At 43.1% G+C, this 116,174-nt stretch overlaps 2 protein-coding genes across 2 annotated transcripts; one reads left to right on the top strand and one right to left on the bottom strand.

The window, feature by feature from the left end:
• Positions 1–14,981: 14,981 nt before the first annotated feature.
• LOC146073320 (uncharacterized) lies at positions 14,982–62,073 on the top strand. The gene is made up of 4 exons (XM_083180498.1): positions 14,982–15,919; positions 54,664–54,983; positions 57,988–58,117; positions 61,974–62,073. Exons 1-4 carry the CDS (start codon positions 14,982–14,984, stop codon positions 62,071–62,073), a joined length of 1,488 nt encoding a protein of 495 aa, XP_083036624.1.
• Positions 62,074–92,851: 30,778 nt separating this feature from the next.
• Positions 92,852–93,944, bottom strand: LOC146073319 (uncharacterized). Its single transcript, XM_083180497.1, has one exon. It carries the CDS (start codon positions 93,857–93,859, stop codon positions 92,852–92,854), a length of 1,008 nt encoding a protein of 335 aa, XP_083036623.1. The 5' UTR covers positions 93,860–93,944.
• Positions 93,945–116,174: the final 22,230 nt, after the last annotated feature.

Raw genomic sequence — 116,174 nt, 5'->3', positions numbered from 1 at the left:
TGCACCTAACTAAGTAACTAAAAGTTCCAGATTAAGTAAGAACACAATGAAGATCAAAACACATCTGCTAAGACAAGAAGGTCTAAAGCGTTTATGGGGAATGTTCAACTTCAGGGTATATGCAATATCTCAAAAACTAGAGCCAATATGGGAAAACTAATGGCATATTTGGAATCAGTACCATCAAATTACCCTAAATTCATTCAAATATCCTTGACTATAGATAAAAAAATGTTGGCCAGTGTACTTATATTGTTAAACTATGTAACCATGGTTAATGTAAACATTTTTAAGTATATATAACAAGACAATAACTACAGAGGTTTGTTCGTGTATCAGTATATTATTATGTATAATACAATTACCTTACTCTGGGGATCCTTCCTCTGTCTCTCTCTTACTCTTCCGTCCTCCCAGCTCTCCAACCAGTAACTGATCCAGCATCTCCTCCATCATCTCCTAGTGGCCTGATACAGTCTATTTATTGTCACTCCTCCCCATCTCTCCCCAGTAGTTCCCAGGATGCCCTGCAGGAATTCTCACACTGAGAGGTGACATGTAAATTAGGGCCACATAACATTAGTATACAGTGATTCACCACAGCAGCTTCTCCTGCCCAGCTCCTTGTCTTGTAAATGAGGTGTAAATATTCCTAAAGTCACTTACTACAATGGGAAATGCTAATTACACCCTGGCAGGGTAACACCTTGTATTCTAATTAGATCACAGCAGCCTCTGGCCTCCTGTTATGTCACCAAAGGGACCTTTTGTTTTGCGTCACCTTTTGTCCAGGCAGTGAGTCAGCAGAAAGTCCTGTCCTGCATATCAGCAGGAACCTCACAATGATTTAATGCTAAACTAAAATATAAATAGACATATATACAAAACCTGATAATATACTATTTTAAATGAAGACACTGCTTCCTGTAATGTTATTTATTGCTGAATGTATTTGTGAGTCTGTCTTATGAAAGGTTCATAATGAACATTAACTAATCCTTAGTTATCAGCCCTTCAAAATAATTTATTTATTAACAGTTTCTTATACCCCTTTTACACCGCCGAAAAATCCGGGTCAGCGGCGGGTCAGACCCGGATCTTCGGCGCTGTAAATCCCTAACGCTGTGTCCCTTTACACGGGACTTCTACCCAGCTCCTGACCTGGGTAGAACACGGCTGGGACCTGGGTAGAGGGCGGTGTAAATGGGAACGCCGGGTTTGATGACCCGGCTCCCATTTACATGAATGGGGAATGTCCAACCTGCGGACCGCAGCGTCCGCAGGTTGGACAGATTGTCAGTCTGAAACTGACAGCCGGCGCTGCTGTCTGCTATACTCTGCAGACAGCAGCGGCGGCGGGGGAGGGAGGTGAACGGATGCCTGTGTGCGGCATCCATTCACCTCCTGTCCAATGGCGGGGGTGCGCGCGGGGACTGGGGGCAGCCTAGCAGCTTACCTTAGTGCTGGGCTGCCCCCAGCAGCGTTCCGGGTACGGCGGCGTCGATCGGCGCTTGAAGATGACATCGCGCTGTCATCTTCAAGCGACGGGAAGGGGCGGGAGGGGGGTGTGGGCGTTTAAGCTTGTCCGATGTAAATGCCCCTAAATCCCGGGTGCGATCCGGCGTTTTGGTCTAAAAGAGGTATTATATAGCGCAGCATATTCCATTGCGCTTTACAAAGGAGACAGTGATACAACAAACAGGGTATTTACAGAGAGTCAAAAGGTAGGAGGGCCCTGCTCGCAACTTACAATCTATAGGGAAATAGGTATTGATACATAAGTATACATACTGTATTCTTTATTGCATTGATTCCACCAGAATGCAAGGTTCTGTGACTGGTTCTGGAATTTGATAAGCTTGCCTGAAGAGATGTGTTTTTAGGGAACGCTTAAAGGTTTGGAGACTGGGGGAGAGTCTTATTGTGCTTGGGAGGGCATTCCGCAGAGTGGGTGCAGCCCGAAGAAAGTTCTGCAGTCTGGAATGGGAGCGAGTAATGAGTTTGGATGAGAGACGCAGATCTTGGGAGGAGCGTAGAGGTCGTGTTGGAAGATATTTTGAGATAAGAGTAGATATGTATGTTGGTGTAGTATGGTTTATGGCTTTGTGTGTAAGTAAAAGAATTTTGTATTGAGTACGGTAGAATACAGGTAAACAATGAAGTGACTGACAGAGTAGCTTTGCAGACGATGAACATCTGGCTAGGAAGATTAGCCTCGCAGCTGCATTCATGATGGACTGTAATGGTGAGAGTCTGTATTGGGGAAGGCCAATAAGGAGACTATTGCAATAATCAATGCGTGAGATAATGAGAGCATGGATTAGAGTTTTTGCAGTGTCTTGTGTAAGATATGGGCGGATTTTAAATATATTTTTTAGGTGCATGTGGCATGATTTTGAGACAGATTGAATGTGGGGTATAAAGGAAAGTTCAGAGTCAAGGATAACACCAAGGCAACGAGCTTGAGAGGTAGGATTGATTGTCACATTCTCAACGGCAATAGAGATATCAGGTTGGTAACTACTATTAATTGGCGGAAATATAATTAATTCTGTTTTTGAGATATTAAGTTTGAGATGACATCCAGGATGAAACAGCAGAAAGGCATTCAGAGACACGGCTCAATACAGATGGGGACAGGTCTGGGGAGGATAGGTAGAGCTGAGTATCATCCGCATACAGATGATACTGAAGTCCAAAATAGCATATTAGTAATGCAACAACATAACAGTAATGTCAGCATTGGCGGCTGTGTGCACCCACACTGTGCAACACTGAAACTTCTAAATCTGACACCTAGTGGCCCTGGTGTGCAAAACACTAGAATCCCCCCATAGGGAGATGAGCAGCACTAGCCTATGAATATATAGGAGATAGATGGACAGAAACAATTTTATTTACTACTTAAATCCCAACTGTATTTCACTTAAAGTATTATTAGTTTCCAAAATATTGCAGCAGTGACTCACCTAAAATATATGAGCATTGCTTTGCATTATTGGATATAATATCGCACAGGTGAATTAATATCCAAACTTATGTTTCATCCTAAAAATTAAAAATGATAATACAACTCAAGCGTTGAACTTTTAACCCAAGTTCAACTCTCAAAACTATCAACACAATAATAAATTAAAAAAATATGAAAATACATCACAGCGCTCAGTTCTTGTTTCATAGAATACTGGACATATAAATAATTATTTCCACAAAATTTAAAAAGGTCTGTGTGTTCTCTAAGGAATAAGAATAATAAGCATAACAAAGTCATTTTTTTCTTTTAAAAGGTCAATAAGTAGTCTTAAAACAAAAAACCATAGACCTTAAAAAATGATAAAGTCAATAAAATATCCAAAAAAGTTAATTGGAAAAACACTTGTTTTAAGCAAGCCGTGCTAGAACCCAGCATAGTGCTGACTACTATAATCCGGGTGGCACAGCAGGGAGGAGAATACAGGTAGCTGCAGTGGTATTGCAGTCCCTGGGAAGCAGACAACATCCCCATAAAGACCCCACCACACATTGGACTCTGCCTTGCTGGTACTGTCCACCATTGGACTTATTCCCAAGTCTCATTGGAGACCCCACCATTTATTTGGACTCCGTCTTGCTGGTACTACCCACTATTGGACTTGATTCCCAGTCCTGTCCTCATTGGGAACCACCAGGAAACCATCCCTCCATAGGGACCGTGGACTCATTTCCAACTGTCCGATACGGTCACCCACAGAGAGGACCCCCCAACAATTCCCTCCCTCCCCAGCCCTGGGAGGCATCCCCGGCCCCACGGGCTCATCATCAGGCTGCACCTACACTGTACAGGAGCCTAACAAGTACACCTTATGACCGAAAACATCCATCAGTGACAACTTCGTTTGGAAACACCTCCAGTGGCCACGGAACATTTCACATCACTCCAGGCCACCAACTAGAGAGGATCCAATAACACTGACCGTGCGGTCCAGTACCACTTATACCATCCTCACCAGCCCATTGGGGCCCTATCGACCAAATCCCTCATTTTTGAAATTTGGAACATTTCCCTGTCACCAGGATTGGTAACTATACCGGATATCCAATATTGAAACCATGTATACATTAACATGAAATCCAGCAGGCAGAGTGTATTTTATATATTTTATTTTATTTTCATTGTTACATTTTTATAGTGTATGTACATGCCAATTCTTGCTCATTTATCTCATATATGGACAGATTGTCCAATTTAATAAAACTATTTGTACAGATCATCCAATCTTTTAATTAATTGTACCACAATATATTCCACCTAGCGCTGCCACAGAACTTCGTTCTGACACCCTATTTTTTCTTGTTTTTAATCGGGCCTAACTAACCCGCCAGTGCAGCTGCCTTGCTCATTGCAGCGCCCCTCGGTGGACACTCCCACACAGTGCCCAACCACCCCCTTGTTTTTAACATCCCCATAAAATAACATTGGTCCTGCTGATGAGAGACCTCCTGAGAATGGGTGAGAATATCTCCTTTTCTTCTTACCTATCCGGACCCTACATGGTTCTCGCTATATATTTGTCAGGGGGTCTGGTAATATAGACAGAGTGCTCCAAATGTTCATTTGGCCCTGTATATTTTTTTGCATGGCTTGCTTAAAACAAGCATTTTTGCCAATTGACTTTTTTTGGGAATATTTTATTGACTGTTTATATGTTTTTTATGGTTTATGTTTTTAAACTTTTTTTATGTTTTCTGATAAAATTAAATACTTCTTATTGACTTTTTGAAAGAAAAGAGTACTTTGTTCTGTGGATTCTTCTTATTATTTAGAGAACACGCAGACTTTTTGAAATTTTGTGGAAATAATTTTTATATGTCCAGTATTCTCTGAAACAAGAACTGTGGTGTATTTTCCAATTTTTTTTTAATTTATATTTATATAATTTATATTTCATCCTGTTCTTATTCACTGGCTTAAAGAGACAGCATCACACGTAAGATTATCAATTTCTGAGCACCTGGAGAACAGGCTGAGAAATTCTGACATACTGTATATCAGTGGTTCCCAAACCTTTTTGAACCACGGCGCCCTAGAATATCAGAAAATTTCACAGCACCCCTAGGTCAAAAGTTTCTTGTTGATAAATTTTGAAAAGATATCACATTAAGTAAATTGTGTTTATATGTCATCCTTAGGATCAATTATGTAGTGAGGAACCAGATTTGCTTTTGTTTGCCCATGTATTCAATGAATGGCAGCCACCAACTCTTGTTTTGCCTATTGCTTTGCCCATAAATATTATGCATTTCTCCTAGACCACCAATCCAAGGCACCCCTGCAAGTGGCCCAAGGCACCCCAGGGTGCCTAGGCACACCGTTTGGGAACCATTGCTGTATAGGATGGACTGGTACGGCTGGAGCAACAGTAACATAGAATGTACCTTTTATACACTACATAGAAGAAAGTCATTGGACACCACATGTCAACGGAAACCATGTGTTTATTTACAATCAATATGGGGTAGGTCCACCTTTTGCAGAAATAACAGCAGCTACTCATCGTGGTAAACTTTCCACAAGTTCGTGTAGCACACATAGTGGGATATTGTGCCATTCCTCCTGCAGTACAGTCACCAACTGTGGTAGTGTAGAAGGGTGAGGCGATCGCGACCGCAACCTGCGCTCAAGTTCGTCCCACAGATGTTCTATGGGGTTCAAATCAGGGCTTTGCACAGGCCATGCTAGTCAGGCAACGCAATTTTCGTCATACCACTCCATTGTAACCCCCGAAACATGACATGACGCATTGTCGTCCTGGAACACACAATCATCATTCCCATAGAAACGCCACAATGCAGGTAACATGGAGTTATCCAGAATATCTCGGTAGGTCGCCGATGTCATGTTCCCATGCACCTGTACGAGTGGGCCCATGCCATGCCAGCAGCAACAACCCCAGAACATGATGCCTTCACCTCCAAATTTTACTATTGGCACTACACATTTGGGTAACAGGCAATTGCCATACCCACACTCTCCCATCTGATCGAAACAATGTGAAGCGTGATTCATCGCTCCATAGAACTTGTTTCCATTGCTCCACCGTCCAGTTTTTCCGCTCCTTACACCAACAAAGTCTCTGTCGTGTATTGGTTTTTGTGATCAGAGGCTTGTGCGCCGCAACTCGACCATGATAACCGAGTGCGTTTCCTGTTCGTCATTTTATCAGCAAATTATCTGCTACGACGCTTGCTTCCATATTTATACATGTAGGAAGAGTCCATATTCACTTTGTCAGGAAGATTCCATTATTTCAGAGTTATACCAGGGTGTCCAGTGACTTTCTTCCACATAGTGTATTAGAATTAAAATGACTCTTTGGTAAGTGGTTCTTTCAGTTCTTTGCCTTCTTATAAAACATCTTTGTCTCATTACTTTTGGACAGATAATGTTCTATTTAGTTTCAAAATATCGAAGTTATTAAAGATACATTTATTTTAATTATATATAATTGTATGTGGACATTAAATCAGGGCCCCAATTAATTTTGTTTCACCTCATTTGGTGTCTGATGTTTAGGAGTTTATAGAGTTCTTCTGTCTACCTAAAGTTTCACTGAAATCCTCATTCCATTCTATATTAGGATAACATTGTTCCCTGGTTGCTTTATTTACTTTTTGTGCACTTTTGTTTAGTATCTTCAGTACAGATCCATCTAATTCTCAAATATTGACCTTAAGAGATATTTGCAAACCAATGTTAATAATGACAGCTTGATTAGTTAAGCATTTCATTACATTGTTCCTCCTTTTTATTTCTCATAGTTAAAATTTTGTATTCTCTTTTTGGATGTTAATATCCAAGAAAGTAATATGTATCGTTTGTAACTCAAAATTATTTGGATTAACATATGTAAGAAAATGTGATAATGAGTTATAGTCTCCAACTCAAATAATGAAAAGATCATCATCTACCTGCAGTAAAGAACCAAGGTTGCCCCAAAAAGACTCCCTTATATATACTGGTTTTTAAAAAGTGCCATAAGCAAATTTTTTAATCTTGCGGCAAACTATAGTGCTCATGGCGGTCCCTGTACTTGTAATAATATGTATGTGTCAGACAGAACATTATTATGACAAAGAATAAATTCTAAGTAATTCAATATAAATTTGCCATTTATTTCTACTGGTCCAGCATCAGAATTTAAGAAGAGGCCTAGAGCTGCCACTCTATCTTCATGGGGGACATTAGTATAAAGTAACATTACCTGTTAATAGAATATATATTTTCCTTTCAGTGTACAAAAGTAAGTTGTGTCTCTGATGTGAGACCTGAGGGAAATATCACAGGGAAATATGAAGGATAAACATCAACAAATTCTGATATATTAGTGGTAATGGAACCTACACTAGGAATTATTGGGTGACCTGTATGGGTTAAAGTCAGCCAGAACAGGGCAGAACTGCGTTCCATAAGTTCCATTTTGGAGGCGGAATGGTTCCACCTCCGTTCGCTCACCTTGCCCCGCTCCATCTCACGAGTCCCCAGCCATTCAGCTGCTAACCACTGTATGCCTGTTGCCTGCCTGTGTTGTGCAGATGGTAGCGGCTAATTCCCCTTCATTGGAGGGCCATCTGATACCAGCACTGGGTAAGTTTTGGGGGAAGATACAAAGGCAGCGCATCAGGAGCATTGGCCACTCCTCCACCAGTTTGTGTGCAGAGACAATAACCGACAGCTCCCCTCCCTGTGGGCTTCCATTGTATTCCACATCTCTGTGCTGTCTGTTGGAGATGCTCCAATGTCCTAATCGCCTTCAGCCAGCTGCAGCCCTATCCCTCACATAGGGAGCAGGGGAATGGGCAGTCTGCTGCACTCTGTGTGGATGAGATGTGGCAATGGGCACTAAATGGGTCAGCTGGTCCCTGCACCCCCCTTCTACATCATCCCCTCTGCAACATTGCCCCCTGCTGCCTCTTCAGCCCTGAGGCATTGACACCCCAGAGAGCATGTAATAATGTAATAGCTGGTAATAATGCCAGCATTATGTGACGTAGCACCAGGCTGCAGAAGCGTTGACCCTAGCCATACTGTGGCACCAGCACTGACTCCATCCCTGCTTCCTGATGATGATGATAATTGCAGTGGCAATTTTAACTGTTTGCAGTCTAGAAATGACCCTGCTTGTGACTAGCAAGCTAATTGGAACTCACGGCCTGGCAACCAATCAGGAGCCACTGCTACTTGATTGGCTGCTGGGTGGCAAGCTCTGATTGGCTCACTATTCATGAGCCAGTGCATCATTTGAAATAGCCATGCTGCGGATGGACCTGCTCTGAGACATGAGGGTTTCCCACCGCTCTGCCTGGCTGTCTCCTTTACCACACAGTGCAATGCACATAGTAACTTACCCTGGAACCGTGCATGTAACCCCTGGCACCATGCATGTAATCACTGGCACTGAGCATGTAACCCCTGGCACTGAGCATGTAGCCCCTGGCGCTGAGCATGTAATCCCTGGCACTGAGCATGTAGCCCCTGGCACTGAGCATGTAATCCCTGGAAAAGAGCATGTAACCCCTGGCACTGTGCATGAAACTGCTGGCAAAGAGAATGAATCCCCTGCATGCACTGTTCCATTTTTTTAGGCGTTGGGTTGCTTTGCACTGTGGGGCATAATTTGAATCAGGCGTGGTATTTTGTGGCCTGCATTTCTCTTTTCATGGGTGTGTGGGATAGGCCATACATTTAAAGCTTGCAGGGGGTACCAACAACCCTAGCACCCACCCTGGCTGTGACATATGGGGGTGGGGGGAGACAGGCGGGGGAAGCAAGTTCCACCACCTCACCAGGGCCACTTTAATCACTGGTGACCAGTTAGTGAAATTAAGGTAAATGACAAAATGTGAGGATAACAGGGCCTGCAGTGTACAAATAGAAGAACATTTCCTTTTATTTCATCTGCTAAGTGGAGCATCATCCAATAAAACCTTAAATTCACCCTAAAATGTAGAAGTTGGGTTAGGGGGAAACATTGTTCAGCAATCAGTTATCTTTCGGTCTCAGATAGAATATGTCATTTATTATGAATGGCAGAACCTCCCTTATGAGCGGCATTTATAATGGTGGAATCATCCATCATTAGGATTATCACAGCCTCCACTCTTTGGCATGTAAATTATCCTTGCAGCATTCCCACCCAATGTTGTTATTGTATTTATTATCCCCATGGTTACTGCATAGGAGGCTTTGTGGCCTGTTGTGTGGCCAAATACAAAGCATTATCTTAGTGAGGGAAACAGTTGTGTAATCCTATATGAATATCTAATGTGTGAGGTTTATTAGCACATTTTATAGCAAGCATCTAAAACTTTGGGCACCTTGGTGGGTGTTTGACTTCCAAACAACACCCCAAACAGATAAACCGCTTCACTCAGCTACAAATCCAATTGTTTCATCCTATTTATACTAACCCTGGGCCTGATTCAGATCTGATAGCTGCTGGGTGAATTTGCGAAATATCATCAATCGCCGATCAGCTGCAAATCCATTCGCACCTCACCATCCAATGATTTTCCCTATGTTTCCAAGTGGGAGTAATTCTGACTCTTCCACAACTGTGTGACAGAATCAGGCTGATCAAGCTGCTGACCTCATTGACCTTCCCTGAAAATACCTGGGCATGCTGCACATACATCTTATGTGCAGCCGGCATTGAGCTTGTCTGGGGTAGCGGGGACCAGAGACCGGAGGGCAGGGTCCAGTCCGGTCCATGTGTGATGCAGAGGGGGTAGTCAGCTAGCAGCAGGAGAGGTGGTGGGGTGCAGGGTCCAGTCCAGCTGGAGGGGTAGTGGGCTAGCGGCAGCAGGACTGGAGACTATGTAGCGGCAGCTGCAGGCGGGGAGCACAGAGCGCATGGCGCATAACAGAGTCCGGGTAGAGGCTAGTGGGAGAACATTCTATTCAAAAGACTGGGCGGCCGCTGATTGGCCGAGAGCTCAGCCAATCAGCGACCGCCCTGCCCGCTCCGGAATTTTGAATAGGATGTTTCCCCGCTCGCAGTTACCCGGACTCTGTTATGCGCCGTGCGCTCCGTGTTCCCCGCCTGCCGCTACCTAGTCTCCAGTCCTTCTGCCGCTAGCCCACTACCCCTCCTGCAGCTGGACCAGACCCCGCTCCCCGCCACCTCTCCTGCCGCTAGATGACTACCCCCTCTGCATCACACATGGACCGAACTGGACCCTGCTCTCCGGTCTCTGGTCCCCGCTCCCCCAGGTGGACCCTGACGCCCCCCCCCCCACCCCGCCTGCAAGCTCCCCCCAGACCCTGCTCTCCCACAGCTCGCCCAAGTGCCAAATCATATCAGGAGCTGCCGGGGGAGCTCAGGGGAAGTCAGGGCCGACATTAGGCTGACTTGTCCTTAGGACAAGTCGGTGTAGTGTATGGGGGCCTTAACAATACTAACCTGCGCATTGGTGTGATTGTGGGTGATCCATCCCCACCTACAGGGGCAATTTAAAACAGCGATATAGGAGTAGACTACTCACAGTTATACTAATAATTGGAGTGACTTTGGGTAATTTATCCCCGAATATAGAGGCGGTTCAACAAAGTGCCCTTGAGTAGATTATCTACAGCCATACTAACAAACATCAAGCCTCTGCTATTTCCAAAGCCCATGTGGGTGTATATTGTGGGCTAATCAGCTAATGTATTTGGTCTTTTATGTTATAGGTTAGGAATTAGATTTGTAACTGTGATATCATGTGTTATTAATCATTTCTGTGCACAAAGCTTATAAAATTGTCTCACCGGCCGGTGGCATTGTGATATAAATTATCTTGTTTAATAAAACATTTTCTATTTTTGGATAGTTAGCCCATTAGCGCTGTTTACTTTTTAGTCTATGTATGTTATTATTAGCATTGAATCATTTTGGAGTTCTTGCTGATATGTGGAACAGTTCTTCCTGAGGACTCTATGTCCGGACAATAGGGACTCCTAAACAAAAGGTCCCTTTGGTGACATAACAGGAGGCCAGAGGCTTATTAGAATACAAGGTGTTATCCTGCCAGGGTGTAATTAGCATTTCCCATTGTAGTAAGTCACTTAAGGAATATTTACACCTCATTTACAAGACAAGGAGCTGGGCAGGAGGAGCTGCTGTGGTGAATGACTGTATACTAATGTTATGTGACCCTAATTTACATGTCACCTCTCAGTGTGAGAATTCCTGCAGGGCATCCTGGGAACTACTGGGGAGAGATGGGGAGGAGTGACTATAAATAGGCTGTATCAGGCCACTGGGAGTTGATGGAGGAGCTGCTGGGCCGCTAGGCGGCTCCTGATTGGCCAGAATTCATTCTTAGTGCAGACGCCGAGGAGGAAACATCTCTCCTCAGCGTGATGCGGAGACAGCGGGGAGCGCCGGCAGCTTAAAGATTACCTGGACTACGGCGGACCAAGAGAAGACTTCTTCAGTGCAGGACCAGGTGAGTAGGATTTCCTTCCACAGCTCCAACATGGATTTCTTCTGACCCTGACACCGCCATGGACCTGGAGGACGACACGGACCGTCGACATGGACCTGGAGGACGACGCAGACAGCCGACATGGACCTGGAGGACGACACAGGACATCAGGACCAGGGCTACCTACGGGATCAAGAAAGGTAAGTATCTGTATGTGTGTAATGTATGTATTAAACTTTTATTTCCATTGTGTCAGTGTGTTTATTGTACTATTTTTTTAACTGTGGAACTACAAGTGCCAGTGGGCCCTTTAATGCCCAGCAGGCTGGGACTTGTGGTTCTCCAAGTCCCAGCTTGCTGGGGAGGCTTGCTGGCACTTGTAGTGCCACAGTAAAAAACAATAGTTTCATCTTTTTTTTTACACTTAATCAGCCCGATGCCCACCGCCCAGGGGCATTGGGGACAGTACCAGGCTTCAGCCTGGTCAGGTAAGTCCTGGAGGGGGGGGACCCCTTCATTGGGGGGGTCCCCACTCCCCCAGGGCCCCTGGCCAGGCTGACTGGTCGGTAGGGATGAATGCTTTGGCCGGGGGGACTTGTATAAAAAGTCTCCCCCCGGCTGTGGCATTACCCTGCTGGCTGGTTGTGCCTGGGGCTGGTTCTTAAAATACGGGGGACCCCTAGTCATTTTGTCCCCCGTATTTTGGGAACCAGCCCCGGACCTGGAGCCTGGGGCTGGTTGTTAAAAATCGGGGAACCCCTATTTGTCGGGTTCCCTGATTTTTAATTACCGCCCCCGGCTCCTTCAGCCTGGTGCTGGTTTCGGCTGTGGGGGGGACCCCACGCCGTTTTTTTTATTTTTTATTTTATTTTTCTATTTTTTTACACTGAAGCCTGCACGGATCTGACTGATCCGTGCAGGCTTAAAGCAAATAGAACAGGAAAATGGTGTTCTATTTTCCTGTCGTATTTGCATGCCTGTTTTACACCACTAAGCAGCCGTATTATCAGTACGGCTGCTTAGTACATCAGGAACCACCATTCTTTTGAATGGTGATTTCTGTCGTATCCTATCGATGGTGTAGGACATTCGTATTTGTAAATACAAATACAAATGTTCCATTTTTAGGACTACGAATTGTTGTATTTTTGGGATTGTAAATCCCGAAAATACAAATTCGTAAAAAAAGGTGTATTTCTCCCTACGAATACACCTTTTTTCTACGAATCCATTTTGGTAAATGTCCCCCATTATCGCAAAAGTCACAATATCACACATCATTAAATCTCACCAAGTACATCTATTTCTGTTATAGTTAAGCATTGAATCATTGTAAGGTTCCTATTGATAATATGCAGGACAGGACTTTCTCCTGACTGTGGACAATGGGTGACTCCTAAACAAAAGGTCCCATTGGTGACATAACAGGAGGCCAGAGGCTGCTGTGATCTAATTACAATACAAGGTGTCACCCTGCCAGGGTGTAATTAGCATTTCCCATTGTAGTAAGTGACTTCAGGAATATTTACACCTCATTTACAAGACAAGGAGCTGGGCAGGAGGAGCTGCTGTGGTGAATGACTGTATACTAATGTTATGTGACCCTAATTTACATGTCACCTCTCAGTGTGAGAATTCCTGCAGGGCATCCTGGGAACTACTGGGGAGAGATGGGGAGGAGTGACTATAAATAGGCTGTATCAGGCCACTGGGAGTTGATGGAGGAGCTGCTGGATCAGTTACTGGTTGGAAAGCTGGGAGGACGGAGGAGTAAGAGAGAGACAGAGGAAGGATCCCCAGAGTAAGGTAATTATATTATACATGATAATATACTGATACATGAACAAACCTCTGTAGATATTCTTTTGTTATATATACTGAAATTGTTTTACCTTACGAATGGTTACATAGAATTACCATAGAATTGTATATGAAAGGATATACTACTATTACTATATACAGTACTACTGTGTTCTATATTTGTTCTATATTTCATCTGTTAATATTGTATTTAACAATAACTAGATATTACACTGTACAACATATGATTCCACATTATCCTATAGTAGTAGATATTTATGAAGAATTAGGGAAATGAATGTAAGTATGAGCCAGATATGTAGCAGCTGGGATAACTTAGTTGTTGCATAATGTTAGACAGGGCCGGCGCCACCACTAGGCAGAGCTAGGCATTTGCCTAGGGCACCGGCCACTGGAGGGCGGTAATGAGCCGCAGAGGAGAGGTACCATAGAAAGCTGGGAGCAGGTAAGACAGTGGGCTGCCCTCTCCCTCCCCCATCTCGCCCGTGAATCAACGCTATCCTCCCCCCCCCCTCCGGAGCACAGGCGCCCGTTGCAGTATCACCCGCAATCCCCCCTAAGCGCCGGCTGCAGTATCTCCCGAACCCCCCTCCTCCCGGAGCGCGGCCTGCCGCAGTTTCGCTCGCTTGCACCCCCCCTCGGAGCGCGCGTGGGGGCGGGCATTGGGCGGCGGATTTGCCTAGGGCGGGGGGAAAGCTTGCACCGGCCCTGATGTTAGATAATAACCTTGCACCCCCTGCCCACATGTATAACACTTACTTCTCCAATGTCCCATATTACTGCTGCAGCACCAGATCACAGCACTTGGGGAATTGTGCAGCAGCTGTATACACAGATATATACACTATAGAGAAGTCTCCCAGTACAAGAAGCAGCAGCCATGTTCCTGGAGACTGGCACATGTGCTGTAGACTCTGGCACAAAGTCAGTTTCTGATTTACTCAGGGCTGGGTTTACAAGTAGGCAGCTGCCTAGGGCAGAAGGATCAGGAGGCACTGACTCTGCCTTTCATAAAATTAAGGATTTGTGTAACAACGGCTTAATGCAGGTGATTGCTGTCAGGGGCAAACACAGGATTTTCATGGGGGGTTTCTGTACATGCACATATCTATATATACAGACACATACCTCCCAACTGTCCCATTTTTTGCTGGACCGTACAGTTGTTTGGGGACAGTCTCACATCCCTCCCGGGGCAGTAGTGGGGAGTGGGGGGCAGTTGGGAATCCTACCAGCTTGCAAGCTCACAGCATCTATTCCCTTCTGGCTGGTGAGACAACAGCAATGCAGAGGGCAAAACCTGGGGGTGTGGTCTGAGGCCACAGCATCTCTGCAAGGCCATGCCCCCTTTTCATAGACCATGCCTCTTTTCCGGCTTTGCTGCATGACTGGCCCTCTTCCGAGCCACCAGAAGTTGGGAGGTGTGCAGGCACACACTTTTGTACTTTTATATACACACACATACACACACACACACACACACACACACACCATGTTCAATATATAAAGTAACACTATTACTGTAATAGTAGAATTACCTCAGTTACCTACAGCTATTTTTTTTCCTGCAGGACAAATAAGTAATTGGATTTTCATTTGGAAGACATTTTGGAAAGCAACACAGATAAATCCACCTACAGACATCATATATTACACCTCTGGAGGATTGTATAGTAGAAACCTTCCCCAGCTAATTTGTTTTGATCTATTACATGATGAGTCTGACAGAAGAGATACCACATCTGTGCTCTGAGTGTGACAAATGCTTTACATATAAATCACAGCTTCTCACACATCAGAGGAGTCACACAGGAGAGAGACCACATCTCTGCTCTGAGTGTGACAAACGCTTTACATATAAATCACAGCTTCTCACACATCAGAGGAGTCACACAGGAGAGAGACCACATCTCTGCTGCTCTGAGTGTGACAAACGCTTTACATGTAAATCACATCTTCTCAGACATCAGAGGAGTCACACAGGAGAGAGACCACATCTGTGCTCTGAGTGTGACGGATGCTTTACAAGTAAATCACATCTTCACAGACATCAGAGGGGTCACACAGGAGAGAGACCATATCTGTGCTCTGAGTGTGACAAACGCTTTACATGTAACTCACGGCTTCTTAGACATCAGAGGAGTCACACAGGAGTGAGACCACATCTGTGCTCTGAGTGTGACAAACGCTTTACATGTAACTCACAGCTTCTCAGACATCAGAGGAGTCACACAGGAGTGAGACCACATCTGTGCTCTGAGTGTGACAAACGCTTTACATGTAAATCAGATCTTCTCAGACATCAGAGGTGTCACACAGGAGAGAAACCATTTAAATGCTCTGAATGCAGCAAGTGTTTTACACAGAAATCTGACCTGATTATACATCAGAGGAGTCACACAGGGGAGAAACCATTTAAATGTTCTGAATGTAGCAAGTGTTTTTCCCAGAGCAGCAACCTTGTTAAGCATCACAAGATTCACACAGGAGAAAAACCATTTAAATGCTCTGAATGCAGCAAGTGTTTTACACATAAGTATGACCTGATTATACATCAAAGGAGTCACACAGGAGGGAAACCATTTAGTTGCTCAGAATGCAGCAAGTGTTTTGCACGTAAGAATCATCTAGTTAGACATCAGAAAATTCACACTAGACATTAATTTGTATGCTCTGTATCTTGTCACTGTTTCTCAAGTTCCCTTGAATCACCGAGATGGCAATCCTCCTAACTGTCCCACTTTCCTCTGGGCTGATTATGCTCAGGAGGGGGGGGGACGATAATGTGCGATTTTGGAAAGTGCGTAAAAATTCAAGGGTGACATTTATTGGGATGCGATTTTTAGTAAGGTTCAGAAATCGCACCTTATCACATTTTTTTAAATTGATTTTTTTTTTTTTGGTGTAGAATTTTACTATTTAATGGAATGTGAATTAGCGTCTGAAAAAGGGAAACGGTCATATTGTCGACCCCACCTAGGTTGACAGTCATTAGGTCGACACCATTGGGTCGACAAGCAACATGGTTAACAGGTGTCTAGGTCTACATGGATGAATGGCGACAAGGGTCTAGGTCAACATGGTACTAAGTCAACATGGTTCTAGGTCAACATTTGCATTATGTCGACATCGGTTTGGTCAACAGGTCACGAGGTCGACATGGGTTTTTTCACTGTTTTTTTTTAAGCCGACATGTGCCGACAGGCAGTATTTCATGCCCTACCATCCGCTAGGGTATGGTGGGAGAATGAAATAGTGTGCTGAAGCATTGCGAGCGAAGAGAGCGATGCGAGGGGCTGCGGCTGACTTCCACCTGTGTCTGTGTCGACAATCCGGTAAAAAAAAGTGAAAAAGACAATGTCGACCTAATGTAAATGTCAACCTAGAACCATGTCGACCTAGACCCCTGTCGCCCTTCACCCATGTCAACTTAGTTGCCTGTTGACCTAACGGTGTTGACATAATAATGGTCGACCTAAGTGGGGTCGACAATACGATACACACCCCTGAAAATGTCATATGGTGTATCTTTTTTGCGGTACCCCATCAATATAATTATAAATCAGATCATGATAAATAATATGGGGATGTAAAAGTGTAATATCCTGTACTAATGATACTGTGTTGGCATAATGTTAAATCATATTGTAGGTATATGACACCTTACTGTAGAGCCTGAATATAATATACTGTTGATATGTTAAACATGTACCATCCCCCATAGGGGGTATTAAAGGACTAATGGACATTTTCATAGACAGATAGATGCCTTCACAGAAGGCAAGATAGACTTTTATGAAAAACAACACCGTTCTTAGTTTGTTTTTTACCACACAACCCCCCCAGGAGGGATTGGACTGGACCAGCCAGATACAGAGACTCACAGGGCAAATTCAAATGCCTTACACGGAGGGGAGAAATAAACAGTAACACAGCCCTGCTTAATAAAGTTATGGGGCACGAGAGCAGAGCGGGAAAGGGTGCCCAGCGCGAGGAGAAAGTTATAAAGGAGTGACAGCCGTTTTTGTGAGGAGTGCTCCTGAGGGAAGTGTGGACAGCAGAGCTGCGCAGCAGGCAGGTCGGAGAGCGGTGCTGGGGAAGTGCCTGTAGGGTCTTACCGGAGGCTGTGCAGTGTGCAGGAGAGCGCCCGGCTGCTCCGGTGCTCGGTGCTGACAGGCGGCGGTGACGGTCCAGCAGCGGGGACATAGTGACGAGGTCCCGGAAGCCGCGTCAGGAGAGAAGAGGCGGCGTCCACCTGAAGAGGCCGGTCTGCAGTGAGGGACGTTCCCGGGCGGCGTGAGAGGACGGACGGCCAGCCGGAGGTACGTGGAGGAAGGCGGAGGTTCATCGGTGACGCAGGACCTGAGGGACGGTCCTGGACGGCATCTGAGGCGGGGTGACAGCAGAGAAAGCCGTGTCCTGCAGAGAGGTACCGCCTATGGAGACAAGGGGAGGGGTGAGTCCCGTACAGCCCCACTACAGTCAGGCTACAGTGTGACAGCCCGCCCAGCACATATCCCAGTGCAATTAACAAAAAGTACTGTATATTATTGAACCCCTGATCAGGATACAGTATGTCTTGGAGATAATTGCCCACTACTACTGAGCAGCCAATGTTAATCCTTAGCAAGGCAATCTGACAGGGAAAAGAGTGAAGGAGCCTCGCATTATTCAGTCATTTATTAATATTCTACAACTATACATTATTCTAATGCTGCAGAAGGTGTAAAGTATTTCAGGGAAGCAGTGACTCTAGAAGGAATATTTCACAAACACTTCACAGGGACTAAGTGAGAGTCATCCTTTCAGCACAGTGTTTCCTAAGCGACCAGACTGCAGCAAACTGTATACAAGTTGATGCAGCAAATAGTATCCTTGGAGCGAGATATAGTATACAGCTGATATATAGTCTGAAGAATTACAGTGTTGGCCAACTAAGTAAGGTCAGTCCGAGTGAACACTTAGGAAGCCAGTTGACAGGAATAGAGTAAAGGATTATCGCAGCATTCAGACCCTCTTTACTTCTTTGTCACTATATTTCAATTTCACTACAATACAGCTGGGAAGAAAGACGTAGTATACAGTACATGGTTGCAGACATTATAGTTCATTAAATGAAGAACCGTCAGCTTAGACCTTTCAGTGGAAGTTACTTCAGGAATGCAGTGGTTGTAGCATCTAAGTATTCTACCGTATAAGAGAGATTAATTGTCACATATTCAGGCAGCACAGTGCGTTCTATAGGAATACTAGCAGCTAGCACATATTCAGCAGAAAAGCAGACTTTATGTAAGAAGAATTACCTAAGTGGATACAATTGTTGAATCTTGACAAGTTACTTTGTCATTACTTGCTACACTTTGGGATTACAAATATTTTGTTGCAATTTGGCCAAGTAAAGGATTCCAAGTAGTTACTTGGAACACACCGTGGAGACTTCTAATTTGTAAAGCCCCTTTGTACTTGAGCATCTGATTAATTCTATAAGCAGGAAGAAGAAAGACAAGCGCTTATTCCTTCAGCAGTATAGACAGAGACTAGTGCACTTAGATTAGTATTCATATTATTGCGCAATAATAACAGTTTCCAAATAATTTTTTATTAAGTCAAATAGAAGAGTTTACATTTATATATTACCGAGGTACGAATTAAAACACAGAAATGGTCAATACAGATTAAACATACGATAATTAAATGTAACCTGTATCCTGTGCAGCTAACATTCCACCTGACTTGAGTATATAATAACAAGGTAATTTGGGAAGGGGGCAGACAATACACGACAAGGACAGTGACACATAAGGGTCAGACACAGGGTAGGGGAGGGGGGTAACAGTTCCCAGAGGCGAGTATAAGTCAAGAAACAAGGTACCATTTGTATCCTGTATACAAGCATATCCCCATTATGCAGGTAATAAAGGTGTCAGTGATTCAACACAAGGGGGGATGCGAGAGATGCGTGTTGTTTATCTCTATAGTCTCCCCATGTTATCCATTTAAAGTGAATCGAAGTGGCTGAGGGTGTGTAAGTGCAGTCCATTGTTTCAAAAAGGAAGTGTTTATGTATTTTGTTGATAATATGGTGAATATTAGGAATTAAAGCAGATCTCCAGCATTGTCCAATGGCTGCTTTAGTGGCGATCAGAATTTGACCTAGTATGTAGTTGTCCTCCCGTGGTACTAGAACCGTGTAATGAAACAGAGCAGTAATAGGGTCCTCAGGCACTCTTGTCCCCAACACTCTCTCAATAAGAGAGAACACTTCCCCCCACAGCGGGCGCAACACAGGACAGTTCCAGAAAATATGGAGGATTGAACCGCCTTGGCCACAACCCCTCCAACAGAGCCGCGAAGTTGAAGGCCAGATCTTATGCAGCCGCTGTGGAGTAAAGTACGCCCTGTGGCAAAGTTTGTAGAACATTTCACAATGACTGGTGTTCAGAAAACAGGAATTGGAGATCCTATCCCACTCCTCCTCCCACTCCTCCTCCTCCAAAGTTCTAGATAGATCAGACTCCCACCTAATCTGGGCTTTTAATTTGCCCTTTTTGCCCCTACTGACCAGGTACTTATACCAGGAGAAACAAAAAGAATAGCACTGCGCAATAAAGGGGAACACATGCAATTTATTTATGCACTAATAAAAAATACACAAATTCACAATACAATTATAAGAATTAGTAAAACAAGGGGGGGGGTTAAATAAAATTATTAGCACAACCGGTCGTGTCTGATTAGTGGGTATTTAAAACCAAATACAATTTGCTTCCCTTGAATTAGTCACAGTCAGATTAGTGTATTAGTTGGTTAGAATGCTGGTTTTAGTAACAGTCTTGTTTGATGGATTAGTGGAATAACTGTCCAGGTTTTTATGTCTGGCCAGACAATTTTTGTATTCGGGGTACCTTACAGCTGCCACCTGTAGTTCCTCCGGTCTCCCAGTGGATGGTGCTGAATCAACTCTCGTGATCCCACTTTATCTGGAGTCACCTTCGTGCTGGTGGTCTGATGATGAGCTTGTATGGTTTTCCCCTTTGGTGCAAAGAAAAAGTATTGTGGGTATCCCACACTTATACCAGGAGGAGACCCCACCTCTGTGTGCCGGAGACGTCAATCTGCTAGACCAGATCCTATGGAGGGGAGAGGGTAATTTAGGCCCGTCTGGGAGAGATGACAACCAGTGACGCAGTTGCAGATATTTATAGAAATCCTGCTTAGGAATATTATATTCCTTCTGTATCTCTAAGAAGGGCTGGAGAGTGCCTGAGGGGCAGATCTTTTTCAACGCGGTAATACCTGCCGAATGCCAGCTATCTAGTCTCAGGTCTGGTATGAGACCAGCCACTGTTAGGAGGGACAGTTCTGGGTTAGGTAGGGAGATGGAATCATCTTCTGAGATTAACCTATGCCAGACCGACAGAGTATCTCTGATAGCTACTCCCAGACCGGACCAACTTGGCACTACCTGGGGAGGCAACCAGAACAATTCTGAGAGCCGAATATTTGGTAAAAAAGCCTCTTCTATGACTATCCATGGTTTAGGAGCTTCAGTAACAAACCAGTCTCTGGCTTGACTGAGCAAGCAGGCTGCTTGGTAAGAGCTTAAATCTGGATAGGCCACTCCGCCAAATTCCTTCGGTAAGGATAGCACTGATTTAGATATGCGGGGCTTAGTTCCTTTCCAAATATATTGAGCAAATAGTTTATTATAATTTGAAATGAACAATTTTGGAAGCATTCTAGGGATAGCTCTAAACAAGTATAAGATCTTAGGCAGCAAAATCATTTTAGAGGCGGCAATACGACCCAGCCAGGAGACTTCATGTAGACGCCATTCATATACCAGTTTTTCAAATGCTCTCAATAGGGGTGCAAAGTTACAGTTGAACACATCACTATCCCCGGTAACCTGGACCCCCAAATACTTAAAGGATCTCAGCTGCCAAGCATAACGATATTGGTCCTTTAACAATTTAATTGATGTCTGGTGAATATTGATAGGGAGTGCTTCTGTCTTAGAAGTATTTAATTTATAATAAGATACATGGGAGTATTCTTGTAATACCTTATGTAATTCTGGGAGAGAGTCTTCTGGTTGTAGAAGACATAATAGAACATCATCAGCGAAGAGGCTAATTTTGTGTGACATATCTCCTAACATGGGTCCACTAATGGCCTGTGAGGATCTAATTTTCACAGCAAGCGGTTCTATGGCTAAAACAAACATAAGTGGGGATAGAGGGCATCCCTGTCTGGTACTATTAGGGATATTGAATCCAGTGGAGATGCAACCATTGACAAACACCTTTGCAGAAGGAGAAGAGTATAAGGCAAATATAGCATCTATAAATCTACCATCAAACCCAAATTTATGCAGTACGGCTCGGAGATATCCCCAGTGGAGCCTGTCAAAAGCCTTTTCGGCATCTAAAGACAGGAGCAACAAAGGGGTCTTACTCGAGGCAAAACTCTCTATGATATTAAAGACTCTACGAGTATTATCTGGGGCCTGCCTGCCTGGCACAAAGCCAACCTGATCCGCTGCTATCAGAGAGGGAAACAAATGATTTGCTACCATCTTAGCATATAGTTTTAAGTCGGTGTTTAATAAAGCAATAGGGCGAAAATTATGGACAGATGAGGTAGGTTTGCCCGGTTTTGGGACAGTAACTACGCGCCTCAAGCATCTCTTTGGGAAAATTACCAACGCTGGAAGCTTCGTTAAAGACATTTAGTAAGATCGGAGCTAAGATCATCTTGAAGCGCTTATAGAAGTTAGATGGGTACCCATCTGGTCCAGGGGCTTTATCTTTGGGCATAGAATCAATGACAGCCTCCACTTCAGCGATAGTCCAGTGGGCGCACAAGGCTTGGCAGATCCCAGCATCTATCCTAGGGAGGGATACACTCTCTAAAAAAGCATTATTGTCGAAGGGGAGCGGTTGAGGGGTATTAGAATCACCCTTAAGATTATATAATTTAGAGTAATAATCAGCGAAGGCATTAGCAATGTGAACTGGATCCGATACCTTGGCACCAGCGGAATTATAAACATTATGGACTCTAGCTTTGGCCCGTCGGCCCCTCAATTTCCTAGCAAACAAATGCCCCGCTTTATTTCCTAGGGTGTAAAATCTCTGGTTTAGGCGAAAGAGGTACCTCTGCACCTCCCTGAGAGCAAATTAATTTAGTTTCTCCCTGATTCTAAGGAGCAGGCTGTAGGTTTGCTGGTCCCCAGGGTTCGCCTTATATGCAGCCTCATTCTTAGTCGCATCAGCTTCCAATTTGCGCACTTCTGCCAGGTGCACCCGTTTCAACCTAGCTGCAGCTTGGATGGCAGAACCCCGGATTACAGCTTTCAGAGAGCACCCATGATTGAATACATCTGTATCCTCTGGCTTATTATAAGAATTGTACGCAACCAAGGACTCCTGTATTGCTCGGCATGACTCAGGGTTGGATAGTGCAAAGTTTCCCAGCCTCCAAGGGCTTGGAGAGACTCTGGGAGAGCCTAAGTCCCATTTAATTAACAAGGGGTAGTGGTCTGACCAGGACATAGGTAGTAGACGAGCTTTAACAATAGAGGCTAGTGACCACTTATCCATTAGAGCTAGATCAATTCTAGAGTAGGATTGATGGAGGTGTGAAAAAAAGGAATAATCTCGAACTGAGGGATTTTTTACCCTCCGTGCATCATAAAGATCATATTCAGCAAGTAGTTGTCGAAAGGTAGAGGATTGAGAGTGGGGGTAGGAAGAGCGTCCCTTTGTGGAACTAGACCTATTAATAGTGGGACCAGATTAAAATCTCCCAATAACATAATGGCGCCCTTGGCATGTCTCCCAATTAGTGTACACAGTTTCTTACAGAGAGCTATTTGCTTAGAATTCGGGGCATAACATGACACTATAGTGACCTCGATATCTTCAAGTTTACCAACTAGCATAATGTATCTACATTCAGGATCAGCATATTAACTATCGACTGATAGTGAGCAATGGTTAGAGACCAAAATTGCCACGTCTGCTTTTTTTTGTGGGTTGTTGGCTGTAAAACAATGAGGGAATCTATTATCAAAATTTTTTGGGGGTGCAGACTTTGCAAAGTGGGTCTCCTGAATTGCAACAATGTCAGCTTTCCACTTGAAAAAGGAATTTAATGCCATTCTACGTTTCTGAGGGGAATTTAATCCCTTAACATTAAGAGAAATAATATTTACCATCAATCAGCTAGGGAAGACGTTATTGTATAAAGCAATATATATATATATATACATTACAGCAATGAAAATCAACGCGTCTCTGGGGAGCATTCGGAGGGGGGAAACACAAGACACACTGGGTAAAGGACAGAAACACATAAACAGCAGCTCTAAACAGAGCCGAGAGGAGACACCTGTAAACCAGTGCCTCAGTTGACATTTCCATGTGGGGGGTAGTGGCCACCCACCCCGCAACTCACTAATATCGTAACCACAAAAAAAAACTAAACTAAAGGAATAATAACAAGGAGTAGTAGCTTTGTCCCTCATAACCAATAACAACGGGAACCTAGTGAGCGACATACAATGACTCTATAGCTCCACACATCATAAACATATCTAGTTGAAATATTAAAGAGTTAACATGGGACTTTAGATAAATCTACTCCTGCCAATCAAATTGCGGCACACAGGGAATGCAGAGAGGCACAGTAACGAGTAAACGTAACAATGCATGCTTCAGAGCAATTCTAAACTATAGTATTAGTGGAGTTAGAGTCTCAGTGGAGAGGAGGGAAACCGAAGGTCCCTTTTGAACCCATTACTCCACCGTAGACCAGTCCTGCTGGATTCGATGGTCAGGAGAGGGCACAGATTGGACATCCAACAGGTTCCATTTGGAGATCAGTTTCATGCCTTTCTCCACATTTGTTATTGTGATAGTGGAACCCCCTCGGGCCATGAGTAGTTTCGTGGGGAACCCCCATCTGTATAGAATATTAGCTTTACGAAGCGCAGCAGTCAGTGGTTGGAAGGTATGTTTTTTCGCCAATGTGGCCCTGGACAGGTCCCCAAAGAGTTGGAGGGAACCCAAAGCCCCTGCTGTGTTTGATGACGGACTGGCAGCTTTAAGTAGGGCCTCCTTTATGTGGAAATAATGAATGTGCATAAGCACATCTCTTGGAGTACCCTCAGGGGCTCCCCTCTTCTTAGGTAGCCTATGAATTCGGTCGATCAAAAGGTCATTAGCAGAGACCATTGGCAGGAGCTTCTTAAATATGTCCATAGTGTAGTCATGGAGGCTGCTGTTAGATATGTTTTCCGGGACTCCACGTAGCTTGAGATTATTTCTACGGGATCTATCCTCCTGGTCTGTTAGTTTCTCCCGTAGCGCAGCAACCTCCTCCTCTAGGGCAGCATGCGAGTCGATCAGGCCGTTATACGAGCCTACGACCTCCCCCATTTTGTTCTCCAGATTATTCATTCTTTCCCCAGATCATCAATTGAGCGCTGACAGGTTTGAAAGGCAGTGCGAAATTCTGTTGTCATCTCCTCTTTGAATTGCGTTAGAAGAAGCTTTATAGTGCCAACAGTGAGGGCCGCATTGTCATCAATGGCGGGTGTCTCTGTGAGGCTTGGTACCGAGGGTTGAGAAGGCATGGGGGAACCCGACGATGAGGGGGGTGTAGAGCTTGCTGCAGAAATTGCGTCAAGAGACTTCTGACTCACAGCGCGTCGCGGTGACGGTTGAAAAAAGCCACTTGTGAGACCGCTTTTGAGACTTTGTTTCGTTTCGACGGCATCTGTGAAAGGGGTTAAGGTAGGGAAGAAGCCCCAGAGCAATACTCCAACAGCAGAGATGATATCTTAAAAGCTTTAAGGGGTTAGTTTACATGAGAAGGTTCTCATGAATTGGTCAGAACAGGGTACACATTGATCTGTGAGTCACGGGGTGGAGGGAGTCAGGGGCCCATGTACACCATTATTACATAGCGACAGTGAAAAGAGATAGGTCCCCTAACAAAGCAATATTTAATAAGGACTGGTCGTAGTAGTTCGCCTAAGGAGGGCAGGGTCCCAGAGGCGTAATATAAAGTCTGGAGGTCTGCATACAGGTAGGAACTATAGAGAACACTATTTATGCTGCCGCAAATGCTTTCCAGGTCTGAGGGTGTATACACAGGCTGGTGATGTACAGCATGCAGGTGTGACTGGCAGATGCTCTCTTACACCCTGGGCCTTGTAGAAGCTGATCTCCTGTACCATAGGAGATATCTGCTTGCCTCCCCCAAGATGGCCGCCGTAAATCCCCACAAGCAGGAAAGCCCAGCGCCTCCAGTCCCCTGGGCACCAATGCCTCTCAATCTCCAAAACCCCCCTGGGTACAGGGGGAGAGTGCTGTACACCTTTGCCCTCTCCGGGGTGTCAGGGGCAGCAGCCTCTAAGAGCCGGGTCCCGCGCTGGGACACCAATATGGCCGCCGCCGTCTACCAAGCAGGCTCAAAGAGCCTCTCACCTCACTCTCCGTAGCCCGATTACCCGCAGGGATGGAGTTTCTGGGGCCGGAGACCACAGCCCAGACCAGGGCTGGAGGCAGGAGACCAGCAGTTCCGTCCGTGATCCCGCCGGGCGACGATCCCTGCAGCGGGCAGAGCCGTGAAATTGAGGTCCCGGCTTCTGGGGCTTGGTAGGCCGCAACCCACAGGAACCTGTCTCCAGGTGTCCTTGCTCTGCAGCGCTCACCAGCTCAGGTCCTGGGTGCCCAGCTACTGATACCCAAAGCAACAAGCCGGGTATTGTATATGGGAAGGGTGTATTTATCTGGTTTTGGGAAGGAAAAGCAGGAGCTCCGCAGTAGTGCACCCTACTCCTTTGCTAGTCAGGGCACGCCCCCTTATTTCCCAGTTTCAACATATTTACTAAGACATCACAACAACTGCTCCAACCACCACAACTGCTGCCAATGCTGGAGGATGAAGCCAGAATTAGACTGGAGACAGTGGAGTCTTTGGATCCTGTGGAGGAAGCAACACAGCCAGCCATCACACAAAGGCCACCAAACATCCTGCCACTCCAACATATCCCACTTACCCAACCAGCCCCTACAACCCCTACTGCAGATGAGCTGGCAAGGTCATTAGACACCTTCAAACACAAGCAGGTAGGGTTCATGGAAAACCAAAGTCATCAAATGCACAACATGCAGATGTATCTTAGAAATAATTACAGACAAACCTGTAAGGTAGTTAACCCTGTCCGCCTAAGTGCTGGTGCACAAATACGTATGGCTACCACTCTGTATACACGACTATCAGAAATCAGCCAGGGCTTAAGGGCCCAAACAGATTCACTAAGGACACTAAATGAAAATGTCAATGCCCAAACCCAATCCAATATGGCCCAACCACTGCTTTGGTGTTCTGCAGATACAACTCAGCACACAAACACAATATAATTGCTCCTGCTCCTTCTAGTATCAGCAGTGTATCCAGCACTACAATCAGTAGCTCCCCAACTACTCCCCCATGTAGGAGTGTCCAAACCAGGGGTGGTGTTGCCACAGGTGGAAAGGGGGTTTATAGCAGGAGCCAGGCTAAAAAGCCTTAATTATGCTCCAAATTTAACCCTTCACTAGCACTTATATGAATATACAGTACATGCAACCAAAACCATTGCTACATTTTTTTTTATGTTACCTTTGTTCACCATATTTACCCGCATGTATGCATCAAATCACCCAACACATATGGCATAACTTCTTTGGGGGTGGACGTTAATCCCCTAAACATTGAGGACATTGAAAGTTTCACCGTTTACATGTACATCTGTAATATTTACATTTTATAAACCTGAGACATTCTGCCGTATCAGCTCAATGCAAATCACATCCCCTCCACGTAATCCTAACTACCCTAAGCTGTGTAGCTTCACCTTCCTGCATGACTGCAATGTCTTCCTCCACATAATTACCTTGGCCCAGGGCAATGTTATGCAGCATGCAGCAAGCCTGGACAAGCATGACTACATTCGCTGGATGTTAAAGCAGTGTATCAGATGATCAGTCCAAACACCTAATATGACATTTCAGCACCGCAAAGGTGCATTCCACAACATGTGTGCATCGTTGTAGCAGTGCTGTGAAGGGCCTTGTGGCTTACACAGAGATGACATGAGCCAAGGGAGACACCCATATCCTCAGTCACCTGCAAAACATAATTGTGGCGATACAATCTAATGCACCATGTGTATAAATGTTTGTAAGGTTACACATGACATTATTGAATATAAAAGTTAGGAGAATATCTCTACACAAATAATAAATAATTACTCTATTGGTAGTTTACAGTTTAACACTAACACGTTTGTACGGCATAAAGAGAATCTAATGTACCTACACGTTTACCAGGCATGTTGCTAGAGGCTAAGCAAGCATAATGGTTCCTATCTGCTATAATTTGCTAGTTGAAAAGGTGAACAATTACATTGGTTGCCCTCTGGGCCGGCAACAGAAATCCTGGGGCCCTGTACAATGATATTTATGGGGCCCCCCACCTAATCCCAAATCCACACAGGCCTCATTTAACTTTTCGCTGCTCCAAATCCTGCTATCAGGTGCGTACTTCTCTCGTTCTCAGTCCTGCTGGCCTGGCTCCTGGCTGCTGCTTCCTGCTGGCTTCTGGCTGCTGCTAGCTTGTAACTTTCACAAAAGAACACTGAGCACTACAAGCAGGCAGGGCATTCACAGAGCGCAGAACAGATGACCCTCGCATGCGCAGTAAAAGTACAGGAGCCAGTGATTAAAGCCACAGTGCCAGTGGCGGGTATGGCTGTGCGCTTGTGGACCCAGGCCGTGCACACACACAGAGTAGATGGCTCTGAGCATTGAGCAGCAGAGTGTACACACAGTAGACAGCAGTGGCACACAGTGAGACAGTCAGACTCAGCCACACACAGATGGTGAACAGTAGACAGCCTAGGCACAAGGGTAATTGACAGGCCAGCTAGATTGCTGGAGCCCGTCCACTTTGACCCCCCCTGTCACCAAACCTGGTTGCCATTAGCAACATGCCATCTGAAATATAATTTATATGTACATGATTTATAGTAAAACTCACTACATAAGCACATCACTAGGATGGAATTTCCCCTACTTTTTACATGTAAAACAATTGCAGTTTACACTATAGATAGAGGCAAATACATGGATATAAAGTGAAAATGTACTTACCAAGTAGCCAGCCCTCGGGCATGGTGCGCTGCTGGAAGCGGGCCCAGAGGGCTGAGTGTAATATGTGTGTGCATAAACAATACACAGTACAAGTGTAATAACCTACTTTACAATGTATTGTGTGTCATGATGAAGCACACTATGGTGAATTTGTTTACAGTGGTGAATAATTCCTAGCAGCCTCAGCAGCTGCACAGAAAGTCTGTAGCATGTCACATGACCTGTGTCAGAAGGAGGGTGAGCAGTTGGGCAGGGCAGTCATGCTTTATCATTGCCTTGATAATGCATGTTGTGAAACACGTGTCGGAAGGAACAATAGGCCTTTTTTCTAAGTCAATACTATTATTATAACCAGATGTGTATGATATAAACAGTACTAGCCCACATGTAATAATCTTGAGGGCAACGGTGCATAAAAAAGAGATGCCTTCCCAAGGGAAGCAGTAATCCCTATATTAGGATTAGCAATTAATTCTATCTAGAGAAGAGCTATTTACACACCTCTGTGACCAAGCGTAGCGAAACGTACGTCAGAGGACACCGCCAGGACACGTGGTGCACTCACGTGACCGGCCTCTTCTCCCAGACAGGGACGCCAGCAGCCAGCAGCCAGCAGTTTGCGAGCGCGCATAGCAGCACACTTCACTCCGGTACTTTGATACCACATCGGTGGGGTACCTCCAGGTAAACCACTGGTATTAACCAGAGGTTCTTCTCTTACTCTCCTTTTTTCTATTATTGCTCATCATTTTTTTCACTGCTTGCATAAAACGCTTATACCTGTTATACACTATCTGTCTGACACGCTTTCATCAGCAAACGTATCAGTAGGCATATGACCATACACACTGCTGCATATCCCTGTTCTGCTGCGAGACAAAACAACCTGGTTCAGAGAGAAAAAAATCCGATGATTTAACACCTTCCCCACACTAATCAGACCATAACCTGGTGCTTATTAGGGGACTAATGAGGATTTCAGTCATCCAGAACCTGACCAGGGTCTCCATACCATTCTAATATTTTTGCTGCGCTTTTTAAACGATCATTTATCTCCTGTACAGGGACTTATATATTTTAATGTATACCTAATAAAAGCTATATTTTATCGTTGAACCTAACCTATCTGATCTGTTATATCAGGGTGCCCCCACCAAGAGTTTTCTTTTCTCCTCCTCCTCCCTTGGCATTGTTTCATTACAATCATTACTCCGGGGTGCACCACTGACTGTCCCGCACAGAGGCACCACAAGACATACACTGTCTGAGTGCTCTGGGACTCATTATTCCTTCCTATAGGAACCTAGTCAGTTTATATCTCAGATCTCCTATTACCCCCATTTATTACTCTTAATAAATACCAGTGCGGATCTACTCCTACTCTCCCCCACCTCCCCACCCCCTTAAATCTCCGTACCTACACGTTTACCAGGCATGTTGCTAGAGGCTAAGCAAGCATAATGGTTCCTATCTGCTATAATTTGCTAGTTGAAAAGGTGAACAATTACATTGGTTGCCCTCTGGGCCGGCAACAGAAATCCTGGGGCCCTGTACAATGATATTTATGGGGCCCCCCACCTAATCCCAAATCCACACAGGCCTCATTTAACTTTTCGCTGCTCCAGATCCTGCTATTTGGTGCGTACTTCTCTCGTTCTCAGTCCTGCTGGCCTGGCTCCTGGCTGCTGCTTCCTGCTGGCTTCTGGCTGCTGCTAGCTTGTAACTTTCACAAAAGATCACTGAGCACTACAAGCAGGCAGGGCATTCACAGAGCGCAGAACAGATGACCCTCGCATGCGCAGTAAAAGTACAGGAGCCAGTGATTAAAGCCACAGTGCCAGCGGCGGGTATGGCTGTGCGCTTGTGGACCCAGGCCGTGCACACACACAGAGTAGATGGCTCTGAGCATTGAGCAGCAGAGTGTACACACAGTAGACAGCAGTGGCACACAGTGAGGCAGTCAGACTCAGCCACACACAGATGGTGAACAGTAGACAGCCTAGGCACAAGGGTAATTGACAGGCCAGCTTGATTGCTGGAGCCCGTCCACTTTGACCCCCCCTGTCACCAAACCTGGTTGCCATTAGCAACATGCCATCTGAAATATAATTTATATGTACATGATTTATAGTAAAACTCACTACATAAGCACATCACTAGGATGGAATTTCCCCTACTTTTTACATGTAAAACAATTGCAGTTTACACTATAGATAGAGGCAAATACATGGATATAAAGTGAAAATGTACTTACCAAGTAGCCAGCCCTCGGGCATGGTGCGCTGCTGGAAGCGGGCCCAGAGGGCTGAGTGTAATATGTGTGTGCATAAACAATACACAGTACAAGTGTAATAACCTACTTTACAATGTATTGTGTGTCATGATGAAGCACACTATGGTGAATTTGTTTACAGTGGTGAATAATTCCTAGCAGCCTCAGCAGCTGCACAGAAAGTCTGTAGCATGTCACATGACCTGTGTCAGAAGGAGGGTGAGCAGTTGGGCAGGGCAGTCATGCTTTATCATTGCCTTGATAATGCATGTTGTGAAACACGTGTCGGAAGGAACAATAGGCCTTTTTTCTAAGTCAATACTATTATTATAACCAGATGTGTATGATATAAACAGTACTAGCCCACATGTAATAATCTTGAGGGCAACGGTGCATAAAAAAGAGATGCCTTCCCAAGGGAAGCAGTAATCCCTATATTAGGATTAGCAATTAATTCTATCTAGATAAGAGCTATTTACTAAAGATAGAGACCATGTTATGAAAGGTTGAATATATATGTAGATGTAATTCTGTACACTGTCCATAGGAGGTCAGCAGACTACCACCAATACAGTGAAAGAACCATCTCCCTCAACATATATTGGATGACTTCATAGAAATTACATGCTGATATCCTAAATTGTGTAAAGAGTGACCAGAACAAATTAGATACAGCAGCCTGCAGATACATAAAATCAGTACTAGTGACTATATAACCTGCAGTGCAACAACAGCATAAATCATATTTAACAAACCTAATTAAAATGTACATGGGATTATTGCTACATTCCAAATAACAGCACCCACAGAAAAATCTAATATAAGTGTCACCTAAACGGTGCTCAATAAAGGTATACCCTCCCAAGGGAAGGAGAAACCCCTATATTGTGAATAGCAATTAACCCTATCCAGAAGAGAGTAATTAGCCATAATACAGATAGCGTTTCATGCAACAAAAGGTTACAATATACATGCTAGTGAAATTGTGTTCCCTGGCCACAAGAGGTCCATAGATTATTACCAAAACAGCATAAAGATTATCTCTCTCCAACATATTGCAAAGCAGCATATACAACTATTGAGATAGCCTGCAGAGGTACAAGACCAGTGATAACAAAACCAGCGGAACAAACACAGCATAAATCATATACAATAACCTAATTAAAACTCACATGGGACTACTGCTATATTATAAACAAAGCACCAACAGAAAATCTAATACAGGTGTTATTTACACATCTATAACAACCGCACTGCAAGTGATCTCCATAATAAGAGAGATCCTACATCATTTTCTGAATGCCCATAACATTTTTTGTTAAAAAATAAACAGTAAAAAGAACCCCCAAAAAGTATCTAAATGTATGAATAACACAATAGACACTCTTTTGGGCTGCATGCCACTCATTTGAAACAGTGCATTACTTTAAACCACATAGGAATATAGGTAGATTGTTACTGTATGGCAAACAGGAACATAATAGACTTAGAACCAAAGGCCTATTTTTAATCTCACTCTTTATAAGTGCATTATAGGCACTTCACACTATATGTATGTTTGTCCAATGTGTGTCAACAATATTTTTAACCCCTTAAACATTTTCACAACCAATAAGGTGGGACATTATCCGTGAACCTATAGATTAAACGAACACGGATCAAACTCCCCCGTATCTTTTAAAGAAAACTTAATAAAGTACCCACTTTTAAAACAAATCACCTCTTCTTAGGTGTGCATCCATAGGGCAAATCTTTTTCTTCTTTTTCATATATTGTACCCAACTTGCCAGGATAGCACCACCGCCACAGAAAATTAAAAAATAGACGGCCTTCAAAATCCTCTAAATCAGTAGGATTAAAATCCAAAAGTGTATTTCAGGGGAATTTGCGCCTCAAAACTATTAAACACTATGTGAGAAATATGATAGTCAGTGTGTCAGACACTTTGACTACCATCAGATTTCCAGCTTTGTAAAGTCTCTATACAAATCAACTAAGCCCAGATCCCCACTTCCCATTGAACGTTTCTGTATTTACAGTCCAGACCGCAGGGGAGCAATCTCATATCTAAACTCCCTGCTGGCAGACAAACCCCCTGCTAAAGAACCTTTTGAGGTAGCTTTGGAAAGGGATTTGGCGTTGCTTTGGAGGAGGAGGAGTGGTCAGAAATAAAAACACTAATAGCAAAATCTTCAATAAACTTGAATCCCAAGGAAAATGCCTTTAAGGTCTACTGTAGGTGGTACATGGTTCCCAGAGTAATACACCGTATTTTCCCTTCTAGCTCTAGTCAGTGCTGGCGGAACTGTGGATCACAGGGTACGTTCATCCACATATGGTGGGATTGCCCCCAGATTAGCTCCTACTGGGATGACACGTGTGGTGGCTCTCTTGGCGTGCCAGCACGCGAACGGCAGGCTGGTTCTGCATAGAGGCACACCCGAGCTCCTAAAGCTGGGGGCTAAAGGAGGCAGAAAACCCTGGTTGTAACAAACCTATGTGTTTCTGGATGTCGCTGGTCCCGGCGAAAGTCGCGTTGACTGGATCCGGGTGAGCACGGGAGGGACGCCACAATTCCAGCAAGCCAGCATAAGGAGAACCCACAGCTATATCAGTGGCATATATGGTTACGCTAGTGGCAGCACAAGGTGAACATACAATTACATCAGTGGTGGTCAGGTGTGAGCAGCGGGGGTAAGTTGGACATTTATTAATTTCTTTGACGCAAGAGCCTGACTATTTCTGGAGAAAATTTAAGTGTTCATAAGCAGCAGGGGAGTGAGGTGGTGGAACTGTTTGGTGCAATAAAACAGAGTGAGCCGGTGCAGTGGCCTATTCAGAAGCAAGGGACCATTTGCTGTTCAAATACTGTGTAGTGTCTGCAGTGTCTGACTTTTCAGTAAGACACTTGTGGAAGAGTATAAAGTGAAAAAACACAGCCTGTCTCAGAAGCAGGGACTATTTACTGTGGAAGCATCGTGCAAAACTGTAAAATTGGATCGACCAATAGGGCACCTGTGGTAAACTGTAAAGCGTAAAAACGCAGCTGGCCTTAGAAGCAGGTACTGTTTGCTGTATAGGCACTGTGTAAAATTGGCAATGCTGGATTGCCCAGCAGGACACCAGAGGTAATAGTATGAAACACAACCTGTCTCAGAAACAGGGACTCCTCACTGTTTTAAGCACTGTGTAAAATCTGTATGCTGGGCTGACCAACAGGGCACCAGTGGGGAAGTGCAAAGTGCAAAAATACAGCAAAGACATCTGGGTGTAAAATTCAGCTTGCCCCAGACACAGGGATCCTCTGCTGTAAACACTGTGTAAAATCGGTAAATGCTGGACTGGCCAGTAGGGCACCTGTGTGAAGAGTAAAGTGTAAAATACAGCCAAGACACCCTAGGAGCTTCTGCTCCAATTCTTCTCCCCACTTTCACCTCAGCCCGCCCCCCCCCTTTAATCATGTGGTGCCGGCGCCCGGCATGCTCCACTGACGTCACGCACAACAACAGCGTGCACTATTCACTATTCACTATTAAATAGACCAGGGGAAATGTATACTTCAAAAAATTAATGAATGGAGTTCAAGGAATGAACATTATCAACAACAGCGAGAGTTATATATCCATGTGGGACTGGTAACTATTTGCTCATTTAAAAAGGTTGAGTTGCGGGAGATCTATTTCCCCTAGAAACATCCCAATATCCTCATGGTCCACTGTTGTAATATGTGATTGATACACTGAATTAAAATGAGCGACAAACTCATCCACTATCCTAGGAGTAGAGGTCAGAGTTTCCCCTGCATCTGTTCTAATTTTGGAAACTATATTAGATGGTCTATCCCTGGGGTAGCCAACCCTAGTCCTCGAGAGCTACCAACAGTGCATGTTTTGCAGGTCTCCTCACAGAATCACATGTGAGCTAATTAGCTCCATCTGTGTATCTTTTAAAATGTGTCAGTGATAAATGAGTGCAGCTGTGCAGCAGCTAGGTTGTATGGAAAATGTGAACTGTTGGTAGCTCTCGAGGGCTAGGGTTGGCTACCACTGGTCTATCCTATCTCGTTAAATAGGCCAAAAATGTCCCCACTTTATCAGAGCTCGAATACCAGTAGTTTGAGCTTGATAAAAGCCTACGACTATTTACGTCCTGTAGATACTCCGCCCATTCTCTCTGAGATTTTGACACTCATTCCAGTCTGAATCTGTCTTACTGGTCAAATATATATTTTCTAAGTAAATCATTTGTGCGTCTAGTTCGCGTGCTCTCTTCCGGTGTGCCCCCTTAATAAAACAAATTTTCTTACTGAACACTCCTCTCAGGAAGGCCTTAAATACGTCCCAGATGTATATATTTGAAGTAGATCCTTCATTAATTTAAAAAAAGGCCATCATTTCCCCCTCAATCTCATCCTGATTGATCTGTGAAAGCCAGAAAGGTTGTAGCTTCCAATACCGGAACCCAATAGATTCTTCTAGATTTAGCTGCATAATTAACGCAGCGTGATCTGATATTCCCCGCACTTGTATTCAATATGCGTGATCTTATTTTTATCCGATGTTAAGATAAAATCTATCCTAGAGAAAGCCCTATGGGTTGCTGAATAGCATGAGAATTGGGGTAGGTCTGGATTTCTCATTCTCCATGGGTCCTTCCACCCGATCCCCTCTATAAATTCTGCAAACCTATTCCCTTCCTTATTGGCTTCTTTACTAGATTTACTCCACCTATCTAACTGAGGGGATATGGTGTTGTTGAAATCGCCTAAACAGATCGTATGGTTTTCCGGGAATGAAGTGGCAAAATCTACCGCTGCCCTTAATATCTCATATGAGAATGGCGGAGGGATATACTGTATATATTTAAAAGACTTATATCAACATGGTCTATGCTACAGTCTAGAAATACATATCTACCTCCGGGGTCCACCTTGGCTGTTCTAAATTCAAAAATCAGATTTCTTTACCAGAATTGAAACTCCTCATAGATGTAAAAGGGGCATGAAATGCTGCTCCTATCCAGGGGCATTTTAACACCAGAAGCCGATCTCCACACAGATGGGTTTCCTGAAGACAAATAATTTCATCTTCTAAAGTTTTGCAATGATTTAGCACCAATGATCTTTTAACTTTATCGTTAAGACCTCTAACGTTCCAAGTTAATATTTTGACCATCACACAAAAATTATTCTCAGCCATCCCACTTGCTTTCCCCTTCTGTCCTCCTGCTCCCTTACATCATTTTCATCTTTGGAGTCAATTGTTTTCCTATTTGTCTCCTTACAGAAATCTGTGCTTGACCTGTGCTGTAACTTGAACATGACATACAAATACAGTAAAAGTTATGTTTTGATTCGGTGCCCACCACCAAGAAACTGCTATTCTCTCCTTTGTGTGTTGTATTTTAGTGTATTATGCAGTGGTGTAACTATAAATTTGGAATCACTCCACCAGAAATTTCAGCTGCCCCCTTAAAATTAAAGCCCACCACCCCATAAAATAAAAAGCGCCACCCTCCTCCAACCCCTAACCCCACTGCTTACACTTCTGCTCACCTCCGCCAGGATCTGCAGTCCCAGCTCTCCTCCTGTCAGGCTTCTTTTTATGAAAATGACCCTGTTTATGAAAATGACCCTCACAAAATGGCTGCCCCTAACAGCAGACCATTTTTGAAGATGCTAGAGCACCCACCTTTTGAAGATGCTAGAGCACAGAAGCCTCCTCTAGCATCCTCAAAAAGTGTGTGCTGTAAGAAGGACATTTTGTCATTTTCATTAACAGGAGCCTGCCAAGAGGATAGCTGGGGCTGCAGACAAGAGACAAGTAGATCTGTTGGTCCCAGTGGCGGCAGCGCGCAGAGGGTCTGGTTGGTCCCAGGCACCAGCAGCAGTGCAGCGCATAGACAGTCCTGCAGACCCTCAGCACCCTAACTTACACAGCACCTCCCCGCAACTGTGGGGTCTGTGGGGCTATTCTTATGCCACTGGTATTAGGGGTCAATAGTAGCTGTATACTAGTTTATTAGGGGTCAATAGTAGCTGCTTCCCTTATGGCAGTCTGCATGGACCACCAGCTCCCATTCTATATTACAGGACTTTCATCAGGCTGCTCCCACCCTATGGAATGCCCTTCCACGTACAATACGACTCTCCACTTGCTTCCAAACTTTCAAGCATTCCCTGAAAACTCACCTCTTCAGGCAAGCCTATCACATTTAAGTTCCATATGCATAACTCTCTACTTATGTATTATATAGCTTCCCTTCTGGACCTACAAGCTATGCTATTACTGGTGCCTGTCCTTGTGTTTCCCTCCTATGTCCCTATAGATTGTAAGCTTGCAGCAGGGCCCTCTTACCTCCAAATCTGTCTGTTGTTACCCTGTTTGTTTATCTCTGTTTACAATTGTAAACTGTAACGGAATCTGCTGCGCTATATAAGAAACTGTTACGGAATCTGCTGCACTATATAAGAAACTGTAACGGATTCTGCTGCGCTATATAAGACACTGTAATGGAATCTGCTGCGCTATATAATAAGCTGTAATGGATTCTGCTGCGCTATATAAGAAACTGTAACGGAATCTGCTGCGCTATATAGGAAACTGTAAATAAATAAATACTGTTGCAGGGATATTATTGGAGGGTTCACATAACACAATGTTTATTACATTCACTGGCACAGAGGATCAACTACAGATGTTTCTCCTCCCTGGTCTTTAACAAGACAGATTTATATACAAATACGAATTGTTACATTCATAAAATAAAATGTCCTAACATGTAATCACATAGAAGGGATTCAATTGTATTCTGCACAGCCGATCTCATATCTAAAGTGACAGGAGATTGGGAGTCCAAAATTAATGTTCTTTTATTATTATGCTGATTGCAGCCAAACAGAATGAATGTAGCAATGTAAAACAGATAACCCATCTGAAGTTATGGGCATGATGTGAAAAGTGACATTTGGGAACCCATACAGGTCACTTTCACATATTGCTGCTCACTGCCTCAGGAGGCTGAGAGTGGAAGGTGCCATCAGATGTTTGTGCCCTAAGGAACAAATTGAATTACTCTCTCAGGTGACCAGCCCCGAAAGCTGCCACCACAAACATTTGTATCATCCCCATTGCAGGGATACAAGGGAACATGAGGAACACATGATACATTCAGGTCCTCAGAGCATGTAAATGACTTCTGTCCTGTGTGACTCCTCTGATGTGTAACTAGATCACGCTTACTTGTAAAACACTTGCTGCATTCTGAGCAACTAAATGGTTTCACTCCTGTGTGACTCCTCTGATGTCTAACAAGTTGGGCCTTCTGGATAAAACACTTGGCACATTCAAAGCATTTAAATGGTTTCTCTCCTGTGTGACTCCTCTGATGTGTAACTAGATTAAGCTTACTTGTAAAACACTTGCTGCATTCAGAGCAACTAAATGGTTTCTCTCCTGTGTGAATCCTCTGATGAATTACAAGCTGTGACTTCTGGATAAAACACTTGGCACATTCAAAACATTTAAATGGTCTCTCTCCTGTGTGACTCCTCTGATGTGTAACTAGATTACGCTTATTGGTAAAACACTTGCTGCATTCTGAGCAACTAAATGGTTTCTCTCCTGTGTGAATCCTCTGATGTTCAACAAGGACGGGGTACTGGGTAAAACACTTGCTACATTCAGAACATTTAAATGGTTTTTCTCCCGTATGACTCCTCTGATGGATGAGAAGATGTGATTTATGTGTAAAGCGTTTGTCACACTCAGAGCACAGATGTGGTCTCTCTCCTGTGTGAATCCTCTGATGGATGAGAAGATGTGATTTACATGTAAAGCGTTTGTCACACTCAGAGCACAGATGTGGTCTCTCTCCTGTGTGAATCCACTGATGTCTGATAAGCACTGATTTATATGTAAAGCATTTGTCACACACAGAGCACAGATGTGGTCTCTCTCCTGTGTGACTCCTCTGATGTATAACAAGATGTGACTTCTGGGTAAAACACTTGCTACATTCAGAACATGTAAATGGTCTCTCTCCTGTGTGACTCCTCTGATGTATGAGAAGCTTTGATTTACATGTAAAGCATTTGTCACACTCAGAGCACAGATGTGGTCTCTCTCCTGTCAGACTCATCATGTATTAGATGAGAAACAAATTAGCTGCAGCAGGTTTCTCCTATGTATAAAATGAAAGTAGCTTTAGGGAGTCCCCCAGATTCACAGGAATAAATGGTTTCGGGGGATTGATCTGACTGTTGTGTTGCTTTCCACGGCGTCTTCCAAATGAAAATCCTGTTACTTATTTGTCCTGCAAGAAAAAATATATATTTTAACATCTATATTGTGGTAATTCTACTATTACTGTAATAGTGCTACTTTATATCTGGAACATGATGTATTTGTATATACCATTGTAAATATGTCCAAGTCATTTACAATTTTTATATATATTTTTGGGAATAATCTGTTTATTAAAAAAATTTCCATATATTGTGATCAAATAAACGTAGATATATTTTGGAAGGGGAAAGGGAGAGAACAACAAATAAAATAGGGAAAGATGGGTAAAGGAATACAGCGACTAAAAATCCAGTGTCCCTCTCAGTAAAATACATCAGATAATATGCAAACAATAAATTGTATTGTGAACAAGGGAGAATCCCCTCAAATGTCACATTTGATTATTTACAAGCTTATGCTGTATTGTGAGAAGCCAACTGAAAGAGGGGGAGGAGCATTGTGATGCACTAGCCATGGCGACCATGTATCTATAAAGCAGGGGTGGGGAACTGTGTATAAGGACTACTACACTATGTATATGTTTTCTTTGTTTGTTTATATATGAAGAATATAATATAAAACAAGGGTAGGATGATATCTCTTCTATCCATGATTACAAGACCTGCCTCTAAAAAGTTGGTTTAAGGTAAATTTGCCAAATTGTATTAATTTGTTACTTATTTATTTATTAACAGTTTCTTATATAGCGCATACAAATTCCGCAGCACTTTAACTTGAGAGCAATTAGGAATCAAGCTTATGGATCAGGCCGGTCTCAATGCTGAGAGTATTATATATTATTCAAGAAGGAATTCCTTCATTACTACAACATGAGAGAGAAGACTTTACTGCTGCTACATTACTGGCTTACACAAAGGGTGACATTTAATAGGATGAGATATTCAGTAAGTGAGAGATTTGGTAAGAAATCTTCAGGTTTTTTAAAGCGGCAATCATTAACACAGTAAAAAAAAAAAACTGGAGATTTCTTACCAAACTTCTCACTTTCTGAATCTCTCATGATATTAAACTTCCCCCAATGTCACTGACAAACTATAAATTCCCATTAATATGTTTAGACATTTATTATGAACTGACAGTAATTGTCATAATTCTTCAAGTATATCTTACTATTCAGTGTTCCATACGATAATGTAGAATCGTGTAATATACTGTAAAATCTAGATATTTGTAGAAGTTTTTTGCAGTGTGTTATTTATCAATAGATATTACATATTTAAGTACTTGTGTACTAGCACGGCACCAAGGATATTTGGTCGTACAAAATATAATCGCATTGCATGGCATACACCCGATGCACTGCAATGCAATGTGATTTAAAATTGTATAAGCCCCCTATACGATGTTTAATTGTATAAGCACCCTAATGGAGGCTTACAATGTTAAATGCACTCCCAAGCCACCCCCACTATGAACGTGAACCCGAAGCGTGGCGAGCGCAGTAAGCCCCGCGAGGGTACGCGTATTACTTTACATGAATTCCGTGTCCGCTCGCCATGCTTTGGGCTCGGTGGCTCGCTGCGATCGCCAAACTATATTGAATTAACTCCACGCCGATGTGGATAGTGGGGGTATGAAAAGGTCATAGGACACATACCGCCGCCGCTCGCCATGCTTCGGGTTCATGTTCATAGTGGTTGGTGGCGTGGGGGTGCATTTAACATTGTAAGCCTCCATTAGGGTGCTTATACAATTTAAAATCACATTGTATGTCATTGTATGCCATATACAATGGTATACAATTTTTAATTGTATACCATTGGGTGCCAATCGCGTTGCATCACATCGCATACCATCGCATGCCTTATGGTCTGCGATGGGCGCCGTGCTAGTACACAAGTACCCAAATATAGACTAATAATTGATAACAAGACAATATTTGTACAATAATATCTACAAAGGTTTGTTCATGTATCAATATATTCTTATGTATAATATAATTACCTTACTCTGGAGATGCTTCCTCTGTCTCTCTCTTACTCCTCCGTCCTCCCAGCTCTCCAACCAGTAACTGATACAGCAGCTCCTTCATCAGCTCCCAGTGGTCTGATACAGCCCTATTTATAGTCACTCCTCCCCATCTCTCCCCAGTAGTTCCCAGGACGCCCTGCAGGAATTATTACACTGAGAGGTGACATGTAAATTAGGGTCACATAACATTAGTATACAGTCATTCACCACAGCAGCTCCTCCTGCCCAGCTCCTTGTCTTGTAAATGAGGTGTAAATATTCCTAAAGTCACTTATTACAATGGAAATGCTAATTACACCCTGGCAGGGTAACACCTTGTATTCTAATTAGATCACAGCAGCCTCTGGCATCCTGTTATATCACCAATGGAAGCTTTTGTTTAGGAGTCACCTATTGTCCAGGCAGAAAGTCAGCATACAAACATAACAAACATGCATACATATATTTAATGTCTATCTATTATCTATCTATCTATCTATCTATCTATCTATCTATCTATCTATCTATCTATCTATCTATCTATCTATCTACAAGATATAACTGAACTTACCAAGTCTAGGTTTGGGTACAGTTGCCAGTGACCACAACTCACTTTTGTGCACTGAAAGGAAAAGCAATATTCTATTAACATGTAATGTTACTTTATACTAATATTCTCCATAAAGATAGAGTGGCAGCTTTAGTCCACTTCTTAAACTCTGATGCTGGACCAGTAGATATATATGGCAGACTTATTATGGATTACTTAAAATGTATTATTTTAAATAATTATTTTCTGTCTGAGGCATACTTTTTATTACAAGTACATGGGACTGCCATGGGCATAACAGTTTGCACATAGATTTGAAAATTTGCTTATGGGACTTTTCGAGAACCAGTACATTTAAGGGAGTAATTTACTATACTAACTATGACCAATAAAAGGACGAATAAGGTAATGAACTGCTTAACTAGACAAGCTGTCGTTATTAACATTTGTTTGCAAATATCCCAAAAGCAAAAGAAAAAAGGGTTCGTATCTTGGGGCACTCACTGGATTAAGCTATATTTGTAAGACCCGTCTTGTATGGAATCATTACAAAATTATACTTTTCTTTATAAAATGTAACTTTTATTAGTACATATGCTAAAATTGCTAAAAGCCAGCAACATATAGGGTGGAATGTGAAAAGTGTTGAAAATAATTGATTTTTTTTTTAGATTTAAATTTTACGCACTGTGTTTTTGTTCTATGAGAATCTAGGCCCTTATTCTGATCGGTGCGGCCGGAGCCGCATATGCGGCTCTGACCGCACCAGGCGAATCCCCGCCTTCCATACGGATCGCCACGGCCGTCCGTACGCGGACATGTGGCGATCCGCATGAATGTGTACGGGGATACGCCTCCTCCATGGTGGGAGCAGCCCCTGCATTCGATGGTCGCCGAACATCGAATGCAGGGCCGCACGCTCCACCAGGTCCCGCTACACAAGACCACACGGACACTTGTCCGTGTGAAATCTTGTATGGGGGCGGGCAGCTGACATCCGGCGATGTCAGATGCCCGCCCTGTACCCACGCGTCATAGCCTCATTAGCATGCGTACGCCCCGCGTTTGCATGGGAACGCCCATGAAACGCGGGGCGTATGCATATGCAAATGAGGCTTCGTAGCCCCTCACGCCCCTATCCACCCCCTTTGCGGCGGACAAAATACGTGTACGGCGAATTCGGCTGCACATGCGCAGAGTAGCCTCTGCACATGCGCAGACCGAAAACATCGGCGGAACGGCCGCATGCGGCCGTTACCGCACGAACCAGAATAAGGGCCTAAGTCTGTTTTAAAGATTCTTATACTTAATGGGACTCCAAAACAATTACCTGTGGGTTCTTTAATGGTGCTGATTATATAGTAATGGGCCCCATCAGCAATCACAATTAATTGCTTCTCAGATCCAGTGATTCCCCCCCCCCCCCAGATAAATGGTTTCTTTAATCTATTTGACTTGCCCACACATTACAGATTTGTTTCAGTTATCGGCAGATTTTTCCTGTTAAAATTCCCACACATACAAAAATGAAACTTAAATAAAACTTCATGTTTTTAAACATGTATAAAAATCTGATTCAGCAATCGATTGGCGATCCCTATTAATTTTTTATTGGGATTGCCAAAAGGGGGAGCCCACACATTAAAGATTAATTGTGACAATCATCTCCAGAACGGAGGATTGTCACAATTAATTGCTGATGTATGGGGCCCATAAGTCAATATACCATTATATCAAGGAAGGTAAGTAGCCTTTGGGCAATCCCATACAGTTTCAGTCAACCCAGACTTGTTAATCATTCCGTAAGAAATCTCTCCATGGTCAAAGTACAGTGAGGCTGAATATTCCTCTTTTAGTTGTAGTCATATACTTATAATCCTTACTCTGCCAACAGTTCCATGTATGTTTCATTCATTCTCATTCACCAATATATGGCACATCCCACACTCCTATTGTTGTAAATAGTTACATATTGTCTGTTCTCTATAATATTGTGCGGTTTTTGTTCAATTTAAATGAATAGATGTGAAAACTTAAATTGATAACATCTATATTGCAGTGTAAAAATAAAGCAGTCAGTAATTTACCTGCACAGAAACAAAATTACTCACCCAAATCTAATTCTCTCTGCACAAGCATCATCTGCCCCCCTGCAGTGCACATGGTTTTGTCAATCTAAGAAGGATTTTGTCAGAAAGAATGAACCAAAATAAGGCCCTTTATTTGGATTGTGGCAACCAAGCTAGGACTTCTGAAATAAGAAGGCTACGTAAAGGTAATTCTGAATCTCCTCTCACTCGCGGGACCGGTGGTCTATGCCCTGCAATGCTCTGCAGCATCAGGGTATATCCCACATGTTAAACGCAGAGCAATAGAGAGTTTAAACTTTATCTCTTTTCAGATTGACAGGTGTCAGATCAGATCTCTCATCCCTCATCCGCTTGCATAATGATGAGAGGACAGCAGAATCTTTACTGGAATTAACACCTTGGAGATCCCGAATTCACTCTTTATTCTCTGTGCAAACATATCAATATACGGTGTATAATATCAGTAGTGGTTTAAACAGCAAACGTTGTTACCATACCAATTAATTGTTTCTTTATACCACCAATCTTTCCTTTTATAAAATAGATACAGATTGCACAAACATAGTTTCCATTTAGTTCCTCTCACTTTGCTGACAGCTGGCCAGTAGTACTGCAATGTTATTTAACACCAGTATTGCTGAATAACTGAAAGTAAGCAGCAGAAGGATCCTTTAAACTGTCATTCCTGAGCTAAAGCATCTCTGTTAGAATTCCCATCTCCCGATCCTCTGGCACACGATAGTGAGAAAGTGGAAAATAAAGAGAATCTTGCCTGGAGCTCCCTTTATATATATATATATATATATATATATATATATATATATATATATTTTGGGTACTCTTTACCTAGAACGGCGCCCGCGATCAGAATCGCGGGCGTCGGGGGTAAAAAATCGCGGGCATCGCGGGTAAATCGCGGGTACATCAAAATCGTGTACCCGCGATCACCGCGATTTTCCCATAGGGAACAATGTTAAAAAGCCTAATTGATCGCGATTTTAATGTTAAATGCCTCAATGCCCGCGATTTTCCCATAGGAATCAATGTTAAATGGGCTACAGAGCCCAAATAGACCCAATTAACCCTTAAATGTCACCCCAATTTTTTTACGCCACCCCACGATCCACGCCAACCCGAAGCGTGGCGAGCGCAGCGAGCCCGCAAGGGGCGGCGGTACGCGTCCTCCGACCTTTTCATGCCCTACTATCCACGTCGGCGTGGAGTTGAGAATAGAATAGTGTGGCGAGCGCAGCGAGCCACCGAGCCCGAAGCGTGGCGAGCGCAGCGAGCCCCGCGAGGGGACGCGGATACCTTCACAGGTAAACGCGTCCCTTCGCGGGCTTCACAGGTGTCGGCGTCGCCACGGACACCTGTGAAGTCCGCGAGGGGACGCGTATAACTGTGAAGGTATCCGCGTCCCCTCGCGGGGCTCGCTGCGCTCGCCACGCTTCGGGCTCGGTGGCTCGCTGCGCTCGCCACACTATTCTATTCTCAACTCCACGCCGACGTGGATAGTAGGGCATGAAAAGGTCGGAGGACGCGTACCGCCGCCCCTCGCGGGCTCGCTGCGCTCGCCACGCTTCGGGTTGGCGTGGATCGTGGGGTGGCGTAAAAAAATTGGGGTGACATTTAAGGGTTAATTGAGCCTATTTGGGCTCTGTAGCCCATTTAACATTGATTCCTATGGTAAAATCGCGGGCATTGAGGCATTGAATGCAAAATCGCGATCAATCTGACTTTTTAACATTGTTCCCTATGGGAAAATCGCGGTGATCGCGGGCATCGCGTCGCGGCCGTTTATGTACTGCCCGCGATCCCGCGATCACCCCGATGGGCGCCGTTCTAGGTAAAGAGTACCTATTTTGAATACCAGTATAGTTATATGTCACAACCAATACTATGTGCCCTGTGAGAAATATTACAACAGTTTGTGTATATCTTGGAATATTAATTAAGTTGTTTACAGGATCTAATTTCTCATGATAATATAATTTGCTGTGTTTAGCGGTCAGTGTAAATCACTCCTAAGGACTGATATCTTCTGCCAAATGAATGTGTACTCAATAGTAGGATAAGAGCTAAGCAGTTATTGAGAAGAGATCCTCCTTCTAATAATTTATGCTAATTGCCTTCAGTGAAAGGGTTCATTACAATACTATCAGTGTGCATTGAATGTATGTCAGTCTTGTTTTGTGGTGAGTGTGTTGTTGGAAATACCATACTAGTATTTATTTTCTAGTTCCTACACCCAGTTCAGTCAATTACCGAAGGAGTATTATAGAACTTTTTTCTTAATCAACCAAATAAAAGTTAATTTTTAAATTGTATACATCCTTTCTCATCTATTTAGTGCCCCCGACACAAGTCTTCATTTTCTCTGTGTATCTTAATGTCTTCACTGACTTAGGGGCGCACCTCCAACCCACATATTTAATAAAGCAACTAATAGCTATCTATTTTGGGTATTGGAGCAAACGCTGACAATAAAATCCTATCACGTAAAATATACTACTTGGCATAAATCCAGTGCGAAATCCTCAAATCTATATCCACTAGAAAAACATATATGCCCGAGCAATATATTTCTGTAGATGAAAGCATTATGCTATTCAAAGGAAGGCAACTAATGAAACAATATATTCCGCTATAGAGAGCCAGGTTTGGAATACAAATAGTTTTCATATGTGAATCACAATCAGGATATGCCTGGGACTTTCATTTACACTGGCCAAGGTGAAGAAGGGCGGGAGGGAGAGAGTACTTCACATAAACTAATAAGCCATGCTTCACTGACCAAACTTGTGCTGTGCCCAGAACTTATCGGTAAAGGATATGTTGTTTTCATGGACCGATGGTTCTCGAGTCCTATGCCTTTCCATCAGCTGCAATGTCGTGGTTTTGGAGCCTGTGGAACAGTTAACTTACAAAGGAAGGAAATGCCAAAGGAACTGCAGGCTGATAAATTGAAGAAATTGATGCTACACATCAGGAATTTAAGCAGCAATCAAATGGGAAGAATATTTCGCACAGGTGAAGAAGCCAGAGGCAGTTCTAGACTACAAGGCAAAAATGGTAGAAGTAGACAGATTAAACCAAAAAATAAAACCATATGAATGCCTCAGAAAGAGTGTCAGATGGTATAGGAAACTATTCTTTCATTTGATATAACTCTTGTGATTGCCCATATTATATATATGGGAAAAGGGGTGATGGAAACTGCAGTCTCCTACAATTTAGACATAAAGTCATTCATGGGATTTTACAAAAGTATACTATGAATAGGAAAGTGTTCATGGGAGGAAGACCCTCAAAAACTGACCCACCAGCTCGTCTTACTGAAAGACACTTCCCAACCCATATACCAGCCACAGGAAAGAAGAAGTATCCCAGCAGATAGATGGGAATGTAAGCTGTGTGGGACATCCCATTACATCCAGAAGGCTGCTTTGTAAATGATCACACCAAAAGACAGTATTAGAATTTGTGTGTGTGATTTTGCTTATAGTCTGCCTTCATGGCAAAATATTCTGAAAACTAATTATTGTATTCTTAAATAAATTATTGTAAGATGAATTTTCATGATCAACTCATCATTTAAAAACCCGCCCTGGGAGAGGTGACATGGTAATAAAAACCTGCCCTGGGAGAGGTGACATGGTAATAAAAACCCGCCCTGGGAGAGGTGACATGGTAATAAAAACCCGCCCTGGGAGAGGTGACATGGTAATAAAAACCCACCCTGGGAGAGGTGACATGGTAATAAAAACCCGCCCTGGGAGAGGTGACATGGTAATAAAAACCCACCCTGGGAGAGGTGACATGGTAATAAAAACCCGCCACTGAAGGGGTTATCAGAGCCTTTATTTAGATGACTTTATATTGGTGTAATGCAGGTTATATCTCCATGGGCACATACTAGTTTATGTTATAACGGCACAGTATAGCAACTAAGAGCTAATTATTATGGGACACTGCCCCGCTCTATTCATCCATCGGCACTTACTCCATATGCATGTCACAGCTGATTGCTGATTCTCAGCGTGTCTGTGCTGGTGTTCCTGCAGACACAAAGTGCTAAGTGTGTCTCACCTGACTCTATTAATGTTCTCAATGGGTCTGCACCACTGTGTCTACAGGTACTGAGTACTAGATGCTATCAGCTATCTGTGATAATGGTCTGACAGTGATATAATTGTGCTGAATACACAGAGCTACTGATTGCCCATGTGCAGGTCACAGTGAGCTTCATCTGGGCAAACCTGACTGCTGGGCTAGAGGGTGTTTTATAGCAGAGAAAGATCCGACCTTGTATTTGATTAATTGACAGCTCTTCTATCCTATCCCTTCATTCATCCTCGGGACAAACATAAGTTGCCCTTTTCCTATGGGTTGTATTCCTTCCAATTACATATTTCAACTGTAATTCTGTTTTTTTATGGTTTTATGTTAATTGCTAAAATAAGACAATACCCAATGTCACATTGTGATAAAGTACATTATTAATTTCATATTGTGTGATTAATATTTATCTGTTACTTGCCATCATTTATATATTAGTGAGAATCCACAAACCAGTTATACAGTTTCAAACAGTTTTTTTAATTCAATCTTTATTTCTCCCCCCCCCCAATACAAAACTTCTATTTAAAAAGTTAAGTAACAAGTTAAATATCATAAGAGTGTTTGGCTGTAAATTCATACAGTTAATTCCTGTACACAGACAGGTTATGGATACAAACACATTTAATCTCTGCTTAGTTTGTTTATTCTTCTGTGGTTTGTGGATCGGCGTCCCCAACCCCTTCGCCCTGATTGATTATACTACCAGAAATGGAAGCTTTTATTTCAGTATGTGCCGCTGGTTGTGTATAGATTCTTTCTCAATCAAACATGTGACTTAATGGCGCAATTAGTCAAGTGCTACTTACGTTTGTGATGTGTCTTCCTCTTTTTTTTTATTCTGGATTTTTCTTTATACATGTGCTCATTAAATCTTTTATTGTGCTCACTCCTGTATTTTGTGCTAATGTGATTGTGTTCTTATTGTCCATTTATATTGGTAACCAACCATACTTGCACGGGGAATAAAATACTATTTCTCTCTATTACTTATTATTTTAATTATTACTTTTCTATAGAATTATAATCTCTTTAATCGTGTTTATATGGGCGCTTGGGCCGAGACGCCTTACCTCAACCACATGCTTATGTACATTATGTGCTATTAACAGTCATACATCCTTTTATTGGTGTCCTACCCTCACCCCCCCCTACCTCTCCCCCCCCCCCCGGCCCTTAGGTTAACTTAAGTCAGTTATTTGCCCATTTAGTCAGGCAATTATTAATAGCTACTATTTTATGTGGGGTTGATCTGTTCCCTCGTTCAGGTTCCTGTGTAGCCTAGGGTCCCTTTTTGGTCAATTGGCCACCATGGAGGCCGTCACTCTGTCCCATATTTTATGGAATTTCTGGACCGTGCCCCTAGCCATATGGATGTATCTCTCATGGTCCTTAGTGGCGTGTACCAATGCTAGCCATGCGTCTAAGCTGGGCCCCTCTTTTGCCATCCACTTTCTGGCAATGCATATCTTGGCCAGGGTGCATAGCTGTATCAGTAGTAGTTTATCGCCGTTACTTAGTGATATATTCTCTACTACGACTAGGATACATGTGCGAGGGGGTGCATTCATTTTTGGGTAGCTTCTATCACCCCTGTCCAGAATGCTGCCACCTTGGGGCATTCCCATAGTAGGTGCCAGAATGAACCCGTGTTAACTACACATTTCGGGCATCGAGTGCTTTTTGTACCCCCAAATTTGTACATTTGCTCTGGTGTTATATATGTCCTATGGAATGGATTATAAACAATTGGACCTGTTGAAACTTGGCTTAATTTGTGGCTTTACGGATGTTACTCACTGCTTCCTCACAATCCTCCTTTGTTATTCCCCCCAGATCCCTTTCCCTCTTATCCTTCAATTCCACTAGCCCCTTATCATGTGATACCTGAGTCAGGGCCTTATAGAAGAAGGAGACCTCATGCCTTTGGGGAGATCTGATGACCAATTTCTTAGTTAACGATTCTTTTATGATGGGATTTCTGTTTTCAAACTGAACTTCCAGGGCTTGTCTTATCTGCAAATATCTGAAAAGATAGTTGTTTGGTAGCGAGAATTCAGTTTTCAAGGACTGAAAAGTTCTCAGGTTCTCCTCCTCATATAACTGCCCTAATCCATTTATTCCCTTTTGTACCCACACTTCTTGTACCTGTACTTCTCAGGGCATTGGGTACTTGGAGGGCATTGGGTACTTGTGTATTATCACGGCGCCCATCGCATAGCATACCATAAGGCATATGATGGTGTGCAATACGATGTTAGCCGATGTTAAACAATTTTTAATTGTATACCATCGAATTATATGCCATTGTATGGCATATACAATGGTATACAATTTTAAATGTGCCCCTTATAAGATAAATAATTTTATAAGCATCGTAATAGGTGCTTACAATGTTAAAAGCACCCCCACGCCACCCATACTATCAACGCCAACCCGAAGCGCGGCGAGCGGCGGCGGTACGCGTCCTCCAACCTTTTAATACCCCCACTATCCACGTCAGCATGTAGTTGATTTTATATAGTGTGGCGAGCGCAGCGAGCCACCGAGCCTGAAGCGTGGCGAGTGGATGCGGAATACATGTGAAGTAATGCGCGTGCGCTCGCCACGCTTCAGGCTCGGTGCCTCGCTGCGCTCGCCACACTATATAGAATCAACTCCACGCCGACATGGATAGTGGGGGTATGAAAAGATTGGAGGACGCGTACTGCCGCCCCACGCAGGCTCGCTGTGCTCGCCACGCTTCGGGTTGGCGTTGATAGTGGAGGTGGCGTGTGGGTGCACTTAACATTGTTAAGGGCCAAGGTTTAATTTTAGATTTTATGTATTCAATTTGGGGGTTTATATTGAGAGCTTCGAATTTTGATGTGTCAAGAGAAACCCATATTCCAAGCTATTTGAATTCATCCACCCACTTCAGTGGTGTGGCTGTATACAAAGCCGTAGGTCTATTTTCATTTAAGGATAAAATATGTGACTTGCTCCAGTTGATCCATAAGTCAAAGTATATGCTGAAGACATTAATCACCTCCAGAAACCAGAGCATTGCTATTTCATGATCCTGCAGGAATAAACAGAATGTCATCGGCATATAGAGCAGTTTGGTCTTCTCTAGTACCTATTTTTAGACCCTGGAATGATGTACTTTCTCTAATCATGCTTGCCAGCGGCTCCATCGCTATGGTGAATAGAGCCGGCCACATTGGGCAGCCTTGACGGGTGCCTGGGGGAGATGTATTTATTAACAGACACCATAGCTGATGGGGAAACATATAGCAGTCTCACCCAGTTTATAAAAACTGGGCCAATTCCAACCCATTCCAGAGCCTCCCACAGAAAACCCCATTCAGTTGTATCAAATGCCTTAGCGGCATCAAGAGAGACCACCACTGGGTTCCCTCCTGTTTCCTGTGGGGTTTGGAGTTGGCCGTATAGCCTTCTCAAATTGGTTGTAGTTGACCTCCCAGGCATAAAGCCTGTTTGGTCTTCATGAATAATTTCCCCTATTACTCTATTTAATCTGGCTGATAAGATTTTAGTAATAATTTTTATATCATTAGTCAGCAGGGAAATGGGTCTATGAGAGTCCATATTTTTGGGGTCTTTGTCTTTTTTTCAGTAGAATTATAATTAGGGCCTCTGACATACTAATTGGCAGTGTCTCCCTCGTGTACAATGTATTAAATAAATCAAGAAATTTCTGTGAAAAGAATTTACTATATTTTTTATATAGCTCCTGTGGTATACCGTCAAGACCCGGTGCCTTGCCACCGTGAATTGATGATATTGCCTCTTCCACCTCGAGGAGGGTCAGTGGACCATCTAGCATCTCCCTGGATTCCCTTGACATTCTATTTGTTTTTTTTTTATCCCTGATAGGAACATATGAATATCCTCAGGGGACCGGCCCTGTTGGGAGGTGTATAGTTCGTGATAGTATTGCCTGAAACACTCCTTATCTCTGGGGTCTGCTGAACTATATCCCCCCAGAGTTGTGAATTTCCAGCACTGTGTTCCCAGGTTGGTCTGAGCGTGAGAGGTGTGCCAGAAAGCTGCTGGGTCTATCTCCATTAGCATAGATGGTATGTCCCGCAAAAAGATCTTTATATATTGCCTTATCAGAGAGGCATTTATGCCAGATATCCTGGGCTTTAATCCACTCCCGTTTATTATCCTCAGAGGCGACAGAGGCGTACTGTCGTATTTGTCGCATCACCAATGCTCTTTTAATTTTGATGTTCATCCCCCGTACATTCCATGACAGGAGGGAATATTTTGTCGGCACCATATCAGCGGATGTGTGAATGGACCCTTCAAATTATAGATCTTCCCACCAATAATGTATACCATTAAATGTAATGCTGTTAAGTGGGGATGAGGAAAAAAAAAACACAAAAAAGCTCAGCCCTCAGGAGCGAGGGAGAAAAACCATTCCTTTTCTCTATCAGTACTAATATTCTGGGCAAATTCCATTTTCCGAAAGTTCATTTACATATCGCCGTATTCTTAACTGGAATTCACCATGCACTTTGCTGGGAAATTACCATCTAACCAGCTTGCAGCCTCTTTAGGCGTATTAAAGAACTTTGTTGAGCCATCATGTACCACGCAGAGTTTTGCTGGGAACATCATTGAATATTGCAGGTCCAACTCTCATAAACGTTTTTTAATAGAGTAGAACTGGGCCCTTTCCCGTTGAACTTCTCCTGCATAATCCAGGAAGATGGATACCTTTATATTGTCCCAGGTCGGAGGGCCTTTATTTCTAGCCATTTTCAGTATTGCAACTGTAAAAACCGGCAAAAATCGCATGCCATCGCATGCCACTATATATGGCATGCGATGGCATGCGATGGGAGCCGTGATAAACCACAAGTACCGTTGTAATTTTATTTGTTTCTACCAATCCATAAATAAAATTAAATTGAAATTGGACATTCAGATTGTTTTTGTGTTGTTCCAGAATCCTTAGTGATTAAAATTGTGATGGTGTAATATAAGTTATTAGTGAAAGTATAATATAAAGAGTATTTCAAGCAACATTACAAGCAGCAGTGTCTTCATTTAAAATTACTTTTGATTAGGTTTTCTATATATAAATGTCTATTTCTATTATAGTTTAGCACTGAATCATTGTGAGGTTCCTACTGACTTTCTGCTGACTGGCTGCCCAGACAATAGGTGACTCCTAAACAAAGATCCTTTGGTGACATAACAGGATGCCAGAGGCTGCTGTGATCTAATTACAATACAAGGTGTTACCCTGCCAGGGTGTAATTAGCATTTCCCATTGTAGTAAGTGGCTTTAGGAATATTTACACCTCATTTACAAGACAAGGAGCTGGGCAGGAGAAGCTGCTGTGGTGAATGACTGTATAATAATGTTATGTGACCCTAATTTACATGTGACCTCTCAGTGTGAGAATTCCTGCAGGGCATCCTGGGAACTACTGGGGAGAGATGGGGAGGAGTGACTATAAATAGGCAGTATCAGGCCACTGGGAGCTGATGGAGGAGCTGCTGGATCAGTTACTGGTTGGAGAGCTGGGTGGACGGAGGAGTAAGATAGAGACAGAGGAAGGATCCCCAGAGTAAGGTAATTATATTATACATAAGATTATACTGATACATAATCAAATGTGTGTAGATATTGTCTTATCATATATACTTACAGCGTTTTACTTTAACAATGGTTACATATAATGCTATAATCGTATAATTATATATGAAAGGGTATCCTTCTGGTAACATTATAGTCTACATTTTTATATTATCTGTTAATATTGTATTTAAGAATAAATATTATTTTGTTACACTATACAACATATGATACCACATTAGCCAGATATTTAGCAGCTGGAATAATTGAGTTGTTTCATAATCTTAGTAAATAACCTTGCACCCCCTGCCCACATGTATAACACTTACTTCTCCAACATCCCATATTACCGCTGCAGCACCAGATCACAGCACTTGGGGAATTGTGCAGCAGCTGTATACACAGATATATATACTATAGAGAAGTCTCCAGGTACAAGAAGCAGTAGCCATGTTCCTGGAGACTGGCACATGTGCTGTAGTCTCTGGCACAATGTCAGTTTCTAATTTACTCAGGTCTGGGTTTACAAGTAGGCAGCTGCCTAGGGCAGAAGTATTGGGGGGCATTGACTCTGCCTTTCATAAAATTAAGGATTTGTGTAACAATGGCTTAATGCAGGTGATTGCTGTCAGGGGCAAACACAGGATTTTCATGGGGGGTTTCTGTACATGCACAAATATATATATACAGACACATACCTCCCAGCTGTCCCATTTTTTTGCGGGACCTTCCCATTGTTTAGGGACAGTCTCCTGTGCCTCCCGGGGCCAGCAGTGTCACTCGTGGGGGGGGGGGGGCAGTTGGGAATCCTCCCAGCTTACAAGCTCACACACAGCATCTATTCCCTTCTGGCTGGGGGGACAACAGCAATGCAGAGGGCAAACCTGGGGGTGTGGCCTGAGGTCACAGCATCCCTGCAAGGACATGCCCCCTTTTCATAGACCATGCCTCTTTTCCTGTTTCTCTGCATGACTGTCCCTCTTCCGAGCCCCCAGAAGTTGGGAGGTGTGCAGGCACACACTTTTGTACTTTTATACACACACAAACACACACCATGTTCAATATATAAAGTATCACTATTACTGTAATAGTAGAATTACCTCAGTTACCTACAGCTATTTTTTTTCTTGCAGCACAAATAAGTAATTGGATTTTCATTTGGAAGACATTTTGGAAAGCAACACAGATACATCCACCAGACATCATTTTTCTACCTCTGGAGGATTCCCAAAAGCTATTCTCTGTATAGTAGAAACCTTCTACAGCTTATTTGTTTTTGATCTATTACATGATGAGTCTGAAAGGAGAGAGACCACATCTGTGCTCTGAGTGTGACAAATGCTTTACATATAAATCAGCGCTTCTCAAACATCAGAGGAGTCACACAGGAGACAGACCACATCTGTGCTCTGAGTGTGACAAACGCTTTACATATAAATCAGCGCTTCTCATCCATCAGAGGAGTCACACAGGAGAGAGACCATATCTGTGTTCTGAGTGTGACAAATGCTTTACAAGTAAATCACATCTTCACAGCCATCAGAGGAGTCACACAGGAGAGAGACCACATCTGTGCTCTGAGTGTGACAAACGCTTTACATATAAATCACAGCGGTACTTATGTAATATCTGGGCTCCCGTTTTTCTTATGAGACCGCGTCCCCTTGCGGGGCTCGCTGCGCTCGCCACGCTTCGGGCACGGTGGCTCGCTGCACTCGCCACACTATATAAAATTAACTCCATGCATAGTTGGATAGTAGGGGTATGAAAAAATGGGGTGCATTTAACATGGGAGCCCAGATAATACATAAGTACCATCACAGCTTCTCATCCATCAGAGGAGTCACACAGGAGAGAGACCATATCTGTGCTCTGAGTGTGACAAACGCTTTACATATAAATCACAGCTTCTTATCCATCAGAGGAGTCACACAGGAGAGAGACCATATCTGTGCTCTGAGTGTGACAAACGCTTTACATGTAAATCACATCTTCTCATACATCAGCGGAGTCACACAGGAGAGAGACTACATCTGTGCTCTGAGTGTGACAAATGCTTTACATATAAATCAACGTTTCTCAAACATCAGAGGAGTCACACAGGAGACAGACCACATCTGTGCTCTGAGTGTGACAAATGCTTTACATATAAATCAGAGCTTCTCATACATCAGAGGAGTCACACAGGAGAGAAACCATTTACATGTTCTGAATGCAGCAATTGTTTTACACAGAGGTGTGATCTGATTAGACATCACAAGATTCACACAGGAGAGAAACCATTTAAATGTTCTGAATGTAGCAAGTGCTTTACACAGAGAAACAACCTTGTTAAACATCAGAGGAGTCACACTGGAGAGAAACCATTTAGTTGCTCAGAATGCAGCAAGTGTTTTACACGTAAGAATCATCTAGTTATACATCAGAGGAGTCACACTGGAGAGAAACCATTTAGTTGCTCAGAGTGCAGCAAGTGTTTTACACATAATAATCATCTAGTTATACATCAGAGGATTCACACTGGAGAGAAACCATTTAGTTGCTCAGAGTGCAGCAAGTGTTTTACACATAAGAATCATCTAGTTATACATCAGAGGAGTCACACTGGAGAGAAACCATTTAGTTGCTCAGAATGCAGCAAGTGTTTTGCACATAAGCATCATCTAGTTATACATCAGAGGAGTCACACAGGAGAGAAACCATTTAGTTGCTCAGAATGCAGCAAGTGTTTTGCACGTAAGAATCATCTAGTTAGACATCAGAAAATTCACACTAGATAGAATTAATGGTACTCTTTACTTAGAAGGGCGCCCACGATTTTGATCGTGGGCATCGTTAGTAAAAAATCTCGGGCATCTCGGGCATTGAATGCACTAAAAAATCGGGTGCGATCAACCGACGAGATGCCCGAGATTTCCCATAGGGAACAATGTTAAATGTCTCAATTGACCCAATTTTCCTGTTCAATGCCTCAATTGACCCGATTTTTCCATAGGAAACAATGTTAAATGGGCCACAGAGGCCAAATAGGCACCCTGAAGTTTATAATGGCCACCCGAATTGTTAACGCCACCCCACGATCAACGTCAACCCGATGCGTGGCGAGCGCAGCGAGCCCGCGAGGGGCGGCGGTACGCGTCCTACGACCTTTTCATACCCCCACTATCCACGTCGGCGTGGAGTTGAGAATAGAAAGTGTGGCGAGCGCAGCGAGCCACCGAGCCCGAAGCGTGGCAAGCGCAGCGAGCCCCGCGAGGGTACGCGGACAGCTGTGAAGCCCGCGAGGGGACGCGGATACCTGTGAAGGTATCCGCGTCCCCTCGCGGGGCTCGCTGTGCTCGCCACGCTTCGGGCTCGGTGGCTCGCTGCGCTCGCCACACTTTCTATTCTCAACTCCACGCCGACGTGGATAGTGGGGGTATGAAAAGGTCGTAGGACGCGTACCGCCGCCCCTCGCGGGCTCGCTGCGCTCGCCACGCTTCGGGTTGACGTTCATCGTGTAGTGGCGTTAACAATTCGGGTGGCCATTATTCACTTCAGGGTGCCTATTTGGCCTCTGTGGCCCATTTAACATTGTTTCCTATGGAAAAATTGGGTCAATTGAGGCATTGAACAGGAAAATCGGGTCAATTGAGACATTTAACATTGTTCCCTATGGGAAATCTCGGGCATCTCGTCTGTCGCATCGCACCTGATTTTTTAGTGCATTCAATGCCCGAGATGGCCGAGATGGGCGCCCTTCTAAGTAAAGAGTACCGAATTAATTTATATGCTCTGTATCTTGTCACTGTTTCTCAAGATCCCTTGAATCACCGAGATGGCTACCTCCTAACTGTGCCACTTTCCTCGGGGCTGATTATGCTCAGGAGGGGGGACCCCCACACAATTTTATTTTCATTTTTTAACACAAAATCACCCATTTCCTCATATTCGCACATTTTCATCAGTAAAAATCGCACATGTCCTCAAAATCGCATGTTTTCATGACTAAATATTGCAAATTTTTGCACTTTATCAGAATTTTTTCCCTGGAGTTTACATCCCATTAAATATGCAAATTTGCAGCAAAAAAAAATATGATTTTAAAAAGTGCGATAATGTGTGATTTTGGAAAGTGCCTAAAAATTGCAATTCATTAAAACTCGTCCCAAGGGTGACATTGAATGGGATGAGATTTTTAGTAAGGTCCGGAAATCTCACCTTATCGTTTTTGTTTGTGTAGAATTTGACTATTTAATGGAATGCAAATTAGCGGCTGAAAAATGTGAAATGGTGTAATTTTTTAAGGTACCCATCAATATAATTATACCTCACATCATGTTAAATGATATGGTGATGTAAAAGTGTCCGTATAAAGGAGGGTTTTCAATGTGCATAACCTTTCAATTTATCAAAAATGCACACTCACATAAACGGCAGAATAGTGGGGACATATTTACCAATTTCAACATATTTACTAAGACATCACAACAACTGCTCCAACCACCACAACTGCCGCCAATGCTGGAGGATGAAGCCAGAATTATACTGGATCTTTGGATCCTGTGGAGGTAGCAACACAGCCAGCCATCACACAAAGGCCACCAAGCATCCTGCCACTCCAACATATCCCACTTACCCAACCAGCCCCTACAGCCCCTACTGCAGATGAGCTGGCAAGGTCATTAGACACCTTCAAACACAAGCAGGTGGAGTTCATGGAAAACCAAAGTCATCAAATGCACAACATGCAGAAGTTTCCCAACAAATCCATAAGGTAACCAACAACGTCTGTGTAAGTGCTGGTGCACAAATACGTATGGCTGCCACTCTGGATACACGACTATCAGAAATCAGCCAGGGCTTAAGGGCCCAAACAGATTCACTAAGGACACTAAATGAAAGTGTCAATGCCCAAACCCAATCCATTATGGCCCAACCACTGCTTTGGTGCCTCTGCAGATACAAATCAGCACATAAACACAAATATAATTGTTCCTGCTCCTTCTAGTATCAGCAGTGTATCCAGCACTACAATCAGTAGCTCCCCAACTACTCCCCCATGTAGGAGTGTCCAAACCAGAGGTGGTGTTGCCACAGGTGGAAAGGGGGTTTGTAGCAGGAGCCAGGCCAAAAAGCCTTAATTATGCTCCAAATGTATTGTTGTCTTTATTTTACATACATTTATATTTTCAAATGAATCGTATAATTGCAGTATTGTCAATAATGTATATGTGTACATGTTGATCAAGAGCATAAAAAAGTTTGGCAACTCTAACATGCATATTCGTCTTTTTTTCATACCATTACATAATAATTATTGCTTTGAAATATGTTACACTTCACTAGCACTTATGTGAAGTTACAATACATGCACCAAAAACTATAACTACATTTCCAATGTTAAGTTTCTTCACCATATTAAACAGTATGTATGCATCAAATCACCCAACACATATGGCAATACTTCTTATGGGTGGGCGTTAATCCCCTAAACATTGGGGAAATTTAAAGTTTCACAGATAATTTACATTAATGGGGATATTCAATCACCGGCGAGCTTCTCCCGTCAGGGGAGATGCCCGCCAGGCCCTATTCAGGGCTGTCTTCCTCAACAGCAGGGTATCTCACAAAACGAGCCCAACTTCACAAGCTGTTGGGCTCGTTCGGCCGAGAGCGAACGGGAAGTGACGAGCTGCCAGCTGCAGCTCGCCTCTTCCTGGCTGCAACTCGTGGCCACGCCCCCTTCTCATCCCGACATTGAATCCCATCTGCATGATCTCGGTCGAGCTGACCGAGAACGGGACAGGGTGACGCCGGTCAAACAAGCTCCACCGCCGTAACCTACAGATTGAATACCCACTTAGGCTTTACAATATTGCTTTTACAAGTACATTTGTAATATTTACATTTTATACTTCCAAATACCTGAGAAATTCTGCCGTATCAGCACAATGCAAATCACATCCCCCTCCAAGTAATCCTAACTACCCTAAGCTGTGTTGCTTCAGCTTCCTGCATGACTGCAATGTCTTCCTCCACATAATTACCTTGGCCCAGGGCAATGTTATGCAGCATGCAGCAAGCCTGGACAAGCATGACTACTTCCGCTGCGTGTTAAAGCAGTGTACCAGATTGTCGGTCCAAACACCTAAAATGACATTTCAGCATCCCAAAGGTGCATTCCACAACATGTGTGCATCATTGTAGCAGTGCTGTGAACGGCCTTGTGGAATACACAGAGGTGTCATGAGCTAAGGGAGACACCCATATCCTGAGTCACCTGCAAAACATAATCGTGGCGTTACACTGTAATGCACCATGTGTATAAATGTTTCTAAGCTTACACATGACACTATTGAATAGTTTACAGCTTAACACTAACACGTTTTTATGGCATAAAGAGAATCTAATGTACCTACATTATACCCAGAAAGTAGAAGCACCATATGATACATAAGGAGCAATTCGACTCCACTACTTCTTTTCTCCAAAAACTTACTGGTTGAAAAACCTTCTATCAACTCTACCAATCTGCTGTACAAACCAAATGTGGAACCCTAGAAATATCTGTACTTTCAGGTGTCCAGTTCGGGGTTAAGTAAGCAAGTACTATACTTCCAAAAGAAAGCTAATTCTAAGTATTATTATGTAAATATATACAAGAGTATATGTAGCAGCACATCTGTGTGCCATTAAATCTGGATACCGTATTTTAAGAAATTTTCGCCTACAATACTTGATTGGCACTGCCATTGTATATTGTACATTAAGATATTGTTTTGATATATTGTTATCACATCACCCTCTATGGCAGGCTTTCCCAACAACGGTCCTCAAGGCACACCAACAGTGCAATTTTTAGTTATATCCAGGCTTTAGCACAGATGGTTTAATCAGAATCACTCAGGTACTAATTAAGTCACCTGTGCTCAAGCCTGGATATCTACAAAACCTGCACTGTTGGTGTGCCTTGAGGACCGTGGTTGGGAAAGCCTGCTCTATGGTAATTGTGACGTCTTTTAAGTGATGAAATAAAGGTTATGTGTTGTATGCACCCACTCCTCATTCTTTCACTTACTATTTATTAAATCCTCAAGTGTGCCCCAAAAACCTACTTCATTCATGCCTTGTCTTCTCCTTGAGACACCTCTTTTGAGTATACGTACTTGTTGAACCTTTGGGAGCACCACCAACCTAGTACCACAATAGATTATCTTAAACCTGTTGGTCTCATGTTGGCTATTACTAAACTTAACTAAATTAATCAAATCATACCAGTATACCCTAGCCTGTGACAACCCAAATCTACTCTCTAGCAGTACCTACACTTTTACCAGGCAGGTTGCTAGAGGCTAAGCAAGCATTATGGTTCCTATCTACTGTAACTTGCTAGTTGAAAAGGTGAACAATTACATTGGCAACATGCCATTTAAAATATAATTTATATGTACTTGATTTATAGCAAAACTCACTACATAAGCAAATCACTAGGCTGGGATTTTCTCACCTTTTTTGCATTTTAAACACTCTGGAAAAAATAATCAATGCCTAGGTGCCCTCCAACAATTCATATATAATATCAATCCGTGGACAGCTGGTGTGCTCCCTGCGGACATAGAGGCGGCACTCGAAGGACTTCAAATAGACGTTTATTGGGTCAGCTTCGGGTTGGCGTTGATAGTGGAGGTGGCGTGTGGGTGCACTTAACATTGTTAAGGCCCAAGGCCCAAGGTTTAATTTTAGATTTTATGTATTCAATTTGGGGGTTTATATTGAGAGCTTCGAATTTTGATGTGTCCCTAGAAACCCATATTCCAAGGTATTTGAATTCATCCACCCACTTCAGTGGTGTGGCTGTATCCAAAGCCGTAGGTCTATTTTCATTTAAGGATAAAATATGTGACTTGCTCCAGTTGATCCTATTACTCTATTTAATCTGGCTGATAAGATCTTAACAAGAATTTTTATATCATTAGTCAGTAGGGAAATGGGTCTATGAGAGTCCATATTTTTGGGGTCTTTGTCTTTTTTCAGTAGAATTATAATTAGGGCCTCTGACATACTAGTTGGCAGTGTCTCCCTCGTGTACAATGTAATAAATAAATCAAGAAATTTCTGTGAAAAGAATTTACTATATTTTTTATATAGCTCCTGTGGTATACCGTCAAGACCCGGTGCCTTGCCACCGGGAATCGACGATATTGCCTCTTCCATCTCGAGGAGGGTCAGTAGACCATCTAGCATCTCCCTGGATTCCCTTGACATTCTATTTTTTTTTTATCCCTGATAGGAACATATGAATATCCTCAGGGGACCGGCCCTGTTGGGAGGTGTATAGTTCGTGATAGTAGTGCCTGAAACACTCCTCTATCTCTGGGGTCTGCTGAACTATATCCCCCCCAGAGTTGTGAATTTCCAGCACTGTGTTCCCAGGTTGGTCTGAGTGTGAGAGGTGTGCCAGAAAGCTGCTGGGTCTATCTCCATTAGCATAGATGGTATGTCCCGCAAAAAGATCTTTATATATTGCCTTATCAGAGGGGCATTTATGCCAGATATCCTGGGCTTTAATCCACTCCCGTTTATTATCCTCTGTTCTATTGCTCAGGTATTTTTGTTCTAAATCCTTACAGCTTGTTTCCAGATTCTGTTCCTCCCTCCTATATGAGGTTTTCAAGCCACCAACCCTGTGTCCCTGTTTTTGTCAAAGAACTCTTGCCAAGAGGTTTCTAATCTATCTCTACTGTTTCCTTTGAAAAAGGTATTCTCTTTCTGATCAGTATAGATACCCTTCGAGACGTGGATGTAAAGGGGGAGTGGTAGGCTCATCCAATCCAAGCTTTTTTGAGGGATAACAACTTGTTTCCCACCAGGTGTGTTTCTTGCAGGCATATTATGTCTGAGGCGTATTGTCGTATTTGTCGCATCACCAATGCTCTTTTAATTTTGATGTTCATCCCCCGTACATTCCATGAGAGGAGGTAAATGGGTAACAGGACGGCACTCCAGTGATGAAGCTTTCGTCGGTGCCAGGTCATAGATTTGAAATGCAAAACACTTACCCCCCCGTAGAAGGATGAAGACCAGCACTCAGACGCAGATGAAGGTGAAGAAAAGCGTGTTTATTCCATAATAACAGAAAATAGCAACACGGGCTGTCCCGACAGCCGTTTCAACTGGGCATCAGCCAGTTGTCATCAGGGGAACAGAACACTCAGCAGCCCCAGTTGAAATAGTGTAACAATTGCGCCAAAACATATGTTAATGAGGGTCCTGTGACCTAACAGATTAGGTCTGACATCCACTGAGCCCCGTCAGGTGGAGGGGGCGGGTGGCGCTGGAGTGAGTGACAGCGGGATTCCCCGTGCTGGCAGCCTGTGATAGGCTCGCTGTGGGGATCCCGCTGACAGCTGAGTGCGCGCTGCGTTGCTAGGAGATGGACACTAGCGTCCTGTGGCAGTGACGGTGTGAGGAGGGAGAGTGACGCGCGAGGAATGTGGGCGGGTTGGACGGAGGTGATCCCGTCTGTAAGGCAAGAGCGGGAGCTGTCTCCGTGAATGTCAGACCTGCAGTCAAATATACAAAACATTCACAGTTGCGGGCGCACGCCGTGCGGGGGTTAGTCAACACAGAAGCAGGTGCTGACATATCGTCAGTTCCCAAATACAACGGGCGCTGACACATCGCGGCTTAGGTCCACTGACAGGGTGTTCAAATGGCATACAGTCAACCTGGTGTATAACCAGAGTATACCCACGGCAAGCATGGGATCAAAAATACTAAAGAGCGCCGACATACAGCGATGTCCGCTCTGATTGCCGCAAGAAACATGACAATTCCCTATAGGGATGGGTATAAGTATCAAAATGTAGAGCGACAACCAATAAATGAAGAAAGAGAGAACATAAGGGTAGACACCCCGTTGTGTCGACTACATGCCAAGTGGTCAGAAAAGACAAAACTGAAACTGATCATATTAATGAGATGATATCAGTAGTAGTAATAGGGCAACATGTGGGCACACGGCGGTGTCACCACGGCAGACAACATAGTGTGTGGACACACGGCGGTGTCAACACAGCAAAACATACGAAAATGGCACACGGCGGTGTCAACATTGAATGCATAATAAAACAATGGTATAAAAAGTCTTGCACTGTGAAGGGGGGCGAGTGGGTGCGGGGAAACGGGGCGCGTCCAATCCCTGGGTATGTATGGGGGTAAACAAGGGGTAGTTAGTTATTAGATGAAACAGCCCAATTTGAAATCTTCATTAAGTCCAGATGGTGCCATGGTGTTCAACCTGAAGATCCACTGGAGTTCTCTTTGGAGGAGAAGTTTGTCTCTGTCCCCCCCTCGCTTGAGTGGGGGTACGTGGTCGATGATGGCACATCGGAGTTGTGTAACCTTGTGGGCTTTGGATAAAAAGTGTCTTGCCACTGGGAGATTCTTCAAGTCATTAGTTGCATCTTGCGTTGTATAGCACTTTTTAATGGAGGATCGATGTTGGCTCAGCCTCTCCTTGAGCATCCTGGAGGTTTTGCCAATGTACAGAAGATTACAGGGACATTTGAGGGCATAAATAACGAACTTGCTATTACAATCCAAGCGATGTTTAATGGAGTATGATATGTGGTCTTGGGGGTTAATGAATTTGTCACCTGTGATGAGAAACTGACAATTGGAACAACCTGCACATTTGAATGTTCCTTTTTTCTTGCTGAGCCAATGTACTTTGCTGGCTGGTGCGGGTCCTGGGGCCGTTTTCACTAAAAGGTCTCTAAGATTGGGACCTCTCCTATAGGCAAAACGCGGTGGTGCGGCCAGTTCTTTGGACAGGATCGGGTCACTGGCAATCAAATGCCAGTGTTCGTTGACCTTCTTGCGAATGTGGTTGGATGCTACCGTGTAGGTACTGCAGAAATTCATGGTTTTGGAGGTAGTTGTCACAGGCTGAGGTCTGGTGCCTAAGAGATCTCATCTGTCCATACTTTCAACTCTTGTTATAGCCTCCTTGACTTCACGCTGACTGTAGCCTCTCTCGAGGAATCTATCCCCCATGGAGGTTAATGCTGCTTTGCATTCGTTCGGGTCAGACGTGATGCGCCTGGCACGGAGAAGTTGGGAAAAGGGGAGACCTCTTTTCAGGGGGGCAGGGTGGAAGCTGGTTGCATGCAGCAGAGTATTTTTGTCGGACTCCTTTGAATAAATCGTGGTCGTTAAGTTGGGTCCGTCAATCTTGACTGTGACATCAAGGAAGTTGATGACCTTGTCACTGAAGTTCATCGTAAACTTGATAGTGCTGGGGAGTGAGTTCAAAAAATTGAAGAATTCGATCAGTTTGGATTCTCCTCCTGTCCAGAGGATGAACAAGTCATCAATATAGCGCACGAAGAATAATAGCGAGTCCTTCTATGTTTCATTGCCCGTGATGAATTCGGTCTCATACTCCGACATGACAATGTTCGCATACGATGGGGCCATGTTGGACCCCATCGCAGTCCCCTGCTTTTGGAGGAAAAAGCGGTTCTCAAACAAGAAGTAATTTTTGGTGAGGATGGTTTCAATCAGAACCAAGAGGTATTCAACCGGGGGGCCATTGTAGTATGCATTGTTTGTGAGTGTTGCTCGGCAGGAGTCCAGTCCCAATTTGTGGGGAATATTGGTATACAAACTTGACACGTCTAGCGTGACCAAAAGTGTCCCTGCCGGTATTGCTTTCAACTGTCCGATTTTGCGCAAAAAGTCGCTGGTGTCCGAGATGAAGGTCGGGATCTGCTTGACCACAGGTTGAAGGTAGAAATCCACCAATTGCGAGATAGGCTGGCACAAGGAGCCCCTGGCCGAGATAATCGGTCTGCCTGGGGGGGTTGACATCGACTTGTGCACTTTGGGCAACGTGTACAGAAAGGGGATCTTGGGGTGGTTTTGGCACAGAAAGTCAGCTGTATCCTGATTAATGAAGGAGTTGTTGGTCCCAATTTGGATAATTTGGTCAATGATTTTTTTTAAATTTCCATGTGGGGTCAAAGTCCAATGGTTCATAACACGTGGTGTCAGCCAGTTGTTTCAGTTCTTCCGCGGTATAGTAAGACTGGTTAAGGAGCACGATACCACCCCCTTTGTCAGCTGGTCGGATGACCAACTTGGTGTCATTAGTCAAGGATTTAATCGCTGCTCTCTCATCACTAGAAATGTTGTGGTATGAGATCTTTTGCGCCTTGATGAAGGGGTTTGTGTCCCTTTTCAGCACCCTGGTGAAGGTTGTGATGGACGGGTTGATCGTGGGGGGGGTCAAATGTGCTTTTGCATTTCAATTTTGTCGGTTGCGGTGTGAGCATGGTCACAGGTGCTGGTGAAGCTGTTGGCTTCAGGAAATAGTCACGTAATCTCAGTTGCCTGCCCAAGTGAAACATATCTACCTGCCATTTGAACAGGTCTTGGGTGAGGGTGGGTACAAATGAGAGGCCTTTATTAAGCAGGGATAATTCTGCCTGTGTGAGTCGGTGTTCAGAGAGATTGAAGACCACCGTACCCATATTCATTTTGTTGTTGTTTTCTTTCTTGACTTTTCTCCCACCTCTGCGGGTGGGTAAAGCGGGTTTTTTGGCGGTTTACGAGTACGTTCACCTCTAGCAAGGTATCTGGTCTCTTGAGCATTGGATGTTGTAGCTTCAGAGTCGCTTGTAGATGTATGGGATCTGCTTTCCACGTCTGTGTACTGTGCAGGTTGTCGTCGTCCCGGGCCTCGTCTTTGTTGCTGGCGATAACGCCTAGGCTCAATGCGTGAGAACCACGGGTAGACCCTATTTTCTTTATAGTCTAATTTGACTATTTTATATTTACTTTTTTTGAATTTAAGTAAATTCTCCTTAAACTTCTCAATTTCTTTGTCAAGTTTAGTGCCAAGCTCACTGGCTGGGTCCCGAATGGCTTGGTAAGGGTCAGTTCTCTGGAGGTCCGCGATGTCCGCTTTAATTAGTTGCAGATCAGTAGAAGTTTGCTCAATGACCAAGAGCATCAGATCTTGTGAACATTTATTAAGCACATTGCACCACTTGATGCAAAACTCGTTGTTGTGCCTGCCAAGGGTCGGTTGATTGTGCAGTCTGAAGCCTCTCGGAATGAGGAATTCTTTGAAATATTGGGAGAGTGTTTGGCCGTGAAGTTGGAGTTCAATTTCCCTCTTCTTAAGTTTCAGCAAGTCGTAATAGGTTTCCTCTGGCGTGTTCCTGTCAAATGCTAGATCATCTGTGTCTGAGAAAAGGATCCGCTCTACATCGGTGGTGCTGAACTGCAATGTGGATGCAGTTTCTCTTCCACCGGTCTGAGACATGAGTGCACAACACAGTATGCAAATTAGATGACAAGGAGAGGGGTAGTGTCCCGTGAGGAGTGAGTAAAATAAAAGAACAAGTCAAAAGTCTAGAAACACTGCAAACTGCTAGTGTTATTTCTCATATGCCGATGAGGGTGCTCTGTCCAGATATGTAGAAATTCAGGTAAATGGGTAACAGGACGGCACTCCAGTGATGAAGCTTTCGTCGGTGCCAGGTCATAGATTTGAAATGCAAAACACTTACCCCCCCGTAGAAGGATGAAGACCAGCACTCAGACGCAGATGAAGGTGAAGAAAAGCGTGTTTATTCCATAATAGCTTTCGTCGGTGCCAGGTCATAGATTTGAAATGCAAAACACTTACCCCCCCGTAGAAGGATGAAGACCAGCACTCAGACGCAGATGAAGGTGAAGAAAAGCGTGTTTGTTCCATAATAACAGAAATAGCAACACGGGCTGTCCCGACAGCCGTTTCAACTGGGCATCAGCCAGTTGTCATCAGGGGAACAGAACACTCAGCAGCCCCAGTTTAAATAGTGTAACAATTGCGCCAAAACATATGTTAATGAGGGTCCTGTGACCTAACAGTTTAGGTCTGACATCCACTGAGCCCCGTCAGGTGGAGGGGGCGGGTGGCGCTGGAGTGAGTGACAGCGGGATTCCCCGTGCTGGCAGCCTGTGATAGGCTCGCTGCGGGGATCCCGCTGACAGCTGAGTGCGCGCTGCGTTGCTAGGAGATGGACACTAGCGTCCTGTGGCAGTGACGGTGTGATCTCAGTTGCCTGCCCAAGTGAAACATATCTACCTGCCATTTGAACAGGTCTTGGGTGAGGGTGGGTACAAATGAGAGGCCTTTATTAAGCAGGGATAATTCTGCCTGTGTGAGTCGGTGTTCAGAGAGATTGAAGACCACCGTACCCATATTCATTTTGTTGTTGTTTTCTTTCTTGACTTTTTTCCCACCTCTGCGGGTGGGTAAAGCGGGTTTTTTGGCGGTTTACGAGTACGTTCACCTCTAGCAAGGTATCTGGTCTCTTGAGCATTGGATGTTGTAGCTTCAGAGTCGCTTGTAGATGTATGGGATCTGCTTTCCACGTCTGTGTACTGTGCAGGTTGTCGTCGTCCCGGGCCTCGTCTTTGTTGCTGGCGATAACGCCTAGGCTCAATGCGTGAGAACCACGGGTAGACCCTATTTTCTTTATAGTCTAATTTGACTATTTTATATTTACTTTTTTGAATTTAAGTAAATTCTCCTTAAACTTCTCAATTTCTTTGTCAAGTTTAGTGCCAAGCTCACTGGCTGGGTCCCGAATGGCTTGGTAAGGGTCAGTTCTCTGGAGGTCCGCGATGTCCGCTTTAATTAGTTGCAGATCAGTAGAAGTTTGCTCAATGACCAAGAGCATCAGATCTTGTGAACATTTATTAAGCACATTGCACCACTTGATGCAAAACTCGTTGTTGTGCCTGCCAAGGGTCGGTTGATTGTGCAGTCTGAAGCCTCTCGGAATGAGGGATTCTTTGAAATATTGGGAGAGTGTTTGGCCGTGAAGTTGGAGTTCAATTTCCCTCTTCTTAAGTTTCAGCAAGTCGTAATAGGTTTCCTCTGGCGTGTTCCTGTCAAATGCTAGATCATCTGTGTCTGAGAAAAGGATCCGCTCTACATCGGTGGTGCTGAACTGCAATGTGGATGCAGTTTCTCTTCCACCGGTCTGAGACATGAGTGCACAACACAGTATGCAAATTAGATGACAAGGAGAGGGGTAGTGTCCCGTGAGGAGTGAGTAAAATAAAAGAACAAGTCAAAAGTCTAGAAACACTGCAAACTGCTAGTGTTATTTCTCATATGCCGATGAGGGTGCTCTGTCCAGATATGTAGAAATTCAGGTAAATGGGTAACAGGACGGCACTCCAGTGATGAAGCTTTCGTCGGTGCCAGGTCATAGATTTGAAATGCAAAACACTTACCCCCCCCGTAGAAGGATGAAGACCAGCACTCAGACGCAGATGAAGGTGAAGAAAAGCGTGTTTATTCCATAATAACAGAAAATAGCAACACGGGCTGTCCCGACAGCCGTTTCAACTGGGCATCAGCCAGTTGTCATCAGGGGAACAGAACACTCAGCAGCCCCAGTTTAAATAGTGTAACAATTGCGCCAAAACATATGTTAATGAGGGTCCTGTGACCTAACAGATTAGGTCTGACATCCACTGAGCCCCGTCAGGTGGAGGGGGAGGGTGGCGCTGGAGTGAGTGACAGCGGGATTCCCCGTGCTGGCAGCCTGTGATAGGCTCGCTGCGGGAATCCCGCTGACAGCTGAGTGCGCGCTGCGTTGCTAGGAGATGGACACTAGCATCCTGTGGCAGTGACGGTGTGAGGAGGGAGAGTGATGCGCGAGGAATGTGGGCGGGTTGGACGGAGGTGATCCCGTCTGTAAGGCAAGAGCGGGAGCTGTCTCTGTGAATGTCAGACCTGCAGTCAAATATACAAAACATGTTTTGTATATTTGACTGCAGGTCTGACATTCACGGAGACAGCTCCCGCTCTTGCCTTACAGACGGGATCACCTCCGTCCAACCCGCCCACATTCCTCGCGCGTCACTCTCCCTCCTCACACCGTCACTGCCACAGGACGCTAGTGTCCATCTCCTAGCAACGCAGCGCGCACTCAGCTGTCAGCGGGATCCCCGCAGCGAGCCTATCACAGGCTGCCAGCACGGGGAATCCCGCTGTCACTCACTCCAGCGCCACCCTCCCCCTCCACCTGACGGGGCTCAGTGGATGTCAGACCTAATCTGTTAGGTCACAGGACCCTCATTAACATATGTTTTGGCGCAATTGTTACACTATTTAAACTGGGGCTGCTGAGTGTTCTGTTCCCCTGATGACAAATGGCTGATGCCCAGTTGAAACGGCTGTCGGGACAGCCCGTGTTGCTATTTTCTGTTATTATGGAATAAACACGCTTTTCTTCACCTTCATCTGCGTCTGAGTGCTGGTCTTCATCCTTCTACGGGGGGGTAAGTGTTTTGCATTCCATGAGAGGAGGGAATATTTTATCGGCACCATATCAGCGGATGTGTGAATGGACCCTTCAAATTATAAATCTTCCCACCAATAATGTATACCATTAAATGTAATGCTGTTAACCTTATAGCCTCCCCCCTCCTCGCCCCCTCCCTGCATGCCTTCCTATCCTTCTGAAATGCCTCGTCCCCTCTCCCATAACCCACACCCCCCTTCTCTCCGCCCCTTCTCTCCCCCTCCCCCATTTTTTTTTTGGGGGGGGGGGGGGACAATATATATAATGACCATGAGCTGGGGGTCCCCCCCACTCCTGTTTCTCTATGTTTGCCCCAAGTGAACCCTCCTTATACCAAATGGTTAATATATAAGCGCCTTTTGCAAAAGGTTGTACCCCAGCAATTAATATATCATATACAGTTAAATTTGTTGATATGAAAAGAAAGAAACCAAGAGAGAGTAGAAAAGTGGGGAAGAGAATAAAAAAAACACAAAAAAGCTCAGCCTTAAGGAGCGAGGGAGAAAAAACATTCAGTTTCTATATCAGTACTAATATTCTGGGCAAAGTCCATTTTCTGAAAGTTCATTTACATATCGCCATATTCTTAACTGGAATTCACCATGCATTTTGCTGGGAAATTACCATCTAACCAGCTTGCAGCCTCTTTAGGCGTATTAAAGAACTTTGTTGAGCCATCATGTACCACGCAGAGTTTTGCTGGGAACATCATTGAATATTGCAGGTCCAACTCTCTTAAACGTTTTTTAATAGAGTAGAACTGGGCCCTTTCCCGTTGAACTTCTCCTGCATAATCCGGGAAGGTGGATACCTTTATATTGTCCCAGGTCGGAGGGCCTTTATTTCTGGCCATTTGCAGTATTGTATACTGAATAGTGCAGAAGCTTAATAATAAAGGTGCGGGGCAGCGACCCTGGGGGCAGAGCTCTCATGGGTATTCTATGGGCTCTTTCCACCATAAAGAATTTGGAGAAGGCCTCCTGCCCGTAGGTGTCAATTAGCCATTTTTGTATAAACTGTTCAGGGTTTTGTCCTTCAGCTTTTTCTGGCAACCCCACAAATCTCAAATTGTTTCTGTGGAGGCGCCCCTCCATATCAGTAATTTTGGCATTAATGGATTTTATTTGAGTGGCGATATCGTCCATCTTCCCTAACAAAGGAGTGATCACGTCCTCCAGAGCAGAGGTGAGATTTTCCACCTCCTTTACCCATTCCCTGATCTGTTGTACTGTCTGCTTTATCAGATTTAGATCCTCCTGGACTTTTTCAATTTTATTGGTCAGGCGGCCTTCACTGGCAGCTAATGCGATAACACCTATTGTATAGAAGCATCGCTCTGCTCTATAGGTTTTTCACCTTCAGGGGGATAAAGGGGGGGGACTTTCCCCTCTAGGGGCAGATGTTGGAGTTACCAGGGGCCTTGCTTATTTTGTGAGGCGATTCGCAGCTGCCGCGTTTTGTGTTTTCCCCATTTTATTTTTGCCCCTTTTTTGTTTGTCTGGGGGGTAATACACAATAGAAGGAATAGGGGGGGGGGGAGATGTGGACCTGTGTCTGTAGTTAAATGTTTCAGAGCCACGTGGTTGTCATGCAGTATTAGCCAGAGTGTATTCAGTATTCAAAGGTAAACAGCACAGAGATAATATTGTACTGTACTCACTCAGCCCTGTGGCAGGTGGCTCCAATCTGCTGCCGTCACTCTCCACTGCCCTAACACCCCCCAGGCTCTGGGTCCAACAAGATACTGGTCTCCCCTCACTCCACTGTGTCCGCAGCCTGCAGTCTCCCCTGTCCCCTTCCAGTTGCTTCGGCTTGCTGCTGCTGTGATAACGGATCCAGCTCTCTCACAGCCGCTCCGTCACTCAGTCAATGGCCGACTCTTTCCGGATCACTCGTCGGCGTCCGCCCGCACACTGCTCCCTCCAACCTCAGTCACTCGTCCACTGTGCGGCTCCTTCCGGCTACCTCCCGAAACGCTTGTCGGCATCCTCCTGCACACTGCTCGCTGCAGCATTCCGGACCCCCTCCTCCTCTGAGCTAGCGGCCATGCCAAGGTACCTGGAATTTAGCTCGGCACTGGGCAGGATTAGACAGGTTCACCGGGGGTAGCTGAATTTTAGCTGTACAGGATATTGGAGCGTGTTCGCCATGGTCACGCCCCCTCAGTTTCAAACAGTTGTAATTTTATTTGTTTCTACCAATCCATAAATAAAATTAAATTAAAATTGGACATTCAGATTATTTTTGTGTTGTTCCAGAATCCTTAGTGATTAAAATTGTGATGGTGTAATATAAGTTATTAGTGAAAGTATAATATAAATAGTATTACAAGAAACATTACAAGCAGCAGTGTCTTCATTTAAAATTACTTTTGATCAGGTTTTCTATATATATGTCTATTTCTATTATAGTTTAGCACTGAATGATTGTGAGGTTCCTACTGACTTTCTGCTGACTGGCTGCCCAGACAATAGGTGACTCCTAAACAAAGATCCTTTGGTGACATAACAGGATGCCAGAGGCTGCTGTGATCTAATTACAATACAAGGTGTTACCCTGCCAGGGTGTAATTAGCATTTCCCATTGTAGTAAGTGAGTTTAGGAATATTTACACCTAATTTACAAGACAAGAGGCTGGGCAGGAGAAGCTGCTGTGGTGAATGACTGTATACTAATGTTATGTGACCCTCATTTACATGTCACCTCTCAGTGTGAGAATTCCTGCAGGGCATCCTGGGAACTACTGTGGAGAGATGGGGAGGAGTGACTATAAATAGGATGTATCAGGCCACTGGGAGCTGATGGAGGAGCTGCTGTATCAGTTACTGGTTGGAGAGCTGGGAGGACGGAGGAGTAAGAGAGAGAGACAGAGGAAGGATCCCCAGAGTAAGGTAATTATATTATACATAAGATTATACTGATACATAATCAAATGTGTGCAGATATTGTCTTATTATATATACTTAAAGCATTTTACTTTAACAATGGTTACATATAATGCTATAATCGTATAATTATATATGAAAGGGTATCCTACTGGTAACATTATAGTCTACATTTTTATATTATCTGTTAACATTGTATTTAAAAATAAATATTATTTTTTACACTGTATAACATATGATACCACATTAGCCAGATATGTAGCAGCTGAGATAATTAAGTTGTTGCATAATGTTAGATAATAACCTTGCACCCCCTGCCCACATGTATAACACTTACTTCTCCAACGTCCCATATTACCACTGCAGCACCAGATCACATCACTTGGGGAATTGTGCAGCAGCTGTATACACAGATATATACACTATAGAGAAGTCTCCCAGTACAAGAAGCAGCAGCCATGTTCCTGGAGACTGGCACATGTGCTGTAGACTCTGGCACAATTTCAGTTTCTAATTTACTCAGGTCTGGGTTTACAAGTAGGCAGCTGCCTAGGGCAGAAGGATCGGGGGGGCATTGACTCTGCCTTTCATAAAATTAAGGACGGCGAGCGCAGCCAGCGGACACGGATACCTTCAAAGGTATACGCGTCCCCTCGCGGGCTTCACAGGTGTCCGCGTCCCCTCGCCACGCTTCGGGCTCGGTGGATCGCTGCTCTCGCCACACTTTCTATTCTCAACTCCACGCCGACGGCTTAATGCAGGTGATTGCTGTCAGGGGCAAACACAGGATTTTCATGGGGGGTTTCTGTACATGCACAAATCTATATATACAGACACATACCTCCCAAATGTCCCATTTTTTTGCGGGACCTTCCCATTGTTTAGGGACAGTCTCCTGTGCCTCCCGGGGCCAGCAGTGTCCCACGTGGGGGGGGGGGGGCAGTTGGGAATCTTCCCAGCTTACAAGCTCACACACAGCATCTATTCCCTTCTGGCTGGGGGGACAACAGAAATGCAGAGGGCAAACCTGGGGGTGTGGCCTGAGGTCACAGCATCCCTGCAAGGACATGCCCCCTTTTCATAGACCATGCCTCTTTTCCTTTTTTCGAAAAAAATCAAAAGAGATTTTATGAGGATTTCCTACAGCGCTGCACCTTTGGAATCAGTATCACCAGGATGATTAATTGTTTCTATAAGTGAATGCAGTCCACTCCTTCTTTAAAAGTTCAAGAAACAATTTATTCAAAAAAACGTGAAAAACTCCACATCAAAAAAGTCCACAAAAAAATCCATAAAAAAATTCCACAAAAATGGCTTCCATATACCATAAAACATGCATCAAACAAAGTCACTCAAAAAAACTATAAAAAAATGCATAAAATATATAAAATATCCAAAATTATTCCTTTTTTAACATGGTTTCTGCCTCCCAGGGAAATTGATGATGTGTGGAGAAACCATGTTAAAAAAGGAATAATTTTGGATATTTTATATATTTTATGCATTTTTTATAGTTTTTTTGAGACTTTGTTTGATGCATGTTTTATGGTATATGGAAGCCATTTTTGTGGAATTTTTTTATGGATTTTTTTGTGGATTTTTTTGATGTGGAGTTTTTCATGTTTTTTTGAATAAATTGTTTCTTGAACTTTTAAAGAAGGAGTGGACTGCATTCACTTATAGAAACAATTAATCATCCTGGTGATACTGATTCCAAAGGTCCAGCGCTGTAGGAAATCCTCATAAAATCTCTTTTGATTTTTTTCTAAAATTGTCTTGCTAGTATTACAGTTGTACTATTGTATGAGGACAAACGGCTGCAGGATTTTTTTCTGGCGCTTGAGGAGCGACTTTGTCATTTTTTGCGTGATATATTCATGCCTCTTTTCCTGTTTCTCTGCATGACTGTCCCTCTTCCGAGCCCCCAGAAGTTGAGAGGTGTGCAGGCACACACTTTTGTACTTTTATACACACACACACACACACACACACCATGTTCAATATATAAAGTAACACTAATACTGTAATAGTAGAATTACCTCAGTTACCTACAGCTATTTTCTTTCTTGCAGCACAAATAAGTAATTGGATTTTCATTTGGAAGACATTTTGGAAAGCAACACAGATAAATCCACCAGACATCATTTTTCTACCTCTGGAGGATTCCCAAAAGCTATTCTCTGTATAGTAGAAACCTTCTACAGCTTATTTGTTTTTCATCTATTACATGATGAGTCTGACAGGAGAGAGACCACATCTGTGCTCTGAGTGTGACAAACGCTTTACATATAAATCGCAGCTTCTCATCCACCAGAGGAGTCACACAGGAGAGAGACCACATCTGTGCTCTGAGTGTGACAAACGCTTTACATATAAATCAGCGCTTCTCAAACATCAGAGGAGTCACACAGGAGACAGACCACATCTGTGCTCTGAGTGTGACAAACGCTTTACATGTAAATCAGAGCTTCTCATACATCAGAGGAGTCACACAGGAGAGAAACCCTTTACATGTTCTGAATGCAGCAAGTGTTTTACACAGAGGTGTGACCTGATTAGACATCACAATATTCACACAGGAGAGAAACCATTTAGTTGCTCAGAATGCAGCAAGTGTTTTACAGAAAAGTCACATCTAGTTATACATCAGAGGAGTCACACAGGAGAGAAACCATTTAAATGTTCTGAATGTAGCAAGTGCTTTACACAGAGAAACAACCTTGTTAAACATCAGAGGAGTCACACAGGAGAGAAACCATTTAGTTGCTCAGAATGCAGCAAGTGTTTTGCACAGAAGAATAATCTAGTTCTACATCAGAGGAGTCACACAGGAGAGAAACCATTTAAATGTTCTGAATGTAGCAAGTGCTTTACACAGATTAACCACCTTGTTAGACATCAGAGGAGTCACACTGGAGAGAAACCATTTAGTTGCTCAGAGTGCAGCAAGTGTTTTGCACGTAAGAATCATCTAGTTAGACATCAGAAAATTCACACTAGATAGAATTAATTTATTTGCTCTGTATCTTGTCACTGTTTCTCAAGATCCCTTGAATCACTGAGATGGCAATCCTCCTAACTGTCCCACTTTCCTCGGGGCTGAATATGCTCAGGAGGGGGGACCCCACACAATTTTGTTTTCATTTTTTAACACAAAATCACCCATTTCCTCATATTCGCACATTTTCATCAGTAAAAATCGCACATGTCCTCAAAATCGCATGTTTTCATGACTAAATATTGCAAATTTTTGCACTTTATCAGAATTTTTTCCCTGGAGTTTACATCCCATTAAATATGCAAATTTGCAGCAAAAAAAATGTGATTTTAAAAAGTACAATAATGTGTGATTTTGGAAAGTGCCTAAAAATCGCAATTCATTAAAACTCGTCCCAAGGGTGACATTGAATGGGATGAGATTTTTAGTAAGGTCCGGAAATCTCACCTTATCGTATTTGTTTGTGTAGAATTTGACTATTTAATGGAATGCAAATTAGTGGCTGAAAAATGTGATATGATGTAATTTTTTTAAGGTACCCATCAATATAATTATACCTCACATCATGTTAAATGATATGGTGATGTAAAAGTGTCCGTATAAAGGAGGGTTCTCAATGTGCATAACCTTTCAATTTATCAAAAATGCACACTCACATAAACGGCAGAATAGTGGGGACATATTTACCAATTTCAACATATTTACTAAGACATCACAACAACCGCTCCAACCACCACAACGGCCGCCAATGCTGGAGGATGAAGCCAGAATTATACTGGCGACAGTGGAGTCTTTGAATGATGTGGAGGAAGCAACACAGCCAGCCATCACACAAAGGCCACCAAGCATCCTGCCACTCCAACATACCCCACTTACCCAACCAGCCCCTACAACCCCTACTGCAGATGAGCTGGCAAGGTCACTAGACACCTTCATACATAAGCAGGTGGAGTTCATGGAAAACCAAAGTCATCAAATGCACAACATGCAGAAGTTTCCCAACAAATCCATAAGGTAGCCAACACTGTCTGATTAAGTGCTGGTGCAGAAATACGTATGGCTGCCACTCTGTATACACGACTATCAGAAATCAGCCAGGGCTTAAGGGCCCAAACAGATTCACTAAGGACACTAAATGAAAGTGTCAATGCCCAAACCCAATCCATTATGGCACAACCACGGCTTTGGTGCCTCTGCAGATACAACTCAGCACACAAACACAATATAATTGTTCCTGCTGCTTCTAGTATCAGCAGTGTATCCAGCACCACAATCAGTAGCTCCCCAACTTCTCCCCCATGTAGGAGTGTCCAAACCAGGGGTGGTGTTGCCACAGGTGGAAAGGGGGTTTGTAGCAGGAGCCAGGCCAAAAAGCCTTAATTATGCTCCAAATGTATTGTTGTCTTTATTTTACATACATTTATATTTTCAAATGAATCATATAATTGCAGTAATGCCAATCATGTATATGTGTACATGTTGATCAAGAGCATAAAAAAGTTTGGCTACTCTAACATGCATTTTCGTCTTTTTTTCATACCATTACATAATAATTATTGCTTTGAAATATGTTACACTTCACTAGCACTTATGTGAAGTTACAATACATGCACCAAAAACTATAACTACATTTCCAATGTTACGTTTGTTCACCATATTTAACAGTAGGTATGCATCAAATCACACAACACATATGGCAATACTTCTTATGGGTGGGCGTTAATCCCCTAAACATTGGGGAAATTTAAAGTTTCACAGATAATTTACATTAGTGGGGATATTCAATCACCGGCGAGCATCTCCCGTCAGGGGAGATGCCCGCCAGGCCCTATACAGGGCTGTCTTCCTCAACAGCATTGAGCAGGGTATATTTTACAAAACGAGCCCAACTTCACAAGCTGTTGGGCTCGTTCGGCCGAGAGCGACCGGGAAGTGACGAGCTGCCAGCTGCAGCTCGCCTCTTCCTGGCTGCAACTCGTGGCCACGCCCCCTTCTCGTCCCGACAATGAATCCCATCTGCATGTGCTCGGTCGAGCTGACCGAGAACGGGACAGGGTGGCGCCGGTCAAACAAGCTCCACCGCCGTAACCTACAGATTGAATACCCACTTAGGCTTTACAATATTGCTTTTACAAGTACATTTGTAATATTTACATTTTATACATCCAAATACCTGAGAAATTCTGCCGTATCAGCACAATGCAAATCACATCCCCCTCCAAGTAATCCTAACTACCCTAAGCTGTGTTGCTTCAGCTTCCTGCATGACTGCAATGTCTTCCTCCACATAATTACCTTGGCCCAGGGCAATGATATGCAGCATGCAGCAAGCCTGGACAAGCATGACTACTTCCGCTGCGTGTTAAAGCAGTGTACCAGATTATCGGTCCAAACACCTAAAATGACATTTCAGCACCCCAAAGGTGCATTCCACAACATGTGTGCATCATTGTAGCAGTGCTGTGAACGGCCTTGTGGAATACACAGAGGTGTCATGAGCTAAGGGAGACACCCATATCCTGAGTCACCTGCAAAACATAATCGTGGCGTTACACTGTAATGCACCATGTGTATAAATGTTTGTAAGCTTACACATGACACTATTGAATAGTTTACAGCTTAACACTAACACGTTTTTATGGCATAAAGAGAATCTAATGTACCTACATTATACCCAGAAAGTAGAAGCACCATATGATACATAAGGATCAATTCGACTCCACTACTTCTTTTCTCCAAAAACTTACTGGTTGAAAAACCTTCTATCAACTCTACCAATCTGCTGTACAAACCAAATGTGGAACCCTAGAAATATCTGTACTTTCAGGTGTCCAGTTCGGGGTTAAGGAAGCAAATACTATACTTCCAAAAGAAAGCTAATTCTAAGTATTATTATGTAAATATATACAAGAGTATATGTAGCAGCACATCTGTGTGCCATTAAATCTGGATACCGTATTTTAAGAAATTTTCACCTACAATACTTGATTGGCACTGCCATTGTATATTGTACATTAAGATATTGTTTTGATATATTGTTATCACATCACCCTCTATGGCAGGCTTTCCCAACGACGGTCCTCAAGGCACACCAACAGTGCAGTTTTTAGTGATATCCAGGCTTCAGCACAGATGGTTTAATCAGAATCACTCAGGTACTAATTAAGTCACCTGTGCTCAAGCCTGGATATCTACAAAACCTGCACTGTTGGTGTGCCTTGAGGACCGTGGTTGGGAAAGCCTGCTCTATGGTAATTGTGACGTCTTTTAAGTGATGAAATAAAGGTTATGATTTGTATGCACCCACTCCTCATTCTTTCACTTACTATTTATTAAATCCTCAAGTGTGCCCCAAAAACCTACTTCATTCATGCCTTGTCTTCTCCTTGAGACACCTCTTTTGAGTATACGTACTTGTTTAACCTTTGGGAGCACCACCAACCTAGTACCACAATAGATTATCTTAAACCTATTGGTCTCATGTTGGCTATTACTAAACTTAACTAAATGAATCAAATCATACCAGTATACCCTAGCCTGTGACAACCCATATCTACTCTCTAGCAGTACCTACACTTTTACCAGGCAGGTTGCTAGAGGCTAAGCAAGCATTATGGTTCCTATCTACTGTAACTTGCTAGTTGAAAAGGAGAACAATTACATTGGCAACATGCCATTTTAAATATAATTTATATGTACATGATTTATAGCATCTCCACCGGGCATACCCCTTCCACTGCACACGGGAGCAAAGACAGCCACCGCCCCCTACCAACCTGATCAGTCTTGGATCGTCACATGTGACACAGCATCGAATCCTCCTGGACCACCACATCGGTCACATCCAAAGACGTGGGGGCATTTCTGGACAGTGCCACCAGCTCCCCGATCCTAAAGGCCCCGTGATATGCCATTGCGTATGTCAACCGGAACAGCAGGACCTCGTAGCGAGGGTAGCATATTTCATGGAGGGCACCCAACAGAGGTGGAAGCAGTGCAATATTAATAGGACGCCTTCGGTCGGAGACTGCTGGTGTTGCCCTCTGCCAGCCCCTCAATGCCTTAGAAATCAAAAACGACTGAGACGGGTCAGCCCGCCCATACAAAGATGAGAAGAAAGAGACACCAGAAAGCACCCACCTCACAGCAGCAACAGAATAATTCAACGAATAGAGGTGCCAAACAAAGGCCACCATAGCTGTCCTAGGCGTCTTACCTGCCTGCTCGGAGGATAGCCTGAATTGCTCCCACTCATGCCACCCATCTTGGTAGCATCGAAAAGTCCTGGACGCGATGGCCCGCATGGCTAAGCCCTCTATGCCTGCCTGATCATCTGCCAAACATAAGGGGGACCGGACTCACCAACTAGATAAGCAGCAGGGACCAAGGTACAAAACCGGGCCCAATCCCCCCTAGATAGCGCATCAGATATAGAATTCTCCACCCCCGGCACATGCCTGGCAATGAACTGGATGTTTAGCAGTAAACAAAGACGCAACAACAGTTGCCGCACAGGGAGGGAGGATGAGCCCTGGTGATTTATCGCCTGTACCACACCCATGTTATCGCACCAAAACACTATGATGGAATCCTTCAGGCTATCCCCCCACAGCTCGAGCGCCACCACAATGGGAAACAACTCCAGCAGCAGCAAGTTTTTCATGAGGCCTTCAGAGACCCAATCCACAGGCCATGGCGCAGCGCACCAGGACCCGTGCAAATAGGCCCCAAAACCAGCCGCATCCGTAAACAATTCCAATTGAGCATTGCTACGCCGAGGAGCCGGCCATATCAATACTCCATCGAATCGCTCCAAAAAGGAGCTCCATATTCGGAGATCCCTCTTCAGTTCAGCGGACAAGCGCACAAAATGCAAGGGATGCCGGATTCCGGCCATTTCGCACTCGAGTTTTCTACAGAAAACTCGCCCCATGGGGATCACCCTGCAGGAAAAATGCAGCAACTGGAGTAACGACTGTAGCTGGCGCAACCGAAGCTTGCCCGCGCACAAAGCCACCGAGACCACCCCTTGCAGCCATTTGAGCTTATCAAGGGGAAGCCTGCAGCAGCCGCTTAGCGTATTGATCTCTATTCCCAGAAAAGACAGGCAGGTGACCGGCCCCTCTGTCTTTTCCGCAGCTATCGGCACCCTGAAAAAAACAACAAATAAACCCTGCACCACCCCCAGCAGTGCCCCACAGCACAGGGACCCAGCAGGCCCGACGCATAGGAAGTCATCCAAATAATGCACTAAGCCTGACTCGCCCGATTCTCTCTGCACGCACCATTGCAAGAATGTGCTGAATCACTCAAAGTATGTGCAGGAAATCGAACAGCCCATGGGCAGGCATGACCACCACCATGTAGTCGCAGTGCACTACCTCCCCTTTCAGGAACAGCGGGGAGCCAGTGGTGGACCGCGAGTACCAACGCCGGCGTCTGGTATGACAGTGCCGGCATCATGACCTACAGCCCCCCTCCTCCTCTGACATCATGGAATTGGACCCAGAGGAGGATGAAGACGTGCAATACAGAGGACAGATCACTAACAGCACCCTGGGAGGACGGCAGTCCAGAAAGTGGCAGGGAGGAACCCTGCACTGCCGATCCCAAGGGAAGCACCTGAAACTGGAGCTGGCCTAGTAGGGGAGTAAGTTCAGCAAGCAACTGCTGCGCTGTTGCCACGAGCTGCGAAACCGGGAGGGCCGGAACCCCAACCTCCGGCCGCCCAGCAACACTCCCACCCCCGCTATGCTGTGGCAGCAGCCTGGAACGCTGGAGCCACTGACGCCTAGGGTGTTGCAATGGCGACCCTCCCATTACCGCCATGGGGCGGGAAGGGGTAACTGCCACCTGAGCGGACATTGCCTGCACCGTTGCCCATGGCAATGGCAACCCCACTGCGGTAGCCCTGCTCATGGCCATCCTACTGGCCAACATAGGTATCCCTGAGGGGCGCACTATGCCAGGGACCCCCCTAGAGGAAACCCCATGTGATGCACCACGGGATAAGAGGGGAGCACCACCCCTTATACTTGCAAGCCCTCTCAACCTTATGCCCCCCGCTGCAGGTCTCCCGGGATTGATGACCCCTTGCGCATGCGCCGCCGCCGGAGCTGAGCTAGAACCAGCCCCGGCAATCCTGACACTACTGTAGCCCCGGGGCCTAGAGCCACGTGACTGGCTGCCCCCTCGCCGACAGGTCCCCTTTACATCGCCCACAATCACAGCGCTGGGCACGTGACGCGGACCAGGAATCCCGGCCGCATCATCAACAGCCTCCCCCCATGCCATACCGCTCGCCTTGGAGCCCGAGACCCCCGCCGGATGCCACAGCCCCCCAAATCTAGGAGCCATGGGTAAGCCCAGCAATCCAGGCACAGAGGCCCCACTCGGCAGCGCAGACTCTCTCCAATGGGCGGACGGGCATTGCGGGTAGGCCGGCCAGAGGTAGAGGAAGATGAGCCTAGCAGCAGCGTTAAGAATGGTTTGGAGAGGTGCGAGGCGGGTGAGAGGTAGCCCAGAGTGAAGGATGTTGCAGTAGTCAAGGTGGGAGATGACAAGAGAGTGAATGAGAATTTTGGTCGCGTCAGTGGAGAGGAATGGTCTGATGCATGAGATGTTGCGTAGGTGAAAGCGGCAAGACTGTGAGAGAGCACGAATGTGGGGGGTGAAAGTGAGGGAGGAGTCAATGATGACACCAAGGCAGGGTGTTTGGTCGGTGGAGGTGATCTCGGTTTCACCAATGCTGATGGAGAATAGTGGGAGAAGAGGGGATGTTCGGGGGATGGAAGATTAGAAGTTCAGTTTTAGCCATGTTTAGTTTCAGGAAGCGTTGGGTCATCCAGGCTGAGATGGCCGTGAGGCACGTGACGCGGACCAGGAATCCCGGCTGCATCATCAACAGCCTCCCCCCATGCCATACCGCTCGCCCTGGAGCCCCAGACCCCCGCCGGATGCCACAGCCCCCCAAATCTAGGAGCCGTGGGTAAGCCCAGCAATCCAGGCACAGAGGCCCCACTCAGCAGCGCGGACTCTCTCCAATGGGCAGGCGGACGGGCATTGCGGGTAGGCCGGCCAGACATTCTAATCGCAGCAGTATGGAAAGGTGCAGCAAGAAAGAGGGACAGAGTCAGACTATGAAACAGAGAGAGAATAAGAGGATGAGAGGAAAAGAAAGATTATACAAGGAACACAGGCAAAAACGCTGGAGCAGGAGCAGAAAAGCTTCCTACCTAGACCAGAAATTTTCCCGAGAGGCAGAACTTCCTAGATCACAAGACCCTTCTAACCTCACTAATCCTCCCCTTGCACACATTGGCTGCCAGCAGCAGCACACTCTGCCTGACCCTAACAAACTGTTAACAACTGCAGCATGAGACACCATCAGTGATTTATGTCACCTTCAGCTTAATCAGCCATCGGTTTTTCTTTCTCCCGGTAAGTGTCAGCTGTATTCTCCTGGTCAGTGTCAGCTGTAATCTCCTTGTACAGTAAGTGTCAGCTATATTCTCCTGGTAAGTTTTTGTAGAAGGTAGGAGGGGTGAGGATAGTGGGAAAGGGGAAGGAATGAGTTTAACCGCACTGGTAGGTATATACAGTAGGTGATGGGTGTTGTACTGTGACCTGTGATAACTGACTATAACCTTAGGGTATAAGGTATGTAGGTCCCCAGGCACTAGACTTTATTTCGTCATGGAGTTCTGGTGTAAGGGACAGTCAGTGGTGCACCCCGGAGTTAGAGAGCAAATTATTTCGAGTTGCCAAGGGAGAAAAAGAGAGAAAGATAACTCTGGGTGGGGGCAACCTTGTATCACTGGTGTATCTTAGTTAATCTATGCAGAATAAAATGTCAAAATTTTATTGGGTATACTCAAAAAATGGTGTAGGTTCCTTGTGAATTTAAAATTGGTAAGCGCTGTGGAAATATTTGTGGATAGGGGGCACAGTTATGCCCGTAGCAAATGTAGGAGGTAGGTACTGGTTCAGTGCTATGATATCATGTTTATTTGATCCTCATTCTTCCTCTAGTGCTTCCAATGTACGGGTATGCATGTCAAAGGATTTAAATCATAGGACCTTTTTCCTTAAAACCAGTAATCTCCAAAGGCAGCAATCTATCTATATAATAAGTTGAAGAGTCTGTGTGCGTGCGTGTGTGCGTGTGTGTGTGTGTGCGTGCGTGTCCGTTGCATTGCGGACACACCGTGGCACTCAGTGCCACCAAATTCTGTAACAAGATACCTCTGTACCTGGTGGTGTGCACCTCGAAGCCGTTTTTGGGAAATTTCACTTAGAAATTTAAAAAACACCAAGTTTTAATTTGCCTTAATTGATTATCTGGGAAAAGGATCGACGATCTGGGAAACCGTTGCGAAGGAACAACTCCACACCTGATTTCATTGCTGTCATTGAGTATGAATGACACATTCTAACACTATGGTGGAGACTTTAAACAATTAGGAATAAATGAGGATATACATAGACCACACATCACACACAAATGTACACATTGTACACGTGCACACACACACACAGTACACCACAAACGCACACATAGTACACAACACACACATATATACGTAGCGAGCTTCACACACTTACACATTGGACAGATACACACAACAAAACACACACATAACACACCACATGCAGTACATCACAAACCCATATACACTACAACACACACCCAAAAACAGTACAACAAACACACACACACTTAAACATTGTGCAGATACAGAAACACACACAAACATTGCCAGGATAGGCACAGCACACTACACTACACACATGTATACGTAGCGCACCTCACAAACTTACACATTCAGCAGATACACACAACACACACACACATAACACACCACTCACAGTACAACACACACCCACATTCACTACAACACACAGCCAAAAACAGTACAATACACAGATCACACACACTTAAACATTGCACAGATACACACGGCACACTACACACACACATTTATATGTAGCACACCTTACGCACTTACACATAGGGCAGATAAACACAGCACACACACACATAACATACCTCTAACAACACAACACACACCCACATTCACTACAACAAACAGCCAAAAATAGTACAATACACAGATCACACACACTTAAACATTGCACAGATACACACGGCACACACATTTATACGTAGCACACCTTACGCACTTACACATAGGGCAGATACACACAGCACACACACACACACACACACACACACATAACATACCTCTAACAACACAACACACACCCACATTCACCATACACACCCAAAAAACAGTACAACATACACAAAACACACACTTAAACATTGCACATATACACAAAGACACAACATACACATACTGTATATACATAGCACACCTCACACACTTACGCATTGGACAGATACATGCAACACACACAACCACATACACTACATCACACACACACACAAAAACAGTACAACACACAGAACACATAAAAAATTGACGTTTATTTAACAGTCTGTACCAGCAAATAAAAACTGTACCTAATGTACCGTTTTTTTCTTTTTTTCCGCATATCCGTCTCTCCAGTCCTCCAGCCTGTCACTGAGCTCCCCAGCCAGTTGCACTGAGAAATCTTTGTCCTGGCCAATGCACCCCTTGATCAATACAAAGTGGGTACACTGCACTCACCCTGTCAGTTGTATGTTAGGCACTGCTCTGCCTTGAGGGTGTCCCAGACTCTTTTGGTTCATAGATAATGTTTGGTCGATGGGCATGAGCGCTGCATGTATTCGTTTGAATGTTATGAGTGTAAGAATTTGAAGAATAATACTGAGATGAAGATTTGCCACGTTAAAGTGTACAATTTACTCAATAAATCGTGAAAAAAATATATGTACATAGAAGTACAACCAAGAAATAAAAGTAGGTTTAAAAAATAAATTCTAATTCAAACTGATAATTGTTTGGATGGGGTGGGTTGCCAAACAAATCTATAAGTGGAGGGGGGTATGGATATTGTGGGCATAATTGGTGTTTGGTACACCTACAGGGGGTCCCCAGTTGATGAGAAATTTTCACTACAGTGTCACCGTAGGGGGAAATCCAATTGGGGTTCAGGTGGTCTTTTAGGGACCCCTTTACAATCCCGTTGGTCTCTTCTCCTAAAGCCTATGGTCTCCCTCAGTGAGTAACAATTATTAAGGGAGACCGTAGGCTCAAGGAGAAGAGACCTACGGGATTGTGAAGGGTTCCTAAAAGACCACCTGGACCCGAATTGGGAATCCCCTTATGGTGACACTGTGACCATGACACTGTAGTGAAAATCCCATCAAATGAGTAGCCCCAGTAGGTGTACCAAACACCAATTATGCCCACAATATCCATATCCCCTCCTTCTATAGATTTGTTTCACAACCCACCCCCATCCAAACAATTATGAGTTTGAATCAGAACTTATTTTTTAATCCTACTTTCATTTCTTGATTGTACTTCTATGTACACTTATATCTTTTTATGATTTATTGAGTAAATTGTACACTTTAACATGGAAAATCTTTATCTCAGTCTTATTCTTCAACTTCTTACACTCCAAACCTTATCAATGCACCCATTGATGATTGCGATGGCTGGATCGGTGGATTGGCCCGGCGGGTGTAGGGAAGAATTTGGCCCATTGCACCCATTCCCAGTGGTGCATTGCAGTGTTGTGCGGGTAGCCTGCGTCGCGTTATGACGTCATGTGGCCAGGCCTGCGGACATACTCCCACACTCAGGGGCTGCCCCACTGGTAGAGATGACCGGTGCATGTGCTTTACAGATCTCCAGACCTCAGAGACTGCTGCAGGCTGGATTGGTGAGGGGAGTGGCAGGGAGCGTTGAATTTTTTAATAATTATGGTGCGGTAAGTAACGCCCACCCCGGTCTCCACGCACTCAGCACCTGTATTTACACATCGTAGAAACTGTACCATTGAAAGTATAGAAATGGAGGTGTGGCCACATCCCTTTCTGATTTTGTACCGATTTCTGACCCTCAGATGTTGGAGGCTATGTCATAGGTGCTAAATCTCAGGAGTGGATGTAGAATTCATCAACACATACAAGTTATCAACTAAGGATTGTTGTGTTTCAAACAACACCACCACACCTGAATTCATTGCCGTCATTGAGTATCAATGCAAACATATTCTAACATTATGGTGAAATCTACAACAAATTACAATCTTAGGTCTTTGGCACAGCATACTGTAAGATTACATTTTTCAGCAATTTTTGAAATAAAAAAACCCCAAGGTTTTCCCGGGCAACGCCGGGAGGGTCAGCTAGTATATAATAAGTTGAAGAGTCTGTGTGCGTGCGTGTGTGCGTGCGTGTGTGTGTGTGTGCGTGTCCGTTGCATTGCGGACACACCGTGGCACTCAGAGCCACCAAATTCTGCAACAAGATACCTCTGTACCCGGTGGTGTGCACCTCGAAGCCGTTTTTTGGGAAATTTCACTTAGAAATTTAAAAAAACACCAAGTTTTAATTTGCCTTAATTGATGATCTGGGAAAAGGATCGACGATCTGGGAAACCGTTGCGAAGGAACAACTCCACACCTGATTTCATTGCTGTCATTGAGTATGAATGACACATTCTAACACTATGGTGGAGACTTTAAACAATTAGGAATAAATGAGGATATACATAGACCACACATCACACACAAATGTACACATTGTACACGTGCACACACACACAGTACACCACATACGCACACATAGTACACAACACACACATATATACGTAGCGAGCTTCACACACTTACACATTGGACAGATACACACAACAAAACACACACATAACACACCACATGCAGTACATAACAAACCCATATACACTACAACACACACCCAAAAACAGTACAACAAACACACACACTTAAACATTGTGCAGATACAGAAACACACACAAACATTGCCAGGATAGGCACAGCACACTACACTAAACACACATGTATACGTAGCGCACCTCACAAACTTACACATTCAGCAGATACACACCACACACACATAACACACCACTCACAGTACAACACACACCCACATTCACTACAACACACAGCCAAAAACAGTACAATACACAGATCACACACACTTAAACATTGCACAGATACACACAGCACACTACACACACACATTTATACGTAGCACACCTTACGCACTTACACATAGGGCAGATAAACACAGCACACACACACATAACATACCTCTAACAACACAACACACACCCACATTCACTACAACAAACAGCCAAAAATAGTACAATACACAGATCACACACACTTAAACATTGCACAGATACACACGGCACACACATTTATACGTAGCACACCTTACGCACTTACACATAGGGCAGATAAACACAGCACACACACACATAACATACCTCTAACAACACAACACACACCCACATTCACCATACACACCCAAAAAAACAGTACAACCTACACAAAACACACACTTAAACATTGCACATATACACAAAGACACAATATACACATACTGTATATACATAGCACACCTCACACACTTATGCATTGGACAGATACATGCAACACACACAACCACATACACTACATCACACACACAAAAACAGTACAACACACAGAACACATAAAAAATGTACGTTTATTTAACAGTCTGTACCAGCAAAGAAAAACTGTACCTAATGTACCGTTTTTTCTTTTTTCCGCATATCCGTCTCTCCAGTCCTCCAGCCTGTCACTGCGCTCCCCAGCCAGTTGCACTGAGAAATCTTTGTCCTGGCCAATGCACCCCTTGATCAATACAAAGTGGGTACACTGCACTCACCCTGTCAGTTGTATGTTAGGCACTGCTCTGCCTTGAGGGTGTCCCAGACTCTTTTGGTTCATAGATAATGTTTGGTCGATGGGCATGAGCGCTGCATGTATTCGTTTGAATGTTATGAGTGTAAGAATTTGAAGAATAATACTGAGATGAAGATTTGCCACGTTAAAGTGTACAATTTACTCAATAAATCGTGAAAAAAATATATGTACATAAAAGTACAACCAAGAAATAAAAGTAGGTTTAAAAAATAAATTCTAATTCAAACTGATAATTGTTTGGATGGGGTGGGTTGCCAAACAAATCTATAAGTGGAGGGGGTATGGATATTGTGGGCATAATTGGTGTTTGGTACACCTACAGGGGGTCCCCAGTTGATGAGAAATTTTCACTACAGTGTCACCGTAGGGGGAAATCCAATTGGGGTTCAGGTGGTCTTTTAGGGACCCCTTTACAATCCCGTTGGTCTCTTCTCCTAAAGCCTATGGTCTCCCTCAGTGATTGACTATTATTAAGGGAGACCGTAGGCTCAAGGAGAAGAGACCTACGGGATTGTAAAGGGTTCCTAAAAGACCAACTGGACCCGAATTGGGAATCCCCTTATGGTGACACTGTGACCATGATACTGTAGTGAAAATCCCATCAAATGAGTAGCCCCTGTAGGTGTACCAAACACCAATTATGCCCACAATATCCATATCCCCCTCCACCTATAGATTTGTTTCACAACCCACCCCCATCCAAACAATTATGAGTTTGAATCAGATCTTATTTGTTAATCCTACTTTCATTTCTTGATTGTACTTCTATGTACACTTATATCTTTTCATTATTTATTGAGTAAATTGTACACTTTAACATGGAAAATCTTTATCTCAGTCTTATTCTTCAACTTCTTACACTCCAAACCTTATCAATGCACCCATTGATGATTGCGATGGCTGGATCGGTGGATTGGCCCGGTGGGTGTAGGGAAGAATTTGGCCCATTGCACTCATTCCCAGTGGTGCATTGCAGTGTTGTGCGGGTAGCCTGCGTCGCGTTATGACGTCATGTGGCCAGGCCTGCGGACATACTCCCACACTCAGGGGCTGCCCCACTGGTAGAGATGACCGGTGCATGTGCTTTACAGATCTCCAGACCTTAGAGACTGCTGCAGGCTGGATTGGTGAGGGGAGCGGGAGTGGCAGGGAGCGTTGAATTTTTTATTAATTATGGCGCGGTAAGTAACGCCCACTCCGGTCTCAACGCACTCAGCGCCTGTAATTACACACCCTAGAAACTGTACCATTGAAAGTATAGAAATGGAGGTGTGGCCACATCCCTTTCTGATTTTGTACCGATTTCTGACCCTTAGATGTTGGAGGCTGTCATAGGTGCTAAATCTCAGGAGTGGATGTAGAATTCATCAACACATACAAGTTATCAACTCCACCACACCTGAATTCATTGCCGTCATTGAGTATCAATGCAAACAAATTCTAACATTATGGTGAAATCTACAACAAATTACAATCTTAGGTCTTTGGCACAGCATACTGTAAGATTACATTTTTCAGCAATTTTGGAAATAAAAAAACCCCAAGGTTTTCCCGGGCAACGCCAGGCCGGTCAGCTAGTATGTAATAAATGCTGGGTTGTAGTTAGAGCAGCTGAGCGCTAGGGGGCAGTGTTGTGCAATATATAATCAATCTGTGTGTATGGCTAACACATATATGATTATTCAAGTGAGAGGGAAGAAATTATCCACTGGACTCAGCGAGTGGTTACCTTATGGACCGAACAGCTTGAAGAAGCAGGGGGGTTGGGAGCCGCACAAGGTGATGCCCACCTGGTGTGAATTGGGTCAAGAGAGACCCCTTTCAACACTCTGGTGGGTTTCGGCCTGAGTTGCCTAATACCAACTTTTGTTAGACGTTTGTCCCTATGTGGGGTAAGTAGTCTTTGTGTGTTGGCGGTTCTCCCCTGAGTCCGATTGTATGCACTAGGAAGGAGTGAGGAAAGTGGACTCTTTTTGTGGGGCACTCTTAGTTACTGATTCTGATTTAAAACTTAACTTTTAATTTTAATTGATTAAGATAAGGTGGACATACATTGGCAAACAAAACAAAACCAAACAGAAAGGGACAAACAACATTAATTCTGCAGTGAGCTTTTATAATATGCTGTACAGATTTTTGGAAAGTGAGTTCTATATCATAACAATCAATATAGAGATGTGCCTAGCAGAGCTAATTGCTATATCAGCTAGGAATCGGCCTAGAGTAATTGGATATACAATCAACTTTCGGACAGTATTGCAGGTATTAATTGGCTGGGTAACAAGCAATTGTTTATGGACCTAAACAGGTCGCCAGCCAATATTGTCAATAGTGACAGGGTGGGAATATTGGCTGGCGACCTGTTTAGGTCCATAAACAATTGCTCGTTACCCAGCCAATTAATACCTGCAATACTGCCTGAAAGTTGATTGTATATCCAATTACTCTAGGCCGACAAGTGATTGCAAGACAATCTACATCTTTTCACTCATAGCGTGCCATCCTCTAATTGACAGTGTGATAATATTAATATTTTGTGTGGAAAAACCATTAATTGTGAACAATTTTGATTAAAGTGTGCAAGCACTAGTCTAAATAGGGAATTCTTTCCCCATAAAATTTAATAAAAACTCTTCAGACGATTCCTAGCTGATATAGCAATTAGCTCTGCTAGGCACATCTCTATATTGATTGTTTTGATATAGAACTCACTTTCCAAATATCTGTACAGCATATTATAAAAGCTCACTGCAGAATTAATGTTGTTTGTCCCTTTCTGTTTGGTTTTGTTTTGTTTGCCAATGTATGTCCGCCTTATCTTAATCAATTAAAATTAAAAGTTAAGTTTTAAATCAGGATCAGTAACTAAGAGTGCCCCACAAAAAGAGTCCACTTACCTCTCTCCTTCCTAGGACCGAACAGTTTGTAATGCAAAGAGCTGCTAAGGCGGTCCGCCGCTGTGTGCGTCTCCTCAGTAGCGCTGCCTCCTGCTTCTGTCCCTGCCGCCCCGGTCACGTATGTACACCACGTGAGCCATCTGTCCCTGACGTATGTTTTTGCCGCGCTTGAGGTTGCCTCCTCTAGCATCCTCAAAAGGTGTGTGCTGTAAGAAGGACATTTTGTGAGGTTCATTTTCAATAGCAGGAGCCTGGCAAGAGGAGAGCTGGGACCGCAGACAAGAGACAAGTAGATCTGTTGGTGTTGGTGGCGGTAGTGAGCAGAGGGTCTGGTTGGTCCCAGGTACCAGCAGCAGTGCAGCGCATAGATAGCCCCGCAGACCCCCGGCACCCTCACTTACTCAGCACCTGACTGCAACTGTGGGGTCTGTGGGGCTATTCTTATGCCACTGGTATTAGGGGTCAATAGTATCTGTATACTAGTGTATTAGGGGGTCAGTTGTAGCAGCTCCTCGTATGTCAGGAGAGCAACATAAATATATTTCTAAATAAAATGTCTGCTCTGCACAAGATCTATGTCTCTTCTGCATGGATCCCCAGCTCCCATTAACTATTACAGGACTTTCATCGGGTTGCTCACACCCTATAGAATGCCCTTCCACGTACATAAGACTCTCCTCTGCCTAAAAACTTTCCAGCATTCCCTGAAAACTCATTTCTTCAGGCAAGTCTATCATATTTAAGTTCCATATGCATAACCCTCTACTTATGTATTATATAGCTTCCCTTCCGGACCTACAAGCTATGCTATTACTGGTGCCTGTCCTTATGTTTCCCTCCTGAATCGCTATAGATTGTAAACTTGCAGCACGGCCCTCTTACCTCCAAATCTGTCTGTTGTTACCCTGTTTGTTTATCTCTGTTTACAATTGTAAAGCGCAACGGAATCTGCTGCGCTAGATAAGAAACTGTAACAGAATCTGCTGCGCTATATAAGAACTGTAACAGAATCTGCTGCGCTATATAAGAAACTGTAAATAAATAAATACTATTGCAGGGATATTATTGGAGGGTTCACCCTACACAATGTTTATTACAGTCACTGGTGCAGAGGATCAAATACAGATGTTTCTCCTCCCTGGTCTTTAACAAGACAGATTGATATAATACAAATTGTTTCCTAAAATAAAATGTCCTCACATGTAATCATATCAAAGGGATTCAACTGTATTCTGCACAGCCGATCTCCCATCTAAAGTAATAGGAGATCAGGAGTCCTAAATTAATGTTCTTTTATTATTATGCTAATTGCAGCCAAACAGAATGAATATAGCAATGTAACACAGATAACCCATCTGAAGTTATGGGCATGATGTAAAAAGTGATATTTGGGCACCCATACAGGTCACTTTTGACATATTGCTGCTGATCGTCTCAGGAGGCTGAGAGTGGAAGGTGCCATCAGATGTTTGTGCCCTAATGCAACAACAATTCAATTTCTCTCTCAGGTGACCAGCCCTGAAAGCTGCCCCCACAGACATTTGTATCATCCCCATTGCAGGGATACAAGGGAACATGAGGAACACGTGATACATTCAGATCTTCAGAGCATGTAAATGACTTCTGTCCAGTGTGACTCCTCTGATGTGTAACTAGATTACGCTTACTTGTAAAACACTTGCTGCATTCTGAGCATTTAAATGGTCTCTCTCCAGTGTGACTCCTCTGATGTGTAACTAGATGATGCTTACTTGTATAAGACTTGCTACATTCTGAGCAACTAAATAGTCTCTCTCCTGTGTGACTCCTCTGATGTCTAACTAGATTACGCTTACTGGTAAAACACTTGCTGCATTCTGAGCAACTAAATGGTTTCTCTTCTGTGTGACTCCTCTGATGTATAACAAGATGTGGCTTCTGGATAAAACACTTGCTACATTCAGAGCACTTAAATGGTTTTTCTCCCGTGTGACTCCTCTGATGTCTAACAAGATGTGACTTTACTGTAAAACACTTGCTACATTCAGAACATGTAAACGGTCTCTCTCCTGTGTGACTCCTCTGATGGATGAGAAGCTCTGATTTATATGTAAACCATTTGTCACACTCAGAGCACAGATATGATCTGTCTCCTGTGTGACTCCTCTGGTGTGTGAGAAGCTCTGATTTATATGCAAAGCGTTTGTCACACTCAGAGCACAGATGTGGTCTCTCTCCTGTGTGACTCCTCTGATGTATGAGAAGCTGTGATTTACGTGTAAACCGTTTGTCACACTCAGAGCACAGATGTGGTCTCTCTCCTGTGTGACGACTCTGATGTCTGAGAAGATCTGAATTATATGTAAAGCGTTTGTCACACTCAGAGCACAGATATGGTTTCTCTCCTGTGTGATTCCTCTGATGGATGAGAAGCTGTGATTTATATGTAAAGCGTTTGTCACACTCAGAGCACAGATGTGGTCTCTCTCCTGTCAGACTCATCATGTATTAATGAGATACAAATTAGCTGTAGAAGGTTTCTCCTATGCAGAAAATGAGAATAGCTCAGTGAGTCCCCAGATTTGTAGGAATAAATGGTGCCTGTAGGTAGATTGATCTGACTGTTGTGTTGCTTTCCACGGCGTCTTCCAAATGAAAATCCTGTTACTTATTTGTCCTGCAAGAAAAAAAATATATTTTAAAAGCTGTTCTGTGGTAATTCTACTATTACTGTAATAGTGCTACTTTATATATAGAACATGATGTATTTGTATATACCATATTAAATATGTCCATGTCATTTACAATTTATATATATATATATATATATATATATATATATATATATATATATATATATATATATTTATGCATAATCTGTTTATTGAAAAAAATTTCGTATATAGTGATCAAATAAACATACATATATTTTGGAAGGGGAAAGGGAGAGAACAACAAATAAAATAGGGAGAGATGGGTAAAGGAATACAGCAATTAAAAATACAGTGTCCCTCTCAGTAAAATACATCAGATAATATGCAAACAATAAATTGTATTGTGTATAAGGGAGAGTCGCCTCAAATGTCACATTTGATTTTTTACAAGCTTATGCGGTATAGTTATAAGCCAAATGAAAGAGGGGGAGGAGCATTGTGATGCGCTAGCCATGGCGACCATGTATCTATAAAGCAGGGGTGGGAAAGCTCCGGCCCGCAGGCCGTAAATGGCCCCCATAGCCAGTGCCCCAGATGGAGCAACATATTCATTTTTATAGCATTTGCTCTACCTGTACATGATATTAATTGTCCCAACCATCTTTTAAGATCTGTGGAGATTTCATTACTCAATCTAGGGTATTTTTTTTTTTTTTTTTAATTGCGTCTTTATTTTTTTTATTTTTTTTTATCCATTACTCACAAAGACAACATAAAACATTGTACAGTGGTTAGAAAAAGAATTTTCAAATATGTATAAAAGACTCACATTCCAACTTTCGCTGTACAAAAAACAATTACATGACAATCAACAATAACATATACATAGACAAGTTCATATTTGACCTGACCTATCCCTAGATGCCTCCCATCCCGACCCCATCTTTCACCCCTCCCCCACCCAATGCACCTATCCCATACTCCCTTGCCTCAGGTCTATTTTCCCTTCGTCCCTCACGTCTTCACCGTACCAGGCTATATGGGGAACTCTTAAAGATACCGTGCAGTGCCCTTGCACTGTTTTCCTTATCATTAGTGATTACTAACCAATCAGATTATTCGTGCCTTATAAAACATGCTTATTATTATTAGTGTATTAACTTTTTTTTTTTTTCCCCTTCCCTCTTTCCCTTTCTTTCTTTCCCCCCTTCCCTTCCTTTCTGCCTAATATTGAATAGTGTTGATAATTACTAACCAAAACCTTTTTTTACATAGCCTTCAAACTTGTGATTGTCATCACACACAAAAAAAAAAAAAAAAAAGAAAACAAAAACCCACAGGAAACAATAAATAAATAAATAAATTTGTGAGATAAGATCCCTACTTTCTAGGGAAATGATATAAGGCCTGTCTATTATACGGGCACTGTGTCTATAACTACTAACATGTTCAAACGTGCCTAACTATTCATACTCTCACTATCTACAACTCTGTGATTATTTGACCTATTCCAGTACCTATCCTATCCTCCTATCCTCAGTGGAGGAGTGAGGTGGCCCCTTGTCCCACTATGATACCCCCCTCCGCAACATGGTGGTCCTATCTGGAATGAATGGCATCTAATAGTGTTGCAGATAACCGTGTCCTTGAGTCAGTGGCCATTTTCAGTTACTCAGATGTCCTGTTGCTCATCTTCCTTAGTGTTTCCTTTACTTTTTATTTCACTACTCCCCCTCGCATTTAAGCATTGTTTCACTTTACAGTTAATCACTGGTCTCTTTAGCTCTATTTTCCACTGGTACACACCATGACTTTAAATATAATGTCGTTAAATGTAGACATTCTGAACTCACCACGTATTTGCACCATGGCAATACAATTCATAAAAAGCAGAAGATAGACATATTCTTATTCATGTTCAAACGTGCCTAACTATTCATACTCTCACTATCTACAACTCTGTGATTATTTGACCTATTCCAGTACCCCCATATACCATGGTACTTAGTAATCGTTCCCCGGGATGCATAAACAAATTTCTCGTTTTCACTAGTCTGATTGACTAGATTCACCCATTCCCCATGGAGCGGAGCGAGGGGGGACATCCATCGACGGGCTATTATGACCTTTGCAAGTGCCGCTAGATTCTTTACTAATTGATTCATTTCCTGGCAGGTTGCCCTATCTTCCCCTATCCCTAGAATTAGATTAGGTTTATTTAGGGCTCCTCGTGGGGCTCCTATTTGGGCCAGGGTTTTAATAATTTCTTCCCAGAATCCATTAACCACCTGGCAGCTCCATAGCAAGTGGTCAAATGAGGCCGCCGCTTCGCCACATTTTGGGCAGTTATCGGATGCTGCCCCTGCAAATTTTTTCTTCTTGACCGGTGTTATATAAGTCCTGTGCAGAATGTTAAATTGGACCTGTTGCGTCCGCATCAAATTGGTCGCTTGCCGGGGACCTGCCAGGGCCTTCCTCCACCTATTCTCATCTATCTGTGGAATGTCTTCGGTCCATTTAACCCTAAGCACTCCAAGTTCATCTGCTTGGGTAAATGAGTGTAGATAATGATACATTTTTGAAAGGCGCTTGCCCCCTACTAGTTGTTTGACAAATTTTTTACATGGAGCTTCTTCCACTGTCCAGAATACAACCTTCCCAGATTGAGTCATGGCGCTTCTTGTTTGGAGGTATCTGAAAAAAGATTCCTTCGGTACCCCATACTCTGCCTGCACCTGGGAGAATGATTTTAACACCCCATCTTGACACCATTGATCTATTGAGCATATACCATACAATTTCCATATTATCCCACCCTGTTGCTCCTTCAGATCCCTCATCGCAGGTAAAGAGAGAATGGAAGTGTCTGGGTCCAGCCCTACTGCCTTTGTTAGCTTACATGCCCATCTCCACACCTTGATGGCCTGGCTAAGTATCGAGGGTAGGTCCCTTCGGAGCCCCCCTGCAAGGAGTCTCTGGAGAGGGGTGTAATCTGGATCCAGACACTCCACAAGGTCTCTTAGCTCCGCTGATTCCTCCCCGGGCCTAATCCATGCACTCAGGTGGACCATCTGTGCAGCCATGTAGTACGTTTTAAAATCCGGAAGGGCCAGACCTCCTTTATCTCTATCCCGACAAAGGATGTCCATTCTAACTCTAGGGTAGTTAGTGAGATATTTCATATGAGGTCTTTTATTTTCCAATCAATTCTAAGGTAGATGAAAGGGTGCTTTTCAGTGGAGGAGTGAGGTGGCCCCTTGTCCCACTATGATACCCCCCTCCGCAACATGGTGGTCCTATCTGGAATGAATGGCATCTAATAGTGTTGCGGATAACCGTGTCCTTGAGTAAGTGGCCATTTTCAGTTACTCAGATGTCCTGTTGCTCATCTTCCTTAGTGTTTCCTTTACTTTTTATTTCACTACTCCCCCTCGCATTTAAGCATTGTTTCACTTTACAGTTAATCACTGGTCTCTTTAGCTCTATTTTCCACTGGTATACACCATGACTTTAAATATAATGTCGTTAAATGTAGACATTCTGAACTCACCACGTATTTGCACCATGGCAATACAATTCATAAAAAGCAGAAGATAGACATATTCTTATTATTGCAAGAAATGCACATAAACACCCCACACCCCTCAGTGGCCTCCGACACATTTCCTCACGCCTTTTATTCATCTTTTACAAAAAAAAGGCACTTTTATATTATTGCACAGCTCATTGGCTTGTATATTAGAACACTCCTATTTAGACCGAAGGGTCATTTTAATATTTTGGTTCTTCATTTAAGCCATTCCCTTCTGACTATTGCATCAATATATGTTCCGAATATGGAGCAGAGTGCCTTTCATAAAGACTTCTAGCTAAGGGAAGAGTTGTTATCGGAAGAGTTGTTATCGGATTTGTTATTGGAAGAGTTGTTATCGGAGGGGATTTATTAGATTTATGTATTAGAGGTCATCTATTAGATGCTTTGAAAAAGACTTATAACTAGTTAAAGCGCATTGGATGCTATTTTATATTTTATTTCCCAGGAGTGGGTCACCCACCACAGTCCACGGACCTGCTATTGGTGAGCAAACCCCAGGTTTTTCTATAATCTGATTGCAGAATCTTTGTACAGTGGTATGTCATCCATGTGACCCCCTTGTAATGTTTTTATCCATAGTCATTTTTAATGAAAAGTGTTTTTATGGAACAATAAACTGTACAATCCGGCTAGATTGTCTCATATGGACACAAAGAAACCATTATACGAGGAGACCGGGCCTAGTACAAGTAAGCATACATATGAGATGATTTCCTGAGTACATAAAAAAGGAGAAAATTTGTGTGAAAGAAACCTTTATAAGTTTCCCGATACCCTGTGGGATGTAAGCTGAGTGTGAGCATCAATCAATGTCTCTAGTCTCACGGAGGTGATACCATACATATAGAAAAGAATACACCATTCCCTATAAAATCTGGGCTAAGAAGGACCTGTATTTACAAAAAAAACTGTGTATAAGGACTACTACACTATGTATATGTTTTCTTTGTTTGTTTATATATCAGGGATATAATATAAAAGAAGTTGAGGAGGTCTCCTCTATCTATGATTACAAGACCTGCCTCTAAAAAGTTGGTTTAAGGTAATTTTGCCAAATAGTGTTAATTTGTTACTTGAGCGCAACTAGGAATCAAAGCTTATGGATCAGACCGGTCTCAGTGCTGAGAGTATTATATAGTGACCCACATCTCCCCTATTATTTATTTACTAATTGTGTGGTAAATTATGTATAAGGTTAAATCATTGGTCACTTTTGTAAAACAAAACCATCGTACAGCATAATCCAATTAGTAGTTGGATGGTCATAGATAAAAATGCATCTTCATATGGTTATTCAAGAAGGAATTCCTTCATTACTACAATAATGAGAGAGAATTCTTTACTGCTGCTACATTACTGGCTTACACAAAGGGTGACATTTAATAGGATGAGATATTTAGTAAGTGAGAGATTTTGTAAGAAATCTTCAGGTTTTTTAAAGGGACAATCATTAACACAGTAAAAACAAACTGCTTTAGCAGTGTAAATGATCGCCGCTTTAATGAAATAAACTGGAGAATTCTTACCAAACCTCTCACTTTCTGAATCTCTCATGCTATTAAACTTCCCCAATGTCACTGACAAACTAGAGATTCATATTAATATGTTTACACATTTATTTTGAACTCACAGTAATTTTTATACTTCTTCAAGGATATCTTACCATACAGTGTTCCACATGATAATTTAAAATTATGTAATATACTGTAATATCTAGATATTTGTAGAAGTTTTTTGCAGTGCGTTATTTATCAATAGATATCACAAATATAGACTAATAATTGATAAAAGACAATATCTGTACAATAATATCTACAAAGGTTTGTTCATGTATCAGTATTTTCTTATTTATAATATAATTACCTTACTCTGTAGATCCTTCCTCTGTCTCTCTCTTACTCCTCCGTCCTCCCAGATCTCCAACTGTAACTAATCCAGCAGCTCCTCCATCAGCTCCCAGTGGCCTGATACAGCTTATTTATAGTCACTCCTCCCCATCTCTCCCCAGTAGTTCCCAGGATGCCCTGCAGGAATTCTTACACTGAGAGGTGACATGTAAATTAGGGTCACATAACATTAGTATCCAGTCATTCACCCCTGCAGCTTCTCCTGCCCAGCTCCTTGTCTTGTAAATGAGGTGTAAATATTCCTCAAGTCACTTACTAGAATGGGAAATGCTAATTACACCCTGGCAGGGTAACACCTTGTATTGTAATTAGATCACAGCAGCCTGTGGCCTCCTGTTATATCACCAATGGAAGCTTTTGTTTAGGAGTCACCTATTGTCCAGGCAGAGAGTCAGCACTGAGATGTTCTACATATCAGCAGGAACTCTACAATGATTCACTGCTAATAATAACAAACATGCATACATGCAATTTATGTATATCTATCTATCTATATACAAGATATCACTGAACTCACCATGTATAGGTTGGCCACTTCTTAAACCCTGATGCTGGACAGTACATTTAAGGGAGTAATTTACTATACTAACTATGACCAATAAAAAGGAGGAATAAGGTAATAAACTGCTTAACTAGTCAAGCTGTCATTATTAACATTGGTTAGCAAATATGTCAAAAGCAAAAAGAAAAAGGGTTCCTATTTTGGGGCGCTCACTGGATTAATCTATATGTGTAAGACTCATTTTGTATGGAATATTTACAGACAAACATATACTTTTTTTTTTATAAAATTTAACTTTTATTAGTACATATGCTAAAATTGCTAAAAGCCAGCGAAATATAGGGTAGAATGTGAAAAGTGTTGAAAATAATTAAGAGATTAAAACATTTTTGCACTCTTTTTTTCGTTCTATGAGAATCTACTATGTCTTAAAGATTCTTATAATTAATGGGACTCTAAAAAATAATTATCTGTGGGTTCTTTAATGGTGCTGATTATATAGTAAGTCAGTTTACCATTATATCAAAGGAAGGTAAGTAGCTTTTGGGCAATCCCATACAGTTTCAATCATCCCATACTTGTAAATCATTCCATAAGAAATCTTTGCATGCTCAAGTACAGGGAAGCCGGGGCTAGTCTTGGGGCATGACCTCGGAGCAGATGTTGTAGGGTGGAAGTCTGGAGCAATGGGGTGTGCTGCCGCAAGACAGAGGTGCTAAGAAGGTGGTGGAATAGATATCCCCTATGACCCCAGGCGTGTGACATCTGTTCCGGTGTCCTCTCTGCACCCTCCCGGTCCCGCACGTGGTGCACAGCTTGTCAGTGTGCAGAAACTCTGGACACAGGACACTGTTGCAGGGCAACAGGAAGTGCACTGCAGGCGCTCGGTCCCCTGATGAACCCCCACGATCTTAGAGGACAGAGGTACCCCTTGCCGGTCCACCACAATAAATATGGATTTCATCCCCAGGGCAACCCCTGCCTTCAAATAAGTTGAACCTTATATCTTGGTGAACTGCGATGGTGGGGTGGCCACCCTTGGTGGGTAAAAGGGCTGCCCTGCTTGGTTTAACTGGGGGCTGTCATTGCCGGGATCCCTGCTCCCTCACTGGCCTACACAGTCTAGAATCCTTTTTGAGCTGCACATATTACCCACCCTCATTCAATGTTCCCTCTAATTTTACGAAGGCTGTGTGCGGCAAAAAATTTTGGCTGTGCAACTTTGGCAAAAAATGTTTATTTTTGTGCATCACTTCTATATATAACTGGAAACAGAACTTACCATACCTACTCTAAACTCTATTAGATAGCTAAAGGATCTAGGTATCCCTTCAAACTGACTCACTCTGTCAAAATTGTCCAAATCATCAAGGAACAATAAAATATTACCCATCACTATTATCCCATCACAGCCGCAGCTTACATTTCAGAAAGAAGACCGAATAATACAACAAACCACAATGTCATAAACATACAAGGACCAGCTAAAAAATAAAAAGAAACAATAAGAAGAAAAATGGTAAAACAAACAAAACTCCAAGAAACGGAAAAACTGATAAAATCGTAAGAATAAACTATTTCCCCAGGACCTGAGTTTTCCATGCAGCGTGTTGGTGGATGGGGAATAGAAAGATATTGCTGTATTAACTATAAACAATACTCAACAATTAAAAATATGTGTCCAATCAAGGAATACCCGATAAAAATTATCTCAAAATAGCAATATGATTAATCAAAACCTCGGAGGACATATACAGAGATCAATCAATTCTAACAAAAAGTAAAAAATAAAAAAATGATGATTCTCCCACTGTTACAAACTCTCCATATATGAATGAATTAATTAAAAAACGAAAGTAATAAATAATAAATGAACAAGCAATAATAAATATATAAAAATAAATGATTAACAATAAAAAATCATCATGTAAATTAGCACTAAACATGTATTACAAACCAATAGTACTTATGGGCATTTAATTCCATTAGAAATAGCCAGACTTATCAATGATACTATACTGGCCAAATAAGAACAATCATTCAATTAATTTAACCTTTAAATACTCGCCTAGTGTGATCAAGCTCCCAGAGCGAAACGCGCGTCACTTCCTGTCCCGACGCTCACAGGCTCACAGGAGATGTGAACGATGGATGAGACGGCTGGCTCCTAACACCTTCTCCCTGCCGCGGTAACGTAACCGGCACATTTAAACCGTTCCGTGAGTACTCAAACGCCAATTAAGGCGCAGCACCCTATAAAATGATAAAGGATTTACCCGCTGCTTGCTGAGTAACCTAGTCAGAGATAAGAATACCTGACATAGAAAACTTTTTTGGTGTCCGGACATTTCTGCTGTCTATTAGAGAACGGCAGGTTTCTGACATAGAAAATATGTTTGCGGTCTCGACTGCCACATAGCACATTACTCTGTGAACAAGGTCTCATGACCAGTGCAGCATATATGAGTACCAAATGTTACCTACTATGTATACTGTTTAAATCTCTCAAGTGAAAGATTAGATCTGTATTATTATTCCAAGCGCTTTTTCCACATAGCGCATTTTTCTGTGAAAATTGATTTTTGAATAGCGCAGTGTGTGTAGGTACTAATTATTTCTTGTCATACACAAACTGCCCTAATTTCCTAAAAAAAACAAAATTGAGCAATGCTGTATTAACAGCCCCAGTGCTCATACTGCCACATAGCGCATTGTTCTTGTGATAATTGTTTGATGACCAGTGCAATATGTATTAGCACTAACTGCTATATGTCATATAAGATTGCTCAGTTTCTGGAATAGACAAATAACTGATCAATATTGCATTTAACAGTTGAAACGGTGAGATTTGCCACATAGCATATCTTTCCTGTTGAGAGAATTGATGAGAAGTATACCATGCCAAATTGATACCACAATAAAAGTGTTACCTACAGACTTAAGAACGGAGTGAAACTCCATAATTGTCCTAGAGAGAGATAAACAAATCTGTTGTGACTTCTGTGAGAACTAAACCTCCGATCAGCAGTTTCTCTCATTCTGACGCCCACTGCATTCATTGTCTCTGCAAGTGTGAATAACATCAGAGATTGTATCTGCGACTGGCGTCAGAACAGCAGAAAACTGGTACATGTGTATATTCTGTCTGGGTGACAACTGACACTTATCTCTCATCTGGTATTCTATGCCCACAGGGCAGATACCAGACAGCAGAATGGTGCCAGTATTAATAACCCAGATATCTTATCTTCCATGAGGTACGCAACACTTTTGAACTCATCTACCCACACAGGTTCGGTGTGAGCCCTCTCTGTCAGAACAGCCGGGTGAATTTCCTGCACTGCAATTTATTGCAACAGAAAACACTATGAGCAGTACATTCCTGACACAATAGAGAGCTCACATCCTTTTATATCTATCTATCTCTTCAGTGCTGAAGGTACGAAAGGAGCAAACTCTCACTCATTATTTTACGTTTTTAACATGATACTGAAAAGCAGAATTGCTCCTTGGTGAGAGAAATAGCACAACTTATCCTTCTCTCACCACCATACAGATCAGGATTCTCATCCAATAAATTGACTGTTATACACTCCCCACTGAGAAATTCTGGAAATAGGATTGTAGATGCTGTTCAAACTTGCAACAGTATCAAATCTGCCTGAAAACACATCATTTGTATCTCAATTTGCTTTGCAGTTTGGAAAGTGTAGCAAAGATAACAGATTGATAGGAGGAATACAGATTCAGCAAAATAATTGCATGTCACTTAGACCTGTATACATAAACTATTGAAAACAAAAGGGGGTACTTATGTACTATCTGGGCGTCCGATTTAGAATCGGGCACATCGCATCGCATGCGACCATCGGATGCGATGCGATGCGATGACCCGATTTTTCCATAGGAATCAATGTTAAAATGGACTGAGTCCATTTTAACATGGAATTCAATGGGAAAAAGGGGTCCTTTTCATACCCCTACTATCCAAGTGGGCATGGAGTTGGATATAAACCTGTGGCGAGCGTAGCGAGCCACCGAGCCCGAAGCGTGGCGAGCGTAGCGAGCCCCGCGAGGGGACACAGAATACCGTCCCCTCGCAGGGCTCGCTTCGCTCGCCACGCTTCGGGCTCGGTGGCTCGCTACGCTCGCCACAGGTTTATATCCAACTCCATGCCCACTTGGATAGTAGGGGTATGAAAAGGACCCCTTTTTCCCATTGAATTCCATGTTAAAATGGACTCAGTCCATTTTAACATTGATTCCTATGGAAAAATCGGGTCATCGCATCGCATCGCATCCGATGGTCGCATGTGATGCGATGCGATATCGCATCGCATCTGATTGTATGCCTTAACTTAAGGCATACAATCAAAAAATCGGCAACCCAGATACTACATAAGTACCCAAAAGGGAAAGGAAATATTGTTGGGATTAAAAGCCATATAATTACCCCAACATTTGAAGAGGGGTTGATTCATATTTTTTCACCTATAAGTTAAAGAAATTTCGTAAACAACCAATATATCTGCTCGATATATTTGGTCAAAGATAAATGAACTGGGAAAACTGAGGGGAGATTGAACAACCCTTTGTACAGCACTTACTTTGTGATTTGGAGTATTTTTACCCTTTATGTGTCTGATGACAAAGAATTCACTTTATATGTATATATGTGTGTACGTCTGTATTTTGTATTAAGCACTATTTGTTTTAAGGCATACCAAATAAAAGCTAAATTTTAATAATATAATTAACACCAATTTAACAACAAAGAGTGCCCCGGAAAAGACTAAATCAGTCTTTCTTTCTGCACCCTAATGCGGAACCCCCCCCCCCCCCCCCCAAAAGATAACTGGAAAATGACCTTGTATTTTGTCTATGGGTAAAATTCTAGTCTGCGCCTTAGCTGCCTATATTCTTTCAAAACAAAAGGAGACCACCTAGTCTCCCTACAATGGACAATGTATGGGAAAGAGTGTTTTGAAATAAGAATAAGGGCGCTTGTGTGCTGGAACAAAAAAACAAGAAAAGAGAGACAAGTACTCCCCTGTGACTTCCAGTGAGTCCTGTTGTAATTCTCCGTTGTGTTTTTCTTATTGAGGAATATGAAACAACAAAAGAAAAGAGAGAGGGTCGTTCCCCTCGTGTAACCCTGTTTTTTGGGGTTTGTGGGGCAGATTTATTAAGCTTGGAGAAGAGATAAACTGGAGATAAAGTGGAGAAAAGGTAAAAGGAGATAAAGCACCAGCCAATCAGCTGTGTTTGAAAAAGACAGTTGGGAGTTGATTGGCTGGTGCTTTATCTCCTTTTACCTTTTCTCCGCTTTATCTCCAGTTTATCTCTTCTCCAAGCTTAATAAATCTGCCCCTCAATCACTCTATTCTGTAGTATCAACAGTTTTATGATGTTATTTACTTCAGATCAATCGGGGTACCTCCCCCTTACAGTCACACTCACACAATGTGCAGATCAATACGCCTTACATATGATACTCCCAGGGTCATCAAACTGCAATCCAATGATAAAAGACTGGGTGCTCCCCCTAAACCATATACTCACAAAGTTGTAGATTTCAAGGCGCAGAGAGCAGGTTCTTTCTCCCGTGGATTTATCTCTCCCAAACCAAGAATAAATTCTGGATCCTTGTGTATATAAACAAGTATCCTTTATTGTAAAATACACATTTAAAATCACATGGGGCTATTGGGCTGTATGGAACCGGTTAGGGCTGGAGCCCTGGAGAGACAGCTGGAGAAAAATGGCTCAAACATCATGTTGTTTCCCGATTATGCAAGAGAGGTGCAGTGACAAAGGTTGAAATTTGTAAATGTCAAGAAAAGACTGAGGGAGTACGATATACAGTACTCAATGATATATCCTGCAAAGATGAGAATAATTGTAGAGGGAGAAACCAAGTTCTTTTCAGCTTCAGAAGAAATAGCCAAATCGCTGGATGGCAGTAGAAAGTAGCGGAGGGGGGGGGGGGGGGGCCCTCTGGGCATGGAAACAGATAATATATATATGAATGTGATACCCAATTGATCTACAGTTAATTATTCAGCACATGTTTCTTTATTTTCATCTTTAACACAGAGTAGATTCCCATAGAACAAAAACACACAGGCCACTGTACCCCAACCTAGAATTGGTGAGTTCAGTGATCTCTTATATGTAGATAGGTAGATGGATAGATAGACATAAAATGTATGTATGTATGTATGTATGTATGTATGTATGTTATTATTATTAGCAGGGAATCATTGTAGAGTTCCTGCTGATATGTAGAACATGTTTCTGTGGACTCTCTGCCAGGACAATAGGTGACTCCTAAATTAAAGCTCCTATTGGTGACATAACAGGAGGCTGGAGGCTGCTGTGATCGAATTAGAATACAAGGTCAGGTGTTACCCTGCCAGGGTGTAATTAGCATTTACCATTGTATTGCACAAAGTATTGAGGAAAGTATTTGTGTAATCCGGCTGGACAACAAGACGTTTTTTATCTCTTTATCTTTTCTCACATTCAGTAGCTAGGAGTGGGTGTTACTCGGAAGAAAAGGATATGAAAATAGGAATTAGTGATACAGTTTCAATTCATGTAAAAAATTTTTTCAAGTGGTTGGTTTCTTATACAGAATGAATCTAAGGGTTGCTTTAACTGCCTACCTCGCTCACCTCTATGAGAGAGATGAGGAAACACATAAAGGTTTCTTTTATGTTATTAAAGTGGAGTGCATGCCTTGATAAAGGTCTGGTAGGACCGAAATGTGTTGGTGGTACTAGGAAGTGTGAGCAGCCTTCCTCCTTGTCACACTGGTTGTATGTATAAGGACTTTTAAATGTATATTGTTGTGTCAGTTTTGTAAACTGTATATTTTTTATTTTTTATATATATTTTTTATAATATTCTGGTCTTGATCTGTACCTGAGACTTTGCATCTGTTGGAAATTTATATTTAGATGCGAGTACCCCATTGGGGGGGTGTCTCCATCTCAATTTTTATACAATAAAATATAAATTGTGGACTGTAAGGCGATATCTGAGATTACTATGCATGAATTCTGAAATATATGAATGTTTTACTACATAAATATGGGACCCAGAGCCACAACAAAGGGGATAATATTAAGCCAACCTTGATTATTATGTGAATTGGGATCACCCAAAATGGCCGACGCTCCAATCAAAGCCTGGTTGAACATCTGGTGAAAGTGACTGTGATGTGCAGCATTATGATCAGCTGTGGGACCAGGGATACTGGAAAGAATGACAAGGAGACCCAGAAATTGGTACAATGCGAGATCTGTGATTTTGAACATGCATTGCACTCTCAGTGTGAAGCGAAGGGAAGTCACATAAAATGACTATGTTTAACCAATCTCGGCCATCCCACGGTGATTACTGCACGTAATTTTGATGATATTTCCGGCTAGATAATGTCTATTACAGTACCTTAGATTAGTATTAGTATTTGATTAGTATTAGGCATTTATGTTCGGGGTGATATGTGCCTTTTGTGGGTCATCACTGTTATTAAGAAATATTAAAATATATATATATATATATATATATATATATATACTTGCAGGGGTTGGAGCGGCACTCACAGCAGAATGAAGAGACAGGTACACGTAGTTACAAGAGCGACGTTTCAACGTCCTTTATTTGGACATTTTCTTCAGGCTAATGCTCATATGAAAAAAAACTTGGCTTTATACACCACCGGGCTGTGGTGTATAAAGTCAAGTTTATAAAGTTTATAAAGCCAAGTTTTTGTTGCTCTTGTCCAGACGTGGCTTGTGCAATACAATACGGTGGATATGCTGATTATCTTTTACTTATATGTATGTGCTTTTATTACCTTTTTCAGTAAAGTCAAACTGTGAAACTTACCGGTGCACTCCTTCTATTTTTTCTTTTTATATATATATAAATGTCCGCTCTTCAATAAAAAAAGCTTATTCCACCATAGATTGCAATACGCCACCGGTGGCTTAACATTTTGCCACGGTCAAGCATACCATGCGGGACTTTCATTTTATGCCGATTGATCACATCCCTCCTCTGAGAAGGGGAGGAGACCGTAACAGGTTACTTCTGCAACGCGAATGCCAAGGGATTAATCGTCTTAAAAGCACTACCCCTTTAGGCCTTAATGAATATCAATCATTACATTGTTTTATTTGAATGCCATTATGGGGTACTCGTGGTGTCCTGTACTTTATACATTTAAAATATGTTTTTGTTGCTATTGTATTTTCCCTTCTCATTGTATTCCTAATGCCCTCCTTTCTTCTTCCCTTTACCTGTCCTTCTATTACGATATATTCTTCATTGTGTATTGGTGATTGTTTCTTCCTTTTGATACTAGTTTTTCCTCCCCCTCCCCCTTTTTTTCACAATTTTTACCACACATATTTTTATGACCTCCTTTCAGGTAACTCTATCTATTATGCGCATAACTTATTCTTTCACATGATTCCTAACAGCCAACATTTTTTCAGCATTTTTTTCATTTTTTATAGTTTCTTCTTTTTTCCACATACTGCTATAGATCTGGCTGTTTACAACTACTCCCTGCACCGCCCACTCCTTGCCGATACAAACTCGCCTGGACCGCAAGTCCGATTGCCTAGGCAACCAGTGATAAACTAATTCCCGTGCGACCACAATGGTGGCCAGTCAGCGCGTATTTCTATGTGAACCACAGCATAAGCCGGATGTTGTCCGGCGTTGCCGTGACTACGATGCTAGTGACGTACTTCCGCCCCATTCAGACAAGCGCCGGCTCAGGATTTCTTTTTTTTTTTTTTATATTTCTTTATTAGCATTTTTTTAAAAGGTAACACATAAACACAGCTACACAACATTACAAAAAAATTTTCCGCTGATTCTTCAAAAAAAATTTTCGTTACATTTATACATACGAAAAGACAAGTGCACATCATATGAAGACAATTAATCCAGTCCTCCTAAACTCCAAAAAAACCTTGAAACCCCCTAGTATCAGAGTTCCTGCTACTTCCTATTCTACAGCGCTTTTTATACACAGTTCCCAGAGATCACGTGGCTAATAATTATTTATTTATCTTGCTTCTTACTCCTTTAATGGGATATTGTTCCAGGGCCCCTTAACCCAAACTAATCATAGAAGTGAAAAGTGAGAGAAAAGAGAAAAGAGAGAAAAAGAAAAAAAAAAAAAAAAAAAAAAAAAAATCACAAAAGTACAAGAGATGTGTATTAATCCATTTTACTATCTATTGTGTAGGTTATTATTTCATTTTTATTTATTTCAATCTTTCATCCACTCTGGTGTGTTAGTGTCCGTGTTAATTTCAATCAGTTATAAATATCTACGTGTTTAACGTGTTTAATTTACATATCATAAGTTCCTATGTGTTATATCGTGATGCTAACCATCCCCCCCATATTTCATAAAATTTCGAAATTTGTTTTCTAGTGACGTATATATTTTTTTCGTGTTGAACCGTGCTATTTATTAAATTTATCCATTGTTGAGTGATTGGGCCCTCTCTCGCCATCCAGGATCGTGCGATTATAACTTTTGCAAGTCCACATATATTAATTAAAAGTTGTCTCTGATCAGAGGTCAATAGATGTTCCGACCACACTCCCATTAAGAGACCCATTTCATTTATATTCTGTTTAGGTATACCTAATACTTCTATTGTTTCAATAACATCCCACCAAAACTTCTGCAATTTACGGCATTGCCATATCAAATGCCAAAAATCGCATACATTATTTTCTCCTGGCATCCTACACTTCGGGCAAATATTGCTTTGATTCTGTGAAAATTTATTCAATTTAACTGGGGTTAGATAAATACGATGGATGATATTAAACTGTATTTGTTGCACTTTGATAGACTGGGTGGTATGGCAATGTATCGACAGTGCCTTATCCCATGCATGCGGTGTCAGCTCCTTGATATTATTCTCCCATTTATGCCGTAGCCCTACAAGGATCTCACCCGGTTCACTATCTTGAATAAATTTATAACATTTTGAAATTGCTTTTGTTCTGCTCAACTGTCTTATAAAAATCTTAAGTGGAGAGTCAACTAGCATTACATTATTTTGTAAAAAGAAGTGATTTAATGCGCTCCTCATTTGTAGGAACCTGAAAAACATGGTCTGAGGCAGTTGATATTCTAACTGTAGTTGACCAAACGTTTTGATCCCATTATCTGAAAATACCTTCCCAATTTTGTTTATACCATAATGAACCCATAACCGCTGTCCTTGACATTTGGCTATTTGGTGAAAGGAATCTAAGGCAAATATAAAGGTGTCGGGGTCTATTCCCTCGTAGCCCTTACTCTTATTTCCCCCATGCCAGATTCTTTTAGCCTGTTTCAATAAAGGGGGTTCATTTACAAACCTGCCCCTCCCTAATAATGCTTGAAGCGGCGTTAATCCATGAGTTGTCTCATGTATCAGCGCCAGTAATTCTACCTCGGCGTCCTCTATATGTATCCAAGATCTTAATTGTGTCATTTGGGCGGCAACATAATAGGCTTTAAAGTCCGGCAATGAGAGTCCTCCTTCCTTTTTATCTTTAATCAATGTTTTATATTTAATTCGCGGAGCCTTATTTTTCCAAATGAAAGAGGATATCACAGTGTCAATCCGTTTGAAAACTTCATTGGGGATATACATCGGGGCCCTTTGTAGAACGTATAGGAATTTAGGAAGCATTATCATCTTAATGAGGTTCACACGGCCAATCATAGTGAGTGAAAGTTTCAACCAATTCTTACATTTCATTTTCAGTTGTATGATCAGAGGGTCAACATTATCTCTTATAAAGGCATCCTCTTCATTGGAGATTACTATTCCCAAATACTTGAATCTTTCTGCAACTGGGATTCCCAAATCCAAATTAACCTGGGGAGTCCCTTGCTTCTGAGACACAAGTAGGTGGGATTTATTGCAATTCACCGTAAGACCCGATATACTACCGAATTCCCTCATGCATCTGATCACTGCTGGTATCTTTTCCTGGCAGTTAGATGACCCTATTAAAAGATCATCTGCATATAAGGAGACCAGACAGGGTTGATATTCATCTATCCTATTTTTTCCCCCCAATTCTGTTCTCAGTTTGGAGGCAATTGGCTCAATTGCCAGTGCGAATAATAAGGGGGATAGCGGACAACCCTGTCTGGTCCCTCGTTTTAGGTGAAGAGAGTCTGAAACGTATCCATTGACCAATATCCGGGCTCTAGGGTTCTGATACAACAGAAAAACCCACCGTATATATCTAGGACCAAATCCCATTTTTTCCATGACACATTTGAGATACCCCCATTCAACTGAATCAAACGCTTTGTTTGCGTCGAAGGAGGCTATCCCAAACCTGCCCCCCACATATTTTTGCAATTGTATATAAGAATAAACTCTTTGAATATTTATGGCAGTAGAGCAGCTCTCCATAAATCCCGTTTGATCCCTGTGCACCACTTCTCGTATTACCTTGCCCAGTCTAATCGCTAGTATTTTTGCAAATATTTTAACATCAGTTGTAATTAAAGATATTGGGCGGTAGGAATCCACTATTGTGGGGTCTTTATCTGGTTTCAGTATAAGAGATATTATTGATTCTGTCATAGAGTCTGATAGACTTCCGTCCTCTTCCATCCCTTGTAGTGACATTAATAATTTTTGGGACAAAATATCACTACAGTGTCTGTATATTTCTGATGGTAAGCCATCTATCCCAGTGGCTTTCCCTAAAGGTAAGTTTTTAATTACGCTCAAGACCTCATCTATAGTAAAAAATTCTTCAAGACTATCATGACTTTCCTGGGAGAGTTTAGGGAGATTAATGTTATTAAGATATTGGTTGATTTCGTCCCCGCCAGTTTTAGCTTTTGATTCGTAAACCTCCGAAAAATACTCTACAAAGGTAGCCGCGATGTCCTGTGTTTTAGTGACCATCTCACCCGAACGGGTCCGAATGGCAGTTATTATTTTTACAGGTTCATTAACATTAACCACCGGGCTGTGGTGTATAAAGTCAAGTTTATAAAGTTTATAAAGCCAAGTTTTTGTTGCTCTTGTCCAGACGTGGCTTGTGCAATACAATACGGTGGATATGCTGATTATCTTTTACTTATATGTATGTGCTTTTATTACCTTTTTCAGTAAAGTCAAACTGTGAAACTTACCGGTGCACTCCTTCTATTTTTTCTTTTTATATATATATAAATGTCCGCTCTTCAATAAAAAAAGCTTATTCCACCATAGATTGCAATACGCCACCGGTGGCTAAACATTTTGCCACGGTCAAGCATACCATGCGGGACTTTCATTTTATGCCGATTGATCACATCCCTCCTCTGAGAAGGGGAGGAGACCGTAACAGGTTACTTCTGCAATGCGAATGCCAAGGGATTAATCGTCTTAAAAGCACTACCCCTTTAGGCCTTAATGAATATCAATCATTACATTGTTTTATTTGAATGCCATTATGGGGTACTCGTGGTGTCCTGTACTTTATACATTTAAAATATGTTTTTGTTGCTATTGTATTTTCCCTTCTCATTGTATTCCTAATGCCCTCCTTTCTTCTTCCCTTTACCTGTCCTTCTATTACGATATATTCTTCATTGTGTATTGGTGATTGTTTCTTCCTTTTGATACTAGTTTTTCCTCCCCCTCCCCCTTTTTTTCACAATTTTTACCACACATATTTTTATGACCTCCTTTCAGGTAACTCTATCTATTATGCGCATAACTTATTCTTTCACATGATTCCTAACAGCCAACATTTTTTCAGCATTTTTTTCATTTTTTATAGTTTCTTCTTTTTTCCACATACTGCTATAGATCTGGCTGTTTACAACTACTCCCTGCACCGCCCACTCCTTGCCGATACAAACTCGCCTGGACCGCAAGTCCGATTGCCTAGGCAACCAGTGATAAACTAATTCCCGTGCGACTACAATGGTGGCCAGTCAGCGCGTATTTCTATGTGAACCACAGCATAAGCCGGATGCTGTCCGGCGTTGCCGTGACTACGATGCTAGTGACGTACTTCCGCCCCATTCAGACAAGCGCCGGCTCAGGATTTCTAGTTACTGTGACAACGCCAGACAACGGACGCGGCTCAGGTGACGTCATCGGCGGGAAAACGGCGTGGACAGGTGAGTCTGTTTCATGTGATTGTGTGTTTGTGCAGGTATATATATAGAGCACCCTGGGGGTCAGTGGTCTATGCCCATGAGGAAGGTGTATCACTTATGCACCGAAACAGCTGTCGGTATGACCGCGTTCAGGGATGCTGCGATGGCTAATTTCTGACTGAATCTTCTGCTAAGTATTCCAACTCATCCCTGCATTGATTTTTTTGACTTTTTGTCATGTCTGTCACTTTGCACTTTATATGCCATTAAAAAACCTTTTTTGATATTTTTTTCAAAAAACAATTAGATGTTGCTGGCTTCTTAATACTGCATATATATATATATATATATATATATATATATATATATATATATATATACATATATATATATATATATATATATATATATATATATATATATATATATATATATATAAGGAAAAAAGTCGTCACTCTACTGCTTGTGTAAAAGATATTTGCACCCCGTGCCTTCCTCTGTTGCAGACTGTTAACCAGGCTGGCACATATCTCGTCATCCTGATGATGAGATTAAATCTCGAAAGATCTTGAAGAACCTGTGTGTGGTCTCCATTTCTTCTAAGTCGCCCAAGTGCTGCCTGGTGTAATATATATATATATATATATATATATATATATATATATATATATATATATATATATATATCTCAGCTTGAAGACAAACAGAGGCACTCCTGCGGACTTGTGATAAGCAATTTAATGCACAAAGGTGACCGACGTTTCGGGGTTAACACTCCCCGTTTTCAAGTTCTACACCTTGAAAACGGGGAGTGTTAACCCCGAAATGTCGGTCACCTTTGTGCATTAAATTTCTTATCGGACTTCCGGTTCCGGCGATCACATGAGCGGCGGCTGAGAGGACGAGCTCCGCTGCCAAATCGCCCATCTAACAATTTACAAGGCACTGAGCCTCCATAAAACGGCTCGCAACACACCTGATACACAGCTAGACACAGGCGGTGTATGGAAAAATACATAACAACGATGCCCGGCACCACAAAGCGAGGCAAGAGAGAGGGGGAGCGGAGGAGACGTGACAGCAAGATGGCGCCGCACAACTCAGCCAGCGTGTCGCTACCAACCTCACCCCAACACAGCAACTACGCTACAGAGGAGGAGGATGATGAAGATACCAGGGACACGCAGGTACATTCCGCTATCCCTGAAACTAAGCAAAAGCCCCACAGAGACCACCCAGCTCCCGATCCACAAGCCCCTGTTACATACGGAGACCTCATAGTGGCAGTGCGCGCTGCAATGTCTCCCCTCATGAAAGAGCAAACTGCTACCATTAATAAACAGATAGCGCAGCTCCAGCAGCGTGTGCTAGACACTGAACACAAAATGGGAGAAACGTTTGCAGCAGTAGCAGAGATCAAAATAGTCTCCGAAGATCACACAAAAGTTATCCACCAATTACAGAATAAAATACAAGATCTGGAGAACAGATCCAGACGAAATAATCTAAGACTGATTGGACTCCCAGAAAGTGTCAAGGGACAAGCACTATATGATTTTATTAGATTAACCCTGCCAGGCCTGCTAAATGTACAGGACAGATGTAATGACTTAGTCATTGAACGTGCACATAGGCTGGGACCTCAACGGTCACAAGAGGGCGCCAGACCCCATGCTATAATATTTAAAACTCTGAACTATCTCCACAAGGAACTACTATGGGTGGCCTCTCGCAAAATAAAATCCCTATCTTGGGAGGGAAATAAAATTCTTATCTTCCAGGACTATTCAGCAGAATTGACAAAGGCGAGGAAAGATTTCTCACATATTTGTGCGGGCCTCATACGAGACGGACGCAAGTTCGCGCTACTATATCCAGCAAGGCTCCGAATATTCGAAGGTTCTTCCTTTAAGGATTTTCTTGCCCCGAGAGATGCAGAAGCCTACCTACGGGAGAATCAAGCAGCCAGCAATGACCGCACACGCATGTCAGACTGTGATTGAAATTAAGTAACCCCTGAGGTACCACTTGTCTACAGCGGAATGTATGATTGGATTACCTCTTCAAAGTGACATTGCTAACCAAATCCTCCCACCAAGACTGGTAATGTTGACTTTGTTCCCCTCTGCTCCAGAGCTCATTGCCCCTCCCAATACCCCCCCCCTCTTACTCCTTATAGGAATGAAAACATTGCCGCTCCAGATAACCCCAATGTTGCCCCCGCCATTACCTATTATTGTACATGGAACACGATCACTATGCCGTGACCACTTCCAGGCCACATGAAGATAACAAGTGGCATATATGCAGAATTTCTCCTATATTCCCCCCCCACCCCACCCCATTAATCATATCCTGTGCCAAGAACAGGAAAGATCCACATTGGTGCGCATAAGTTAAAGAATGTTTATATATATGTTGTGTTCTCAGTTTAGAATAACAGTTAGGCCGTTTACAGATGTAACCTTGAGACTGAAGATGGGCGAGTGGCCAAAGGAGCCTGTATCCTCACTTAGGTGACAGGCTATGGCCTACCTTAATTTACATTTGATACGGAAGTTACATTTCTTTCTCTACTTTTATGTTATTATTGTCTTGTACCCCATGTCCCCTCCCCTTCTATCCCTCAGACCTTCCCTTCCGCCACACCCCATCCAACCCCCCAGTCCTCTTGACGCATACTTGCTATCTGTTGAAGTGCTAGATATTATACGTGTTGCAGCCATGAAGGCAAGCGAAATCACTTGATATGCATAAATACCACTCATGTCTATTAGAATAGGCAGTTGGAACATTGGGGGCATTAACTCCCCCAAGAAAAGCAAAAATGTGCTAATATATGTGAAAAAATTAAAGTTAGACGTAATTATGTTGCAAGAGACACATCTCACGGCAGCGGAGACCATGAAGTTGGGTGCGATGGGTTGGAAGGTGGTGGCATCTGCCCCATATACCTCCAAAGCCCGAGGCCTGGCGATTTTAGCTAGAGCACACCTGCCCATTGTGGTG

This window comes from Crinia signifera, chromosome 4 (genome assembly GCF_055691185.1).
Source record: "Crinia signifera chromosome 4, ASM5569118v1, whole genome shotgun sequence".
In the NCBI taxonomy this organism is placed as follows: domain Eukaryota; kingdom Metazoa; phylum Chordata; class Amphibia; order Anura; family Myobatrachidae; genus Crinia; species Crinia signifera.
This window is presented reverse-complemented; position numbering and strand designations above follow the sequence as displayed.

Excerpts from the sequence above, each read along its gene's own strand:
- LOC146073320 (XM_083180498.1), top strand. The coding sequence starts at position 14,982 with ATGAGTCTGACAGAAGAGATACCACATCTGTGCTCTGAGTGTGACAAA. Across the intron at positions 54,984-57,987 it reads TAAATCACAGCGGTACTTAT|CCCCTACAGCCCCTACTGCA; the intron begins GTAATATCTGGG and ends TTACCCAACCAG. Across the intron at positions 58,118-61,973 it reads TTTCCCAACAAATCCATAAG|CTTGTTTCCAGATTCTGTTC; the intron begins GTAACCAACAAC and ends AAATCCTTACAG.
- LOC146073319 (XM_083180497.1), bottom strand. The coding sequence starts at position 93,859 with ATGATGAGTCTGACAGGAGAGAGACCACATCTGTGCTCTGAGTGTGAC.